We start from the raw sequence: 144,179 nt of genomic DNA on the forward strand, positions 1-144,179 counted from the left end.
ATTGCTAGAAACCAGAAATGTTATATTTGCATCTTTCATTTAAAATGATTAGTTTTACAAATGAATATAATTACATTACATGAAATTCACGTTTCATCATAGCCCAGTATACTATCACACATGCTTGACAAAACTTCAGATATTATAAGCATCATAGTTTGTGATTTTATTGGATTAACTTTTATACAAATTATGTTCATTCCAACTCAGTATTTAAGGTTTTATATGGTTTATAAATGATAGTGAACAATCGATCAAAAGTTCAGGTTAATTATCTCGTGTTATAATTTCCTTAACATCAGAAAATATGATTAACAGAGACTAACAATATTATGGTAAAAACTAAAATCAATGTTGCTATATATCAGATCACTGTCCTGAAAAGGATGCTTATTTTCATGTTTAGCTTTATAAGTCGGTTGAGCTTAAAAGTATTTATGCAAATAACAATTGCTGTTATCTCTTTGTCTAATTAGGTACGGTTAGCGCTGATAGCCCTCGTGTAGCTATGCATGAAATTCAAAACAAACCAAACTTCTGAGATCTACGTCTTACCGCTGATAAAATTCATGACATTCTAGATAATATTTGCTTTTGGTGCCCATGCTGACTTCTTAATCTTATTTCTAACGAAACACAAAATACAGCTTAGATTTTTTAAAATTTTAAATCATTCTCCATCTTGATGATATCAACCTTCCTTTATCAAAATATATAAAATTTCTAGACTTTAACTATAAGTTATCTTTGCATTACTACGTTTGTTAAACAATAAGATAATTAAAATAATTGGTTTTTTTCCCTTCGATAAACTGTGGGCCTAATTGTGGATGTACAAGGCCATGCAGTTGAAATTCTGGAATTATGTTAATTAATAAACGTATAATGACGAGATGATAATTTGATAGAATACTAAGGCATGGCTAGGTGCTGAATGTCCGAGTCATTCATCATAAAAGTAGAAAATAAAACAAGTTGAAGTTATACAAATCTCATATTGTTTACCGTTTTACACTTTGAATTCACATATTCACTACAATTTTCACTCAACGATAGACTTGTTGAGTCTTGTATTGTACTTCTCGCAAAAAAAAAGTGTGTGTGTGAGAGATAGAGAGAGAGAAAAAGATAGAAATCAAAGAAATAAAGCTGAACTTACCATGCAAAATGCTAATTTGTTTGCAACATACAGTACGTTGGTTAGATGCAAGTCTGCTATAAACGACTATTCAACAAAAATATTGCGCAGAGAAAAAATATTATACATAATTGAAAATGAATAAAATAAAATAAAAATAATTACTATAATGAACAGTTTTCATACTTTTTTTCTCTTGGCTCCTGCCCATCTCAGAAAATTAAACTATTGAATGATTTTCTTGTTTCTCATTAAGCTTGAAGCTACAGAAAAAAACTTATTTGTGCTTTACAGATATTGCCATACGAATATTAACGTTATAAAACTTCGTACTTGGCCCAGCATAGCCATGTGGTTAAGACACTCGACTTGTAATCTGTGGGTCGCGGATTCGAACCCCCTTCACACCAAACATGCTCGCCCTTTCAGCCGTGAGGGCGTTGAAAAACGTGACGGTCGATCCCACTATTCGTTTGTAAAAGAGTAGCCCAAGAGTTGGCGGTAGGTGGTGATGACTAACTGCCTTCCCTCTAGTCTAAATGAGGGTTGGCTACTGCAGATAGCCCTCGTGTAGCTTTGTGCGAATTTCACAACAAACCAAATCAAACAAACTTCGTACTTACCGTTGAGTCAAAAAGTGTAGGGTGCGCGAATGAGTGAACAATGATTGAGAGCACGATATTTACAAACACACTTAATAGGAATGAGCGAATAGGTCAAGTGAAATGCTTTCAGTTCCTTCTTCGTCACGCTTCTAATTAGCATGTTTCTCCATTGCGTAACTTATAAAAATGCAGGGACCACTTATTATACTACAAAAATATAATGAAAATATTAAAGCCAGTTGAAACATTTTTTAATAAATTGTTTTCGTTTGTATTTGAGCCTTCTGGTATTCATTCATCGTCAAAATAACCTTCAAATGAATTCAGTTAACAGATGAGGATAACCCAGTAGGAATTCTGAGCGCCTGGGACTGTGATCTTAATAAAACCAGGTCCCAAAAAGGAAGACTTTTGAAACATTGTAACATTATAGATAATTTGTATTTGAGGCACAATTTACTCATTTTGAGTTGAATATCTAAAAATCCCTTAAGTGTTTTTCTTTAAATGAAAGCTTAATCTTTGGTTGGTTGTCTGCAGTTAAACACAAAGCTACACAATGGGCCACCTCTGCTCTGGCAATCACGGGGATCGAAACCTGGTTTCTAGCGTTGTAAGGTGGCAGACACGCTTTTGTGCTACTGAGGGGAAAGCTTAACCTACCAAACAGTTAGCGTTCCTAAATGAACACTATATGCCTCATTAACAATTAAAACTAGAGGGACGGCAGCTAGTTATCACCACCCACCGCCAACTCTTGGGCTACTCTTTTACCAACAATAGTGGTATTGAACGTTCCCACGGCTGAAAGGACGAATACTTTTGGTGTGGCGGGGATTCGAAAACTCGACCCTCATATTAGAGGTCGAACGCTCTAACCACCTGGCCATGTCGGGCCTTACGTGGAAGGGTCACGTGCAATTTAGACCTCTTTAAATTCAAACTAATAAATGCTATGAGTACTTAATGTAATCATGATTTGATCGTTAAATTAAAATACTGATTTTCCTCCTTTCTTTAGGGCATGCTCATTAATATTTTACTATAAACCATAGGCCCGGCATGGCCAGATGGTTAAGGCACTCGACTCGTAATCTGAAGATCGCGGACTCGAATCCTCGTCACACCAAACATGCTCATCCTTTCAGCCGTGTAGTGTTAAAAGTGACAGTCAATCCTATTATTCGTTAGTAAAAGAGTAGTCCAAGAGTTGGCGGTGGTTGGTGATGACGAACTGTTTTCCCTCTAAGCTTACATTGTTAAATTAGGATCGGCTGGTGCAGGTAGCCCTCATGCAGCTTTGCGTAAAATTCAAAACAGACTAAATTAAAAAAAACAACAACATTTATTCTTGTTTTAGCGTTTGAAAAGTTTCCTTTATATATGTACACATATATATGATTTAACTTACACGTCACGTGATCATTAATTACGCTATAAATATGCAATAGTACATCACCATTAGCAACACGGATTGTTTGGGCTGTTGCTATTAGCAGTTCTTAAAGTATGTTTGAAATTGTTACATACGTATATATATATAAATTAAGGATGACTCTTACATTAAGCAAAACTGATTTATTTTCAAATGTATAGCAGGCAAGTATACGAGGTTGTCTTATAATTTAAATTACATATTTTCAATTAAGTAATAGAATGCAAGTCAGATTCACTTCAGCAGTTCAATTTTAATATGCTAGTTGTAACTTTAGAAGTTAGAAGCGTATCGTAAGTCTGTGTTATTACTTAATTTGAGTTTCATTGTAAACAAATAATTATTACATAATTTCACATTGCTTTCTTGCAACTTTTTAATTCCATATAAGTATAAAAAAGATTAACATATTTTTGTATTTATAATGTATATTAAAATTTTATACTGTCCTTCAACGCTACACGAATTAAAAGCCTATGAATAGATTGGGTACTTAAAGAAAACCACCTCGGCATTATATAAGTGAAATTTTAAAAAAATTAACTTAACAAAATTTGTTAGTATTTTCAGTTATTCAGAATTGAGAACATTAAAAAGTGGCCGGTTTGTGGAGAAACAAAATATAATATTTCTTGAATTATTTTGAACTGTGTAAAAGTTTGCTTATGGTACACCCTTTTCTTACATTTTGTTAATAAGTGAATCCTGTTGTCACAGTTTTCACAACATTTTGAGAAAAACTACATCAATAGAGGTCAGTATATTGTTTTAAGCATTTTTACAGTTCATTACTTAATTCATTAAGTCCTTTCCAACAACATGTAAGTAAAAGGATTTGGGGCTTTTAATAAACTGATCGGCAGAATCCATACCAATTAATAAATCAAGAACTGAAACACATTGTGGTTTCAAGTGTTTTGTGGTCATATTCTTTTTATGAAGAGAAATTCTGCAATATTTTTGTTTGATATAATGCTTGGGTTGATTATTCTGTTTAATTTATTCATTATGTAGTTCAAAAATTACTTTAAAAGTTTTAGTGGATCAAGTGTGGAATTTATTGCAATCGTAAGTTAACTTTCTGAAAACTTTCAGATTACCCAATATAGACTGAACTTGCTTTTACGTTAACTGGAATCCAAAAACAATTTAGTTGGTATTGAGAAATGCATAATGTATCCACTTTTGATTAAACAAGTTCTAAACTGCTGTGTTTAAATATGTTACTAATGACTGAGTTAAATTAGTTTGTAGTGTCTATTTCCAGAAGTTGACCTAATATGAAATGATAACTGAACTAAAGCACCATTAATATACCTGACTGTATGATGTCTCAAGCAAAATGGAGTTGGAATTATGAAAAAAAAGAACTACAGTTCATTAGGTAAAGTATTAATTAGCATAATTCACTGTTAATTCAAACCAGAATTATTAGCTTGATATGCACTTTCCAGATTTAATTACTGAACATTACCTGAAACTTGTGTTAGCCTATGTCTCAGTTGTTTAAAATGTAAGATTTTATGAAAATAGTAAATTGAAAATTTCTAAAATCTTTGACCATCAACATTTGTTTAATGTTTTCCTTTTACAACGTATACAGAAGTGTTGTTATATACATGAGTTTTCATTGTTATACCAACCAGTGTTTATTCTAAATTTTCCTCATAATGAATGGGTTATAAAGTCCAGTGATGCAATTGTTTTGTCTCTTTGGAGTATTATTACACAGAACTAACTCACTACCTTTTGTTATAGTTGTGCAGTGAATTCTTTATAGTATAACACTATAAAACCACAAAGGTGATCAGACGACAGTGTGAATAGTGTAAAAGTACATAAAGAAAGAACATTTGCTTATTTTGCAATTAGTGCCAAAAGCACTAAGTTATGAGTACAGTATAATCTAGAGTGTTTACCCAATATAAAGTCCTACTAATAAAGCCGAGAGGTTTTGTTTTGCCATTTTCAAGAAAGTTATTGGAGAAAATACATATTTTTAAATTATTCATATCAATTAATCTATTTTAAGCAAAAGACATTAACACAAAATAACAAATAAAAGTAACTAAAGTTTGAAACAACAACTGATAAAGGAAACCACAAGTTATCTAGAGGAAGTTATGAGCATATGTAAATTTGTTACAAAATTTTGTATGTAGTTTAGAAAAGACTTTGATCCCTTCTCTTCATGACCCATGTGTCAGTGACACTTGTGTTAATAAGTGCTTAAAACAATGATGAATCGGGAAGTCAAACCATTAATTTCTGCTTCAGTGGTAAACATACATACGTATCAGCATTATGTTTCACAACATTATGCGATGTTAGTTTTTTTATTTCCTTAATTTGTATTGTGTGTGTGTGTGTATGTGTATAACTGTACAGCTGTGATGCTTCTAATTATATCTTTTTTCACGTAACACACTTTTTCGAGACACGTGGCTTTTGTGATCTCTGACGTGTTACAGGAGACAAAAACACTTTTATAGCTTCATGGTTATCATTGAATCTTATGAAAGTTACAAAAATAAAACTTTAGATTGATGTTTAATATCATTTAGTAATAAACATATATAGAATTATTATGTTATTATTTCTAGCAAGCATAGTTGTATGCCAGAGGAAAATGTTAAACAAAATACCATGTTGTCAAAGAAAACAAACCTAACAAGAAATGTTCTTTGGAAACAAAAAAGGGAATTGCCAACTAGAATGTAAGTCACCTAAAGTATGTATAAGACTTCTTTACAGCAGCAAATAACTTATTTTTTTCCTGAATTAACCATTGTTAGTTTGGTCTATAATATAGTAATTAAACCAATTTTACTGAACAGGTCAAGACATTCTTGTGGTTTTAATATTATAAAATTCTTCTTAACTCTAGCTAAATAATTTCTAATAAAATGTAACACTTATACAGCACTCTAATGCCCTGCCATTTTCAGATTATTTGATATACTTATTTCTAAAATTGTTCATGTTACATAAGATGCATTGTAATTTGAACCTTTTTATCAGTGTTAAAATGCAAACCAGAAAGGAGTTAATGGTACTATGAACTGCAGTAATTACTATGACATAAAATGCTTTTATAAGTATGTGTAATTTTTAGTATTTGCTTCAGGATCATAGGTTATACACATATATTTTTTATTTGTCAATATGTATTTTTGTTTTAAATATATAAGTCACTGTTAAAATCAGAAAACTGGTTTACCTCAACTTGCAGACAGATAGATTGGTACATAACCTGAAGATGAATAAAGGTAAATGGTAGAGACAATAATAATTCCGACAATTCAAACTGTATAATATTGAACAAGTTTTGAGACTATTAATCTTTGATGCAGCAACAAAACTGGGACATCTGACAACACTCAAGATTTTGTCAATGAAGAAGATCCAATTCAAAACCAGAAAAAGGTTACTGTAGAGGATGTTATTGGTGAGTACCATTTTAAAACTATACAGATGAAATAGTTACTGAATAGGATATTGTTGGTGATCACTATTTTAAAACTATATAAATGAAATAGTTACTGTATAGGATATTGTTGGTGAGCACTATTTTAAAACTATATAAATGAAATAGTTACTGTATAGGATATTGTTGGTGAGTACCATTTGAAAACTCTGCAGATGAAATAGTTACTGTAGAAGATATTGTTGGTGAGCACTATTTGGAAACCATATAGATGAAATAGTTACCGTGTAGGATATTGTTGGTCAGCACTATTTCAAAACTATATAGATGAAATAGTTACTGTAGAGGATATTGTTGGTCAGCACTATTTCAAAACTATATAGATGAAATAGTTAATGTAGAGGATATTGTTGGTGAGCACTATTTCAAAACTATATAGATGAAATAGTTAATGTAGAGGATATTGTTGGTGAGCACTATTTCAAAACTATATAGATGAAATAGTTAATGTAGAGGATATTGTTGGTGAGCACCATTTGAAAACTCTGCAGATGAAATAGTTACTGTAGAAGATATTGTTGGTGAGCACTATTTGGAAACCATATAGATGAAATAGTTACCGTGTAGGATATTGTTGGTCAGCACTATTTCAAAACTATATTGATGAAATAGTTACTGTAGAGGATATTGTTGGTCAGCACTATTTCAAAACTATATAGATGAAATAGTTAATGTAGAGGATATTGTTGGTGAGCACTATTTCAAAACTATATAGATGAAATAGTTAATGTAGAGGATATTGTTGGTGAGCACTATTTGAAAACTATACAGATGAAATAGTTACCGTGTAGGATATTGTTGGTCAGCACTATTTCAAAACTATATAGATGAAATAGTTACTGTAGAGGATATTGTTGGTGAGCACTATTTGAAAACTATATAGATGAAATAGTTAATGTAGAGGATATTGTTGGTGAGCACTATTTGAAAACTATACAGACAAAATAGTTACTGTAGAGGATATTGTTGGTGAGCACTATTTGAAAACTATACAGATGAAATAGTTACTGTAGAGGATATTGTTGGTGAGCATTATTTGAAAACTGTACAGATGAAATAGTTACTGTAGAGGATATTGTTGGTGAGCACTATTTGAAAACTATATAGATGAAATAGTTACTGTAGAGGTTATTCAGTGATGTTGAGAAAACCCACTTCTAGAGAAAAATATATATATAAAAATCGCTCGTTTGGGTTGAGACAATATTTTACATAGAGGAGCGAACAACGTTTTGACCTTCTTCAGTCATCACAAAGAAAGAAGGAGGTAACTGACCAAATGTTTGAAAGGGGTTGTGTAACTGAGTGTTGGAATGTAGAGGGCGTGCTTAGATGTTTGAATATATAATTTTATATTTTTTATTATATTATTTTTAATATAGGTATAAATTGTTCCTTTGTATTGTTTTATTCTGGGCTTCAGTTGTTGTATAAATAAGGCTTCTTTAAATTTGCATTTGTTTTTGTTTGTTTGTTTATTTAGTATTTGAGTGTTTTCTGTGGTTATGTTGTGTTTATTTGACTTGCAGTGTTCGAAAATATGTGAAGGAAGTATGTTAGAAGAAAACTACAAGTTTCTCTGCACAGTAAATGATTTAAATTGTTTTAGTCAAGGAACTTGTCTGTTAGTAAGACCTATTTGTTATGTTTCAGTTTGTTAGAAAATGATTCTGTTAATGATCTCTAAGGAATCATAAAGTGTTGTCACATTGAAACTGTTTTATCTGTTTTAAACCTGCATGTCATTTGTATGTCTGTAATTTTCTACTTCTGGAAACTTTTTTATGAGTAACTTACACCAAGAATCAGTTAAAATAAAAATACATATATTAAATGCAATAAAAAAAGGCACATTTCAGTTGATTATATCTTTAAAACTGCTCTTCCTAAATTGTACAGTTTCATGAGAGATAAATTGAGAATTGTAAGTTTTATTCAGGAAAATGTTAACATAGTTCATAACTTATTATACTGCATAACTTAAATAATTTTCTTCAAACTAGCACTGTTTTCATTTTTATTGTGTACATTTTAACAAAGCAAGTTTGGTAATTTAAATAAAATTTGTGTCAGTAAGAACAATGTTGTTGGGTTAAATGAACACTGTCCAGCTGATCCTTCCAGAAGTTTTTTATAAAGATAGGTTTGATATTCTAACTGAGAATGATGGTAAACAGAATTAACACTTGTCAAAACTTTTAAATGTCTCGGGAAATTCAGTTCTCCTAGGACAGGTAGGTTTTAAGATAAAGTAATTTTGTAACTATGTTTTATTTATAATATTTTAAATATAATATTGTAAATGTAGCATAACCTAGTGTAGTTTTCTGTAGAATCATTAGGTTTGTATTTTATACATTATAACATGTATTAATTAAGTTTAATAAGAAACAGTGTGATTGAAATATCTTGGAAGCTCACTTACAACCATGAGGAAATTTCAGTCATTAGTTTAGTTGTCAAGAGTCATAAAAATACTGGAAAGTATGTTTTAAGTTGAGTACAGTATTCATGTAATGAATTTAAGAAGTATATTATATGATACATGTGTATAGCTTAAACATAAATAAGTTAATTGAAAATAGAAAAGGTTTTTATCAGGAGACGCTGCAGTATTTCATTGATAAAGAATTACACTTTATGGAATATTTCACTTCACACTGAAGTACTTGTAGGTTTGCCTTTTCATAGTTTTATATTTTTAATGTTCATTTTTTTTTTAAGCACAACTTTACAACACCTGTTTTCATAGAATACATAATGTCAAGATTTTTTTGATACCATTAAAATAAATGCTGTCATTGTTTTAGTTCTGTTTTTACTGAAATGTCTTAAATGTAATTGGTAGAGCTAAAAGCAGATTTTAATCTGTTTTGGTTTTTTTCGTGTTAAATCTTTATTTTCTGTGCACCGTAGATGTTAGCTTGAAGCTGACAATTCCAGAAGAAAATTCCCTACTTTCAAGAAAAATTCAAAAAGTTTGTGGGTACTGTGTGAAAATATTTCTTTATTGTAATAACGCGTGTAGTTATATGTACGAAATATTCATGTTTTCTTTTAAATGTAACTATTTTCAAATATTTTGGAGTGATCAAAGAGAAGAAGAATCTCTTTATTCTTGTAAAGTGTATGATAAAAAGTCAATGAGACATTATTATAAATTTTAATTATTTAGAGTTCTCTTATGTTTCTATTTTTCCTGGATTAGTGTTCTTTTGGAAAGCAGATATTAAAATACACTCTTAGTAACTGAATTTTGTAAAATTTAAAAATATACCTATATATTGAAACATATCAGTTATAAAAATGTGTGATTGATCTTGACTTGTTGATTAGAAAATTTTATTATCTCCAAAAACCTTAGAATCTTTGGTGTTATTATGATTTTTCTCCGAATTATATCATGTAATTGCAAAGAGTTTTTTTCAAAAGCCAAATAAGAAAAATAGATTTGATAATATTTTGTTATATTAGCTCAAGAAATTAACTAGATAAAAAATGTTTTCAACTGATTTTGCAGGTTGTCAGTGTTTAGACCTTTTATTCTGGCTGTTTTGCAGTATTTTCACTATTATCTACAGATGCAAGCTTGGGAACAGAGCATAACACAACCATTGGAAGGAGGGTAGGGTAGATTATTTCAACTTACTTTAATTTAATTAAATATAATTAGTTAACAATCATATCTACTCTCACAAAATTCTTGATATATATACAAAAATAAAGACATACTTATCCTGATTTCATACCTTAAGCTCAAAAGAAAATAGTAAGTTAGTATTTTAAACCCATAGATCTGAAGGATTTATGTCTGCTTTCCTTATCAGGATTATGAAACTGGATGAAAAAGTTGAGCCGACAGGTTTACAAAGAAAGCTTGAAATTTGTCAGCTTAATGTTGCTCGTGTTTATAGTCAGCTCTTGTTACGAATGAGGTCTCATCAGCAGGCTCATGCAGGATTAGGAAGGTAAAATAAGGACACAGTAGTTTACTGACTTAATAATTGATTTGTAGTAACTATTTGGTAATACCTGACTATCTGTGTTTTCATTTTTATGACTTGTTGGTAATATGAAAAGAAATGCTGCAGTATTTTATTAACATAAAGCATTCTTAACTTATTCATGTTACTTTCATTGTGAGATTTAAAGATCTAAACAGTATTACAGGTTGAAAATAAAACCTGACTGTAGTCAGACTGTTATGGTCAGAGTCACAACAAAGTGATAATAAATGAAAGAATGTTATCAGTTGTAATATAACCTTTGATAATACTACACTTTATTGACAGCACGGATGCTACATATACTTCTGTGTGTTTTGTGTGATTTCTTATAGCAAAGCCACATCGGGCTATCTGCTGAGCCCACCAAGGGAATCGAACCCCTGATTTTAGTGTTGTAAATCCATAGACATACTGCTGTACTAGCAGGGGGGCTACATATACTTGTAAGTTTAACTTTAAATATGTTTTAATAAATCAGGATTCTTATAACATAGATTGTGATATGGTATTTCATTTGTTATATCATAAAATCTATGGAACTATTATATAAGCCTTTCAAGTAGAACATGTTGAAACCTGTAATTTAGTTTTTTATCACTCCTTTAGGGTCTGTCATCAACACAGACCTTGACTATCATAATAACAACACATTGAAAATCCTTGGAAGTATCTAGTGATACATAAAGACAAATTAGACAAGGCAAAAACTGACCTAAGAACACATAATCTGGTCAAAAATTGAGAGTATTACAACATTATTCACATTTAAACTCAACATTATTTCATGGTACTTGTGTCTAGTGATAAAATATGTACATGATTAAAAACATTTTAATTAAGGTCATAAAAAACATAAGTTGACTCAACATCTTCTGATGTTGTAACGTCATCTATAAATAATTTGTGACCCATGTACAAATTTATAATTCCCACATGAACTTTTTAAAGGTTACCCCACCTCTTTTGCATAAAACATTTAGCCAGACCATCTCTATTTGATAATTATTATAATAATAATAATAATTATAATACATGATCATTATTATATTTAATTATTTCCAAGGATTAATGAATATTATTGGCTTTATACGTTTTGGTTTAGTCAATATTGCAGTTTTTTCCCACAATCCCATGTGTTGTATCTCATATACTTTTTCTGTTATGGCTGAATTTTCAGTTTGTTTTATTTCTTACCTATCCTTTATGATTTATTAAACAATATTTTAAATTACATGGTTGAAAGAAAGCTTTTATTTGCAAAGTAATACTACCTGACACATTAAATAAGCAGCCACAAAAGCTAGTTAGTTGAATAAGGAAACTGTTGTTCCTTAGAGCAGATAAAATTACTATAAAACAACAACAAACTCATTAAATGATATTTTTACTGCTGTATTAAGTTAATAAACACTAAGTAAATATTTCTTGAAGAATTAACAGGTTGTACTTTAAAGGCGTTTATTTAATTAGAAATGTACTAGATGTGTCCATGTAACTACATTATACAGCTGTAGGTTTTGTGTGATGTAAAGCTATCACATAGGAACCTAAAATTATAGAGATGATATTCTTATAGACAACTAAACTGGTAAAACAAAATCTGCTTGGTAGAATGGTAATATAAAATATGCATTTATATTTATTTTCATAAATTAATTTACATAAGTCTTGATTATTGTTTACTACTTAGTTATGTGATGTATGGTGACTAAAATGTGCTTGGATGATTAGATATGATACATTTATACAATTTAGTTCACTAATATATAAGACTATAAAAAATATGATTTAAGTAATCACATGTTAGCTACTTTAAACAATGTAGGATTTGAATTTCTTTCATTTTTTACTTTAGAGCTGGTAAATCTTCTGAGAAAGAAAATAATATCTTTGAGGTAGGATTTACATAATTTTGAAACTTAGTAATTGATTCATTTTATTATAAATAAAGAATGCACCACAAAAATATTAAACCCTTTGAAATCACTCAACTGTGTGGTTTTGTAATTTTGTGTTAAATTGGTTTCTTGTAACCAGTTTTCCTTAACATCAGAAAGAATGTATCAAATATTCAACAAAAAAAATTATATGATGGATTATGAAAGTGAGTTTTTGTTGTTAAGATTTTTAGAGAAAGTGACTGTTTTTGGTATTAATTACACATTCTTTAGTTTGTCTTGCACTGTTTTATATCCAGTGATCAACAGATGAATCTGGTTGGCAGTGTGGTTCATTATTAGGTTGTAATTTGTCAGTATCAGGGATGAGTAGCCATTAAGATAATATAGTTTCTTTTTTTCTTCAGATTCTTTATAAACTACTGACTGAAGCTGTATGGATAACCTTTAGTCGAACTCAGAAAGAATGTATAGAGAAAGAAATCGGAAGGTGAGTAAGCTCACCTCTGATACAGTCTTACCTTCCCTCACACAAGGTGACCTCAAACTTCTTTCTGCTCCCTAAGCATTGCTAAAACATTTTAATGCTCAGCTCACCAGTTTATGTTCTCCACAAATTTTATGCCACTTTTTAATGTGCATAGAGTATGATCACCCTCCACCAATAGTACTACAACACCTATACTGATACAGCTATTTCCACTTGATGTTTGTTGTAAGTAAAACAAGCTTTACCATATCAAACCTTCTATTGGACATTGTCTGTTTTGTTTCTGTAAAGATAGGAAGGAGGAAGTTGTCCTGGCTAGGATACACATTGGTCACAGTTTTTTAATTCATCATTTTCTTTTACTGAGACTGATGCACTAATATCTGGCCTTTGTGACACTTAAGTCACAGTAGCCCACATTTTACTGTTGTGCAGTTGTTAGAACGATTCTGAACAACAGCACTTTTTTAGACTTTTTTTTTTTTCATGGGTTTACCTCTGATGCTGGACAGTGCCATTAGTGATGGTGACACTGTCCACCTTACTTGTAATTAAAAATTTTTAAGGGCTATTGGCCTTTTTAATTATGTTTAAGTTTCATACCTGCTCTTTTGACTTCATTGTTTCATTTTTGCATTTTATAAAAAAGGTGCAGATAGCCTTGTTACTTTACATCAAACAACCAACCCATTCCTCACTTTTATGATTGGCATAACATTGTTTAAATATGTGTTTTTGCTGTCATTGTATTTTATTGACATTTCAATATCCTTTTTGTTTTATGTATTTTGTATTCAATTGTTTCATTTTTTTTGTTTTTACATTTGTTTATTGTTACCGAATTATATGGTGACATATAATGACATCATGCTTCAGTGTATTGACAATGGAAATTCTCATTAATTCAGTCTATCATGCTCTACATTTCTTGTTTTTTACAACTAGTTAATCCGGTATTTGATATATTATATATGTTTCTTTTTCCTCCTAGCTTAAAGATGTTGTTGATCAGTTTTTGTGCTATTAATGGTACTAGAATCCTCTACCATTCCTTATATGTCTTCACATCCTCTCTGTGACTTCTGTTGCTCAGGAGGACCATTGACTGTCACACCCATTTATTTACTTTTAAACCTCCTACTTGTACTTCCATTTTGATCCAGATTGGCTTCCTTGTCTGGTTCACTCCCATTAATGTATGTGGCACATACCACCACCTTTCAGGGTTCATGTTCCAAACCTTTCATTCCCTGAAACCATTCTGTTTCCAATTATCTATCCCCTGTCACATTAACTAGTTTGGTTTGTGAACTGCTTACACTGGTGTATTCAGATTTATTCATGGAAAGCCACTATCTCCCCAACATTTCTTATCATCAACTTTATTGTATCACCATGTCTTTGACCGTCTGTCTTCACTGTCCATTAGAAGAAATTATTCAGGCTGGAATGTGGACTACTCTCTATTCCTTCATTTCTCATTACCAGCACCATCTAACTGTATCTTTCTCAGATGGATACTGTCTTCCTCTCACGTTGATTTTACACATGTCTGTTTACTTTGGGCATGTCTTTTCACAACATTTAATTTATGTTTTCTTTTCAGGAACCCTCTTTTACTGTTACTCATAGGATCCCACTCTGTGGTAGGTGTTGCCTGATTGGGTGGCCTTTTAATCAAACCTGTGTTAAATACTGGTAGAACTGTGATGCTCACTGTAAAGATGTGGTATCCTAGTGGTATATACTTGTGTGTCTATAGGTATTAATAAGTTTAACTCAGTGGTGCACCATCATTCATGGACGATCAAGAGAGAAACAAAAGGGTATTTCTGCCCACCCTTGCTGACCCTTTGATTGCATAAATTAGGGATAGTCTCCTTTTATAAATAGGGAATTGTAGAGATCCATTGTACTTTCTACAGTGTGATGTTCCTTCATAATCTCTGCCTCATTTACTCCACTCCTTTCTTCTTCAACAGACCATGGGAGCCCATACCACTTACTAGTTTACTTTACAATGCAACCACTTATTTATCTACTCATTTAGGAGAAAGCAAAGCTTCCCCTTCCCTGGATGCTTATTCCAAGGTGGACCGACTGTCAGTTGGAGCAGGACAAGCCTACATGGGATCCTACTCCTAATACTGGGCTCAAGATGATACTGCCCTGTAACCACAGTTGAGTGCAGTAGAGGCCCTCATCTACATTAATTTTAGTTGCAGGAGGTTTCCTTCCCTGCTCCTCCAGTTAAGTTTGGAGGACTTTGTCTGCCTCATAATACTTGCAACAGAACATATGTACATTGTTCCTGTGGTTGAGCAACTGTCCTACATCATTCTCATAATTTCAGGTGAAGGATGATTGAGTGAGCTATTATTTCTGCTTTTAGTGCTGGTTTCAGATATTGTCCTGTTTTTATGGTTGAATTGAGGCAACAACATGAACCCATAATGCTGGATTTGGCTTCTTATACTTCTTGTTCCAATGGTGGCTTTGGGAGTTTGCCAGGTTTTGTCTAAATACTAACTTATTCTTTGTAATTTCAGTAGCTAGATGTATAGCACTCTGTTCTTGTGGTTAGGGCTGGTGTGTATATATATCACATGGTCCACATGCCTTGACCACAATCCTTATTACTCTAATTTTTATTTTTACCTGGATGACCCTTAACTTCCTAATGCTAAGGACAGACTGTTGAACGTTGTTTGTGCAGTTGAGGTTCAGTAGATAAATAGTCAAGACTAGTTTTGTTTTTATTATTATATATCATTGAACTGTCTCTTGACTTGACATTTTTTCTATGTGTGAGTATCAAGTGTGCTTCGAGTTTTTACATCATAGAACAGCTCTTCACCTATGAGAGCCAGTGTTTTCCAGTTTTTACTTCATAGAACAGCTCTTCACCTATGGGAGCCAGTGTTTTCCAGTTTTTACTTCATAGAACAGCTCTTCACCTATGGGAGCCAGTGTTTTCCAGTTTTTACTTCATAGAACAGCTCTTCACCTATGGGAGCCAGTGTTTTCCAGTTTTTACTTCATAGAACAACTCTTCACCCATGGGAGCCAGTGTTTTCCAGTTTTACTTCATAGAACACTCTCATGGAACAGCTCTTCACCTCTTCACCTATGGGAGCCAGTGTTTTCCAGTTTTACTTCATAGAACAGCTCTTCACCTATGGGAGTGTTTTCCAGTTTTACTTCATAGAACAGCTTTTCCAGTTTTTCCACTTCATAGAACAGCTCTTCACCTATGGGAGCCAGTGTTTTCCAGTTTTACTTCATGGAACAGCTCTTCACCTATGGGATGGGAACAGCCAGTGTGTTTCCAGTTTTACTTCATAGAACAGCTCTTCACCCATGGGAGCCAGTGTTTTCCAGTTTTTCCAGTTTTACATAGAACAGCTCTTCACCCATGGGAGCCAGTGTTTTCCAGTTTTACTTCATAGAACAACTTCATGGAACAGCTCTTCACCCATGGGAGCCAGTGTTTTCTAGTTTTACTTCATGGAACAGCTCTTCACCCATGGGAGCCAGTGTTTTCCAGTTTTACTTCACTTCATAGAACAGCTCTTCACCCATGGGAGCCAGTGTTTTCCAGTTTTACTTCATGGAACAGCTCTTCACCCATGGGAGCCAGTGTTTTCCAGTTTTACTTCATAGAACAGCTCTTCACCCATGGGAGCCAGTGTTTTCCAGTTTTACTTCATAGAACAGCTCTTCACCCATGGGAGCCAGTGTTTTCCAGTTTTACTTCATAGAACAGCTCTTCACCCATGGGAGCCAGTGTTTTCCAGTTTTACTTCATGGAACAGCTCTTCACCTATGGGAGCCAGTGTTTTCCAGTTTTTACTTCATAGAACAGCTCTTCACCTATGGGAGCCAGTGTTTTCCAGTTTTTACTTCATAGAACAGCTCTTCACCTATGGGAGCCAGTGTTTTCCAGTTTTTACTTCATAGAACAACTCTTCACCTATGGTAGCCAGTGTTTTCTAGTTTTTACTTCATGGAACAGCTCTTCACCTATGGGAGCCAGTGTTTTCCAGTTTTTACTTCATGGAACAGCTCTTCACCTATGGGAGCCAGTGTTTTCTTACTATTCATTTTGCCTCTCTAAAGGAATAAAACGTATAGACATTTTGTTTTTTTCCACCCATATTAAGTTAATTCCCTTCATACTGGGTGAATGGCATACCTGTTTCAGAAATACTGTGGTGCCCTGCATGTGTGCTTTGGTTTTATCTTGGAACACACCAACAGCTTTCTGCTGATTTTATTCTTAGGTATCTAAAGTGGTCTCTGCACCTTTCCCATATGGGATTCTAGCTTTGTGTAAGAGACATAAGACCATATTGGAAGTTAACATTTTCTTACATTAAAAATGCATTTCCAATAGGTACTTACCTTCTGCCACACACTTCCTGACCCTCTTCCCACTTCTGGTGTTATTCATTTTAACTCTTGCAAATTTTCAAAAGTGAGGATTGGAGAGAAACATTAGAGGAAGCTAACTGTATCAGTATAGGTAGCACAGTACTTTTGGTGGGGGTGGTCACATGCCATATATATGTTCAAAAGTGGCACAAAATTTATGAGGTATATAGACTGGTGTGTTGAGTGTTAATATTTTTAGGAATACTTATAAGGCAAAAAGAAGAGGTAAGTACCTATTGCAAATATATTTTAAGTGTAAGAAAATATTAACTTACAGCAATGTACAATGATAAGTTATTTATTAATCTATCACTTTCTGATTTGTAGATAGGTAATTTGCTTAGGTGTTTATTATCTTTATGTAGTTGTTACTTGCAACTTCCTAAAGGTTTAAGGTTTGTGAGATTACATTGTGTCACTTGTGCTTGAGTCTTGTGAACTTCATACAAGGTAGAATAATTTAAAAGAGGGTTTTCAAAAGATTGACCAAGCATTAACAGTGATAACAGACATAAAAAAACTGAAGTTTGAAAGAAATTTGACCTCATTTTGTGACTCGTTTATAGCATATACCTAAACATGTGGGGCATCTTTTGGTAATTTTATACTTATAAGCTTAAAGGGTTGAATATGCAGAACATTGTATAGATACTTATTGTTCAGAAGGCAAAAAGGAGAAGCAAAAAACAGCTATGTTGGTTGGCTGACATAATTCTGAGGAGCTTGGAACTTTATACTTTGTGTTTTTCAGGTTAATGAAATCAGAAGTCTTCAACAGATATGAAACATTATGGAGTTATTCATCGAAAGGTATTTCGTTATAGATTGTGTTCAATACCTATTTAGATTAACATATTTAAGATTGTATGCTACAAATTAAAATGAATCACTACTGAGAGTTACAGTGATGGGCAAGCTCTGAAGTGTCAAAAAATTTCAAACTCTTTGCTGTGCTGTGTTTGTAGGTAATATTTACAACATTATCTCCCAGAATTTATGGTGTTAAAAGTTCAGTGTAAGGTACCTTAAATACATAAAATTCACATAATTTTACTGTGGTTATAGGATTTTCTAAAAATAATGTTAAATGTCTAATTAGCTGATACTTTTTATTTCAAGAATATTGAAATTAGCAATTGTATAGATTTTTACCAAATTTGTAATTTAAATATCCTTGTGTTAGTTTTTACTAAAAGACAATAAATGCTTTGAACTTCCAGCTGTTGTAGTTCATAACTTTTCTATCTTTACTAAACATGTTTTTGACTTCCACCTGCTGTAATTAAACTTCTTACTTTGTGATAAGTCAGTGCTTTGAACTACAACTACTACACTTCTGGTTAAGAGAACACTAGTGACTTTTCCTGTAGATATAAAAGAAAACCACATCTGTTATTACCATATTTTATATAAATATTTAGCTGTTACTTACTTATCTTCATTTGCATACATCAGCTGTGAATTTAGTAATTTTTGTATTCAATTAATAGCTGAACAGAAAAATGATGGAAGCTATCATCTGACAAAATCTTTAGGAAAGGAAAAAATGTAAGTAGTATCTTTAAAGGGTTTCAGGTTTAAGTGTCAAAAGACACAAAACAAGGGTACTGTTTTTAGTTAAGTTCAACAACTTTATCACTTTAGTCATAAATACTTATTAAATAGAGTGCATAGATATATTTAAGTAAGATTTCAACTAGTTTTATTAATCATAAATTGTTTATTATCATTAACCAAAAAAATAGCAATGTTTCCTTAATACAGTGAGCTGTATCATGTTTATTAGTGAATGACAACAGCTGTTGAATAAAATCATTATTCCAATGTGGTACTCACTTTCTCTCGTGAGACTATCTGCTCTTGTCCAGTGCTTCCCCTTACGTATGAATATTTTTTTTTGTGCATGCACAAGCCTTGTGCTCCCCCCTTTTATTTTTATTTCATATATTCCAACGTGTCTGACAATTTGACATGGTCTCCTACTATTATTTTCTACAACCATTAAAGTAGATCTGTTGACTTCATGGAAGTTGTTGCTTCTTAATACTTGTTACATTATCAAAGAAACTGACCCACTGCTATCCTAGATAATGTGGCCTCCTTATTTTATTTGCATAATTTAAAATATCCACAACCAGTGGAGTTGATCCATCACCTTAACAAGCTGGCATTGCTTCCTTATACCATTTACAATAGTATGGAATTGAACCATCATCAGACTGGTCTCCTACTATTATTTTACCCAAATGGAGCAGTTGACTTTACCTTACTTAGTGATAAAGCTACCTGTTGCACATTCATTACTCACTGGAGTTGATTCATCACATATGTAGTTCACTCCCTTTGATTGGGAGCACTCATCCTACCTTCACGTAAACACGAGTTCCAATAATTAAGGTTTTGGATTTGAGTGAACCAATCAACATAAGTCTTCACACAAGCTGATTCCATCCTCTTGATGTCAGATGACAAATTCCAGATTGATCTGGAGGTGATTATTCTTGTGTCATACCCAATAATTGTTGTGGGTCTTAAACTCCGATTTTTGGGTTTCAGGTGAAGACAGTGTGATCCTTGTCCTACTCTTGCGTGGATGTCAGGACCCCACAAGAAAGTTTTGAGTGTAGTTGATTTGCTGTGTATATTTTGATGTACTGTGGCCATTCTAGATCTCCCAACTCCTGTTTTAAGAATTATACACATGGGTGAATATTATCTCTTGCTCAGAAGTGGTGCATTTACCCTATTTTATCTTTGGATGTTTTCAGAAGTGCTTCTTTTATTCCTTCCCATCAATCCCTCCTCCTTCCCAATGTGGGATTCTAGCTGATCTTATAAGAGGGGGTAAGTATTGTATCAGAAGTTATAGTTTTCATATACTGAAAATGTTTTTCTAACAGGTACTTACCTCCTCTTGTGCTTCCCACCTTTCCTCCCCACTTCTCCAGTGCTCACATCTTCAACCAAACTTTGAAGTGAAGGTTCAATAGAGAAGTGTAGAGGGAGTCACATGAGCATGCTATGCAACTATTGCTTAATAAATGACACGTGATGATTTGCATGAGAAACATGTTAAAATATACTAATACAAAAAAAGGGGAGGGGAGCACAAGCCTTGTGGCATGTGTAAATAAAACGTTCACATACAGAGGGCAGCACTGAATGAGAATAACTAATCTTGTGAGCTGAGGAAAATGGTAATTTTTATACTTTTCTTAACTTTCATTGATTAATTTTTTTGTTTTTCAAACAAAATATCTCAACTAGCATCTATTGTAGCAGTCAAACACTTCAACAAGTTATACTAGAAACACATATTCTGTATACTTAAACTATAGTTATATCTCAAACACTGACTGAAGAAATGACATTAGCAGCACATAATCTGTGAACTTAAACTGCAGTTATATCTCAAATCTTCCCTTATGATGTGATATTAGAAACACATTTTTAAACTACAGAGTATCTCAAACGACACTTTAAGAAGTGATACTGATAAAAACACATTTAAACTGCAGTCTATCTCCAATAACACTTTAAGAAATGATACTGATAGAAACACATATTTAAGCCATAGTTCATCTCAAATAACACTTTAACAAATAATACCAGAAATACATATTTAAACTATAGTTTATCTTCAATAACACTTTATGATGTGATACCAGAAACACATACTTAAACTGTAGTTTATCTCCAATGACACTTTAAGAAGTGACACTAGAAACAGGTATTTAAACTATAGTTTATCTTCAATGACACTTTAAGAAGTGACACTAGAAACACATATATAAACTGTAGTTCATCTCCAATGGCACTTAAGAAGTGACAGTAGAACCACATATGTAAACTGTAGTTCATCTCCAATGACACATTAAGAAGTGACACTAGAAACACATATATAAACTGTAGTTCATCTCCAATGGCACTTAAGAAGTGACAGTAGAACCACATATGTAAACTGTAGTTCATCTCAAATGGCACTTTAAGAAGTGACACTAGAAACACGTATGTAAACTGTAGTTTATCTCCAATGGCACTTTAAGAAGTGACACTAGAAACACATATGTAAACTGGTACTTTCAAAACTTTCAGAAGTGGCTGCCATATACCAAATATTCACAGCAACACACACACACTCAATATAAATATCTAAGGATGAAAACAAAAGTTACGAACTATTTACAGTTTCCATGTGTAGCCTGAATTATGTAGTGGGTGTGTTTTAAAGATGTGAATTAATAAACTCCAAACTGTTAAAAGACCCAGTGGAGAGGGGAAAACATCTTTTGTTAAATTATCAATACAATGAAAAAGAACAAAAACAACAGAGCTTACTATTCAAGAGCATAATGGAAACTCTATAATATTGATCTCTCTGCAATAGAAAAACAAAGATAAATGGACATGATACTAAAATAATAATATATGAACCACACATTGAAAAGTAAGATAAAAGATGCATCCTTCATCTATGTAACTGATAAGACACTTAGTCAGCATAGCACTAAAATCAACAAAACCTTGAAAATGTTTCAAGTTATTTGATTGAAGTTCTAATGGGGGATAATATACCAATTACAGAAGAACCAGGATAAAATTTGTGGCCACTACCAGCAGAGAAATAGTCCTTTGTAAGACTTCCCTTAAGATGGCAGCTGATTAACTGCCAAACCCTAATGTAAAAATTATTTGGTAATTACTGTTTGGTTATTACACAAATATGTTCTAATCAGTAATTACACATATGTTTCCATATACTGGTACAACAACTATATTGCATTATTCTTTTCTTTATATTTTATACAGTAACACTTTATCATCTTCTTACACTTTTCCATTAGTAATGTTTTACACAATAAATGTTTGAAATCTTGTTAAATTATTCTGTTCCTTAGAGTCTATCTAGTAACAGTTATATTTTGATACCATTGTACTGTATGGAGTGAAATAAAAAACTGTTAGGTATAATATTACATCATTTTACTGTGTATAGTTCAAATAATAATGTGTTAGGTAACTTGTTACACCATTATATTGTGTGTAGTTGAAGTAATAACATGTTAGGTATCATGTTACACCATTCTGCTGTGTAGAGTTGATGTAATAACTTGTCAAGTACCTTATAGAACCATTCTACTGTTTGTAGTTGAAGTAATAACACATTAGGTATTTTGTTACATCAATCTACTGTGTGAAGTGAAGTAATAACATAATAGATATCTTCTTACACAATTGTACTATGTAAAGTTGAGGATTAACATGTTATGCATTTTGTCACACCATTCTACTATGTGTAGTTGAAGTAATAACATGTTAGATATCTTGTTACACCATTCTACTATGTAGAGTTGAGGAATAACATGTTAGGTATCTTGTTACACCATTCTACTATGTAGAGTTGAGGAATAACATGTTAGGTATCTTCTGGTATTCTACTCTGTGTAGTTGAAGTGATAACATGTTAGGTATCTTTGTACCTTTCTCCTATGTCTAGGTGAAATAATAACCTGTTAGGTATCTTTTTCTACCATTCTGCTGTTTGTAATTCAAGTAATAACATGTTAGGAATCTTGTTGTACCATGGTACTGTGTGTTTTTGAAATAACAACATGTTACATATATTGTTGTACCATTCTACTACATGTAGTTGTACTAATAATATGATAGGTACTTTGTTGTTACATTCTTTTCTGTGTAGTTGAAGTAATAAGATGTTAGGTATCTTGTTACACCGTTCTACTATGTGTAGTTGAAGTAATAAGATGTCAGGTATCTTGTTACACCGTTCTACTATGTGTAGTTGAAGTAATAAGATGTTAGGTATCTTGTTACAGTTGAAGTAATAAGATGTTAGATATCTTGTTACACCGTTCTACTATGTGTAGTTGAAGTAATAAGATGTTAGATATCTTGTTACACCGTTCTACTATGTGTAGTTGAAGTAATAAGATGTTAGATATCTTGTTACACTGTTCTACTATGTGTAGTTGAAGTAATAAGATGTTAGATATCTTGTTACACAGTTCTACTATGTGTAGTTGAAGTAATAAGATGTTAGATATCTTGTTACACCGTTCTACTATGTGTAGTTGAAGTAATAAGATGTTAGATATCTTGTTACACTGTTCTACTATTAGTTGAAGTAATAAGATACTATGTGTAGTTGAAGTAATAAGATGTTAGATATCTTGTTACACCGTTCTACTATGTGTAGTTGAAGTAATAAGATGTTAGGTATCTTGTTACACCGTTCTACTATGTGTTAGTATCTTGTTACACCGTTCTACTGTAGTAAGTAATAAGATGTTTAGGTATGTTGTTGATGTTAGATATCTTGTTACACCGTTCTACTATGTGTAGTTGAGTAATAAGATGTTAGTAATAAGATGTTTTGAAGTAATAAGATGTTTAGGTATGTTGTTGTACCATTCTACTGTATGTAGTTGAAGTAATTAGATGCTAGTTGTCTTGTTGTAACATCATACTTGTGTGCACTTGAAGTATTTTGATCTTTGTTTTTGTATCATTCTACTTTGTATAGTTGAAGTAGTAATGTGTTGGGTATCTTGTATCACTCTACTGTATGTAGTTGAAGTAGTAATGTGTTGGGTATCTTGTATCACTCTACTGTATGTAGTTGAAGTAGTAATGTGTTGGGTATCTTGTATCACTCTACTGTATGTAGTTGAAGTAGTAACGTGTTAGGTATCTTAGTGTGTAGTGAAAGTAATAACATGTTAGGTATATTGCATCTTTCTATTGTGTATAGGTGAAGTAATAACATATTAGGTATATTGTTATGCCATTATACTGTGTGTACGTGAAGTAATATTATGTTAGGTATCCTTTTTTACCATTCTACTATATATAGTTGAAGTACCTAGATGTTAGTTTTGTGATTGTATCATTCTACTTTGTGTAGTTGAAGTAGTAATGTTTTTGGTATCTTGTAGTACCACTTTACTGTGTGTAATTGAGGTAATAACATTAGGTATATTGTTGTACCATTCTTCTCTTTGTAGTTGAAGTAATAATATGTTAGGTATCATGTTACACTATTCTATTTTGTAGCATTAAAGTAATGACATGTTCAGCATCTTGTTACAACATTCTACTGTTTATAGTTGAAGTAATAACATGTTAGTTATCTTCTTGTACCATTTTGCTGTGTGTAGTTGAAGTAATAACATCTTAGGTGTCTTGTTTCACCATTTTGCTGTGTGTAGTTGAAGTAATAACATCTTATGTCTTGTTTCACCATTCTACTGTATGTAGTTGAAGTAATAACATTTTCGGTATCTTCTTGTACCATTTGTATGTGTGTAGTTGAAGTAATAACATGTTAGGTATCTTGTTACCCCATTCTGCTGTGTAGCATTGAAGTAATGATATGTTCGGTATCTTTTTGTACTATTCTACTGTGCCTAGTTGAAGTAATTAGATGTTAGTTATGTGGTTGTACCATTCTTCTGTGTGTAGATGAAGTAATAACATATTAGGTATCTTGTAGTACCATCGTACTGTGTGCAGTTGAAGTAATTTAATATGTTAGGTATGTTGTTACACCATTCTATTGAAGTAACATGTTAGTTATCCTTTTGTACCATTCTGCTGTGTGTAGATGAAGTAATAATGTGTTAGGTATCTTGTTACTCCATTCTACTGTGTATACTTTAGTAACTGTTGGATATATTGTTACTGGTTAGTTAAAGCAGTAACTGTTAGATATCTTGTTACTGGTTAGTTAAAGCAGTAACTGTTAGATATCTTGTTACTGGTTAGTTAAAGCAGTAACTGTTAGATATCTTGTTACTGGTTAGTTAAAGCAGTAACAGTTAGATATCTTGTTACTGGTTAGTTAAAGCAGTAACTGTTAGATATCTTGTTACTGGTTAGTTAAAGCGGTAACTGTTAGATATCTTGTTACTGGTTAGTTAAAGCAGTAACTGTTAGATATCTTGTTACTGGTTAGTTAAAGCAGTAACTGTTAGATATCTTGTTACTGGTTAGTTAAAGCAGTAAGTGTTAGATATCTTGTTACTGGTTAGTTAAAGCAGTAAGTGTTAAATATCGTGTTACTGGTTAGTTAAAGCAGTAAGTGTTAAATATCTTGTTACTGGCTAGTTAAAGCAGTAAGTGTTAGATATCTTGTTACTGGTTAGTTAAAGCAGTAACTGTTAGATATCTTGTTACTGGTTAGTTAAAGCAGTAACTGTTAGATATCTTGTTACTGGTTAGTTAAAGCAGTAACTGTTAGATATCTTGTTACTGGTTAGTTAAAGCAGTAACTGTTAGATATCTTGTTACTGGTTAGTTAAAGCAGTAAGTGTTAGATATCTTGTTACTGGTTAGTTAAAGCAGTAACTGTTAGATATCTTGTTACTGGTTAGTTAAAGCAGTAAGTGTTAGATATCTTGTTACTGATTAGTTAAAGCAGTAAGTGTTAGATATCTTGTTACTGGTTAGTTAAAGCAGTAACTGTTTTGTATATTTTGTGCACCATTTCACTATGAAGAGTTTATGGTGTAACTGTTTGGTACCTTGTTACAGTTTTCACTGTCATGGAACTTTTTGTTAGTGTTGTTTTGCAAATCTAGTGATATCCTATCTTTTTTTGTAATCGTCTCTTGTTACAGTAGTTGTGGTTCTTATCAAGACAGGTGGCCAGGAAAACACTATAAATAAGTTGCTATATACAACAGTTGTTGTGTGTGATAATGCCAGGTTAATCTGGTAAAACATTACAACCACAGATATAGTTTGTATTTCTAATAATGAGCATGTTTAAGTCATATTTGCACTTGCTAAGTGTAGTTTCTCACTACATAACCCTTTAATTGTAGAACTTTGACATTTTAAGAAAGTTGTTAAACTAAGAAGTTTATTTTTTTATTTTTAGAAGACATATCCCAAGGCATATATTGTTAAGGTAAGTGAACTGTAATGCATGGTTGTTTATATATATATATATTCGGTACATTTCTGTTGTTAATCAGTGTGAATGAACAGTTTTACTGATGTACACATGTCTTGTTAACATTTGTGTTAATAGTTAGTATGAATAAACAGTTTTTACTTATGCACATGTCTTGTTAACATTTGTGGGTTAATAGAATAAATTAGTGAGTCACTTCATCTCACTTGTTTAGATTCACATTCACACATATGATCTGAATAATGGTCAGTTGGTCTTACTTTAATATTTCAGCAAGCTTTAGCTACTTGTATTGCTTACTACTATTAAAGTATAAATTGTTATATTTTATTATCAACATTTAATGTACTCTGTTCTAATTTTGATAAAACCAAGATTTCACTTTATTAAATTCCACCATTAGTCAGTTTTTGAAGTTTGCAGGTGAAAACTTCCGTGAGAGATTTAGTGATCTGGATAATAATGCAGTAGCTGAGTTGGTCAGTTTAGGCTTTATAGATATTTAATGTTCTACACTCTCAAAATAGAAAAAATTAACGTGTTTTTCATTTATTTACTTCAGACAGTCATTAAAAGAATAAATGGAAAACTGTTTTTATATTTTGATAGTGTAGAATATTTCATTTCTATTACCTGTCTTGGTCTTGCTTTAAGTTATATTTGAAAGTCTGTTTATAATTGTTTCACGTGCTCCAGTATGTCGAGAATTGTCTGTTTATTATGTTTACATATATCCTATAATAGCTGGTTTTTTTATAGCATTAAAAACAAATGTTTAGATATCCTACTTAAGTTGACTGACTATCCTTGTGTATCAAACAGTGGTTATGTCATAACATTTTAAGGCATGATGGTGTTACTGTCTGAAACAAGACATCAAGGAAAGGCAGTGACTTGTTTTTATTTCTTCTTGTGAAATAAACATTGTATTAAATCTTTCCAGTCAAAGATCACCGTTACTCGACAGCCTGTTCCCACATCCAAGGTTAGATTCTCGTTGTTTCTTATAATGCATGAAGAGTAAAATTGATATTTAATACCAATTATTTAAAAAAAATCTTAGAGTTTAGAGTAATTTTGGAAAGTAGTATCGGTAATTTTTATCTGTTACCTTTGACAAGTTTCACATATATCATATAGAATCTTAATAGTTGTACATATAGTAATGGAAAATGCACTTTGTTTTTGTATGTTACTGTACATTCATTAGTATATGATAGTGAAATATTGTTCAAAGTGCCCTTGTATTATTTCCTACAATTCAAATAAGTTGTATGGTTGCTGTTTGATGTTTTCAATTTCCATTTAAGCCCTTACTGTGTTATTAGTATTCAAAGTAGGACCCTGTGATGATGAGTGTTCCATCATCCTATCTATTTTTTTTTCTTGTGTATCTTTTCACTGTATTTGCTGCATACTTGGGACTATTTTTTTTCCTGGAAGATGAATTTCTGCATTGAGGAAATGAATAACTGATAGGAATGTGCTTGTACCTATCAGCAGCCAAGGTGTCATCAATTTTGTGTAGACCTCCATCATGCTTTCTTGTAGATGTATGTTAATTGTGATAGTTTACTTTATGGCAGAGAAGAGTACAGTATTGTTTATTGTTATCAAGCCATTGGAATTGGGATTCATTTATAAAGTCCCTCCTTCCCTCATTGTTCTTCTTATTGGTTGAAGTCTATCTAATGCTCATTTCAGCCTTTTGGTTATATGATTCATATCTTACACTCACACATTATTCACGGGCAAGATCTCTGTTAGTTTTCTGTGTATCATATAAAGCTGTGAACTATTTAACATTAGTTTTGGACGACTTGGGGTTTTGTATCTCAACATTTTCTATTATAAAAAAAACAACAAAAAAAACAGCCTTTACCAGCCACAACTTTGATATCAGACTTGTCTTGTGGTGTCTGTTCTGAAAGCTATGAATGCATTCAGCACACTGAGAATATTGGGTCAGCTATCGGTCAGTTACCTCTTTCTTTCTTTGTGAACACTGAGAATATTATTGCTACCTATCCTTTTATAAATATTACACTGATGTTGTACTCTGTCTGATGGCGAGTGACATCCAGTTATAGTGTTAACTATCCATATGTGGTGCAGTTTATGTTTCTACAGTAGAGGGGGGAGCAGTTCTATAATGTTTCCATTTTATATGATTGTTAGTATAAACAGTTTCCAGTACTGTACAACACAAAAATGTAAACACAGGATGTAACCAGTTTGCTAGTAGAATGAATAATGAGGTGAACTGAGTTTTATTTCCATAACCAGTTTTTATATAAACAACTATAGGTTGACACATAATAATATTCAGCTGCTATGGTGATTTATACTTTGATAACTTTAGGGCTAATTTTATATAACTTAGAAATTATTTGGGCAAGAAGTTTTAAGACTTATTAAATACAACTGACAAAACATTCAATAATATATTCATGCTTATTTCTTTATATATCAAGTCGAAGCCCTGAAGCTTATATTTCTCGCACAGCACATTGTACAAATAAAGCTTTACCATTTTGTATTTCTATAAATATATTCCATGATATTAATTATAAGGTTTGTTTTGGCATTATTTAAAACAGCAAGGTGAACTGTACCACCAACTCACATCAAAGACTGCCTGTTTCAGAAGTGCATCTGGTAGATATTCAGAGGTATGTACTAATACAATATAACAGTTAAATAAACACGAGTTAATCAATGAGGGATACATCCCGATTGGGTAAGTACTTATAAAGTTAACTATCAGTATAATAGTAGCTACAAACATTTTTGATTCCATAGTAAAATGACGTAATTCTAAAACTAAAATTTACTTTTCTTTTTTTTACATTCAGCTACAATTTGTTCCATAAACCAGCATCATATTTCTACAAATTTGGGTTTCTTGAGATATTCATTATCTGTTGTTTCATCAGGGATCTATATGTAGTGATATAAAGGATTAGGTCTTATATCTAAAGTAACAAATCATATTTTAGGAGTAACATAAGGTTGTGTTTTGTGTGTATATCTTTAAAAAAAACAGTGAATTTCCAAGTCTAGTCAGCAGTACAATTTAAAAAGAAAGTTACCTCTGTCCATTCATGATAAATATTAGCTGAAAAACACGCATGTCTCAACAACTAACAACATTGTGTTTAAAATGTCCACAAACAAGTTATTAAAGAGAAAGCTTTGACTACTAAGTGTCAAATGAATGTTAACGTTATGTTTTTATAACTGCTGCTGTATCCATCAAAATGTCAATAATTGCCATATTTCTTGATTTGTAAACTTTGTAATCTCTCATGAACACTCACATGTTTCCTACAAATATATTTATAAACATCCATTACAAAAGGCCTTGTAACTTTATTCTTCAAATTTCAATTACTTTATTATAATTAGAAAGTAAATTATTTTCTAACATTATCATTCTGTCCTATCCGAGTTAACTGTACCAAGTACCAATGACCAAACGAAACTCAAAAGCTCACCTAAAATATTCCTAGAGAGATTTATTTCAGTAACAATATCTTTCTTGTTTTAACTACAAAAGTTTAATGTAAATGTCAGTTCACAAACTATAATTAAAAATTTGCTGTAGTAATTTATCACTGATTTAACTATCATATATAGTCATATGATTTGACTGATTGTTGTTTTGTTTTTTTAAAACACATTTTATTATGTTTTGTTGATTGGTAAATGCCTTGCATAACTATGATTTTCATAATTTATATTTTTGTAGCATAGGAATACTTGGTGACGATCGAAACCAGTACAATGAATTATTAGAGCAAATCACTAACACATTGCAGGAGGAATCTACCTTGATGGTCCCCTCTAGCAAGCTGAGGTGAAATTGTAACAGCTTAAAAAAACAATGTTCCTATTTTGCAATACTTTAGTCTTTGTAATCTAACAAATAACAACAGTTGTTGTAATACATATTATGCTTTTATTTAAAAAAAATTGCAAAATTAATGTCTCTGCTCTATGACTCTTCTTTTTAGATGGATGTATGTATTACTGTAAAAACATATTAAAAATATTTGTTTGTTTGTGTGTAGTTTAAGCACAAAGCTACAAAATGGGCTCTCTATATTCTGTTCACCGAGGGTATCGAAACCCGGTTTATAGCGTTGCAAGTCCACTGAAATGCACACTGAAAAAACTTATTTGTAATAAACAGTGGGTTTACACAACTAATCTCATTAAGAGCCAGTAATTTATTCACAGGAACATAGAACTTTTACCAATAAGTGGTATCTCAAAGTCCAAATATATTATCATATTCTAACATTAAGATCTATAGTAACAAAGCTAAAAACCTTTGAAACAACTTGCTGTTCGATTGGAAGGATTATGAGGCAATTATTTCACATTATTCCAAAATATTGAAATTCCAAAATACCCATCGATTTCTTGGGGAAATACCTAATTATAGTCTGATATTCCGAAAATTGAACGTAAAATATATGCAGGCCTTATGCTCAATCATATTGTTATATTACATAAACAGTAAAATGTGTATAATGCTATATTTTAGGGGCATAAGAGATGGCATTTACAAATATTTGCGATTATTGTTACCCATAATCAAAGATTTCTGATTAAAAAAATAGACGTTTTGAGGTACAAGGAAAAGTTTAGGTACTAGTTCAGTGTTATCGAAACTTGTCGGTTGCTAATAACAAAGATTTTACCCTTCATTGAACCAAAAAATCGAGTTTTTGTTGTTGTCTTTTTTACTCTTACTATAGTATTACAATGTTATTGAAAAGAAAGAACAAATCAAAGATTAAAGTAAATTAACTTCATACTAGAGTGGCGAAAATGTTTCGGAATATCGGCCTGTCTCCAAATCCCTTGACACTTCCTATTTAGCTGTGAAGCCTGGCATGATTTTAGCTAGTTTAGTATTTATTATACACAGAAGTGAAGATAATTAGGTTACAGTGCACTTCTAATTTTATTAAATTGGAGTGTTGATTTTTATACTTATATCTGTTCCCACAAACAGCTTCTCCAGATATTACGACAAATACTGTAAGCATGTTTAATTCGTTAAGTTAGGCTTAATTATCACCCCCTTCCCAGTCTATGTACAAGTACTACAACTTAAAAACTAATTTCGCTTTTTAAATTACTATACAAACCCGATATTTATTAACGTTTAATTGATGACATGTTCTGCATTTGTCCCCATTACTAGAAGAATACAAACTTTCCATGTGATTATAGATGAATAAAAACCCTAACACTAAACGTTAATTAGCTGCACTAGCTGGAGTGCCCATACCCTGGACGGAAATTATGTAAATTCATGATTAATAAAAGGTTATTTTCGGACACGAAAAGTTGTTTTCCTTTATATATAATTTTAAAAGAAACAAACGAAATCGCGCATTAAAAACAGCAAAACACAAAACGTGAAGCCATAAATTTGCATATATCTCTTCATGGACTCAACAAGTCTTCATTCCAAATTTGATGAAGATTCATGAACAGGGGCGAAGTATTTACATTAATATACAACATACAGTACTCTTATATTTATATAAATGGAGCTAGTGCCTTAGATCCCATATGACATATTCATGACGTCACACCTGCATCCTGAGAATGGAGAAAAATAAGTTTGTCCGTGATGGGAAGCGGAAGCAAAACGGGAAAATCGGACTCTTATTGCAAATCTACATGTATACAGTGTACAAGTTTTGCAAAGTAGGGGGTTACACATTACGTAATAAAAAAGTTTTCCCAGTATCATGTAAGCAAGAGTTCCATTATAGTATGATAATGTGTATGTTCACATGAACAACTTTCCTACTAACTGAAGACGTTAACAACAAAATTCATTCCACTTGTGTCGTGATCTTCCATTAAGGAAGTATTATTAATTATTTTGGAAATTTATAATAGTTTAGAGGATTTGACAGTCGAGATAGACCATTAGGTACCTTGTTGCCCCTGAACATTACGTTATATGTTATGTTAGAATTGACCCTATCTAAACTTGTAATCTCGTGGAACAAGAATAACAATAGAAATTTTTATTGAATTTAGTCCAAGACTGTTCTATGGATATTTGGAACAGTCGTCCCTAATGTAGCAGCGGTAAACTAGAGGGAAGGCAAATATTCAATACAATGTATTGCTCCACCAAAGCATTCTACACGACTGTAAACTAGCTCGATATATTTTCAACTAAAGCTGTTTAATCTATTTATAATAACTGCAATTAAAATAGCCATTTTATACACTATGAGTATCTGGAAACGTTAGGCCATTCAACTTATTTTTGAATGAACATTAAATGCGACACCTATTATTGTCTAACAACAATTAAGATGGCGGTATATTTGTCAATGAAAAGACTATATGAGCTAACCGATCACCGATTTTGAAGTGACGGACCACAGGAAATGCAGTTAGTAAACATCATTTTCTAGCAGTTCTTTAATTACTATAATCGAAGTCGTGGGATTGACCATAACATAGGTACAGAATGAAATTGCCAGTATATCATTATTATTTTTAAAATTATGATAATATTAATTTATGTATCATTATAAGTATGGGTTATAGTTATTTAAGTAATTTATGATTATTTATACCATGTTAATTTATTCATATAATAATCATTACTAGCTGGAGTACCCGTCCCTTGGACGGATGTTATGTAAATTTGTGATTAATGAAAGGTTAGCTTAGGACATAAAAAGTTGCTTTCCTCATAAGTAATTACAAAAAAAAAAAAAACGCCCATAAAACTGTAAAAAACAGAAAATGTGAAATTGTATGTTTGCTTGTATCTGTGCATGAACCCAACAAACTTTCATGCCAAATTTAGTGAAAATCCATCAACAAGGGACATAGTAGTGGTGAAAAACGTGAAAACTTAAAAATACTCACAAAAATAGCAAAACACAAAATTGAAATTGTATATGTATCTCCCCATACCAAATTTGGTGAAGGTCCATTTACGAGAGGAGAGGTAGTGGCTTAAAAAAACGCCTATAAAAACCGCAAAATTAAAATTTGTATGGACCTAGCGAATCCCCATACCCATTTTGAAGAGCCATACCCTGCGAACTAGTTACTACCTAACATGGATATAGATGAGACAATAGTATTACATTTATATAGATTGTATAACTATAATATTAATTATATTGTACTATTATTCGTTGTTCTATATTTGTTAATATTATCCTAATTTTAATATAATATTAACGATTCCATAGATCTGATGTATGGTGCTAATTTCCAGTCTTTGTGTTCCGTTATAGTTTAAAATCTTCATAGAAAGAGCGTCTCAGTCCGTAACGTTTTTAGCATTAAAAAGTTTATTTATCATTTACTAAGTTTTTATCCCTTTTAGTTTAAAAGTAATTGAAACAACACTCTGATTTTTTCATCTCCAGTAACTATTTCTGACACAAATTAAGTGACGGTAGCCAAAAGTGAAACCTATATAATTTATAAATATTTGGTAAAAACAAAAATACTAGAATCAAGAGCACAGTTAAATATTATTATGAAAAAAAAAAATCGTTTATTACTCAAACCTGAAAAAAACACACCCAAGAAACAAGCAGTAGAGTGTTCGAAAATAATTTGAATAACATTATAGGGAAAATCAGCGCATGCTTTATATTTTCTACTTACGAAAATTTGTTTGAAATTATACTTTCTTTCACAAATTCCATAATAAAAACACGTACTTGAATTTAACACAATATTTAAAACTACGTTATTTTAATTACACTATGATATTTAACGCTTTCCACACACAATGACATACTTTAACAATTACTTGGTTCCTAACAAAGAACCCAAAAATTAGATATATTTAATTACAAGATTAAAATTTCTATAATAAATTTCTTGTCTTGTCTTCTTCCACTATCTTCTATTTCTCCATCTTCTCTTCCATTTCACACACCTTGATGATTAAAAATTCCTGTAATTTAAAGCAAACATATTGGCTATTATACGTTGGTGTTACTTAAAAGTTATTTCTCTTATCAAGCAACAATTTTAGAAACCTATAACACTTTTAATAAAAATTATTAACAATAATTTTATGCGATAGTTTGTTTATAAAATAAAGTAATATTTTGCATAGTTGCCCTATTCATTAATTTTTATAATATTAATTTTAAAAGTAATGGATGAGTCTATCTTGTCTACCAAAGGGGTGACTACTAATGAAAGTGGGTTAAACTGTTTGATAATCTATTCTCTCTCTCTTGTCGATATTTCTATAAAAAGACCCAGTAGGGTCAGGTTCATATGGGCCTCTTCCTTCTTGATAATCTATTACTACCTCTTGCTTTAACTAATCATAAAAATTACCAAGACTCACCAATGGACAAAAGAAACCGTTGCCCAGGGCCCACCGCACGCTGCGAACATAATGATAATTAATAAACTATTAAGTAAAAAGAAAGTGACTCTTAGTCGGTTTACGGTTAATATAATTACAGTTTTTCAAGTGTATTTCTTTATTGTGTGGCATTCATTCCCTAAATTTCCACAAATGAAACTGTACATTATTGAATGTAAGTTTTTATTTCTGTTGGTAGTGCCATAAGCTACATTTTTTAAGCTGTAGTTTGTTTGTTTGGTAGAGGGGGCTGCTGGTTGTAATGACCGAAAGACTCAGAAATGTCAGTGATAAGGAAAATGTACAAATAAAAGAAAACGGTGAACGGTCAATCGTAAATAAGTAATAAATTAGTTTTGTTTTCTGTCATTCAGTAAAACGTTGAGTAGTTCAGTGCAAGTCAGTTTGTTTCAGTAAATAATTTATATTTAATGCAGTATTTGGATCAATGCTCGTCCAGTTGGTGAGATAATCCTATTTGAACGTTATTTGTAAACTTAAGTCCAAACTTGTGAAAAAATTAAAGTAGCATGTAAAAATGGTTGTGGTCCAAAAGTATTATGGTCAGGTGGTTAGGGCGCTCAACTCGTAATATGAGGGTCGCGGGTTCGAATTCCAGTCGCACTAAACATGCTCGCCCTTTCAACTATGGGGGCATTATTATGTTTCCGTCAATCCCACTAATCGTTGATAAAGGAGTAATTCAAGAGTTGGGGGTGGGTGGTGATTACTATCTGCCTGACTTCTCGTCTTACACTACTAAATTAGGGACAGCTAGTGCAGATAGGCCTTGTTTAGCTTTGCGCGAATTTCACAAACAAACAGAAAAATACTAATTTGTTATAAATACGTAAACATAACTTTGAAATAATTTAAGAGACCACTTAACCATGAACGAAGTTTCAAACTGTTATCAAAAATGGGATTATTCTGATGAAAATAAAATAGAACTTTGTTACGTGTTATGATTTATCTCGGACGAGTCTCCGATTTATTATGTCACGTATTACTACTTCAAATTCCCGGAAATTTTAATCTGAATTTAGAAGTTAAATTAATGTTGATATGTGTCAAATTTATAATATTTGCTAACGATATTAATACACACAATTTTCTTTCTTAACACAAATATATTTTACAACCTTACAAACAATACTGAGTCTCGTATCTGGTCTGGAACTGAATTTTTTATCGACAGTTCACTGAGAGCAAATATTTTGTGTTTATACACAGGTACACTTCTCTTTACCGGAAATCTTTTTCTTGGCTGATCTCATGCGATTTGCAAGCTCACTTTTCACCGAGGATAATACTTGATGTCCACGTAGAAATACCAACGTCCGAAATTAATTTTCTTTAGTTAAAGTTTGTAATGTTCAAAATCTATAAACATTCCTGGTCAAATATATGTAGTTTTTCAAGTGATAAGCGTTCATCACAGTTATAACTTCTGAGGCATATTGCACACTAACTGTAGCAAACCAACAATAGTATGAAAACTGTTTCTTGGAGCGTCAATTTATAAACTTCATGTGAGGTTCTCGAAAGTTCAGTTAGAAACAATACTTTACTTACACACATAGTGCATTGTTGATTCTTTCATTCGAGAATCTTCTACAATTTTAGAGAATGTGCGGGACTTTTGCAATACACATTTTATTATAAGTTTTTAAAGTACAAACTAAACCTAATGGAAAAGAAGATTGTTGATGCAATAGGAGATGAACAGAAAGGCTGCAACAATAAGACTGGGGATGTATATAAAAACATCGACGAAGTGTGGAAAGACTATTGTGACAAAACTTAAAAATCACAAAAGGACATCAACGAAGTCAAAAGTGAAATGCACAAAGATTATAATACCCAGATCAATGAAGTCGAAAAGTGATATTATACAACTGTTGGAAAACAAATGCAAATAAGCCATCCCTCTTTCTGCATGTCCAAGAATTATAACCTGAAACATCACTTATTACAAAATATGGAAGAGAAGAATCTCTTTCGATTATACCTGTTATTACTATTGCAGTGCCATCTGTGACATCTTCCTGAATTGCTCCAGCCTTGACACTACCAAATCAAATTCTAGAATGTGACTGACTGGATCAACATCAGTCAATAAAGAAAACAACTAATTATGATGAAAATGTATCATGGAAGGAATACCAGGTTCAATTCAAAACCATTTACGGAGTGAACGGCTGAAATAGTGAGCAATGAACTGTTCATCTTGCTTCCTATCTAAAAGTACCAGTTTAATGCTGAGAGTTGTAACAAATGTGAAATGTTCGTGGGAACCTTTATCCAACAAGTTTGAAGTGATGCACTAGAAAAGAGTACCTAAAGGAAAGCTTCAGAACAGTTTGAAAAGGAAAGAAGAGACTTTAACTGAACTTGCAGAAGGTTTAGAAAAGTTTACTCAATTATTTTATTTGGATGCTCTACTTGAAATGTTGGATTCGTTGGCACGTTGATTGATATTATAACAGACAAGGATGTGAGAATTAGACTGAGGCATTGTAGATGTACATCTTTAAAGAAAGATCTGCAGTTGTTGATGTAACCAGAATTCATTAAAGTCACAGATAAATAACTAAATAAACCATTTAGAAGTTAAGGGAATATCATGCCCCTTAAGTGTAGTCTAGAAGAACTGAAATAATTAATCTGATAACTAGATACAAACTAAAGCATGGTTATAAGCTCCAGTGTTAAAAACTATGGGCCACAGAGGATATGAAATTTAGGTAGACGATGAAAAAACTCCAGGATGACTATCTGATGGCCTAATGTTTAGGTACTTTTGTTCATTAAGAATAACATATTTCTTCGATTTCAAAAAATACCTTTGTAATTTAGCTTTTCTTGTATCAGTAAGGTACATCTTCACAAACTTAGTTGAATCACTTACAATTCGTAAATATTTAATGTTATCTAAAACTACAATACTATTTCCTTTGTCAGTCAATTTGGAAACTGTAACAATATCATTTTTACTTACATTTTTCAAATCTATTAATTATTCTGACTTTGTGTTTTCTTATTGCAAAGCCACATTAGGGTATTTGCTGTGTCCGTTATAAGTCTGTTGACTTACCACTGTCCCAGTGGGGGATTAATTATTCTAACCTACAATTAAGATAATTTTTATATTCACAATTTGACAAACCCCTCCATCTCAGGCACCAATCTAGTAACCCTTCCCTGAACTCTTTCTAACAATTCAATGTCTTTCCTAAGGTAAGAAGCTCAAAACTGAACACAATATTTTAAATGTGGCCTAACCAGTGACCTGTACACCAAAATTATAATTTCTTGCTACTTGTATTCAATATTTCTGCCGGCACAACCTAAAATTGTATTTGCTTTAGCACTAGCAACAGCACACTACATGGATGGCTAAACAAATTGATTGACTATTACATAAAGATCCCCTTTTATGTCATTATTAAAATTATTCTCATCCAAAGTATATTTATAATTTAAATTATAATGATTGACATACATTATCTTACATTTATTATATTTAAAATCCATCTGCCATATATTTGTCCAACTCACTAAATGATCAAAATCCTTTTGTAAATCAGCAGCATCCTCTTCACAACCAGCAAGACCTTAATATCATCAACAAGTTTAAGTAATATATTGGTATAAATCAAAAAGAGCAAAGGTTCTAAGACCGAGCCTCGAAATACCTCACTTGTTACCTTAATCCAGTTTGATTGAATACCATTTGTAACAACTCTCTGCTTTCTTCCATCTAGCCACTCTTCTATCCAATTACCCAACTTATCCTCCACACCAAGAGAGATAACTTTTGCAACTCTTTTATGTGACACCTTGTCAAATGCTTTCTGAAAACCTAGATACACTAAGTCTACACCCTTACCATCATCAACATTGACAGTAACCTTGTCACAATATTTCTCCTCAGTGAAACCATGCTGACCATGTAATAAAGTTCAAAATTTTGTTAAATGACTTTGAAAAGTATCTTTTAACAGACCTCCCAAAACTTTTCCTACAAAGTATGTGAGACTAATGGGTCTACAATCATTGGGACAATTTTTATCACCTCTTCCTTGAAAAGAGAAATAATATTAGGTAACTACCAAGCCTCTAGCACCTGCCCACTATTTAGGGACTGACAAAAAATATTGGTAAGTGGCTCATACACCCAATCTTTAATGTCCTTCAAAACCCTTGGGGAAATATTGTTTGGCCCAGGAGACATATCATTTCTTAAATTTCCCAATGTTTTCCTTGACCAGCCCAGAATTAATTCAATAATCTTGTTTGATCTCATTTCCATTTATCAACTGTTCAAGATGTGGAATACTGCTTAAATATTCATTAGTAAAAACTGAAGAAAAAGCAAAAATTAATAACCAAGGCTATGTCATATACAAACCTTTTTTCATCATCTCTCAGGGATCCTATCTCCAACCTAACATTCTGTTTACCCTTAATGCACTTAAAGAAATCCTCACAGCTAATTTTTAAATTTTCAGCCAACCTTTTCACATACATCTTTATTGATGTTTTAATTACATGTTTCACCAACTTTTCTGATATTGTACATTCTTCTTAGTCTCCTGTCATACCAGAATATGTAAATTTTTAAAATTTGTGATAATTTTCTTTACTTCTTTCTCTTGTGAGCTGGCCTGGTTGTTTACTTGTATCTATACTTTTCTTTCTGTAAGGAATAACTCAGCTGCACAACTTACATCATTGTTCCTTATCTTCACATATAGCAAAACATCAAATACAGCAATGATCAGTTGCACCAAGATGTTTCCCAATTTCTACCTTCTCAATCATTTCTATATTTGAAGTTAACAGTAAATATAAAATAGCATTGTTTCTAGAAGGTTTATTGACTAATTGGTGAAGAGAGCTGTGCTGAACAATATTCAGAAACCTTGCTCTCTGATGGCTTTGTTTCTAGAAGGTTTTTTGACTAATTGGTGAAGAGAGCCATGCTGAACAGTATTCAGAATCCTTGCTCTCTCATGGCTTTGTTTCTAGAAGGTTTTTTGACTAATTGGTGAAGAGAGATATGCTGAACAATATTCAGAAACCTTGCTCTCTCATGGCTTTGTTTCTAGAAGGTTTTTTGACTAATTGGTGAAGAGAGCTATGCTGAACAATATTCAGAAACCTTGCTCTCTCATGGCTTTGTTTCTAGAAGGTTTTTTGACTAATTGGTGAAGAGAGCTATGCTGAACAATATTCAGAATCCTTGCTCTCTCATGGCTTTGTTTTTAGAAGGTTTCTTGACTAATTGGTGAAGAGAGATATGCTGAACAGTATTCAGAAACCTTGCTCTCTCATGGCTTTGTTTCTAGAAGGTTTTTTGACTAATTGGTGAAGAGAGATATGCTGAACAGTATTCAGAAACCTTGCTCTCTCATGGCTTTGTTTCTAGAAGGTTTCTTGACTAATTGGTGAAGAGAGATATGCTGAACAGTATTCAGAAACCTTGCTTTCTCATGGCTTTGTTCCTAGAAGGTTTCTTGACTAATTGGTGAAGAGAGCTATGCTGAACAGTATTCAGAAACCTTGCTTTCTCATGGCTTTGTTTCTAGAAGGTTTCTTGACTAATTGGTGAAGAGAGATATGCTGAACAGTATTCAGAAACCTTGCTCTCTCATGGCTTTGTTTCTAGAAGGTTTCTTGACTAATTGGTGAAGAGAGATATGCTGAACAGTATTCAGAAACCTTGCTTTCTCATGGCTTTGTTTCTAGAAGTTTTTTTGACTAATTGGTGAAGAGAGCTATGCTGAACAGTATTCAGAAACCTTGCTTTCTCATGGCTTTGTTTCTAGAAGGTTTCTTGACTAATTGGTGAAGAGAGATATGCTGAACAGTATTCAGAAACCTTGCTCTCTCATGGCTTTGTTTCTAGAAGGTTTCTTGACTAATTGGTGAAGAGAGATATGCTGAACAGTATTCAGAAACCTTGCTCTCTCATGGCTTTGTTTCTAGAAGGTTTCTTGACTAATTGGTGAAGAGAGATATGCTGAACAGTATTCAGAAACCTTGCTTTCTGATGGCTTTGTTCCTAGAAGGTTTTTGACTAATTGGTGAAGAGAGCTATGCTGAACAGTATTCAGAAACCTTGCTCTCTCATGGCTTTGTTTCTAGAAGGTTTTTTGACTAATTGGTGAAGAGAGCCATGCTGAACAGTATTCAGAAACCTTGCTCTCTCATGGCTTTGTTTCTAGAAGGTTTCTTGACTAATTGGTGAAGAGAGATATGCTGAACAGTATTCAGAAACTTGCTTTCTCATGACTTTGTTCCTAGAAGGTTTTTTGACTAATTGGTGAAGTGAGCTATACTGAACAGTATTCAGAAACCTTGCTCTCTCATGAGTTGATTCTAGCATTTCTCAATCTATATGCTTTAAATTCAAATCACCCGTAATTATGAGTTCATTAACAGCTGAAATGTTAATCTCATTGTAAAGTTTCTCATGAACATCATCTGTAACAAATTCTCACTAAAAGCCTTTTCTTTTTATATACTGTTAAAACTCAAATGGATTCAATCTCCTTGCTGTTATCTTTAATATTTTCAGCTTTTTCATAAAAAGACACTCATACTCTCCTCTTATGTACTCTATCTTTAATAAACAGCGTATAACCCTGTACTTCAAAGAAACTTCTGTCATCAAAATCATCCATGTTTCAGATACTCTGGTTATATTGAAGTCCCTCATTCCTACCAATACTCTAAACTCATCTTTTCTTTCTTCTTATATTCCTAGTATTACAATAGTAACAATTAAGCCTATCCTTATAACTACGTCTATGCTAAACTTTTCTCTGCTCTTATTGTTTTGCATTTAGTTTTTCCTGACCCTCACCACTGTTTAGGCCTAGTTTAAGAATTTCCTTACAGCTGAGTTAGCAGCTTTAAAAACCAATCCAGTCTCTAACCTATTTACATGTAAACCATCTATTACAAAATACTCCTTTCTTCCAATGACATGATTTCGTAAGTTCAACCAGCTCATCTGCTAATCTTACATACTAACTTTAGCCTAACATTTAACCATAGTGACCTACTATAACTTATCCCTTCAGTTAATTATGGGGATTAATCCTGATAAAACTAATTTATGGCCTTTTTCTTTACCTATTTAGTAGCTCTTCTGACCTATCATTCCTTAAATCATTAGCTTGTTTTTGAATTTCGCACAAAGCTACACGAGGGATATCTGCACTAGCCGTCCCTAATTTAGCAATGTAACACTAGAAGGAAGGCAGCTAGTCATCATCACCCTCCACCAACTCTTGGGCTGCTCTTTTACCAACAAATAGTGGGATTGACTATAATATTATAACGCTCCCACGGCTGATAGGGTGAGCATGTTTGGTGTGACGAAGATTCAAACCCGCGACCCTCAGATTAACCATCTGGCCATGCCAGACCTAGATCATTAACCTATAAATGCACCACCAAAACTGCATCTCCGATAATGCTCTTTAATGCTTTATTGTATCTCCTGTTCTGTCAGTTATATTCACCATCTGTGCCCCTAGATAGCATAATCCGATTCGTTTTTTCCCTGTTTACCCTACATATTATTATATCCACATACCTTGTTAAGGAATCACCTATAACTATAATCCCTTAGCATTCACATCTTTCTCTAATTCTTTTGTTTTCCTTCCATCCAACAGTTCCTCATCTGCAGAAGTCAAATGCTGAATTTTGTTGTCCAACAGAATACGTTTATTCAAATTTATCCTGGACAAGTCTTCGATTTATTGTGCTACGTAAGTTATGTATCAGGATTTTAAACACCCAAAATTTTGATTTTAATTTCGAAATTAATTAACTCTCCGTACGTATTAAATTTATGACATTTGCCAACAAGATTGGTATACACAATTTTCTTTCTTAACAAAAAATATTTTAATAAACAAACAACAACGCAATTTATAATAACAGTTATTACAAATAATAATGTATATACAAATGTTTTACAAACTTAAAATCAATACTGGTCTTCTATCTGGTTTGGAACTGAATATTTTATTGATGGTAAAGGTACACGAAGAACGAATTAATTTATGTTGATACACAGACACTCTTCACTTGACGGGAATGCAAGCTAGCTCTATTCTTGTTTGACCTAACGCGGTTTATAAGTTTGCTTTTCACAGAAAATGTCCTCGTGGAAACACTAATGCCCGAACTTAATTCTCTGAAGTCGAACGGTTCGTAATGTTCGAAACCTTTAAACGTTCCTGGTGAAATATCTGTAATTTTCCGATCAATAAGCGTTAAAATCACAATTACAGATTTCGAGGCTTGTAGCATACTGACCAACAATATTCTATCTCTTGTCTCTCTCTCCTCATGTTGCGATGGCTAGCTTTTATACTTGTTAGGCGAGTTTCTCAACAATTTTCAAAGACGCGCCTGTGCTTTCGTAAAATACATTTTGTTGATTCTTACACTCGAAAATCTTCTACACATTTAGAAGACAGGAGGGCCTTACGCAATACACATTTAACAATATACGTTATATGTATTAAAATGAAACAAACGTAGATGTTAAAATAAATGTATAACAGTAAATCCATTACAGGATTGCCTCCAACTTTTCCTCAAACCTGTTTGTTTTTTTAATTTAGCGCATAGCTACACGAGGGCTATCTGTGCTAGCCGTCCTGAGTTTAGCAGTGTAAGACTAGAAGGAAGGCAGCTTGTGATCACCACTCACCGCCAACTCTTGGGCTACTCTTTTATCAACGAATAGTGGGATTGACAGTCACATTATAACGCCCTCATAGTTGAAAGGGCTGGCATGTTTAGTGCGACTGGGATTCGAACCCGCGATCCTCAGATTACGAGTCGAATGCCTTAACCACCTGGCCGCAAGAGATAATAACCTAGTTTGAAATAATAATCAGTGATGACGAGAGAACCCAGTTGTAGAGAAAAACATATATGTAAAAACAACTGGTTTGGGTTGAGAAAACGTTTACGTAAAGGAGCGAAAAACGTTTCAACCCCTCTTCGGTTATCGTCAGGTTTACAAAGAAAGAAAGAGGTAATTGACTGATAGCTGACCACATGTTTGAAGGGGGTTGTGTAACTGAGTGTAGGAATGTAGAGGGCGTCCTTAGATGTTTGATATATTTATTAATATAGGTATAAAGGTGTTCCTTTGTATTGGTTTATTTTGGGCTTGAGTTGTTGTATAAGTTGATGAAGTATTGTTTTATTTTGTCTAATTCGTCATTAATTTTATCTGGTGAGCACAGTTTTATGGTTGTGTTTATTTGGTTTCTTAGTATGTTGAGTGTTTGTTTTGCTTCATATGCTGAGTCCCAAGGAATGTATAGTTCAGTATGGGTGATTTTTCGGTGGATTTCTGTTTAAAATTGTGTGTCGATTCTTGTAATTTTGAGGTTAAGAAATGATATTTGATTGCTTTGTTCTTGTTCACATGTGAAGTTAGTGTTGGGATGTATAGAGTTAATGTGATTGAAAAAAATTAAGTGTGTGTTCTGAAGATATTATAAATCTTGCAATCGTGTCGTCTACATATCTGTACCAGTATAGTGGTGGATGTAATACTGTGTTAATTGTTTGTGTTTCAACTTGTGTCATAAAAATATTGGCTAGAACTGGTGATGCTGGGTTGCCCATGCTTCGGCCATTTGTTTGTATATCGTTGTGGTTGTTGAACATGAAGTTTGTCTTCATCGTGGCTAATTCTATGACGGTTGCTAATTGGTTGCTGGGAATGTCTGTTGATGGGTTATGGTCTCTGATATAGAGTTCTAAGACTATCTTGCAGATTTCAGCGGTTGGGACTTCTGTAAAGAGGGATATAACATCGAAACTGGCCATTAAGGCTTTATGATTCAATTGATTAAAATTAGACTTGAAATTAAAAGAGTCTTTGATGAATGAGCTAGTTGATGTTACATATTTGGAGAATGCCCATGCTATGTATTTACCAAGATTGTAATTAAACGATTCATATGTGGACATTGTTGGTCGTAATGGACAATCTGGTTTATGAGGTTTGGGGATGCCGTATAATTGTGGTGTGCGTGAGTCGGTTTTACGTAGGTAGGAATAAAGTGTTTGTGAAATTGTTGGCTTTTTTCATTTGTAGTAGTATTTTGTTTTTTCGTGTTTCTTTGTTGGATTTGCATGTATTGGTTTAAATTTGTTTGTGTCTGATAGGATGTTCTTCATTTTTTGGATGTATTCATTCGTGTTTATTATGACTGTAGCGTTTCCTTTATCTGCTTTCAGAATTTTTATGTTTTTGTCTTGTTTTAGGTTTTTAATGGAATTAATGTCTCTTTTTGTAAGATTGTTTTTTAGCTTTCTGTTTTGTGAAATTATGTTGATGGTTTTGTGAGAAAATTATTTAAGAATATCGTTTAAGATGTTGTTTTTAGGTGTTTCTGCAAAATATTATTTTTTATTTTTTCTGGGAAGTTTGGCTGTTGGATGTCAATAGATTTGTCGAAGTTGTCTTCTTTCTGTTGGTTATTTTCAGTTTTTTTTTTTTTTTTCTGTGGAAAGTATCACAAGTCTCCTGGCTAGATCTTCTAAACATGTTTTTATTTCTAAGGTTGAAATGTACCTTGGTGATATTGCGAAGTTGAGTCCTTTGTTAAGTAGATGTATCTCGTCTGTGTTTGTGAAACAAAACAAAAACTCAACATACTAAGAAACCAAATAAACACAACCATAAAACTATGCTCACCAGATAAAATTAATGACGAATTTTTAACATTGTAGTAAAATTTGCACCACTAACGCCTGACTTTTATTTACCGAAATTACTTTACTTAGCTGTTAGTTCGGTATTCACCCTCAATTATAGCAAATTATAAAATAAATTTAATATTTAAGTGAAATTTAATATTTATTTTATATCGGTAAGACTTTAATTTTGCAACGTACTCCCTCTTCAGTCGCGCCCTCTATGTGTTTAGTTCATACATGAGTATAGATAGTACTGTCAGTTGAACCGAAAACTCTTGCTACATGACACGATAGGTTCCAAACACTAGTCATTGACAGAAATCAATGTTTAATAGCGTGCAATACATAGTTAACACGAGATTGTCCACAGTCTCAAAGTAAAGTAAAACATTTATTCTGCCATCTGCTGCTGATAGAAAAAAACCTGAGCTAGAATGTTTATCACACACAAACACACCTTATTAAAGAATCATGTGATCGGATTGTTTACGATAAATGTTCGCCCTCTATTGATAACTTTTGTCCCTACTGCTTTATTTTAATATTATTTTATTAAATTTGATTATTTAATTAAGTTCATATATATTATTAACAATAATACTCGTGGGTTGCGACAAAAGAAGATTTCTCTTTAATTCGTCTCTTTAGTTTCATCATTATGTTCAGCTAAAGATGAGATCGTAATTTTAACACATTAATCTTAATTTTACATTTCTTCTAGTTTGTTCTGTATAAATATTCCACATCACATGCTATTTTACAGACACCAGTTTTGTTATCGTTTTGTACCATTAAATCAGTAAACTGTCTTTTAGTTATATTAAAACTGTGACTAACCTTGTTTATCAGTCTACGTATTTTGACTAGGTAAAAACCGATCACAGCATATGAATTATTCCTCCATCACATTAAAGATTGCTAGCTTATTTTTATACGATATTCCACTGTATTACCGCTTCTCCTTTGAAGAAATCAGTGCTATTTGTCTTCTAAAATGTACAGTTAAACACATTGATGGAAACACACACACAAACTGTATAATAAGTTTTGTTTTATTCAGAAATTAGAAAACAAATCACAGAGAATGATTTATAACGCACACACTGACTGCTACTACAGTTTAGAGAAATGAAAATTTGTATAACATGCTCACAACAAAATCTATTCCACAAGGATTCTTCCAGGTCTTCTGAGATAAAAGCATAGCAAAAATTTCAAAAGTGAAACAATAAATGGTCCACAGTCCAGACTTCTTGTCAGCTACAGACCCCAAGACACCAACAGTGGTTACTGGCAATTTGCTAGCAGTGTTCCAGTTGTGGTAACGGACCACAGTAGTTGAAATGTTTCCACAGCTTGTGCCTTAATAACATGCAAAAACATTCCAGAAACAAGTTTTACACAGAACAACAGAAAATAAGATGTGTTATGTTCTATCAAATGAAAAGAATATACTAGGATTTATAGGTTTCATTAGAACCCTTTTTGAATCACCATATGGTAATATAAACTAATTTAATATTCTACAGTAGATAAATTGTTTAATGATCCTGTATGTATGTTACAAATTTCTGGTTTTCCACCAGAGTTGAAATTGAAAACATCATAAATACTAAATGCAATGTCTCAACATAAGTTAATTTAGGTTGTTGTATTATAAGAGGCCTAGCTGTATTTCTTTCATTTGCTGACATAAGCTGTATTAATAAGTCTTGAATAAGCAGTCCACAGCAGAGGGTACAACTAATCAGAAAATATATCAAAACCTCTAACATCATACATGATATTTTAAATTTTACCTCTGGTGAAAAAGAAACCTGAATAACATATATACAGAACCCTTAAAATAATACACTGTTAAGCCACCATGTTTGTAAGTAAATCACATTAGTTTTTAAGTGGGTATACATGTTCTGACCTTGTACTCCAAAAGTTGCTCCAGAGAGGTTCTTCTTTTAGCTTGAAGATACAGCATATGAAACAATTTTCCATCAAAAAACATCCAAGGCATACTGTACACCAATGGATATGGCTCACCACATAAGCTGAGGACCATGCTCATTGTGGAAACTCCTCGAATAAACATTGAGGCTAGCTGAACTGCTCGACTGTCCACGTAGGAAACCTAGGGGTGAAGAGTAACCTTTTTAAAGGGTTATTATATGATTACCTGAAGGTAACTTACCACAATGAAGCCCTTTAATACTTTATTACCACACTGAGTACTAATATGAAAACAGATTCATGCCATTGTCAACACAAAGTTTCATCATAACACAGACTCTTCACTTTGTGACATTGTGAACAAATACTAACTTCACCACGTTTTGTGGTTATACTGGTACTGTCCTTCTTATTTTACCCTACACAACCAGTTTTGTGAGTTATATGATACATTTAAATTTATTGCTCATACAACATCTGAAGACAACCACTGTATTGGAAAAATAAAACTGTCTTAGTTGAAGCTGACTTCTACCTTAGTAAAATTTATATTTGTGTCTCTTAGTTCTATTTCACCAATTCCCTTTACAATCTTAAAAACCTCAATCAGATTTCTTTTAATTCATTTTTTTTTCCCAAGAGAAAATTTTAAACATTAATATCTCCTTATATGATAGCCCCTCCATCACAGGCATCATCCCTAGTAATTCTTCTCTGAACCCTTTTCAAAAATTCAATGCCCTTCCTAAGGTAAGGAACCCAAGACTGAACACAATACTCCAAATGTGGCCTAACCAGTGATCTAGGCAATCAAATTATAACCTCTTTAGACTTGTATTTAGTATTTCTTTACATACAATTTAAAATCCTATTTGCCACTACTTGGATGGCATAAGAGACTGATCAACCATTACATCAAGATCCCTTTCTCTCATAACACTGTTAAGGTTATTCCCATCTACCTTATATTTATAAATGAAATTATGATAACCCACATGCAATATATTATATTTATAATAATTAAAAACCCATCTGTAATTTATTTACCAAACTCACTCAATGATCTAAATCCTTTTGTAAATCAGTAGCATCCTCTTCACAGTTAGCAACACTTAAGACGTAGATATCATCTTCAAATTTAAGTAATTTATTGACTAATCTTTTATCTGTATCATTGATATAAATAAAAATAAGCAAATGTCCTAAGACTGAGCCCTTAGGTACCTCACTTGTGATATTAATTCAGTTTGACTAAAATCCATTTACATATAACAACCCTCTGGTTTCTTCCATCTGATAACATAATGTAACTTCCACACCTACAGAGTTTTTTGTTTTTTTCTTACAAGCTTCCTTGTCAAAGGCTTTCTGAAAATCAGATACACCAAATCTACACCCATATCCTCATCTACACACACAGTAATATTTTCAAAGAATGTTAAACAAAACCACACTGACTATCCAATAAAATTCCAAAATTTGTTAAATGGCTTTGCAAGGCCTTTTATCAGACTTTCCAAAACTTTTCCCACAAATGATGCAAGACTAATAGGCCTATACGTACCAGGACAATTTTTACCACATCCCTTATAAAGAGGAGTTACATTGGCTAACTTCCAATCTTTTGGTACCTGCCCACTATTCAGGAACTTACAAAAATAGTAGCAAGTGGCTCACATATTCAATCCTTTCTTAACCAGCTCAGAATCAGATTACCATGCACATATGTGAATTGTGGAATGTTTTATTTAATCAACAATAGATTACTAACCTATAAAGGAAACACAATAGCTAACCAATATTGAGACATGACCAATCACTGCACATGTAGTTTTACTTTCAACCCAGAAACTAAAATCTCCCATCCTGAAGAATATAACAACCTGGTTATTTTTTTAAAGATATTGTGTTAATGACAACTACATGATTTATTATTTTATACCATTTTCACTGCATAACTACTGGGAATGAGACAAAATGCAAGGACCTTACAGTAGAATTTTACCTTTTTCACAGACTGAAAATTGAACTGCAAAATACAGTATTTTGGAAAACTAAAATGTAATAAAAAAGTTACAACCTTTAAGCTAATTAAAATAAAAAACTGCTAAGACTTACTTGGACATTAGCCAAGCATTCCAGTGACCTTGCAGAAGGTGATACAGCTTGAGCCAAGAAAGCCGCCAATTCAAAAGGTTTCAGATTTACCCCCAAAGGCTGGGTTAGCAAATAGTTTAATACACAGCAAAGAGTAACGTAAGGTGCTGGAAGCTGTTGGAGCTTCAGAGTTGAAATGGACACACCTATGCAGGCCACAAATGTCTGCCATCTCAGTGATACTTGGGCAGCACTAAAGCTTGGTTCTGCATCCTTCCAAAGGTCGTCCAAGGTTGGAAGTCCACCTATTGGAAATTCAGCTATTAGTTACAAAAACAAATACACAAATATATGCATCTTAATAATATTGACAAAGGCAGTAAAACTCTTGGATAACATTTAAAATAAGCTATTGACATTACTTTAAATAAAGGTCCAAAGATAGAGCTTTTGAGTGGATTGTTTGCTTTTATCTGGCTTTCTTACAATGTTTCAACTACTTCTGTGGCCATCATGTGGCAAATGTTTCTATTTTTCTTGAGATTACTATTGATGTTTAAACTCCTGCAAAAGTACTCCCAAGACTTCTGCAATTTTCAGACAAATAATACAGAAGATATACCGAGAAAGAACATCACACTTTAATTAATATAAAAACATAATGATAAACCTGAATCTCACCAACAGCAGATTCATAAAATAAGAACAAAAAATTAAAGTATAACACTGATGCAAAAAAAAGCAGGGCTTGTTTTATTGGAATACAAACAATAGTGGCAACACAATAACCATCGACATCCATAGGTGCTTGGATTCTTTTAATTGATCCAGGTTTGTTTGGCTTCAGGAAATATTGGTGAGAACTAGATTTCAATGCCAAACCCTGGGGTTTTATACATTTTTCTGGATATTCTTATGATACCTCAAATATCTCTTCAGGTTCAGTTGCCAAGTAGGTCCTTCACCCAACTGGTTCAAGGAGTCAACAGTGAAACAGCATCAGATGTTGACCAGATGCCTATTTGCAAGTATCTCTCCATTTTGTTGACCACTACAAGACCACAGTGCAGTAAACAAACTTTCTATAGCTTGTCTCTCTCCTATGACAGCAGTTGTTTATATAAACAACTGATGTTTCAATGAATCACTGTATCCTATTAGACATGATACATGAGAATTCCTTATTTCGGCAGCTGTCTTTATGATGCTTCCGTAATATCCTTGTTAAGATGCTTAACTCTTGTTGCAACTTTTGAAACACATGGGAAATTTCTTCTCTAGAAAGGATTTATAATGTTTATAAAACAATGCCTCAGATGCTTCACATTTTAGATACCTAGTGTTTTGATCCAAAAATGAGTTCAGGTGAAATCCTCAATTAATAATGCAAAACAAATCTCTTTTATGGCATAACTCAGTGCAAAGAGATAGTAATACTTTATTCATTAAATAATTGATAAATTTATATAAATATTCAATTGTGCAACTGTAAACCACATGTGCAACTGGCAGGACAGTTCTACTGGGTTCTGTAAATGTAATTTTGTAAACCAAATGTGCAATTGGTTGGATAATCACATTAAATTATCTTCTAAATATGAACCACATGTGCAACTGTTTGGACAATTCCACTGGATTCTGTAAATGTAAACCAAATAACTGATGGTATGACAGAGGTACTGGTATATGAAATTAGATTTGCTTTGTAATAGAAAACGTTACTGTGCTGGTTACTAGTCAGGGCGGTACAACATCTAAGCCAAAACCTTTATGAATGCAGGTTGCTATGTTAGATAGTGATACTGACTAGTACATATAGCCTATACATTTATATAGCAACTAGTGACAAGCAAACACACAAAAACAAAACCCACTGATGTAAAGGAGTTTCTACATCACATGATCTTTTGTATAACAGAAACTAATAATGAATTTCAGCAACTAACCACTGACAGAGAAAGTGAAACAAAAAAACAAAATAAAACCAAAACCATTCGTGATAAGGAGAGATCCACTTGAAGTAAAAATGTATCTCAAGATGGCTGATATGGGTATTAAATTTTTTATTAATGAAGCAGATAACAACATTACGAACTTTTAAGGTCATCTTTAGGTTAACAAAGAATCTAAGAAGGTCGAAATGATGTTCTATACTTCATTTAACTAAAAGTTTTAATACCCATACCAGCCCTCTTGAGATATATTAACACAAAAATCACTGATGAACACGGGTTTCTACTCCAAATTGTAGTACACATAAATAACAGAAACCTATAAATAACCGAGTACTTCAGTACCTAATGTCTAGAAACGAAACAGGACATCTGAATAATCTAACTGATTGAAAATAATACCTGTGAAAGACACTTCTGACTCCAGTGAATGAAACACACTTCTGATAAAATATGAAGTTACTTACTAGTTTACTTCAGCAATACCGAAATATGGGAAAACTGCAGCTAAGTTCTGAAATATCCTAATAAATGTCTTTGTTCTTATTTATGTTACTGTCAACATATGGGTTCACGTTTCAAGTTAGTCAACGCTGCCAAGGCCATGTGACCATAGACGTAACTCCAATTTCAGCATTTGACAGTTTTTAGAAGAAAACATGAAGAAAGAAAATGAATTCGGTGAACCAACGTTGATGTTGCGTTATAGAAATGCCATTTTGACTGTGTTGCTGTGATATATGGTGCTCACGTGATGAAACTGACGACTTTACATGCACACGTGCGCTTCCAACCACACAATAGAAAAGAAAATATCTGAAACATGACCCCTCGGTTTTTTTTGCAGTAGAAAAGAAGCTAGCCACGTGGAAAATACAAATCACTAATCTCTTATGTGTGACTTCCCAGTTGTGTGATTTGTAGCAAAATGAATAAAAGAAGAGAATACTACAAGGTCAAGAAAACACGACCAACAAGGTTTTGCAAGGCTTTAAAAAATAAGTCGTCTTGTTTCATTTTAACAAGTTGAAATAAAACAAACTAGCTCAGAGATTGGATTGTTTTTGTTGTTTTTTCATACAAACAAGACAGTATATAATATTTTGTTTCAGGTACTAAATATATACTGTTTGTCTTTCTCGGTGCACATAATGTTATGGGATATCTTATTAAAAATGAAACTGAGAAATCGTGTTTTAAGAATGTTTTACGTCCACGTTTCGATACTGTAAAACTGTTTCTGGAAGTATGAATGGTAACAAACAGTATACACGTAGGGAAAAGTTAATCAAGCAGGTCCATCTCTACAATGGTTCCCATATTGATAGCACTTCAGGATGGTAAACTGAACGATTTGCGATAATTATATTTAAGAATTAATGACGTCTGTGACAGAAGGTTTTAATCATTAAAAATCTACTCAAGTGTTTGTCTTTACCGTACAGTTTTATCCCTTTTTACCGAGAATTCGAACACTGCTGCAACAGATATTGTTAAATATGCCCACTAGATGGCGAAAGCGGCGTCAAAGACGAACTTTAGGTTACCCGACCAAAATATGATCGAACATTTTATCGTGGATATTTTGAATCATATTAAATTTTGCAGATGCTTTATGAAAACATTTTTGACAAAGATGGAATATTCATACTAGCAAGACATGCTTCCGTTTATTAAACATACTAAAAACATAGACTGTTCTATCCTACTCGTATATCCAAAACACACAACATTTTCCCCAATGACATTTATCATAATAAAAATATCAACTGCTTATTTTCACATTTCTCATGCTTACTGTGTCACGAACAACACAAATAGCCACACAGCTACTTTTAAGCAACAATACATTTCCCAATTCTGTAGTAACAATACCACTCAGTTGTCTTTGTTTCGTATTCAATAACCATAACGATACAGTATAGGAAATTTGTGAATGTTCGATTACATTTTATGATACCGTTCTTTCATAATAACGTTTCATTTAAAATACTTTTATATGCTGTACTTATTAAAACAAAGACAAAACGATGTATTTTACGACAAATATACGTATCTATTAAAAGCTGAAAAACACCGGCGTATTTTGGCAAAATGAAAGATAAAACCTTTAATGTTAGTTACAGCCGATAAGTTTTTGAAACACGGGTACCATCATCAGGGCTACTGTCTACAGTGTTGACTTAATTTATATTGTTGTAACTGAACATATACTAACACTGCAGACACTAACCCTGATACTAGTGTCCATATTGTTAACTTATATTGTTGTAACTGAACATATACTAACACTGCAGACACTAACCCTGATACTAGTGTCCATATTGTTAACTTATATTGTTGTAACTGAACATATACTAACACTGCAGACACTAACCCTGATACTAGTGTCCATATTGTTAACTTATATTGTTGTAACTGAATATATACTAACACTGCAGACACTAACCCTGATACTAGTGTCCATATTGTTAACTTATATTGTTGTAACTGAATATATACTAACACTGTAGACACTAACCCTCATACTAGTGTCTATATTGTTAATTTATATTGTTGTAGGTGAATATATACACTGTAGACACTAACCACGATACTAGTGTCTATATTGTTAATTTATATTCTTGTAGCTGAATATATACTAACACTGTAGACACTAACCCCGATACTAGTGTCTATATTGTTAATTTATATTCTTGTAGCTGAATATATACTAACACTGTAGACACTAACCCCGATACTAGTGTCTATATTGTTAATTTATATTCTTGTAGCTGAATATATACTAACACTGTAGACACTAACCCTGATACTAGTGTCTATATTGTTGTAGCTGAGTATATAGTAACACTGTAGACACTAACCCTGATACTAGTGTCTATATTGTTAATTTATATTCTTGTAGCTGAATATATACTAACACTGTAGACACTAATACTGATACTAGTGTCTATATTGTTAATTTATATTGTTGTAGCTGAATATATACTAACACTGTAGACACTAACCCTGATACTAGTGTCTATATTGTTAATTTATATTGTTGTAGGTGAATATATACTAACACTGTAGACACCAAACCCTGATACTAGTGTCTATATTGTTAATTTATATTGTTGTAGGTGAATATATACTAACACTCTAGACACTAATCCTGATACTAGTGTCTATATTGTTAATTTATATTGTTGTAGCTGAGTATATAGTAACACTGTAGACACTAATCCTGATACTAGTGTCTATATTGTTAATTTATATTGTTGTAGCCGAATATATACACTGCAGACACTAACCCTGATACTAGTGTCTATATTGTTAATTTATATTGTTGTAGCTGAATATATACTAACACTGTAGACACTAACCCTGATACTAGTGTCTATATTGTTAATTTATATTGTTGTAGCTGAATATATACACTGCAGACACTAACCCTGATACTAGTGTCTATATTGTTAATTTATATTCTTGTAGCTGAACATATACTAACACTTTAGACACTAATCCTGATACTGGTGTCTATATTGTTAATTTATATTGTTGTTGGTGAATATATACACTGTAGACACTAACCCTGATACTAGTGTCTATATTGTTAATTTATATTGTTGTGGCTGAATATATATTAACACTGTAGACACTAACCCTGATACTAGTGTCTATATTGTTAATTTATATTCTTGTAGCTGAATATATACTAACACTGTTGACACTAACCCCGATACTAGTGTCTATATTGTTAATTTATATTCTTGTAGCTGAATATATACTAACACTGTAGACACTAACCCTGATACTAGTGTCTATATTGTTGTAGCTGAGTATATAGTAACACTGTAGACACTAACCCTGATACTAGTGTCTATATTGTTAATTTATATTGTTGTAGCTGAATATATACTAACACTGTAGACACTAATACTGATACTAGTGTCTATATTGTTAATTTATATTGTTGTAGCTGAATATATACTAACACTGTAGACACTAACCCCGATACTAGTGTCTATATTGTTAATTTATATTGTTGTAGGTGAATATATACTAACACTGTAGACACTAACCCTGATACTAGTGTCTATATTGTTAATTTATATTGTTGTAGGTGAATATATACTAACACTCTAGACACTAATCCTGATACTAGTGTCTATATTGTTAATTTATATTGTTGTAGCTGAGTATATAGTAACACTGTAGACACTAATCCTGATACTAGTGTCTATATTGTTAATTTATATTGTTGTAGCCGAATATATACACTGCAGACACTAACCCTGATACTAGTGTCTATATTGTTAATTTATATTGTTGTAGCTGAATATATACTAACACTGTAGACACTAACCCTGATACTAGTGTCTATATTGTTAATTTATATTGTTGTAGCTGAATATATACACTGCAGACACTAACCCTGATACTAGTGTCTATATTGTTAATTTATATTCTTGTAGCTGAACATATACTAACACTTTAGACACTAATCCTGATACTGGTGTCTATATTGTTAATTTATATTGTTGTTGGTGAATATATACACTGTAGACACTAACCCTGATACTAGTGTCTATATTGTTAATTTATATTGTTGTGGTTGAATATATATTAACACTGTAGACACCAACCCTGATACTAGTGTCTATATTGTTAATTTATATTGTTGTAGCTGAATATATACTAACACTGTAGACACTAACCCTGATACTAGTGTCAATATTGTTAATTTATATTGTTGTAGGTGAATATATACTAACACTGTAGACACTGACCCTGATACTAGTGTCCACATTGTTAACTTATATTGTTGTAGGTGAATATATACACTGTAGACACTAACCCTGATACTAGTGTCTATATTGTTAATTTATATTGTTGTAGGTGAATATATACACTGTAGACACTAACCCTGATACTAGTGTCTATATTGTTGTAGGTGAATATATACACTGTAGACATTAACCCTGATACTGGTGTCTATATTGTTGATTTATATTGTTGTAAATGAGTATATAGTAACACTGTAGACACTAACCCTGATACTAGTGTCTATATTGTTAATTTATATTCTTGTAGATGAATATATATTAACACTGTAGACACTAACCCTGATACTAGTGTCTATATTGTTAATTTATATTGTTGTAGCTGAATATATACTAACACTGTAGACACTAACCCTGATACTAGTGTCTATATTGTTAATTTAAATTGTTGTAGGTGAATATATACTAACACTGTAGGCACTAACCCTGATAATAGTGTCTATATTGTTAATTTATATTGTTGTAGCTGAATATATACTAACACTGTAGACACTAACCCTGATACTGGTGTCTATATTGTTAATTTATATTGTTGTAGCTGAGTATATAGTAACACTGTAGACACTAATCCTGATACTAGTGTCTATATTGTTAATTTATATTGTTGTAGCCGAATATATACACTGCAGACACTAACCCTGATACTAGTGTCTATATTGTTAATTTATATTGTTGTAGCTGAATATATACTAACACTGTAGACACTAACCCTGATACTAGTGTCTATATTGTTAATTTATATTGTTGTAGCTGAATATATACACTGCAGACACTAACCCTGATACTAGTGTCTATATTGTTAATTTATATTCTTGTAGCTGAACATATACTAACACTTTAGACACTAATCCTGATACTGGTGTCTATATTGTTAATTTATATTGTTGTTGGTGAATATATACACTGTAGACACTAACCCTGATACTAGTGTCTATATTGTTAATTTATATTGTTGTGGCTGAATATATATTAACACTGTAGACACTAACCCCGATACTAGTGTCTATATTGTTAATTTATATTCTTGTAGCTGAATATATACTAACACTGTTGACACTAACCCCGATACTAGTGTCTATATTGTTAATTTATATTCTTGTAGCTGAATATATACTAACACTGTAGACACTAACCCTGATACTAGTGTCTATATTGTTGTAGCTGAGTATATAGTAACACTGTAGACACTAACCCTGATACTAGTGTCTATATTGTTAATTTATATTGTTGTAGCTGAATATATACTAACACTGTAGACACTAATACTGATACTAGTGTCTATATTGTTAATTTATATTGTTGTAGCTGAATATATACTAACACTGTAGACACTAACCCTGATACTAGTGTCTATATTGTTAATTTATATTGTTGTAGGTGAATATATACTAACACTGTAGACACTAACCCTGATACTAGTGTCTATATTGTTAATTTATATTGTTGTAGGTGAATATATACTAACACTCTGAGACACTAATCCTGATACTAGTGTCTATATTGTTAATTTATATTGTTGTAGCTGAGTATATAGTAACACTGTAGACACTAATCCTGATACTAGTGTCTATATTGTTAATTTATATTGTTGTAGCCGAATATATACACCGCAGACACTAACCCTGATACTAGTGTCTATATTGTTAATTTATATTGTTGTAGCTGAATATATACTAACACTGTAGACACTAACCCCTGATACTAGTGTCTATATTGTTAATTTATATTGTTGTAGCTGAATATATACACTGCAGACACTAACCCTGATACTAGTGTCTATATTGTTAATTTATATTCTTGTAGCTGAACATATACTAACACTTTAGACACTAATCCTGATACTGGTGTCTATATTGTTAATTTATATTGTTGTTGGTGAATATATACACTGTAGACACTAACCCTGATACTAGTGTCTATATTGTTAATTTATATTGTTGTGGCTGAATATATATTAACACTGTAGACACTAACCCTGATACTAGTGTCTATATTGTTAATTTATATTGTTGTAGCTGAATATATACTAACACTGTAGACACTAACCCTGATACTAGTGTCAATATTGTTAATTTATATTGTTGTAGGTGAATATATACTAACACTGTAGACACTGACCCTGATACTAGTGTCCACATTGTTAACTTATATTGTTGTAGGTGAATATATACACTGTAGACACTAACCCTGATACTAGTGTCTATATTGTTAATTTATATTGTTGTAGGTGAATATATACACTGTAGACACTAACCCTGATACTAGTGTCTATATTGTTGTAGGTGAATATATACACTGTAGACATTAACCCTGATACTGGTGTCTATATTGTTGATTTATATTGTTGTAACTGAGTATATAGTAACACTGTAGACACTAACCCTGATACTAGTGTCTATATTGTTAATTTATATTCTTGTAGATGAATATATATTAACACTGTAGACACTAACCCTGATACTAGTGTCTATATTGTTAATTTATATTGTTGTAGCTGAATATATACTAACACTGTAGACACTAACCCCTGATACTAGTGTCTATATTGTTAATTTAAATTGTTGTAGGTGAATATATACTAACACTGTAGGCACTAACCCTGATAATAGTGTCTATATTGTTAATTTATATTGTTGTAGCTGAATATATACTAACACTGTAGACACTAACCCTGATACTGGTGTCTATATTGTTAATTTATATTGTTGTAGCTGAGTATATAGTAACACTGTAGACACTAATCCTGATACTAGTGTCTATATTGTTAATTTATATTGTTGTAGCCGAATATATACACTGCAGACACTAACCCTGATACTAGTGTCTATATTGTTAATTTATATTGTTGTAGCTGAATATATACTAACACTGTAGACACTAACCCTGATACTAGTGTCTATATTGTTAATTTATATTGTTGTAGCTGAATATATACACTGCAGACACTAACCCTGATACTAGTGTCTATATTGTTAATTTATATTCTTGTAGCTGAACATATACTAACACTTTTAGACACTAATCCTGATACTGGTGTCTATATTGTTAATTTATATTGTTGTTGGTGAATATATACACTGTAGACACTAACCCTGATACTAGTGTCTATATTGTTAATTTATATTGTTGTGGCTGAATATATATTAACACTGTAGACACTAACCCTGATACTAGTGTCTATATTGTTAATTTATATTGTTGTAGCTGAATATATACTAACACTGTAGACACTAACCCTGATACTAGTGTCAATATTGTTAATTTATATTGTTGTAGGTGAATATATACTAACACTGCAGACACTGACCCTGATACTAGTGTCCACATTGTTAACTTATATTGTTGTAGGTGAATATATACACTGTAGACACTAACCCTGATACTAGTGTCTATATTGTTAATTTATATTGTTGTAGGTGAATATATACACTGTAGACACTAACCCTGATACTAGTGTCTATATTGTTGTAGGTGAATATATACACTGTAGACATTAACCCTGATACTGGTGTCTATATTGTTGATTTATATTGTTGTAACTGAGTATATAGTAACACTGCAGACACTAACCCCGATACTAGTGTCTATATTGTTAATTTATATTCTTGTAGATGAATATATATTAACACTGTAGACACTAACCCTGATACTAGTGTCTATATTGTTAATTTATATTGTTGTAGCTGAATATATACTAACACTGTAGACACTAACCCTGATACTAGTGTCTATATTGTTAATTTAAATTGTTGTAGGTGAATATATACTAACACTGTAGGCACTAACCCCTGATAATAGTGTCTATATTGTTAATTTATATTGTTGTAGCTGAATATATACTAACACTGTAGACACTAACCCTGATACTGGTGTCTATATTGTTAATTTATATTGTTGTAGCTGAATATATACACTGCAGACACTAACCCTGATACTAGTGTCTATATTGTTAATTTATATTGTTGTAGCTGAATATATACTAACACTGTAGACACTAACCCTGATACTAGTGTCTATATTGTTAATTTATATTGTTGTAGCTGAATATATACACTGCAGACACTAACCCTGATACTAGTGTCTATATTGTTAATTTATATTCTTGTAGCTGAACATATACTAACACTTTAGACACTAATCCTGATACTGGTGTCTATATTGTTAATTTGTATTGTTGTTGGTGAATATATACACTGTAGACACTAACCCTGATACTAGTGTCTATATTGTTAATTTATATTGTTGTGGCTGAATATATATTAACACTGTAGACACCAACCCCTGATACTAGTGTCTATATTGTTAATTTATATTGTTGTAGCTGAATATATACTAACACTGTAGACACTAACCCTGATACTAGTGTCTATATTGTTGTAGCTGAGTATATAGTAACACTGTAGACACTAACCCTGATACTAGTGTCTATATTGGTAATTTATATTGTTGTAGCTGAATATATACTAACACTGTAGACACTAATACTGATACTAGTGTCTATATTGTTAATTTATATTGTTGTAGCTGAATATATACTAACACTGTAGACACTAACCCTGATACTAGTGTCTATATTGTTAATTTATATTGTTGTAGGTGAATATATACTAACACTGTAGACACTAACCCTGATACTAGTGTCTATATTGTTAATTTATATTGTTGTAGGTGAATATATACTAACACTCTAGACACTAATCCTGATACTAGTGTCTATATTGTTAATTTATATTGTTGTAGCTGAGTATATAGTAACACTGTAGACACTAATCCTGATACTAGTGTCTATATTGTTAATTTATATTGTTGTAGCCGAATATATACACTGCAGACACTAACCCTGATACTAGTGTCTATATTGTTAATTTATATTGTTGTAGCTGAATATATACTAACACTGTAGACACTAACCCTGATACTAGTGTCTATATTGTTAATTTATATTGTTGTAGCTGAATATATACACTGCAGACACTAACCCTGATACTAGTGTCTATATTGTTAATTTATATTCTTGTAGCTGAACATATACTAACACTTTGTGACACTAATCCTGATACTGGTGTCTATATTGTTAATTTATATTGTTGTTGGTGAATATATACACTGTAGACACTAACCCGATACTAGTGTCTATATTGTTAATTTATATTGTTGTGGCTGAATATATATTAACACTGTAGACACTAACCCTGATACTAGTGTCTATATTGTTAATTTATATTGTTGTAGCTGAATATATACTAACACTGTAGACACTAACCCTGATACTAGTGTCAATATTGTTAATTTATATTGTTGTAGGTGAATATATACTAACACTGTAGACACTGACCCTGATACTAGTGTCCACATTGTTAACTTATATTGTTGTAGGTGAATATATACACTGTAGACACTAACCCTGATACTAGTGTCTATATTGTTGTAGGTGAATATATACTAACACTGTAGACACTAACCCCGATACTAGTGTCTATATTGTTAATTTATATTGTTGTAGGTGAATATATACACTGCAGACACTAACCCTGATACTAGTGTCTATATTGTTGTAGGTGAATATATACACTGTAGACATTAACCCTGATACTGGTGTCTATATTGTTGATTTATATTGTTGTAACTGAGTATATAGTAACACTGTAGACACTAACCCTGATACTAGTGTCTATATTGTTAATTTATATTCTTGTAGATGAATATATATTAACACTGTAGACACTAACCCTGATACTAGTGTCTATATTGTTAATTTATATTGTTGTAGCTGAATATATACTAACACTGTAGACACTAACCCTGATACTAGTGTCTATATTGTTAATTTAAATTGTTGTAGGTGAATATATACTAACACTGTAGGCACTAACCCTGATAATAGTGTCTATATTGTTAATTTATATTGTTGTAGCTGAATATATACTAACACTGTAGACACTAACCCTGATACTGGTGTCTATATTGTTAATTTATATTGTTGTAGCTGAATATATACACTGCAGACACTCAACCCTGATACTAGTGTCTATATTGTTAATTTATATTGTTGTAGCTGAATATATACTAACACTGTAGACACCAACCCTGATACTAGTGTCTATATTGTTAATTTATATTGTTGTAGCTGAATATATACACTGCAGACACTAACCCTGATACTAGTGTCTATATTGTTAATTTATATTCTTGTAGCTGAACATATACTAACACTTTAGACACTAATCCTGATACTGGTGTCTATATTGTTAATTTATATTGTTGTTGGTGAATATATACACCGTAGACACTAACCCTGATACTAGTGTCTATATTGTTAATTTATATTGTTGTGGCTGAATATATATTAACACTGTAGACACTAACCCTGATACTAGTGTCTATATTGTTAATTTATATTGTTGTAGCTGAATATATACTAACACTGTAGACACTAACCCTGATACTAGTGTCAATATTGTTAATTTATATTGTTGTAGGTGAATATATACTAACACTGTAGACACTGACCCTGATACTAGTGTCCACATTGTTAACTTATATTGTTGTAGGTGAATATATACACTGTAGACACTAACCCTGATACTAGTGTCTATATTGTTAATTTATATTGTTGTAGGTGAATATATACACTGTAGACACTAACCCTGATACTAGTGTCTATATTGTTGTAGGTGAATATATACACTGTAGACATTAACCCTGATACTGGTGTCTATATTGTTGATTTATATTGTTGTAACTGAGTATATAGTAACACTGTAGACACTAACCCTGATACTAGTGTCTATATTGTTAATTTATATTCTTGTAGATGAATATATATTAACACTGTAGACACTAACCCTGATACTAGTGTCTATATTGTTAATTTATATTGTTGTAGCTGAATATATACTAACACCGTAGACACTAACCCTGATACTAGTGTCTATATTGTTGATTTAAATTGTTGTAGGTGAATATATACTAACACTGTAGGCACTAACCCTGATAATAGTGTCTATATTGTTAATTTATATTGTTGTAGCTGAATATATACTAACACTGTAGACACTAACCCTGATACTGGTGTCTATATTGTTAATTTATATTGTTGTAGCTGAATATATACACTGCAGACACTAACCCTGATACTAGTGTCTATATTGTTAATTTATATTGTTGTAGCTGAATATATACTAACACTGTAGACACTAACCCTGATACTAGTGTCTATATTGTTAATTTATATTGTTGTAGCTGAATATATACACTGCAGACACTAACCCTGATACTAGTGTCTATATTGTTAATTTATATTCTTGTAGCTGAACATATACTAACACTTTGACACTAATCCTGATACTGGTGTCTATATTGTTAATTTGTATTGTTGTTGGTGAATATATACACTGTAGACACTAACCCTGATACTAGTGTCTATATTGTTAATTTATATTGTTGTGGCTGAATATATATTAACACTGTAGACACTAACCCTGATACTAGTGTCTATATTGTTAATTTATATTGTTGTAGCTGAATATATACTCAACACTGTAGACACTAACCCCGATACTAGTGTCTATATTGTTGTAGCTGAGTATATAGGTAACACTGTAGACACTAACCCCTGATACTAGTGTCTATATTGGTAATTTATATTGTTGTAGCTGAATATATACTAACACTGTAGACACCAATACTGATACTAGTGTCTATATTGTTAATTTATATTGTTGTAGCTGAATATATACTAACACTGCAGACACTAACCCTGATACTAGTGTCTATATTGTTAATTTATATTGTTGTAGGTGAATATATACTAACACTGTAGACACTAACCCTGATACTAGTGTCTATATTGTTAATTTATATTGTTGTAGGTGAATATATACTAACACTCTGACACTAATCCTGATACTAGTGTCTATATTGTTAATTTATATTGTTGTAGCTGAGTATATAGTAACACTGTAGACACTAATCCTGATACTAGTGTCTATATTGTTAATTTATATTGTTGTAGCCGAATATATACACTGCAGACACTAACCCTGATACTAGTGTCTATATTGTTAATTTATATTGTTGTAGCTGAATATATACTAACACTGTAGACACTAACCCTGATACTAGTGTCTATATTGTTAATTTATATTGTTGTAGCTGAATATATACACTGCAGACACTAACCCTGATACTAGTGTCTATATTGTTAATTTATATTCTTGTAGCTGAACATATACTAACACTTTAGACACTAATCCTGATACTGGTGTCTATATTGTTAATTTATATTGTTGTTGGTGAATATATACACTGTAGACACTAACCCTGATACTAGTGTCTATATTGTTAATTTATATTGTTGTGGCTGAATATATATTAACACTGTAGACACTAACCCTGATACTAGTGTCTATATTGTTAATTTATATTGTTGTAGCTGAATATATACTAACACTGTAGACACTAACCCTGATACTAGTGTCAATATTGTTAATTTATATTGTTGTAGGTGAATATATACTAACACTGTAGACACTGACCCTGATACTAGTGTCCACATTGTTAACTTATATTGTTGTAGGTGAATATATACACTGTAGACACTAACCCTGATACTAGTGTCTATATTGTTGTAGGTGAATATATACTAACACTGTAGACACTAACCCTGATACTAGTGTCTATATTGTTAATTTATATTGTTGTAGGTGAATATATACACTGTAGACACTAACCCTGATACTAGTGTCTATATTGTTGTAGGTGAATATATACACTGCAGACATTAACCCTGATACTGGTGTCTATATTGTTGATTTATATTGTTGTAACTGAGTATATAGTAACACTGTAGACACTAACCCTGATACTAGTGTCTATATTGTTAATTTATATTCTTGTAGATGAATATATATTAACACTGTAGACACTAACCCTGATACTAGTGTCTATATTGTTAATTTATATTGTTGTAGCTGAATATATACTAACACTGTAGACACTAACCCTGATACTAGTGTCTATATTGTTAATTTAAATTGTTGTAGGTGAATATATACTAACACTGTAGGCACTAACCCTGATAATAGTGTCTATATTGTTAATTTATATTGTTGTAGCTGAATATATACTAACACTGTAGACACTAACCCCTGATACTGGTGTCTATATTGTTAATTTATATTGTTGTAGCTGAATATATACACTGCAGACACTAACCCTGATACTAGTGTCTATATTGTTAATTTATATTGTTGTAGCTGAATATATACTAACACTGTAGACACTAACCCTGATACTAGTGTCTATATTGTTAATTTATATTGTTGTAGCTGAATATATACACTGCAGACACTAACCCTGATACTAGTGTCTATATTGTTAATTTATATTCTTGTAGCTGAACATATACTAACACTTTAGACACTAATCCTGATACTGGTGTCTATATTGTTAATTTATATTGTTGTTGGTGAATATATACACTGTAGACACTAACCCTGATACTAGTGTCTATATTGTTAATTTATATTGTTGTGGCTGAATATATATTAACACTGTAGACACTAACCCTGATACTAGTGTCTATGTTGTTAATTTATATTGTTGTAGCTGAATATATACTAACACTGTAGACACTAACCCTGATACTAGTGTCAATATTGTTAATTTATATTGTTGTAGGTGAATATATACTAACACTGTAGACACTGACCCTGATACTAGTGTCCACATTGTTAACTTATATTGTTGTAGGTGAATATATACACTGTAGACACTAACCCTGATACTAGTGTCTATATTGTTGTAGGTGAATATATACACTGTAGACATTAACCCTGATACTGGTGTCTATATTGTTGATTTATATTGTTGTAACTGAGTATATAGTAACACTGTAGACACTAACCCTGATACTAGTGTCTATATTGTTAATTTATATTCTTGTAGATGAATATATATTAACACTGTAGACACTAACCCTGATACTAGTGTCTATATTGTTAATTTATATTGTTGTAGCTGAATATATACTAACACTGTAGACACTAACCCTGATACTAGTGTCTATATTGTTAATTTAAATTGTTGTAGGTGAATATATACTAACACTGTAGGCACTAACCCTGATAATAGTGTCTATATTGTTAATTTATATTGTTGTAGCTGAATATATACTAACACTGTAGACACTAACCCTGATACTGGTGTCTATATTGTTAATTTATATTGTTGTAGTGAATATATACTAACACTGTAGACACGAACCCTGATACTAGTGTCTATATTGTTAATTTATATTGTTGTAGCTGAATATATACTAACACTGTAGACACGGACCCTGATAGTAGTGTCTATATTGTTAATTTATATTGTTGTAGCTGAATATATACTAACACTGTAGACACTAACCCTGATACTGGTGTCTATATTGTTAATTTATATTCTTGTAGCTGAATATATACTAACACTGTAGACACTAACCCTGATACTATTGTCTATATTGTTAATTTATATTGTTGTAGCTGAATATATACTAACACTATAGACACTAACCATGATACTAGTGTCTATATTGTTAATTTATATTGTTGTAGGTGAATATATACACTGTAGACACTAACCCTGATACTAGTGTCTATATTGTTAATTTATATTGTTGTAGGTGAATATATACTAACACTGTAGACCCTAACCCTGATACTAGTGTCTATATTGTTAATTTATATTGTTGTAGCTGAATATATACTAACACTGTAGACACTAACCCTGATACTAGTGTCTATATTGTTAGTTTATATTGTTGTAGCTGAATATATACTAACACTGTAGACACTAATCCTGATACTAGTGTCTATATTGTTAATTTATATTCTTGTAGCTGAATATATACTAACACTGTAGACACTAACCCTGATACTAGTGACTGTATTATCGAATTTAGGGGGCTGTAATTAATAATAAAGATTTTACCTTTCATTGTGTCAAAAACGTTTGTTGTTGTTGTTGTTTTGTTTACTTTCAGTATAGTCGTACAATCTACCTGAAAGGATACTACACGTTTTACAGGCTGGAAAGAGTAGTGTTTAACAAATTTATAAAAAAGGATTGGCATACCACGTGCATAGAATTATAGTCTTACAAAACGTTTCATTTTAAACTGTTCCACTTTATGGTGAAAACAAAGTAAATAAGTACAAGTTCCCTGTTAATAGGTACTGAAAATAAAGCACTTTTAACGATTTATCTTAGGCTACTCTTTATCAAGTGGGATTTACCGTACATTATAATACCTCCACAGCTGAAAGGGCAAGCATGCTTGGTGGGACGGGGATTCGAACACAGAATGCGAGTCAAGCAACTTAACAACTACCAAGGTTAAACAATATTTTTTTCATTATTCTTTACAAAGATATTACAAATTTGGCCTTAAAGATTCTCCTAGAAATTAAACATTTTTTATTCGCTTTTATTGAAATCTATTCTATTAAAAAGTACTTTTTTCTCCAGTATTTTTCTTAAATAAACTATTATAAAATATTTTTCTCCAATATAGTTCTTAAATAAATTATAAATATTTTTTCTCTAGTATTGTTCTTAAATAAACTATTATAAAATATTTTTTTCTCTAGTATTGTTCATTTCTAAGACATGCTATTTTAATAATTTAACAAATGTAGATTAATGAGCTAAAAAGAACAAGTGCTGACAGCCGTGGGCATACCTGACCTCTCCAACCCAACACGAAATTTCTGGACTGCAATGAAGAAACAATTCTTTGACGTAGACAAGTTCGGTGACATTCCGGCCCTTCGGGCTGATTTAGGGACTCAACGCATAATGATTAAATCTCAAGTTAATTACACATTTTCCGCTAAATTATGTTCTCTCAGTGCGGTAGAAAATGGAACTAAATTGGCCCCATAGTGGGAAATCTCGAGGGTGATCAGTCGGCCATATATATCTATTATTCTGGGGAATTTCAGCGTTAACCTGGCCAGTCACCACGTGAAGTTACACTCATTTAAAGATTGAAAAAATTATTAAAATAATTTATAATTGCACTGTTATTATTACTTTGTAATTATGCATACTATTCTTTACATGCTCAAATGCTGTCGAGGAAAAAAAATTTTTGTCCTATAAATTAAAGTATAATTTACACACTGTAAAAAACGGTAAGTTGCATACAATACAGACACAAGAGTGAAAACAAAGGTAACGCATCTCTTTGTTGAGTTACGAACTTCCACGATGACACACGTAAATTCGACACGTCAGCTCAACTATATCGTACGTTACATTTCATAATATTGCATTCAGTCTTGGATACCAAACACACACTCGTTCTTACACGTATTTATGGTAAAGCTATTAAAGCGTGGACTGCTTTATAGAGAGAAGGTAGTGAGGCAATAGCCAATAGGTTGACTGGTACTTTTATAACGCACTCAAACTCTATGGAGTCGAAGTTGGATCGTTAGCTCCAAAATCCAGAGCTCTACATCAAGACCAAGACACGCCCTGTAACAGTTTCTTACAGATACTTAACCTGCAATCCTTCACATTATAGCATTTACTCCTAGATACATACCTCACATTTGTTGAACGTAGGTTTCTTGGAGATTCCTACCCCACGTTCCTTTATAATGCAGCCTTTACTCCAGGAATACTTAACCTACGTTCCTTTATAATGCAGCCTTTACTCCAGGAATACTTAACCTACGTTCCTTTATAATGTAGCCTTTACACCAGGAATACTTAACCGACGTTCCTTTATATTGCAGCCTTTACACCAGGAATACTTAACCTACGTTCCTTTATATTGCAGCCTTTACACCAGGAATACTTAACCTACGTTCCTTTATATTGCAGCCTTTACACCAGGAATACTTAACCTACGTTCCTTTGTAATGTAGCCTTTACACCAGGAATACTTAACCTACGTTCCTTTATAATGCAGCCTTTACTCCAGGAATACTTAACCTACGTTCCTTTATAATGTAGCCTTTACACCAGGAATACTTAACCTACGTTCCTTTATATTGCAGCCTTTACACCAGGAATACTTAACCTACGTTCCTTTATAATGTAGCCTTTACTCCAGGAATACTTAACCTACGTTCCTTTATATTGCAGCCTTTACACCAGGAATACTTAACCTACGTTCCTTTATAATGTAGCCTTTACACCAGGGATACTTAACCTACGTTCCTTTATAATGTAGCCTTTACTCCAGGAATACTTAACCTATGTTCCTTTATATTGCAGCCTTTACACCAGGAATACTTAACCTACGTTCCTTTATAATGTAGCCTTTACACCAGGAATACTTAACCGACGTTCCTTTATATTGCAGCCTTTACACCAGGAATACTTAACCTACGTTCCTTTATATTGCAGCCTTTACACCAGGAATACTTAACCTACGTTCCTTTATATTGCAGCCTTTACACCAGGAATACTTAACCTACGTTCCTTTGTAATGTAGCCTTTACACCAGGAATACTTTACCTACGTTCCTTTATATTGCAGCCTTTACACCAGGAATACTTAACCTACGTTCCTTTATATTGCAGCCTTTACACCATGAATACTTAACCTACGTTCCTTTGTAATGTAGCCTTTACACCAGGAATACTTAACCTACGTTCCTTTATATTGCAGCCTTTACACCAGGAATACTTAACCTACGTTCCTTTGTAATGTAGCCTTTACACCAGGAATACTTAACCTACGTTCCTTTATAATGCAGCCTTTACTCCAGGAATACTTAACCTACGTTCCTTTATAATGTAGCCTTTACACCAGGAATACTTAACCTACGTTCCTTTATATTGCAGCCTTTACACCAGGAATACTTAACCTACGTTCCTTTATATTGCAGCCTTTACACCAGGAATACTTAACCTACGTTCCTTTGTAATGTAGCCTTTACACCAGGAATACTTTACCTACGTTCCTTTATATTGCAGCCTTTACACCAGGAATACTTAACCTACGTTCCTTTATATTGCAGCCTTTACACCATGAATACTTAACCTACGTTCCTTTGTAATGTAGCCTTTACACCAGGAATACTTAACCTACGTTCCTTTATATTGCAACCTTTACACCAGGAATACTTCATCTACGTCATGTAGCATTTACTCCAGGAATACTTAATATAATAATGTTAATTATTATGTAATAATAATGTAATGTAATAACATTATTATTACATTCTAATGTAATAACAGGACTTGACAGCCACTGTTAAAGCTAAACTACTTTTGTCTAACCAAATAACAGGACTTCACAGTCACTGCTAATGCTAGGCTACTTTTGTAGTTGTCAGTTACTGTTAAAAGTCTCTGTTAGAGTTAGAATAATTTTGTCTAACCAAATAACAGGAGCTGACAGGCGCTGTTAGAGCGTTTTGTGACAGCACATAGCAAACCATGAAGCGCCAAATTTACGAACCGGATATCTGACTACTTGACGCCCAGTCTAAACCCCAGAATGAGAAACTATTTAAATGAATGAAATCAGAATTCCGACCTATGTAGCCTAAAGTCACGAACCAACATCCTGGTAAATGAAACAACAAATGGAAAATACAATAATTGTTAGTACTTTCTCTGATGCACTTTCTGCATTCACTCTATACACACGAAAATCTGTATTCTTATGATCTTTTTATAATAAAAATACACTCTCATCATCTGTCTTCAAAAGTTAATGCAATCTTTATAAAGAAAATTTAAACAACGAAATATATTCCAGATACCAGAATTTCCCGATAAGTTCACGGCCCAACCTTAAAACGAAAACTGGAGTGTATGCCTTTTTTCCGAATAAATATTAAGTTTGAACCTTTTCATAAATAAACAACCCATAACTTTACGAGTTTATTTTGTGTGTGATGTGGAATTTATGAAAGAAAGATTTGTTTGTTTTTGGAATTTCGTGCAAAGCTACATGAGGGCTATCTGCGCTAGCCGTCCCTAATTTAGCAGTGTAAGACTAGAGGGAAGGAAGCTAGTCATCATCACCCACCGCCAGCTCTTGGGCTACTCTTTTACCAACGAATAGTGGGATTGACCGTCACATTATAACGCCCCACGAACATGTTTGGTGCGACGGGGATTCGGACCCGCGACCCTCAAATCACAAATCGAACGCCTTAACCTTCCTGGCTATGCCGGGTATTTGAAAGGAAGAAGTGAACAGTGTTAAACGTTACAAAGAAAATCCAACTTCGTGAACCAGTGTTTTGTACAAAAAAAAACAAAAACAAGAAATCCACCAGCACATGAAAGCACCATTAGGGGAGGGTGATCCGACATATTAACCAATGAAAAAATGGTGGTGCTGAGTTTAAGTGCGGTAGACAATTACGTGAATATAATTCGAGGTCAAATTGGCCCTCGGCATCGGACATAACATAAATTATAGATAACGTTCATGATATTGTTACATATGATAGAAGCATTACTATTAAGAAGCTAGTTGAAGAAGTGACGATCGACAGATGCACTGTAGCAAGCACTTTGAGTGACAGTTTGGACACTACGTAGGTTAGTACCAGTGTAGTAAGCACTTTGAGTGACAGTTTGGACACTACGTAGGTTAGTACCGGTGTAGTAAGCACTTTGAGTGACAGTTTGGACACTATTTAGGTTAGTACCGGTGTAGTAAGCACTTTGAGTGACAGTTTGGACACTATTTAGGTTAGTACCGGTGTAGTAAGCACTTTGAGTGACAGTTTGGACACTATTTAGGTTAGTACCGGTGTAGTAAGCACTTTGAGTGACAGTTTGGACACTATTTAGGTTAGTACCGGTGTAGTAAGCACTTTGAGTGATAGTTTGGACACTACGTAGGTTAGTACCGGTGTAGTAAGCACTTTGAGTGATAGTTTGGACACTACGTAGGTTAGTACCGGTGTAGTAAGCACTTTGAGTGACAGTTTGGACACTATTTAGGTTAGTACCGGTGTAGTAAGCACTCTGAGTGATAGTTTGGACACAACGTAGGTTAATGCCAGTGTAGTAAGCACTTTGAGTGATAGTTTGGACACTACGTTGCCACCTGAGCAGAAAAGGATCCAAGCTGTCGAAAGGCAACGTCTATTCCAAAAGCTTTCAACAGATTAGTTTGAATTTGTACCACACATGACAGACCATTGGAACATGTATGTTAATATTAAGATGTTACGTTTATAAATCGTTTTCATATTATATACACACACAAGACTCTTTAGCGTACTGTGCTTCTTTAAACAAATATGGGTTCACCACTTCGACCCAGAGATGACAATGGAATCGCACAGTTTCAATACCTCAGAAAGTCACAGCCTTCTGCTATGAAGATCGTAGCATCAGTTATTTGGGATGCAAACAGCGTTTTATGAGTTGATTATTTGGAAAGGAGTCAAACAATTACAGATCACTACATAACTTAATCAACTATTCTTTGTTAAGAAATCAAACAATGAAGAGACCACAAACCGAATGTTATTTTGAATGTTATCTATTATGTTGGTTTCAAATTACCTCCCCTACCCACCCAGTTTAGTTCCAAATGACTTTTCTCTTCCCTAACTATAAAATCTTTCTCAAAGGTCGAAGTTTCCAGTGCTAATGATCTTGTACATATCATCTAGTCATGGAATGATGACCATAAAGAAGAGTTCCTCCAGAAGGATATAAAGGCCTTAGAACATCAATGGCTCAAGTGTACAGACTCAGGAGGAAATTATGTTGACAAATAAATCACAGTTGAACCAGTGTCTCGCTTTTCTTTACAGGTAGGGCCACGAACTTTTCGGACACACCTTGCCAGTGTGTGTGATCTTCGAGAGCAGACGTCTCAGAAGAAAGTGGAAATGTATCTGTACCTCATACTAAACCTCATCGGCCATCGATAAACAGTGGACAACATTCTCTGTTTACTAACTCATACAACAAGTTTGTTATTAGTGTGCAAAAATACGGAAGACCCATGAACGGACACTCGATAACAGTCAATGCTAACTTCGGTTTGGATCAGAACTTTAGTTCTTCACAAAGTGAATTTTGAAAATAAAACCAGAATATATTATTTCTGTGAAACAATTAGTTGATCTTTCCGGCACAAAACAGCTGTCCCTCAAACAGCCGATTTTACACAGAATACCCAACATGTTCAAACTTTTTTCATACCGTCCAAACCTTTATCTATATTGTGAAAGGTAAAGGAAGATTATGCCATAATTTGTTCCTGCAGTGTGTAAATGAAGCCTATACACGCACGCACGCACGCACACTCGTGTCTACCCCCTCACAACATCAATCAATACCTAGCCCGATACATAACAGCCCACTAGTGGATCTACCTTACGTAAAGTTGTATAGAAGTTACACAATATTGAACCATAAGCCACTAGAATTAGTGATTAAAACTGTAAGTCAGTAGATCTGGTGATTAGCTTCATGGGAAACGGAACGTGAATCTGACAAGAACCAATAACGTTGAATAATAAAACATCGCGATTCGTCCGATAGTCAATAGAATAACTTGCACATGTTCAGCTGGTGGTTTTCTCACGCACAATTTACGACGCTTTTTCAATTCGGAACGTGCCATAGGAAGTACTACCGATTGTTTAGTCATCAGTTACTGTGCGTGTGAATGCCACGAGACACGCTATGCAACGATATCAATTTCATATTGAAACACAAATGGCCGTGAAATAACCGCTTGCATTTCGATTACCAGACAGACAATGTTGTTTTTTTACGATATGCAATCCACGCTTGAAGTAAAAATGGCTCGAGCGTGAAATAACTCTTACACGAACAATAATTCTGACGTTATAGGAATAAAACAACACCGGTATCAACTTTCACCACTGTTATTATGGTTTTATTATATAATAATAAATTGCGCCGTAATTCATTAGAACGAACAACTCTGTTGCTGTGAAGAACCGCACAAATAAATATCTCCTAAGTTTGATCACCTATGTAATATATTTTCACAAACAACCGACACTCTCTCAAGTGACACCTGTAATTCAAACTCGGACAAGCAACTCAAACTCATCCAGGTTACACAGCATTAAAACAAGAGTTTCGTACACATTTCCATTACTGGAAATTTTGAGGATTATTATTTGTATCCAGTACATGTGATTGAACTTTCTTTTCCACGCATATCTACAGGATAAAGCACATTATAGTTTAAACTAGCTATCCAAAGGATTATCAAACTTGCATAACTACAACGAAAATTCTAGGTAACTGTACTGCAATAGGTTCATTCAAAGACACCTTGACGTAACGTTTATTTGAATCAGCATATTAACTCGTGCGCGCGCGTCTTTATACTGAGTCGTTAAAAACGCGTCTATGTTATTTACACAGAATGCCAAGGTGTCTATTTCAGTTAAACTAGCCTCGCACGATCCACACAGTATGAAAGGCTAAGCATAAATAAACCAATCACAAAACAAACAATTGTATAAGCAAATTATTAGATTTAATCTCCTCGATATATTATATTTCCGCAAAAGTCTTTAAAAACGAGTTTGATGAAAATGGCTTAACAGGATTGAGTTTGGTGGCATGATATCCAATTAACGATATCCCGATATCAATAATCTATAACAAAAACGTTTATTACTTGGGTGTAGGATCTTGTGTGTTGGTTTTTCTCTGCTGGTCACGTAGCTCCTTCACTGTTGAAACCACGTTTTCACAACTTCGTAAAACTGAATCACCACATTCGTTGTTGAAGCCTATCTCCTCGTGCCACGTGCGTCACAAGACAGTAACAACGACACCAAAGACACAACGGTTAATCTGTTAACGGTACGTTAACCAATAACTAAACGAGAAAAATAAAACAAAATGGCCGAACAATCAACAACATATTATACACCAATCTTGTACATAAACAGGAATGCGAAACTGACAAAATAACACGTCTTCACTAACACGCAGAGAGTTGCACGTTTGGTTCGAGAAACAAACGCTCGAGCTATATGTTGAAGCCAGTTTGTTTTTCACAAAATGCTAAACCCATCACCACCTGTTTCCTCCCACTGAAACTTCTTCCAAATCGTTTTGATAAAATGCAAACCGGGATGAAGGATCATGTCGTATTCGTCCACAAGAACGATTGTTAGATGTTCACGTTCTTTATGACGAAGATCTATGGTCTATTAAGTACCTCAAATACCATTCAACGATTGTTAGACGTTCAAGTTTTATACGACGATCAGTGGTCTATCAGGTACCTCAAATACCTTTCAACGATTGTCATATGTTCATGTTTCGAAGTATGGAGATCTACAGTCTATTAGGTACCTCTAATACCAATCAACGATTTTTAAACGTTCGTATTTTGTACAACGGAGATCTGTAGTTTGTTAGATACACTACCATTCACGACGGGTAAATATTAACTTAGTTTCTTGAAACTATCTGCTCAACAATTACAGAGAAATAGCTGGGGTACCCGTACCCTGGACGGTTTAATTTGGTTTATTTTGAGTCTTGCGCAAAGCTACACGAGGGCTACCTGCATTAGCAGTTTCTAATTAGCAGGTAATACTTGAGGGAAGGCAGCTAGTCATCACCACCCACTGCCAACTGTTGGGCTACTCTTTGATGTGACAGGGATTCAAACCAGCGACCCTCAGATTATGAGTCGAGTGCCTTAACCACCTGGCCATGCCGGGCCACCCTGGACGGAAGTTATGTAAATTCATAATTAATGAAAGGCTATCTTAGGAAACAATAAGGTACTTCTCTTTTATATAATTTAAAAGAAAAACCAAACTGCCATAAAACAGCAAAACACAAAATGTGAAACAGTAAATTTCTATGTATTTCTTCGTAGCCTAACAATCCTTCATGCCAAGGGGGCGAAGTAGTGGTAAAAAAAAAACAATAACAAGCAAAATACAAAATTGAGAATTTGTGTGTATTTCCCCATGAGCCTAATGAACCTTCATAGCAAGTTTGAGGATCCATCCACATCTTACGAAGTATTTACGTGGACACACAACAGACAGAGTTGATAGACAGTACTATTATATTTATATAGATGGTACCAGTACATTAGATCCGCGTGGGACGTGTATTACTAACGTCACATCTGCACCCTGAGAATGGAGAAAAATAAAGTTTTCCGTGATGGGAAACGGGAAAATCGTGACTTCTATTGTAAATCTACATGTACACAAGATAAATATTTCGCAAGGTGGGGGCTACACATTTCGTAATAAAAAAGTTTTTCCAGTATCATATGAGCAAGAGTTTCGTGAAAGTACGATGCAAATTAGATACACTTCCACAGGGGCCCCAAAATGTTTCTCTTTCAAGAGTAAATAAAGGTAATTAAGAGTCCCTCTTGTGACGTTATTTTAATATTTACCGAGTGACAACATACTACTCTTTAATAGTGGAAGTGGTTAAAACATATTAAGCCTCCGGGGGACCTTTGGCCCCCTTTCGGGAAATAATGATGGATCACCGGTATTTGGTCAAACAGGAATTTTAAACCAGCAAGTACCTTTAAATCATTCAGGGGACCCAGGTAGCTAGACAAGGAGTCGTATTCGCTGCTCTGTAAAACTTGACCACCTGCTTACCAATATCCACACTGTAAAACGTGACTATTTGTTTAGAAGCTTTCAGTCTGTAAACTTGACCATCTGTTTAGCAGTATCCAAGTCTGTAAATTTGATCATCTGTTTAACAGTATCTGATCTGTAAAACTTGAGTATCTGTTTATCAATTTCCAAGTCTGTAAAACGTGACCACCTGTTTATCAAATAATCAGTTTGTAAAACGTGAACACCTATAATTATCTTGTAAAGATTAATCATCTGTTTATATGACCACTGAGCCATTGTAGTAATTTTTTTTTAAGAAACGTGGTTTTACTTTCCCACCGAGTGTGGCCTAGTGATTACTGCACAAGGACTGGGAACCATAGCCCCACGTTGTCGTAAATATAGGCTCTGCATTTACGAAATGAAAGAGTGAAGACCAAATCCCATTACTGGGTCATACAAAACAGCTTAAGTGTTGGCGGAGGGTACTGTTAACTAGCTTCCTTCCCTCCAGTGTTTTAGTTTGAAAATTAGGAACGACTTTGCACAAATATCCCTTGTGTGGCTTTGAGCGAAAAAAATCTCATCCACAAGAGATAGAAGCTAGAGAAGGTTGCGATATAATGGGTTATTGTATCTCTTAATATGTCTACCTGGCCTTTTAAGTTCGTTCTACCTCTAATGCTAATAATTACCTTTTATTTACTGTACGATGATTTAAAAACTGACAATAATCAACTAACGACAGGTTGTCACCCAGTTTCCTTAATACAACATTACCTTATATATGCCTAATTATAATATACATCATTATTTATTGCCTCTTTTAGTATTGTTTAAGGTAACTCGCATGTGAGCGGTCAGAAACCGATGTTCTCATAACAATAATACCCAGGTTTAACATACCATCAAACACGGTTAGCTCATCTTATCTATTAAATATATTTCTCAGCTGGCGTGGTCTGTTTTTCAAACACCGATCGGCGACAGTCCGTCACAGCCACCTCTTCATGGCGTGAGATTTTATTAAAACAAACAAAAACTGACAGGATATGCAAACACAAATATTAATGTTTTTCCATTGTTGTTGGATTTTGGTTGTTCATGTCAATATACGGAGGTTGCGGGTTGGTCCCTGGAATTTAAAAGGGTGAGAAATGCCGTTAGGGTGTATGTAACAGAAGAAATACTAAGAACAAGGCAAATATGCTGAAAACAACCCCGCCATTTGTACTGGAGTTTTCGTTATTATTATTATTTTATTATTAGCTGCTTGTAACAACTTCTCGCATTCAATGGCCCAGCATGGCCAGGTGGTTAGTGCGCTCGACTCACAATCTGAGGGTCGCGGGTTCGAATCCCCATCACACCAAACATGCTCACTCTTTCACCCGTGAGGCTATTATTAGGTAGCGATAAATCCCACTATTCATTTGTAAAAGAATAGCCCAAGAGTTGGCGGTGGGTGGTGATGACTAGCTGCATTTTCTCTAGTATTACAAGATAAATTGGGAACGGATAGCGCAGATAGCCCTCGTGTAACTTTGCGTAAAATGTATAAAATGAAATATTATAAACCTGCATATTTATCGAAACACTTCCGCTTTCTAACTCCCTACACCATTGAATTATATGAATGATCACAAATGGACCTCACAATGTTATCGACTTGTGTACCTTAAATATAACATTATAAACATACTAGTGTTTACGTAATACGACAAACACGCATTAGGCCTACAGGAGTAACTGTTTTTACGTTCAGTTTTAGGAATATCGACCTTTCAGACTTTTGACTTCGGAATGTCGGGCTGTATGTAACCTCTGTATGGCTTCGTAAACTCTCTAAATTCTTTATATTAGGGCTTACCTAAGTTATTTTAACTTGTTGGAAACTGAAATCTACCAAGAAACAAACTTGAAAGTGAGTTCAGTCTCTCGCATCAACACAATGTAGATTTAACGAGTCGTGGATAAAACAACGCTGTGTTACATGGTGTTATTTAACCCCGTTTCACAACGTTTTTTTTTTTTTTTTAAAACCGTATTATGTAGACTGGTCCAAGGTTTCACCAGACGACAGCAGGTGACACTGCGACCACGGTATATTTTGTAAAGTATCCAAGAAATCTGTTAACCCTTATAAATGTACGATCTTTCTTTATAGTAGCAATCCCACTCTGTTAAATCTATAATATGTTTAGAGAAAGTCTTTGTGCTGGGTAGTGGTTTTATCCGAATCCAAGAAGAAAAAAAGGCGGAAATTTCGTGTAAACATAATTATAATTAAGTTGTGTTCCGCATCGGGCTATCTGTGGTGTCCACGGAGTGGAATCGAATCCCTGATTTTAGCGTTGTAAGTTCGTATACTTACCGCTGTCCCAGCGGGGGATTGCATACCTAGAATTTATAAATTAAATCTACAATGACTGCTAAATAGTGACGTATTAAAAAAACGTAATATTGTTGAAGTTGTGGTGGTAAAACAACTTCAATATTATCCAAACAAACCATTATTTATTATTCAAAATACTTTTAAAATGTGTATGTGTGTTGTCAATGTGTAGAAGTCGTGTATTGTCAGTTAATAACCGTTTTAATTTTTGTGTTTAATTAATTTAATTATTTATGGTATTTAAATAAAATGTGATTTTATTTCACTTCATCATCTTCCATTCACCTGTATCTGAAGGTGACGTTTCAGTTAAAACTAGCACCGAAACGAAATACTAAGTTTCAAGGTCATGGTACGTGTTGAATTAAGAAATAAAAAAATAAAAAAGCGACTACTGTTTAAATAAACATATATTAACCACTCAACCCTAATTAACTCTGTCATGTCTGCGAGTTTAGAATTTTGGATCGCAATGACAAGAGGGTATTATCCTTCAAATTTCCCAAAATTTCTCGGTTTCAAGTTTCATACAAATTCGAAAATTCTAAATCATGTTCTTCTTGTTTTTATTATGACTATGTATCTAAAAACAAACTGACACAAGGAAATACACGTACAAATCTGGCAGTGAAAGAGTTAGCAACAGATCTCGTCGTCTAAATATATTTTTCTTTCAACGGCAAAAACGGATATTTTTTACTCTTCGAGACTTCAAATTTGTCTATGTTAATATCTAAAACATTAAAATTACAAAATTATTTTGCCATTTAAAATAGAAATAAATATAATTAAATACCTCCACCCTACACACACATGAAAAGTGAAAAATATCTTAATATTCGAGAACTAAAGTCCTAAAGCTCTGAAACTGTGCACGCCATTTTCTTCATAGTAGTAGTACGAATAAGGCTTAATTAACTCGAATTCAGGTTAATTACTAGCCTTTTAGCGCATCGACGAGTGTTTGTATGCATAAAAGCAATTTGGTGTGGCTTAAGAAGCAGATGGCTAGACCTAAACACTGAAATCACCCAACGTTCACTACATAGCTCACAACTCACCATAACGTAAACAGAGCTACTTAGTTAGGCCTAACTGTTTACTGATACTTTTATAAAACTCATCCATTTATTTACTTGTTTCTGAAGCAAATAAAAAGCTGATAGTTGTGAAACAATATACTTTTCAATCGACGGTAACCAGTTTTGACGAAACCCGTAATAATATGCCAATGAAACAAAAATGCTTCAGTGTTTTCACGCAACGCTACATAAAAGCACTTACATTTCCCTAACATTGAAGTGATAGACTAATGGGAATCATGCTAGTGAACGACACATGCCGCCAACTCCTGGGCCACTTTTGTTTCATTCAAAAGCACCCGATTGATTTTGTTTTCTTCAAACGAGAACCGAACCATAGAGATTCATCCACAGTCGAATCAGGCGAACCTCTAAACCACGTGATTTGTTGTTAAACACAAAGCTACACAATAGGCTGGCTATTCATGATGCTTGTTGTTTGTTTTGAATTAAGCACAAAGCTACACAATGGGCTATCTGTGCTCTGCCTACCACGGGTATCGAAACCCAGATTTTCGCGTGTATATTCATGATGCACCTTCCAAGGGTATCAAAACTAGATTCTTAGCGTCATAAATTCAGAGACGTACAGGGTGAGCCACTAGGAAGCAGGCCACGCGGAGAAACTGTTTTAAACATAGTAAGCATTTTATAGTTTAAAAATTCCATCAAAGGACGGTTTATAGAATGATACCATTTCATAAACGTTTTCAACTGCGTCAATTTGAGTAAGAAATAAAATTTGAACTGTCTTAATTAGTATTAAAAGTAACGAAAATTTCAGAAGTAAATTTTCTCGTACCTTGACCCAACAGCAGAATATTAACAAGTCGACTTAACCAACTAATGTGACGAGCCTTTACAATCCGTCCTGGAACACGTGACCTTTACCCCACTATCTCTCATGGTTAAGGTACGCCCGTTTGGGTCGGGGATCTTTAATAAATGTATGATGTATGCTGCGTGTCAGTAGAGTAGTTTCGGAATGCGAAACGTTCTGACGACGTTAACAGGGCAACTCTGGTCACTGGCGCCAAACCAATCCCACCAGGTTAACAATGAACAAAATAAAAATCAATATATGTTTTCACACAGGTAAGTAAATAGGCGAGATGAACCCGTATGTCGTGAAGTTGTACGGTGGGAAGAATTCGTCGCTGCTTATAAATGACTACTTTAGTTTGACGTTTCATCCCTAGCGGCACTTTTGTTAAACAATAAACCAGCGAGAAATATAAAATTCCTAAAAACAAAACAATGAATACTTCTAATATTTTTATTTTTAAATTGGTTTGTTTGTTTGTAAGTGCTAAATTACACGACAGCCTATACGTGCTGTGCTTACCACGGGTTTCGAAACCCGATTGTTAGCGTCATAAGCCTTCAGACAAACCTTTATAAATACGATATTTGAAGAAAAATTAAAAATAATATCTGATTTTATTAAAATTAACACATTGTAAAGCGTGCTTATCATTTTGTTTTTAGGCTCGCTTTTCAATACTTAAGAGTCGACTTCGTAATATTTACATATATAATTTACCATATAAAAAGAGCAACAGCTCGTGTACCTACGATATATTTTTATTACGTGTATGTATTGTTTATTCTGATAAAATTATGTAAGGATCTGGATGTATTAGCTAACAATCGCGGGTTCGAAATCCCGTCGCACAAAATATACTCTCCCTTTCTGCCGTGGGAACGTTATAATGAGTGGTCAATTCCATTATTCGTTGGTAAATAGTAGACCAAGAGTTGGCGGTGGGTGGTGATGACTACCTGCCTTCCCTCTAGTCTTACACTGCTAAATTAGGGGCGGGTAGCGAAGATAGCCTTCGTGTAGCTTTGCAGGAAATTCGAAAACAAACAAACAATTAACCGACAATCCTTCCCTTGCGTTTCGTGGTCCCTTTGTTTGAACTTGTCTATCATACAAACACATTAAACTACAACGTCAATTAAGTCTCTAGGAATTGAGAACATCTATCTCTAATTGAGTACTGGCCAGAGGGAAGACAACCTGCTAGCAGAAACCATGGCCACAAGAGCTTCGTCCAGCACTTTCAGAAGAGTTTATGATACATTATGCCAACTGCTTACAGCAGTGGTTCCAAACCTTTTTTTATGCCCCGCACCCCTTAAAAATTTAATATGTTCTCGTACCCCTCACAGTAATTATTTATTTAAGAATAAAGGTGAAGGTGGCCAAAACAAATTTTTATAATTAGTTTTTAACGATATATAAACAAAAACGAAACATTTGGAAAAGAAAAAATAGTTCAACAAACTAAAAGTTGCATAAACCCTGCATGACCTTCAAAAAAATAAATTTTCATCCATGCATGAAATGAAATTTCTTTGAATTTGAAATGTTCAAATGTTCATAAGCCAATTTAAATTTAATTACTCTTTTGTTCCTGTTTATTTCTTACGAGTTTTTCAAAGCGTGGCACTTCGTTGCTGATATCAATCCACAAGTCTACTTATGCACCCAAGCGATTTCCAGATTTTGTCTTGATTGACAAAAGGGCACTAAATCCAAACTCACATAAGTATGTCGTCACGAATGGGATGAGCACAGTTAGTGCTTTTTCACAAAGTCTTGGAAACATGTCCATTACCAAACACCAATATTGTTCTAAAGTTTTGCTTTCAAACTGCATTTCAAGAACTTGATTTGTGCACAGTTCAATAAGATCTTCCTTCAGTTCTTCATCATCCAACATATTATCCAAATTGAAGGAGTATGAAATCATAATCCATTCTTCAGAAGTTTCCAGTTCTCCTCTAAAATATCCATCAAATGACTTTGATGGTATTTCCAAATGATCCACAATTTGTTCACACACACATGGAATTAGGGACTCACCTACCATTTCTTCAAATGATGGAAAATTTGAAAGATTCCCTCTTTTAACTCGTTGATACCAAAGATGTAACTTTTCACAGCATTTCAATATGTTTATGTTTTTCCCTTGAAGAGATATCACTCAAATAGGCTAGCATTTTGTTGAATTCTTGTGATTCTATTTCTCCGGGCAGACCATAGTCACGTTCCTTCAGAAAAGTTTTGACTTCTTCTCGCAGTTCAAAGAAGCGCGTTAAAGCTTTCCCACGTGACAGCCAGCGGACCTGTGTTGAAAAGCAAAATTGAATGCTCACTTCTAAAATCTTCACAAAGCAACTTGAAAAGGCCATGATTCAGAGCCTAATCCGGTTGATGGTCTTCACAGAAGTGTCAAGGACCTTTTTCAACTTTGGAGGCAATGTTTTTGATGCCAAAGCGTATCGATGAAGAAAACAGTGAGTACCTTGCAAGTGCAGAATCTCTTGTTTCATCAGTGCAAAAAATCCTGATTTATTTCCCAGCATAGCAGGGGCACCGTCGGTACACACAGAACCAATAATTTGGATATCTAAATCATATTTCGCAAAGAAGTCCTTCACACACTGGAAGACATCTTTGTTTTCAGATCTTCACAGAACAGGAAATCTTCCATTATGGCGCCATCATGGACATACCTCACTAGTGCGATGGTTGACTGCAATTTGCAACATCAGATGTTTCGTCCAATTGGAGAGAGATTTTCAAGGGACTAGCCCTGATATCTGCGATAACTTGGTCTAAAATGTGCGAACTCAAATCACCAATTCGGTTTTGAATAACATTATTTGATAATGGCACTAATTTAAGCTTGTTTGAGGCTTCTTTTCCCAGAACAATTGTTGCCATTTCTAATGCACACGGTTTTATCACCCCTTCTGCAATTGTATAGGGCTTCTTTGATTTGGCTACTTTATACGCCACGTGGTATGAAGCCATCAGCAGTGGTTTGTCAGCAGATATAAAACCTAATTTTGGAAGGGTTGTTTGAGAATCAAAGCGGGCCCTTCTACCTTTCAACGATTCAACATCATGGCCTGCAACAGCTGCTCCACCAAGTGTTCCTGCAGCTTAGATGACTTCAAATTTGCGTTTGAAAGGACAGCGTCACAAAGCATGCACTGGGATTTTTGCAGATCCTCAGTTGTTCCTATGCAAGTGAAACCAAACTTCACATAATCATCATGCCATTTCCTTTTCTTTGACATAATTAAGTTTTTTTTGCACGAACGCAGAATGAACAATGCACTGACTACCATAGCATCACGCATGGGTTTATATACTCTGCGAAACTTTTTCAAACATTCTCGAATATACGTCACATGACGTCATCGATTAATTCTGGATATTTCTGGAAGTTTCTCGTGTCACGATCACGTGAATACACATAAATAGATAATAAACACTTTAAGACGGCGTTCACGAACGTAACCTAATTAGTTGTGCCGAGTATTTAGGTCACTTTACGTTGCGTGTGATGTTTGTTTACAGTTGTACATTAAGATTTCGGCCTGCGCCGGTGACGGTAGAAACGATAGTTTATCGTAACAAGGCAAAAAAGCTACGTCTGTAACAAGAAAAATAAGAAATAAAATTCGAACGTAATTTTTGAATATATAGGGCAGTACCCTTAATATAAACAAAAAAAACTGAAATATTAACCCGCACCCCTGGTTGGGAACCACTGGCTTACAGGCACTAACTATGGTGTTTACATGAGGTCGTTGCCCCCCGCTAGTACAGCGGTATGTCTACGGATTTGCAACGCTAAAATCAGGGGTTCGATTCCCCTCGGTGGGCTCAGCAGATAGCCCAATGTGGCTTTGCTATAAGAAAACACACACATGAGGTCGTGTAGAACAATCTTATAAAATAGTGCTGAACACGAAATCATTCGTCTACCAATTTCGCTTTTAAGGCGACCCAACATTCCGTTTCTACCACTGCTAGAAATTTACAAAAATTCATTAGGAAATAGCTTCAGATTGACCTATTTTTCTTTGCTCATAAAGATTTAGTTCTTTTCATACATGTATCACAATGTAATACTTCAGCGTTTCAGAAATAGATGTATTATTTTCACGTATCATATTTACATGTTCAAAACCAAAAAAATAGATCGTAATCTAAACTATTTCACTACCGCCACCTGGGAGATAAAATTTAAATAAATATGAATTGATAAAAACTAGCACATTTCAAGATTATCAAATTTACATAGTATGCAATTTACTTTTTTATAACCTTATACCCCAACAATTTCAAATACTTATATATGAACATAACTATGGCTTAGGTTATCTTGATATCAACTGTTTTTGTTGCTGTATAAATATTAATATTCATACCAAACATTTCTACTAAATGCCAACTTAAAAATGATCCTTGTTACAAATAATTGTTAATTGTGTAACTTGATTTTTGAGATTAATCACGTTGTCGAAACCGGTCCAACCCAGCAACACGTGCGAAGTCCAAGAACATACTAGTCCTCAGGTGATAAAAAACAACAACAAAATTAAATATTAATTCTTTTTGGCCATAAAGTTATTTGAAAAAAAGGTAAATATTTAACAGTTTAGAGTTGTTTCTCACAGGGGGCGCATAACTTTCTAAATTTTTGAAATCTCCAATTAAACAAATACCTGTGGTTTCGAATAACAGCTATCTATAAACGGGAGAAACAGTAACTGACACTTTTTTTTAGGCATCTGTAACCGAGTTCGAACAACCTGCACAAAAGACCATTAACTGATTTACTTCAAGAGAAACAGATAAAATGGGCTAATTTTGTTCTTGTTGTTATACCAGAGTGTTTCAACACTTGAAAACGTTCGCTTATCATATGCAAAGTACTCTACAAATCAAACAAAATATGGAGGATCTCGTGACAACTACTGGCACAATTCTGAAGTAATAACTCGTGAGAACTACTGGTAAAATATGGAACTAGTAACTTGTGAAAACTACTGCTACAATATGGAATTAACAACTCGTGAAGACTACTAGTAAAATATGAAACTAATAACTCGTGACGACTACTGGTAAAATATGGAACTAATAACTCGTGACAACTACTGGTAAAATATGGAACAAATAACTCGTGACAACTACTGGTAAAATATGGAACTAATAACTCGTGACAACTACTGGTAAAATATGGAACTAATAACTCGTGACAACTACTGGTATAATATGGAACTAGTAACTAATTAACAACTGTTGGTGTAATATGGAACTAACAGTTTGTGAAAAAACTGCTCTAATATGGAATGAATACCTCGCAGCAACAACATGCAGTTAGTTTATTACCATAAAGAGTGTTAATAACTCCATCCAACAATAAAATAATTTATTTACTCAATTTTGTTCCAGTTTTTAAGTTAGAATTGTTAATTATCACAATGATTCCATACTTTTATCTATAAGACAAAAAGTAAGCCTTACGATAAAGAAGACCTTCACATAAATACATAAACATACCGACGTAAGAAACTATGTCACGGTCACGGTTATTAACATGGGCTTTACCTGGCTGGAATGTGACAGCTTTATTTCTTCTGTGTGTGTGTGTGTGCATTCTCGCCTCGATTACTAATTTCTGATATATACATAACAGGAATTTTTGCAGTATCGCGTACTAACATTTCGACTCAACCAGAAAATATGCTAAACATTTTAAACCTTATCATACCAAGTTTCCCAAACTAGTTAACTAATAATCACAAAGTCAAGCAACTCACCAGCCACTATTTGAAACGTAATGGTAATATCGAATTACTGGACATTTCGGTAACAAGCATTATGGTCACTTCAAATCGCTAGCATTTTGTATCTTACATTACTAAAGAGATGATCAGCAGGGTAATAAATCCCTAGGTTGCAAACATGGTCATCGTCTATTAGGAACTACTGACCACAATAAGGGAAGTTAGCAGCAAACAGCACCAGCCGACTAAACAGCTAGCTACTAGTAACTGATACAACAAGATTCACTGTATGTCTGTGTCCTCCTAAGTCACCGGTTTGTTTGTTTGCTTTTTAATTTCGCGCAAAGCTACTCGAGGGCTATCTGCGCTGGTCATCCCTAACTTAGCAGTGTAAGACTAGAGGGAAGGTAGCTAGTCATCACCACCCACTGCCAGCTCTTGGGCTACTCTTTTACTAACGAATAGTGGGATTGACCGTAACATTATAACGCCCCCACGGCTGAAAGGGGGCGAGCATGTTTGGTGCGACGGGGATGCAAACCCGCAAGCCTTAACCCACCTGATCATGAAGGGCCGTTAAATCACTGGTCACACCAACTTCTAAGTGATACCAAACGAACGAATCGTCTTGCCGTCAAGGTTAAGGGTTAACAGAAATTATCCGAAAACTTACCTCATATAATGTACTGATTTACGTTAGTGCACGTGTACAAATAAACAAAGTAATTAGTGGTCGTTTCTCGGTAGGACAAATTAAACTTTCGTTATAGCAACAATGATCGTTAAACTACAAAACAATGACTGAAGCAAACTTGTTACAGTAGAGTTCTGTACATTTAAGGTTTAACGAATTGAAGCAAACTCGTTGCAGTAGAGTTCTGTACATTTTAGGTTTAACGAATATTTTGTTTACATGTCTGGAGACGGAGAGGTGACGAAACCTGTGAACGTAGACTACAGGTCCACTGTTTCATACTCTAATAACAATAACACGATGATTCGAACATCTTAAAGAGAGAAGAGTTTTAAGGAAAGACTTAAGCTTCGGATCTCAAGATCAGGAGTGAAAATAACTCCCTCCCCAAATTCTGATACGTCTGTTCACGACATTATCTGTTATCTTCTTAACAAATAAGCCGAACTGTATTACAAGACGAATATAGTTCAAACTACTTCTAAGATATACGAAAACATTCCTGTAAAAAAATTAGAGTTAGGAATTGAAAACCATCTACCACACCATCACGGTATCCACTTCAGTGTGTGATTCACACTTCATTCATGGTGTGTGATACATGGTGTATAACAAGGTGCTGTTGATACATGGTGTGTGATAATGGTATGTTGATGCACGTGTTGGTGATACATGGTGTATAATAAGGTGTTGGTAACACATGATGTATAATAGTGTGTTGGTGATGCATGGTGTGTGATAAGGTGTTGGTGACACATGGTGTGTAATAAGGTGTTGGTGATGCATGGTGTGTGATAAGGTGTTGGTAACACATGATGTATAATAGTGTGTTGGTGATGTATGGTGTATGATAAGACATTGGTGATGCATGGTGTGTGATAAGGCATTGGTGATGCATGGTGTGTGATAAGGCATTGGTGATGTATGGTGTATGATAAGGTGTTGGTGATGCATGGTGTGTGATAAGGTGTTGGTGATACAAGACGCGCATAATAAGCGTTGGTAAGACACGACGCATATAACAGACGTTGGCAATACGCATACAAACAGGCGTGTTGATAAAGACGTGTGATGACGGTGTGTGGTAAGACATGATATAAACAGACGCTGGCAACGTACACGCGTATAATAGGTGCGCGTTGATGATGATGGTGCGTGATAAGACATTGGCGATACAAGGCATATGAATAGACGTGGTAATACATGGCATATGATGGTGTTGTGATAATGGTGCGTGATGATGATGGTGTGTGATAAGACATTGGTGATACAAGGTGTGTGATAAGACATTGGTGATGATGGTGTGTGATAAGACATTGGTGATACAAGGTGTGTGATAAGGTGTTGGTGATGATGGTGTGTGATAAGACATTGGTGATACAAGGTGTGTGATAAGACATTGGTGATGATGGTGTGTGATAAGACATTGGCGATACAAGGTGTGGTAATACATGGCATATAAATAGATGTTGGTAATACATGGCATATAAATAGGTGTTGTTGATACATAGTGTGTGTTTGGTTGGTTTGGTGTTTTATGGCGCAAAGCAACTAGGCTATCTGCGCCAAACATCCAGTAAAAAATTAAAATTATTAAAAATTCATAAAAGGAAATCAAGGTCAAACAAAACAAAGTTGATTTTTGAATAAAAACTTAAACAGCTTGAAATCCAGTTTTTGTATCTACAGCAGTAAGAGAGAAAATAGCAGTTGTGAAGGATATTCTGCAGCATAAGTTGAATGGTTATAACTCACCAGGATGACTAACAGATAAGTACAAACATCAGTGTTACAGTCATCTGAAGTTGTCCTTTCTAGTCCTGGTTTCGAGTTATGTGATGTACGGCCATTTTCTAATTTCATATCGAACTAGATGGACTGTTATTCTTAAAAAGGAATCACATTAAACAAAGGTCTAATGTTAAATTAAAAAAACACTTAAATAGCATTAAAAAGATTAATGGCCTTTAAAAATCGAAAAAACTTCTAAAGTGGACAGTTTCATCATCGCCAGTAATACTGTCTAACATTATGGATAAACCTTGGAACAGAACCTGTTTAAAATAGTGCTGTCGTTGAGAGTCATAACGACGGCAAGAAAGTAAAACGCGGCTTATTGTGACATGAGTGTTACACAGACTACACACTGGTGCATCAGTTTTAAATAAAAGAAAATGATGAGTTAAAAAAACTGTGACCAATGCGTAGTCTAGTTAGAACAACTTCCTCTTTCCCATCCTTACGGAAGCAAGACGGCCAAAGTCCAATAGAGGGTTTTATTTGGAAAAGCTTGTTTTCACATTACTCACTCCAAGTCGGCTCCCAACTGGCATGGAGCCAAACCTTGAACACAGGACCATATTCCATGTATGGAACAGGCACAGCAGTGATAGTCCAGAGCAGACAGATTTAGCTGCAGTGTTAGCGAGCCAGTTCCCACGAATACCAATGGGACCTGGTACCCAGAAAAACTGGATAGAAGTAGATGTTAAAGAGAAATGGGCCAGCAAGTTTTGAATATCGACGAGAACAGGATGTGAACCAACGTGAAGCGATTCCAGGGCCAGAAGAGAACTAAGCGAGTCAGTATAAATAGTGCAATTTGAGTACTTCTTAGCTTCTATGTGATCCAGGACAAGAGAAATGGTGTACAGTTCAGCAGTGAACACAGAAGCTGTAGAAAGGATTCTGCACACAACCACTGAACCACAACAAACCATGACAGAACCCATACAGCCACCTGATTTCGAACCATCTGTATAAATAGGAATGGAAGGATGGTTCGAAAGATGTTTAGCAAATAACAGACAGTATTTCCAATTAGGAGTGTCTGCTTTTCTCAGATGACTTAAAGATAGGGAACATTTGGGGACTGTAATAAGCCATGGTGGGATGAGCTGACCAGTGGATACAGCAACGTTATACAAGGACAAACCCAATTCATCCAACTGTGCCTGGATACGAGGGCCAAAAGGAGCAACAGCAGATCATCTGTTCTGTAAAAGTATGGCCCACTGAGGAAAGAAAACACAACTCCAGATGGGATGCTTTGGTAAGGAACGAAGTTTCAAAGCATATAGTAAAGACAGTTGTAAATGGTGGAGGTGCAAAGAAGGTTCATGAGGTTCTATCTATAAGCTCTGAACAGGGAAAGTGTGGCAAGCCCCGGTGCAGAGCCAAAGTCCATGACGATGAAGGGAATTCAGCATCTTTAAGGCCGAGGTCCTGGCAGAGCCATAAACCAGTGAACCTTAGTCTAGTTTCAATAGAATAAGAGCACAATATATCTTTAGCATAGAACATCGATCCGCTCCCCAAGTGGTGAAAGAGAGGACACAGAGGATGTTTAGTGCTCTTGTACATTTGACTTGTCACTGCTCGATGTGTGGTACAAAGGTCAGCTTATGGTCAAAGATAAGACCGAAGAATTTTGTCTCAGGAACCACGAGTAGCACGACTTCACTGATATGGAGTTCAGGATCAGGATGAATACCCCGTTTATGGCAAAAATGCTTGCAAACGGTTTTATAGAGAGAGAAATTAAAACCGTTTGCCGTGGTCCACTTCAGTAAAAAACTGAGGGCAGTCTGTAGCTGCCTCTCAGTATGCCTCATCTTTGATGATTGACATGAGATGTAAAAGTTGTCGACATAGAGCCCGTTTGCAACAGCAAGAGAAAGTTGTTCAGTGATGGCATTAATCTTTATACTGAAAAGTGTGACACTCAAAACACAGCCCTGAGAGATTCCAAGTTCCTATAGAAAAGAATGGAAAAGTATCGAACCCACACGATCTTGGAATCGCCTGTCCATTACAAACGTTTTAATAAAAATGGGCAAATGGCTATGTAACCCATATAAATGGAGGTCTTGCAAAATGCCATACCTCCATGTTGTATCATAAGTCTTCTAAATGTGAAAGAATATTGATACAATATGTTGTCGTTGAGAAAGGCTTCTCTGATTGATGTTTCAAGTGTAATCAGGTTGTCCATGGTGAAGCACTGTTGTTGGAACCCATACTGGGTGGGCAAGAGAAGGTTGTTTGATTCGAGGAACCAAACAAGACGGGCATTATCCATTCTCTTTAAGGTCTTACAGAGACAGCTTGTCAAAACAACTGGACGGTAGTTTGAAGGAATCTTGGGATCTTCCCAAGGTTTAGAAAAAGGTGAGACAATAGCCCAGCACCAAGCATCAGGAAAAAGATTCTCCTGCCAAATCCAGTTTAAAACAATCAGAAGAATAGCAAGAGAAGCAGAAGATAGATGGAGCAGCATTTTGTAGTGTACATCATCAGGTTTGACCAATGTACTGCCAGATCAACGAAGGGCCAGTTTGAATTCCACCAGTATAAAAAGACGATTATAGTCATAGAGACAATCAGCTCGAAAGGAAAGAGGTGATCTCTCTGCCCAAATCTTGACGGCTAAGAAGGCGGAGGAAGAAGCAGAAGTACTAGATACCTGGCAAAAGCTTTCACCTAAAGTATCGGGATGCTCCAGGTATCAGCTACTTCCTGGCCATCAGAGAGCAAGATCGAGAGGGGTCAGAATTATATTGTCCACTGACCTTTCGAATCTTGTCCCATATGACTTTGGAACTGATAATAGAAGATATGCTGGTTGTGAACTTAATCCAAGAGTCCTACTGGCTTTGAAAATAAGTATAAGAACCAGTATCGAATAGAGAAAGGTTGTGATCAGAGAGCATACACTCTATGGAACAACCCCCTCCCATCAATATCAGCACTTTCCCAGAAGGGATGATGTCCATTAAAGTCCTCCAGGATTAAAAAGGGAGACGGCAACTGTTCAATGAGAGCATCAAGGTCTGATTGATCATATGTCTCTCCAGACGACAGGTAGAGAGAACAAACAGTGATGGTATGACCCAAGGAAACACGGATGGCTATGGCCTCCAAGGGTGTGTTGAGTGGCAAAGACAGGGGGCACATGCTGATCAACCAACAGTGTCACCCTTCCATCAAACAGTCTGTCATTTCTGTACAAAGGAAACTGCCAAAAGGTGACTGTATTGGCAGGTTTCAGAAAGGTTTCCTGTAAGGAAAGACATACAGGATGGTAGGAAGCAATCAGTCCTGTGATGTCATCCAAATTAAAACGTAAACCTCGACAGTTACATTGTATCAAGGTGGCCATTTTTATTTGTGCAGGAGAACTGGGTGGAGAGCACTTCTGTTTACGACCATGTCTTTTTTCTTTACTGTCTTTATTCGAGGGAGGTCTGTCGACCTCCATGGATCCTGCCCCGAGTCGATTGGGCAGGTCTTTATTGTTGGAAGAGGATTCCAGCAACTGAAGATGTGAACAAATGATCGTTTTGCATCTTGGGGTGGGAGAAGATATACCCAAGGAAATGTCCGCACCCAGAACCAAAGGAAGTGGATTTTGGGGTTTGCTGGAATGTATGTTAGTATCAGATATGGGTTTTGACGTTGATTCATCAACATTTCTAACCATGGAAGTCAAAAGACTTTTTATTTGGTTTGAGAATTATTCTTTTTGAGGCACAGAGAGATCTATCCCACTATAGTAGTGAAACCAAGTGCAACAGCATATGTCCGAGATGAAGTGGTGGACAGCAACATTCGAGCCTCAGGTTAAGTAATGTTCTGAATCGTCTTCAAACGCTGCACCTCTTTTTCTTCCAACCATTTAGGGCAAGAACAAAGTAGGACTGGTGAGAGCCATTGCAATTGACTCAATGAGGGTCCATTTCACACTCACAGGCATTGTGGTCCTTGCTACCACAATAAGCATATGTCAAGGAACCATGACATGATGTCTTTGAGTGACCAAACCTCTGACACTGGAAACATCTGAGAGAGTTTGGAATGCATGGCTGTACCTTGCAATTAAGATAACCTGCCTTAATGGTGGAAGATGGACATGGTGATGTAAATGTCAGAAATGAGGACATTGGTTGGCATCGTAATTCCATCTTTGCCTCACTGTAGAAACTTCTCAGGTGGAGAAATCAGCGAGAATCTCTGACTTCGGGATGTTCTTCAAAACCATCTCAACAATAAGTCCTCCTGACAAATTAAAAGTAGCAGAAGGCATAACCTCTATAGGTATATATTCCCAATCGCCTTTGAATGGAAGGAGTTCACTGTGTTACGATGAGGATTTTTCCACTAATATGTCATCAGAGAAAGCTTTCTGACTTACTATGGAGAGCCAGCAAATCCCTCTAGTCCCTTCTGAATGAAAAAGGTAGACATTTGCCCAAAAGGTTTGTCTAAAAGAGAATATAGCATAAGAAAATGAAGTACAGGTGTTACAGATGTTGAAGATTGCTGCTCAGAATCTTTCAGACATGGTCATTTACCTATGAACTGTTTTTCACTATTATATTTAAGTTTTTATTTCAAGGATCCATAATAAAAAATAATAATTTTTCGGTGCCCACTGACCCAACCAACCATGGAGCCTGACGAGGGGGCCCACTACAATCCCAAACAAGGACACTCCAGCAACATAGGGTTTCGTAAGCACTACACCCAAACACCAGCATCAGACACAATGTCTTCAACACACATTGAGAACATCCAACACTGGTACTTTGGTTGACCATAGCCCAAGTGGACCAGCCGATTAACCCTAGGGGCCACCCCAAGGCTGCCTGTCTACAGGAATTCAAGGCCAAAGAGGTGTGCTAGGGTTGGACCCCTTAACCACCACGATCCTCTCGGAAAGTTCTTTAATGATTTTCATGACAACCTTTAGACAACCAAACAGATACCGTGACTGGATATCTCAGAAAGATGTTTAATGATTTATCATGGCAATCTATAGACAACCAAACAGATAAATATAGTGACTAGCTATCATAGAAAGCTATTTAATGATTTATCATAGCAACCCATAGACAACCAAACAAATAAATGCAGTGACTGGCTATTGTAGAAAGTTATTTAATAATTTATCATGGCAATCTTTATACAACCAAACAGGTGAATACAGTGACTGGCTGTCTCACAAAGTTCTTTAATGATTTATCATGGCAACCTTAAGACAACTAAATAGATAAATACTGTGACTGGATATCTCAAAGTTGTTTAATGATTTATCATGACAACCTTTAGACAACCAAACAGATAAATACAGTGACTTGTTATCTTAGAAAGTTGTTTAATGATTTATTATGGTAACCTTGAGACAACCAAATAGATAAATAAATTGATTGGCTGTCATAGAAAAATGTTTAGTGATCTATCATGACAACCTTTAGACAACCAAACAGATAAATACTGTGACTGGATATCTCAGAAAGTTGTTTAATGATTTATTATAACCTTGAGACAACCAAATAGATAAATGCAGTGACTGGCTGCCATAGAAAGATGTTCAGTGATCTATCATGGCAACTTTAGGCAATAAAAGAGATAATTCCAGTGACTGGCTGTTGTAGAAAGTTGTTTTATGATCTATCATGGCAACTTTTAGGCAATGAAAGAGATAATTCCAGTGACTGGCTGTTGTAGAAAGATGTTTTATAATCTATCATGGCAACATATAGACACCAAAATCTCTTATGTGTATAATATATACTGAATAAAAAATCATTACAATTATATAAAAGATAAATTACTAGGTGCTGAGAATATTTTATTGTTTCTGAACCTTCAATAAACTTTGAACTAGTTGTATGTCTTATTCAAAAACTTTCCACCTCACATACAAGTACTAATATGTGCTAATTTAAGTACACAGGTAAACTTTTTTTTTAAAACCTAGGTTAGCACTATTTGTTTATTTATTTTACAAAGTAACACTTTTTATGGTCCAAAGAGAAGATACTGACAAAGTATATTTTTAAAATACAAGGTATTTTTTAGCAAATTTCAGCACAAATGGTAAGAAAGAGCTATAGTATGTTGTTACATACCTGGTATATCTAAAGCCAAAGGCATCACAAACTCTGGCTCAGTGAGAGGGTTTCCTGGATATGCACACCATTCCCTAACCCCTTCTGAAAGTGAAAAGGAACTAGTAGGAAGAGAGGCATATCTGTTGTCGCCAAGACCCTGACTATAAAATCTTGGACTCTTTATGGGCAAGCCTCTCTTTATCTGATACTGATAAAGTAAGCTGTACATTTTTTGTCTGATGGGCCTGAAGAGTAGAGCTGAAGGAAGCAAGGTGTTGTCATTGTGATCCTCCAAAGTTGTTGAAGACTCATACTCACGTCGACACAACAAACTAAAAATGCCAGGAAAGTCGATACAATATGTATGCCTTTCTCGTGCAACAGCTAGGGTATGATTAGGGCAGTTTATTGAAGGGTCAAAAGGTTGATAAAATTTACTTCTATTGTCTTTAAACTGTAAGTTGTACGACCTCAAACCTTCAGAGAAGAGTTCCCAATAACTCTGGTCTGAGAATATCATATAAGCTATCTGAGAAAGTTCTTTCTTATCAGTAGGATCACCTCCCCATCTGTTGCTGTTAATTAGATTTGCTATTACTGGTACCAATTCCACAGCACTGGGGTTTCTTGGAGAATTGCAAAGTGCACAGTGAAACTTCCTCAGTAAGTCTACTCTAACAATATCATTTCCCATAAGACAAGAAAACAAGGGTAGTTGGTTTACATGAAGCCCTAATTGCTTGGCAAGTTCCCTTCGATCGTATAATACTGTTGTCATCGTTTCTAGGTCTAGAGTAGTGACTGACAAATAAGGTTTAGTGTCAAAAATTAAGTAGTCTGAGTCCTGACTGAGGATTGCAAAACAATCATCTCTGTTTCGAGCAAACTCCGATATTTCTTGATCTGCATCCAATATGGTTGTTATAACTTCACAGTTGCATTCAAACTTGAGTGCAAACCTTGTTAGTGTACCCATTGATGCTGGAAGCTGAAACAGCTTGTTGTCAGGTTTCTGATGAGTGAAGTGGAGATGGGTAAAAATAACTGCAACTTCTTTCAATCGTTGGAGTCTACGACTAACCCATTCCTTACGCTTATTAGAACTAACTGCACCATCAAAAAAGAAAACAACACAAATACCATTCTGTGTCAATGTCTGTACAAATTGTTTTAAAATAACCACAAATTCATACCACTGGCCACCTAAAACCCAGTCTAATCTCCCTACACTACTGTAGAGTTTATGTATCAAAGCCATACCATCCACAGCCAAAAGTGGTACACAGTTGAAAAGTCTTGCATGAGTTCTGGCTTGTTCAATAATGGAAACCTCTGTAAAGGCTTGAATACAATGATTGTCCACATAATATTGAAGTCCTTTTACACCCATTTGGAATATTTACAGATGAAAAAACCTCACCACCAACAAATAAACTCTGAAAAAAAATTGTATTTCAAATTATTATATTTAAATAATGTAAATTTGTTTAGTATGTGGTTATACGTATATTGCATTTAGTACTTGATCTTGTTATATACTGTTTTGTATCTGAAATAATTATATATACATTACACTTGGTATTAACAAAAAACAAAATTTAACAACAAGAAACTCACTGGTTCATTTAGGGCATCATGTCCACTGATAAAAAAAACTCAAAACCAGCCTTTATCATTCACGTATTTATCAAGCCTTCCTTTAAACTCACTTTAATTTACTGCCTCTACCATGCCTGAAGGTAATATGTTTGAAAGACCAACCAACCTATTAGAGAAACAAAACTGTCTTAGTTGAAGATAACTCATTCTCCATTACAATTTATACTTGTGTCCCCTACTCCTTCCGTTCTCAACACTTAAGTATGACAAAAGATTATACATCAATGCTATCAATTCCCTTAACTTAAACACCTCAGTTGTATCCCCTCTAAATCTTCCAGAGTTTTCACATGTCCTCTTATGGCACCTTTTTATCCCAAGTGTCATCCCAGCTGCCCTAGTCTGAACTCTTTCCAACAATTCAATGTCCTTCCTGAAACAAGAATCTAATGGCTGAACACAATATTTTTAGTCCAACCAAGAGATCTATAAAAGGAAATTATACCCACTTCTTTAGACTTATATTTAATATTTTTATAGATACAGCCTAAAATGATTTTGGTTCTACTCATAACTTGATGACATACAGGGATTAATGAATTAGAATACCCAGGCACCTTTCTTTTGCAACACTGTTAAAAATTATAATTATAATCAACTGTACCATAATCCACATACATTACCTTCCATTTATTATAATCAAAACCCATCTGTAATTTATCTGACCAACTTGTCAAATGACTCAAATTCTTCTATAAAGTAGCATTATACTCTTCAGTAACTTACTGAGCAATCGTTTGCTAACTTATCCCCCATACCTAGATGATAAATTTTAAAACCTTTTATGTGGTATCTTGTCAAATCCTTTCTCAAAATCTAGATACACCACACCCTCGTCTACACAACAGTAACCTCTTCAAATAATATCAATAGTCTAGTAAGGCAAGATGTTAACCATGTTGACTATCCAATAAAATTTAAACTTTGTTAAGTGACTTTGAAAAATATCTTTTCAATATTTTTCTCATGACTGATGCAAGGTTAAGAGACCCATAATTATTTGAACAATTTTTCTCACCTCCATTTGAAAAAAGGTTATATTAACCAGCTTTTAATCTCCACTATTCAAGGTTTTACAAAACAAACAGAAGGTGGCACATTTATCCAATCCTTAACCTCCTTTGAAATTTTAAATTTCCCTATCTGAGTTTAAAAAGTTCAGAATTAATGTAATCATCTTGTTTCCATCTATGAACTGCTCATGGTGAGTAATATCACTTCAATTTTCATTAGAGATAGCTGAAAAACAATCAAATTTAATAACCATCTTATAATCACCAGATTCCTGTGTAATGTCTACTCCAACCCTAATAGCTTACTTATCCTTAATGTGTTTAAACAAATTCTTGGTTACTTTTTACAATTTTAGCCAACCCTTTTATCATTTAAGTTTCCTAATATTTTGTCTGACCAACTAACTCTCTTGGTTTTCTCTATCTTCTACGTGTTTAGTAAATTTCAACTCCTTAAATTTATTATTATTTTTTGTTTCAGTTTTATACTTTATACCATTTGTCAGACAGTGTGATCTCTTACTCTCTATTCAGATAATATGTCTATATTGAATAATTAAAAAATCTCTTTATATTTAATTAATATCTTCAATTAATTCAACTTTCCCAGCCCATAACAGACAGTTTTTGCTGCATTCCTTCAAAACTTGCTTTTCTAAAATTTGTAATCAAAATTTTATTATAACCTATTCCCATATGATACATGAAGTGAAACATCAAACTGAATGAAGCAAATACTACTAACACTTAGAGATTCTCCATTCTCTTAACTACTTCTATATTAGCACCTAACAAGAAATCTAAAATATTATTGTTCCATATAGTTCCTAATACTATTTCTAACTAACTGTTGAAGAAAACCATCTTGAACAGTTTACAAAAACCTCTCATGATTTGACTCTTAACACTTCCCAATCTACCTGCCTGAAATTAAAACCCCAATAATTATGAATAAATTAATAGTTTAAATCATGATCTCACTGAAAAGTTTCTTGTTAATTTCTTCAGTATCATCTGGTTGTCTGTAACAAGTTCCAACTAAAAGCCTTTTTCCCTTTTCTAATAGAAACCCAAATGATTCAATATCCTAAGCTTCAACAGAACACAACTCAAATTTTACATATGAAGCCATTCTCCTCTGATTTTAGGTTGGTTTGGTGTTTTATGACACAAAGAAACTAGGCTATCTTTGTCCTCACTTTACAACTCTATCCCTATTAAATAACCTATAACCATGTATTTCAGAGAAACTTCTGTCATCAAAATTATCTACATTTAAAGAGGTTTCAGTTGTTCTCATTATATCAAAATATTCAACTACAACTGATACTCTAAAGTCATCTATTTTGTATAGTAGTGGCATTACATTACTAACACTTTAGCCTACAAATGAAAACCACTTCTGTATTTTGTTCCTAAGATATACTTTCTCTACATATTACTTACCTGATTTTCACCAATGTCTAATCCTAGTTTAAAGCTGCTCTTACAAACAAGCCAGCTTCTAAATTTAGATATAAACCATCTATTCCAAAAAGCTTGTTTGTAGAATTTCATTCAAAGCTAACTGATGGCTATCTGCACTAGTCATCCATAATTTTGAAGCTACTCTTTACCAATAAATGGTGGGATCAACACTAACATTATATTGTCAACACTACTAAAAGGCGAGTATGCTCTAACATGGAATTTTGAAACTACAACATAGATTACAATTCAAGTGACTCAACCACCAGGCTTACCAAAAAGTTGGCTTGTCCTACTGGACTTTCACAAAAGTCCAACTAACCAATGTGCTCATCCTTACAAATTAAGGTTAGCCTAATGACCTGCTTATTATATCCTTAACCAAATTTAGTCCACACAATGTCCCTGACAGATCTTTCCCCTATCATGTATATCCTCTTCCCCTTGCCCCTGAATAACAATTATTTGTTTTTGTCTACTTCACAAACTACTACTAAATGGATTAACGAGATTCCCACTGTCCCTATCTACTATCTAGCGAAACCACAGCCAGGGGAACGGGCTTGAAGAAATCAGGACTAGAAACGTCTTTTCGTAGGAGTGTTAAGATTTGGAAAAAAAACACCTTACAAACCCACAGGATGTTCGGAAAGTCACTGTCACTTGTATATCTATTAACAGACATGTTTCAATATAGAATACAGGAGGTAAATATGAATGACAATTATAAACAATGTTGAAAGTGACCCCCGTTGGCATAAATACAGGCCTGGATCCTTCTTATTTTGTTTCTAAACACCGCTATCAGTTGCTGGCTTGAAATAGACTGAATAAAATATTATTACAAAACTGCACAGTAACTTTCTGAACACCCTGTATAAGAGAACCAATAATTTGGAAAAAAAAACACCTTACAAACCGATAAAAAGAGAACAAATGATTTGGAAAAAACACCCTACAACCCTATAAGAAAAGAACCAATGATTTGGAAAAAAACACACCTTACAAACCTATAAGAAGTGAATCAATGAGTTGGAAAAAACACCTTACAAACCTATAACAAGAGAACCAGTGAGTTGAAAAAAAACACCTTACAAACATATAAAACAAGAACCAATGATTTGGGAAAAAAACACATCACAAACCTACAAGAAGAGAACCAATGATTTGTTAAAAAAAACAACTAACTTACAAACCTATGAACCAAACACTCCAAATGTGGCTTAACTGGTGATCTATAAAATTAAATTATAACCTATTTAGACCTGTATTCAACATTTTTGTGGATACAGCCAAAAACCCTATGGATACTTTGATGCCTTAATAGACGGATAAACCATTACACATGATCCTTTTCTTTCATGAAACTGTTCAGGTTATTCCCATCCAAATTATACTTAATTCAAGTTAAGGTAACCCAAACACAATATCTTACATTTATCATTACTAAAATCCATCTGACATTAATTTTTTAAACTCACTAAATGATCTAAATCTTTTTGTAAACCAGCATCATCTTCTTCACATCCAGCAATACCCAAGACCTTGATGTCATCAGTAAACATAAGTAATTTTGGACCATTCCTTCATCTCATTAATTTAAATAAAAAAGAGCAATGGTCCTAAGACTGTGCCCTGTGGTACCCCACTTGCAACATTAACACAGTTTGAATTTGCAAAATATCTTTTATCAGACTTTCCAAAACTTTTCCCACAACTGGTGTAAGATTAATAGGCCTATAATTACTGGGACAATTTCTATTATTTCCTTTAATGATAGGAGTGACATTAGTCAAATTCCAATCTGTTGGTACTTGTCTGCTATTCAAAGTTTAAAAAAAAAAAAAAAGAAGCAAGTGGGTCACATATCCAATTCTTGATCACCTTTAAAATCCTCACGGAAATATTACCCAACCCAAGAGCCTTGTTATTATTTAAACTTCCCAACTTTATTTTAACTAGCTCAGAATTCATTCAACTGCCTTGTTCAACTTTGTTTTCATTTACAAATTGTTCAAGATGAGGAATACAGTTTAAATCTTAATTAATTAAAACTGAAGAAAAGGCAGAATTTAATAACCAAGCCATTTCATAACCATCAGATACTCTCCTTCCTTTATCATCCCTCAAGGATTCTATCGTCCTCTTAACATTTTGTTTAACTCTAACGTACTTTTAAAAAATCCTTATTAATATTTATTTTAGCCAAATTTTTTCATACATTGTTTTTAATGTCCGAATTTCCTGTCTAACCAACTTCCTTGAACTTCTATAACACCAGTCAATTTAAAGTTCCTAAATTTGTGATGCTTTTAATTTTATCTCTTGTACTCTTTGTGAACAAACATGTTTTATCACTTGCAGTTACCATTTTCTTTCTCAAAAGAATATATCTATTTTGAATACTGAAAAACATTTCTTTAAACAAGAAGTCATAAAACGGGATGGCCAAACAATAAGGTAAAACAGCTCAGTCACAGTAACTTTTATAACACTCTGACTGATTTGTTTCAAAAAACACAAGTCTGTACAACATATTTAACTTACTTGTCTTTCAATCTAAGCCTAAATCTTAAGTACTTGACTTAACTTGAAGTTGTTAGCTTGCTTGTATTTTGAAGTTATTCAAAATACTTTTAGATGCATGCACGTGCCATAGAACTTCCAACCGAGAGATTTAAATTACTTCATTGCTTTAGCTTCAGATAATTCCTGTAGTTGATGATGACATAAAGACCACGATGATGCAATTTCATCAACTATGTTACATTTAACATTTTTTATCTTTGTAAAACAAATTAAGACAGTATTAAGGAATGACCAGCAAAGACTCCTGTCCATACAATTCAGTTGTATTATTTATCCTAAAATAACACGTCGTTACTGAGTTAGTCATAAAGTTGCAAAAGCTAAGGTCACAAACCTGCAACCTCTTACTTACAAACAGACTGCTACATTTTGATAAAAGTTTTAAATCCTTACCAAATGCTTTACCTGAACCTTGTTTCTTGATTCACTCCTTTACAAATAATTACACAAAATATTTAAAAAAAAGTTTGAAACATGATTTCAGAAAAGCGAGGATTCTTCATATACATTTAGAATCTAGAGTTTTACTGAAATAAAAGAAGTTGTCAAATCTGAGTTTTTGTATTGAAGCAAGTACTCTGAAAACTTGGTCAAACTTTTATACATGGTTAGGAAGCAGACAACCAGAATAAACCAGCCATACAGTACATATAACAAACAATTACACTTCTACAAGTGATCAACTGATGTATCAGAAAACCAGAATAAACCAGTCTTACATCAACCAGTAACACATAACAAACATGTCCACACTTCTACAACTGAACAGTTGATGTATCAGGAAGTATGGAACCAACATAATCCAGTCTTACATAAAAAAAAAAAAAAGCTAACAAACATAGCTACACTTCTACAGTTGACCAGCTGATGAACTAGAATAATCAACCAATAACACATCTAATTAACATGGATGTTTTAACTTCTATAACCAATTGACTACCAGGAAGTAAACAGCCAGGACAAGTCAGACTTATATAAGTCAATAACACATCTAACAAATGTAAGCACACACTTCTGCAACTCATTAACTATGAAGATGTACACACCAAAAACAAACCTTCCTTACATTGTAATTCAATAGTATGTACAAATGTATCTAAATATTGTAAAAATATTATGACAAGACAAAAATGTTATCACAGTTTAGCATTAACAGTAAATGAAATTACACCATTTGAATAAAAGATCTGATCTTTTTTCTCAGCATTACTTTTCTACATTTTGACACATTACATAAGAAACTGATAAAAAAGCATGAACGAATCACATAAAACAAAAAGATAGTATTCATACACTACAGATATTGATTACAGTTAAGGTCTTTTCCATCTCCACAAAGTAGCTTAATTTATATCATTAGATTTTTTTAACTTATTTCAACTGGTCTGAAACATGAGCTTTAGTGCTTATTAGTTAACATAAATGCTAATGATGTATAGATTTATTATTTTTTTACATTAGCAAAACAGCTAATCATGCCAAGAGCTCCTTCTATAGCATTTGTAGCTGGGTTTGGTCTAATGAAACTTTTCCTTTGGATGGAATATATGTGTGAAAAACCATATATATATGTATATTATTCTGGCAATTAAAACAGGTAATTTTCTATAAGTTGTTTCATTAAACTATGGAGGAAAATACAAAGAATTTACACATTTAATAGAAAAAGCAAAGTATGAATTAGTTTTATATTTGAACATCAACTAAATGGAAAGTTATCATTTGGCAAGGATTAATAACATTTGTTATGTAACTAACTATATGAACCTAGTGTATGTTCCTGGATGTAACAGACTGTTATTTATGTTTTATATATTTATGAAGAAAACTGAGGACAGAACAAATGCATCCAAAACACAGAGATTCTACTATATAGACATTATTAACAAGTAATATAAAGATACATACATTTGGCACTACATATTACAATATCCTTCAGCCAACATGCCTACTTGAAACAGAGTAACTCTACAAACAACTGCCTATTAATTTATAAGGTTTTCTTTGACTAATTGTCATAGTTGTACTCACTCGTGACTTACCACTTAACTGACTTTTTAACAGCAGTTAGGGTTAGCAAATGAGGATATTTAGAAGTTAACAACTGGTTCTGTACAATGAACACTTTACCATGATGTACTGTACAAAATGTTTATAGAGGCAGATCGCCTTAACTATATTCTTTGTTAGGGTTTAAGTGCCCCCTTAAAGTATCTTTTAAAAACACAGTCCTTCCTTAACCGCCTCATTTTTAATTTCTTATGGCTGATTAATAAGAGTATGTCTACATACTTAGAGTACCTCCAAAGAGATAGTAAAATTTTCAAATTAGCCCTATTTTTCAATTTGTTAAATAATTGTACTTGAAGTTGTAGTTCTGTACTGTCTCACTAACATTATTTACATACTCCCAATGTTCAAATCCTTTTCGGAGCTAAATTATCGATTGTAGTCAGTTTATTATTTATAACAAATATCTGAGAAATAGTACAAGAAAGCATTTTATGGCAAATTCATGTATGTTCACTAACTTGACTAAGCAAGCAGCAAATACTGTAGTAGTAATTTTTTACTTTATGTTAGAATACGTATTAACATTAAATGTTTCTTGTCTTAAGAAATAATTTAATAAAAAAGTGGATAAAATATTAGCTAAAGTAATAACAGATTAAAGCATCTTTTTAAATGGAATAAATAATATTTACTCTCACGTACAAATTATAAACTGATGATTGACGTAACTTTCTCATCCCAATGATATATACACTACGCTTTAAGCGCCCTCCCCTATCTTTTAAAAAATAAAAACAAGAGAAACAAATCATAAAAAAGATGAGTTTACCCGTGCAAGTTAACAGCAATTTCAAATTACGAAGATTCTTCAACATACTGAAAATAAGCATTAAAATGACTAGACTTAACAAAAGTTATTTATTTGAACACCATGACCATGATTTTGTGCCGTCAGTTTTAAAGTACTGCAGGACGGAACAATACTTATATTTTTTAATTATGATACACTCCTGGCCCAAATCTTAAAGTCAATAAACATAAAGAAAAAGTATGCATTTTGCGTTCTTAGACTCAACCACTTATTTGAGGAGAGCTTCGAAAGATGAAAATAAGCATTTACTTAATTGCTCGGTAAGAGATGTTTGTTAAAGGTGAATTTTCAACAAATTTAATAATTGCCATAGAAACTGTACTTTGGTTAGGTATAATTCCTGTATGGTTGCCATATTTTTAAACACTTTAGTTTTTGAGTAAAAAATCAAACAAAATATGCGGGTCCTCGAACTTAAGTTCCTCTCGGTCGTTCGGCTGTTTCCGTGACGTTTTACAACTATGACGTAATAGTTGTCAAACACGCTTCGTTGCGCCCCGACCATTGTGTTCCTTTCAGTGCTGGTGTTTTATGTAAATCTATCGGTGCTTTTTTTGGATTACATACTTTGTGAGACTATTTTTTGTCTTGATATTGCTACTTTATGTTTGTTTTATGATAGCATGGTTTACTGCGTTGCTTATGGTTGTAAAAACGGTTCGGCATCGGGCAAAAGCTTCTTTTCGTTTCCGTGCAAGGAGAAGGAACCGGCAAGGTGGCGACAGTGGGAAGAACTGAACTCCTTCACACCATGCAAAGCTTTGTCAAGATCACTTTGAACGCTCATATTTTGTGTCGGATTCCACTGTTTTGGATTCCGTGGGTTTCAAGCCAGGCAGGTTGAGACTGAAAAACCATCGGCAGTAGACAGGATCGTCTCCACCATCTTCCCTCGTGTATAGCTGAGGACTGATCTCAGCCTGCAGCGTACAGGTTCCACCCCTCTGAAGCCATCCCTTCCCATCACGAAAAGAACAAACTTAAAGGTATGTGTGCAGTATAAAGCGATAAACAATAACTAGTATAATATAATAATTTAAAAAGTACAAGTTTTTGAAGAATGTAATTAGACATACACATTTCACATTCATGGACGTGTTTTGCATTTGTGGCACCTGAAAGTAAGTGAAACCTTGATTTCCTAGTCTAGACAGTGGACAAATATATCCCAAATACAGTATATTCCAAGTTTAAAAGCTGGTAGATCATTCTGTAGACGTTTTTTATTATTTTTAAATATGGAAAAGTTTGAAGAATTTTATTTTTAAATTTAACATTTCAAGATAAATTAACTATTCAGACTGCTACATCTAGTTTGATTTTATAGACAGAATTATGACGTATAATTGAAATTCATTTTGTTATGAGTCATAAATACCCGGCACAATGATTGTGGAAGGGCCGAGTATTAGTTACTATAGTCGGCAAAGTATAAACAAATAAAACCCAGTCTGTGATACCGATAATTTATAAACACCAGACATATTTTGAGATGCTTAAAATTGCACGTGAAATAATACAGACCATATCTGTTGTCATGACTTAGACTTACCATTCTTCCACTAGAGATACGACAGAGCCGCAACCAGCCTGGGCGCTATCAGTATCACTCACAGTTCCGCTACTTTCGTTCGTGAAACTGTCCTTATCGATAGAACTTGTCAGATCTGTGTCAAAACAGATCTCAAAAACAGAGTCAAAACAGACTCCGCCTCCGTATGCACTAGCCATGTTTATTTATATTAAACGCGCTGGCGTTGGCGATTTGTTTGGCAACTATTACGTCACAGTACTTTTCCTAGCGGCAAACGTATAAACTAAAACGTTCGGACTGTCACTCGGAAAGGGCTCTTTCTGCACCAAGTTCTATATTTTATGTATTAGCACATATTTTTTATAAAAAATGTGAACCTGCAAAATTAATCAGTATGAGTAGTTCTTTTGACTGCAAAGTTTTATTTTTTCTGTAAAATTCACCTTTAAGTTATAGTGAAAGCTAGGAAAGTAGCCCTCATAGAAAATAAATTAAAACTTGGGAGTCTTACACTTCTCAAAATTCCGTTGAACTTTATTTTATAGAGGCAAACCTGGATTTACATTTAAATATATTAGCGTTAACAAAGCCAGATTTGCACATTAACTCACCTCACACGTTATTCTTCTCCACTGTAAAGTGAATGCTAGGTTGTGATAGCTCCTAGCCTATATCCAATACGCCAAAGATGGCGAACTTATGACACATGTGCCCAAGGTGGCACTTGAAAAAATTTTGCTGGCATGCGGCATGCAGTGCCGTCTCTTGATTTTTAAACTTTAATCTAACGCTAACCCATAACAAATAAATATATATATAATGATTATTATTATTGCCAAATGCAGCAGTGACTGATCTTTTCCAATCCGGGAGCAGTGAGAAATGTTCACAGGAGACGTCTCACGCCCTCTTGACGCCAGCTTTGAGGTTACGGAACATGTGACAGCAGACGACACGTTTTGAATTTCTCGCAGATCCTGAGTGAATATGAGTATTTGAGTAAAAATAGAAGTAAACTGTTGGTTCTGGCTTCACTCCATTTATATTTTTCTTCTTTGTTTGTGAGTGAATACAGGATTGCAACCAAGGTAATTAATTTTATTTCTGCGCATGCTTAAAAAAAGACAATTTCAGAATTTATTGAGAGATTTGAATTCGGTGTACACAGAACTAATTATGTACGACAATATTCGTTGGCTAAGTAGAGGTTCTGTCCTTAAACGATTTATTTAGTGTTTGGATGAAATTCGTCTGTTTTTGACAAATGAAAAATTTTCTTATCAAGAATTATCTGATGTTGTGTGGATTTGTAGATTGATATTTTTCACAGATCTCTAATCACATTTAAATGATTTAAACACCAAATTGCAGGGATCTGGTAAAACACTCGATGTTATGATTGATAACATAAAAAGTTTTAAAATAAAATTGAGAATTTTTAAATGTGATGTTTACAATAGCACTTTTAAATATTTCCCAAACCTAAAACAAACAAACGACAGATCTTGAAATTCATGAGAAAATATACATTTGGAGCTTGCAAATGCAATTTTCAAGGATCAATAATTTAACTTTTGAACAATTTTCTTTAATATTTAATAAGTTCAGGTTATTTAAAGAAACTGCAAAATTCATGAAGAATACAGATAGTGTAATGCTAGACAAATTAAATTTGGAAATGTTGCAGTGGATTGACTTGGATAATTTTGAGATGCAACTGATTGACTTACAAAGCAGCTCAATTTGGAGGCAAAAAATTGTCGACTTAGAGCTGAACTAGAAAATATTGAAAGAGATCAGTTAGTGACTGGAATAACACAGAATATTAGGTTCTGAAACTGTGGTATTCTGTTCTGAAACTTTTGACTGTCTGAAAAATGTCACAATGACTGTATTACAGTATTTTCATCAACAAATTTATGCGAGTAATTATTTTCAGTGATGGACTTTGTAAAGTGTAATTATAGGAATAGACTTGCTGATGAAACTGCTGTATGCATAGATCTCAAAACTAAATACAAGCCTAGTATGAAATATCTGTCATGGTTGGTGCAGCAGTGAAAGTCTCACTAAGAGTAAAATATGATTTTCCTTTCCTTGGTTTTTGATTTTTTATGTTACATAATATGAATCAAAGCTTATCATTTAGAAAATACTTTCTGTTAATAATAAAACAACGAATAAACGTAAATAAGAAAAACAACTCCTTCGTTTACCTTAAAAAAAGTCAATTATTATTGTTACTAATTCTTTATTTTTTCTTTCTTTTGAATTACTATAGGTATTAATAACACGTAACTCCTAAAGCTGTTTCATTTAAAATAATTTAGAATTATAATAAATGATAATCTGCTGCTGAAAATTACCATGGGCACGCGAGATAATTTTTTAGAATATTATCCCCAATTTGAGCACACAATCTCTAAAAGATTCGTTATATCTGTTGGCTTATCAACAGATGAGATAGCTTTTTATTTCCGAACTTCATGTGCTACCTTCTTTGGAAGAAATTAGGTTAATTACCAATTACTAAACTTCTTAATTTTACACAAAAACAAGGAATATTGAAGTTTGTATTTGAGTGGCTTTCTGCATCCAAACCGGTAGCTCTGAAATATATGATAATTGAAAAAACAAAACTAGATAACATATTGTGAAATCCTGTATCACATATCCTCTCCTCTTTACCTCGAGGCCGCTATGTTGACCCTAATTCTAGAAGTATAAAAACGCAAAAAAATCAAACTTCAAATGTGTAATATCCATGAAACGTAAAACTTATCTTACTCCAGTAAAATCATTGTCCCAAACAACATTCAATAACATTACAAGAAAAATAAGTTTAGTGATCCAATCAAATAAATGAAGTGAAATAATGGTATACAAGTAACCTACTTGTTTTAAAATGGGTAACGAATACACTACACTCCGTAACATGTTAATAGGCGAACAAAATCCGTTAACAATGATTAAATATCTTGAATTTAAAAAGTCAAACTCTTTAACAGCAAAATTATTTATATAAAATACCCTTGTGGAGAGAAAAGACGTTACACAAAGTAGGACTTTTATGTAGGAATAAAACAACAAAATAGTAAAAAACAATTTCACAACAAAAGTATAAAATAATACTATTCTTAAAAGATAGAATAACACCATTCTTAAAAGTATAGAATAATACCATTCTTAACATTTCGAAACATGTAAAATAATAAACTAAGATCAAGGACATTGATCAGTACAGATAATGTTTATGAACATAAACTGCCTACGTATACATACATTAGTATGTTTAATGCTGTACGTTATACTTCAGCAATAAATCCTGGCCCAGCATGGCCAAGCGTGTTAAGGCGTGCGCCTCGTAATCTGAGGGTCGCGGGTTCACATCCCTGTCGCGCCGAACATGCTCGTCCTTTCAGCCGTGGGGGCGTTATAATGTTACGATCAATTTCACTATTAGTTGGTAAAAGAGTAGCCCAAAAGTTGGCGGTGGTTGGTGATGACTAGCTTCCTTCTCTTTAATCTCACACTGCTAAATTAGGGTCGGCTAGCGCAGATAGCCCTTGTGTAGCTTTGCACAAAATTCATAAACAGAAACAAACAATGCCCATCAACTTTATATATGTTGTAGTTACTCCTAACAAAAGTTCACTCATACCGTGATGGACATAACAAACTGTTAATCAAAAACACACAATTCAAGAAATATGTTTGTTTTTAACTGGAATGGTAATGCTATGTCTTCGAAAGCAAGAAGGGACATGATCTTTCAGTCAGTAATCTTTCAGTTATGTTACAATGGAGCAGAAATTGCACAAAGTGAAACACCTCGAGAGGGTAAAAAAAAAGGCTGAAAAACGTTCAATCCATTGGTGTTATGACCAAAAAAGCTCTAGCTTGTTGGTTTGACAGTTAATTCCAATCATACTGATTCTGGGGTTGTGGTTAGCGTCCCAGCCAACCTCTAGAGAATTCTCACACTTATTCTTTCTCTTCTGATTTGTCATCTGGGCTAAAGTGCTTTATAACAGTTTTCTTATTTTCCTTCATCCGAATTAAAGTTACTTTTGTGCTTCTGGCACTAACCACACTTAGTCTTCAGGCTGAAAGTTTCCACTTTATTGTAGTCTCTCTTTAGACATGTAATGAAAATGTATCAATGTGCAACAGAGCATTTCCTCATCACGGAACTTATTACTGCATCTTTATTCCTGACTGTCATTACCGGAAATGATCAAGTGCCATCAGAAATATGAATGAATAAAATTTTCATCACCGCTTTTCATGTGGTTCCCAGTGATTATGTTTACTTCCAGTTAGTATGTTTGTTTATTTTTAAATTTTGTACAAAGCTGCACGATGGTTTCTTTTGTTAACCGTCCCTAATTTAGCAGTGTAAGGCTAGAGGGAAAGCAGCTAGTCATCACCACTCATCGCCAACTCTTGGGCTTCTCTTTTACCAACGAATAATGGGATTGACCGTCAAATTATAACGACACCACGGCTGAAAGGGCAAGTATTTTGGTGTGATGGGGATTCGAGCCCGCGATTCTCAGATTACGAGTTGAGCACTCTAACTACTTGGCCATGCTGATCCTGTCTCCAGTTAGCAGACCAGTCAAACAAATACATAAGCATACTTAGTGAACATATTATTGAGAGTTAGCACTGTGATGAATCTAGATTTTCCTGCATTCTTTAACTAGCAACATCAGAAAAACAGCATTGTGGAGGTTTTTCTTCGAGTGCCTGATACACCGTAGTATTTATCAGCGTCCATATAAATCCCATATCAACTGGAAACTATGTGATTCTGCTCTGTCCTATTATAGGCACGTACCTACTTCAGTAAGCGTTTGGCTGACACCCACTCTCTGTAGTTCCAAGTTTGTGACTAGATGAAACTTTGATTCCATTGGTTTTCCTAGTACGTGAGTGGCTTCAGCTACTGTCTGCTTCTGATCTTCCTACATCTGCCTCACAGTTGGGTTGGACTGAGTGCACTGTCTTGCTGTCCAACAAAATATGAACAATTTTCTTAAAAATGCTGCAGCACCCTACAGCCATAGACAGCATTGGCTTTAATTTTCCTATCTAGAGTGAGCAATCGGCAGCAGTAGTGTTTGTGGCACAAACATTATGGTATGGCCATTATTAATAGTTAACATAATTAATTATTTTTAATAATTAAAACATTATTAATAGTTGGCAACCAGCTTTATTATGCTATAGTGGCTGGAGGCAGTAGTTGTAGGTATGCTCCAATTAGAACTTCAGGCACCAGGTTGAGTGGTGTGTAGCCTTGACAGCCTGTTTTTCTTTATCTGAAACTAGTCTGCGCAGTCAGTTCAAATTTTATCGCCTCAGGATCCTCCCCTATCAGGTTCTGAATATCTTCAATCCCGGGTAATGCCTCATGGCTTCATTTGTAAGTCACCCAATGAATTTATAGACAATGATGCCGTGTTGACTTTTCAATGCAGGCAGTCTAAATTATCAGCAAAGTTCTCAGAAACACCCCTGATATGAGCCCTAAACTCAGTACAATAGGTGGTGGGGTTCTTCATCAAGTCAAGTCAGCAGCACTGTTCAACAGCAATTGCATTTCAGCCAACTATGTCTCCATCAGACATTTAACTATGTAAAAGGTTGTGCCATCTAGGCTCAGAAATATGCTTTACATTACCTGCTTCTAAAGAATTGGTTTTGACATTTACTTCTGAAACTTTCGTACGAAGTAGTGCAAGTATTCCTTGATCATCCTTATGTACGTCTAGAAGAAATCTGTTTGGTGTTGGTTCCAGTAGTACATGGAATTGATTTAGATCTCATGATCTACCCTGAACTGGGAAGTTCATTATGATGAACAAGCTATTGATAGTGGATCTCAGGTGTCCTGATATTACTAAACATTGACTCTTACTCCTGGAGTTACCAGCTGGGCAAACATAATGTACATGAACTGCAAACTTTCACTTTTATCTATGGCTTATGACCACGCTACAGTTTGATTCTCGTCTAAGGGGAGATTTCTACTGTATTAAAAGTCGTAGTGCTCACTTCTTAATGGCTGTTGCACTGCGTGCTTAGTAATACAGCTCATGTTATCATAATTCTCCTGCAAATGGTTTTTCATTTTTACCCCAAGAGTGACTAAGATTCTTCTTGAAAAGAATCCTACCTGGCTCACCAATTGGCATCCTCATCATGGAAAGCTTGCTGTGTCTTCTTTCGATTAAACAGTTCCTGCTGATGTCCACCATCAACGGTATCTCATTTCTGAATTTTGGCTCCGTGGCCATTTAACTTTCTGCAAAGGGAATTTTCATACCTTTCTCATAACTCTGCTGCACACACATCAAGGGTTGTTGGGTGATTATCTCGTACTGGCAGCTTTAACCAACTAATAGCATTACATCTCTAATTTTTATATTGATTAACTGCTGCTGCTCTTTGCGAAGAGGTTCCTTACCATTTCACTGATCATCAGTGACATTTAAAAATACTCATCATTTTGCTTGCAACCCAAAAAGCCTATTTCAGAGGTATTTCTTCTTCTTCCTGTGGGTGACCTTAACCACAGGTATGGTTGAATTTCTCTGGTTAATAAATACTTTTATGTTACATAGAAACCGCTTTATTTGTTCTCAAACATAGTTGGTTGCATGTCAACCTAAAAATCCTCATTTTTTTGCCCTTCTATACTGCCTTCTGTGTAGACCCATCCCAAGCTTGTAACTGCAGCGTGAGAGACCCTTCTGGAAGAAAGAGTCGTGTCCATCAAAGGTATTGAAACCTGGTTTTTAGTGTTATAAGTTTCCAACTTTCTACTGAGCGACATGGAGCCCTATAAGTTAAGTTTAAGGGAGTAAATAAAAGTAAAAGAAAATTAGAAAATAAGCTTCCATTAAGCAAAGTTTCATTACCTAATAAAGAAACCCTCCAGTTAAAGTTTGTTAACGTTGACATGTTGTATACAAGGTGCAAAAATTACAATTAACATATTACAAAAGGTATGCTGAGAGTTGCAAAAGTAACCCTTACTGAAAAAAGTAAAGGTTGAAAGTCATTCTAACTTTTTCAAAAACAAAACATGCTGACATAAACAAATATTTATCTTTCCTGCAAGAAACTCAGTTAACTGTCAATTAGTAAGCTCAAATCTTGCATGCATTGAACCAAGAAACGTTGAAGGGGCTACTTAAACACCTTTCTAAATTCAAACTGGGAACTCTTAAAGATATAATAATTTCAAATGGATTTGCATCTTAACTAAGGGAGTTGCAAATACACGGTAGTCTGATGCCATATGATTAAATGAACCATGAACAATGGGTAAACGAAGGACAGTCATTACAGTAGAACTTTTTCTCTTTTCTTTTGGCTATTGGTATGTTTAAAGATAAACTTTTTATCGACTTGAAAGCAGTACTGGTCAATTTTTTCCAAAGATTTTCTTGGTAATAACACTTTGTTTTCCACTGTAAATAAACGCGGCACTTAGGGTTTTATTCACATTAAAAACATATCTCAAACTTTTCCGAATATCTTAATTTAATTCATAAAATTATTTTGCGAAACTGAAAATAACAGTATGCTATCTTTTTCAGATATTTAATTTAGCCAAAGTTTTAATAGTTTGGTTTGTTTCGAATTTCGCGCAAAACTACACGAGGGTTATCTACCCTAGCCGTCCCTAATTTAGCAGTGTAAGACTAGAGGGAAGGCAGCTAGTCATCACCACTCACCGCTAACTCTTGGGCTACTCTTTTACCAACGAATAATGTGATTGGCCGTTCACATTATAATGCCCCCACGGCTGAAAGGGCGAGCATGTTTGGTGTGACGGATATTCGAACTTGCGACCTTTGGATTGCGAGTCGAGTGCCTTAACCACCTGGTCATGCCGGGCCAGTTCCAACAGTTTATCTAGTTCACTCCACTGAATAAGAAACAACAACAAAACCTAGTAAATTTCTGTGTCACTCAGTTGATAACTGTAACATTTAGTTGCAGTTGTAACTTTTCAAGTTGCTTAACCTAATTTTTTTTTCTTTTACTTACCTGTCCTTCTCAGAAAGATTTCATTTCTACAAGGCATCTTAACTAAGAACAGCTACCCAAAACACATAATCGAAAAATCGACTAATTTTCATCTAATGAAACTTTGGACCCACATAAAATGCTAACTGTAACCTGGTAATCCCATTTACCATATACTTAGAAACAATGCGATATGTTCAAGAAACTCCTGAAGAATTAGTCACCAACACTACCCTCTATAATGACTACATTCCGTTTTTCTAAGGTTCATGGATCGTTTATTCATGGTGCAGAGAGTATAGCCTTCTATATTGACGAAACCAGTCGCCATCTTATAGTAGGAGCATGTGAACAAGTGGGAATATTGGGTAAAATGGGTTGAGCAAAGTATGTAGCTCCACAGCACACCAACATAATAAACATGTGAGTCATTCGACCAGTATATTAAGCTTTAGTGTTTTTACTATTACCACATATAAAAATTTCAGATGAAACAAAACTTGGTTATAAGCAGTTGAAATGTGATTAGTTTTGTACGTTTACTCTTGGAATTCCGTACATTTAGGAAAGGAGATGTTTAACCAGGAAAAATCTAGGAAGTTGATACAAAGTTTGGTTTATGATTCACTTTGACACATAATGAATAATTATCGATTATTAGCAGATTACCCGTGGCGCCAGTGTATTAAATCCGCAAGTGATGTATCCATGACATCATATCTGCATCCTGAAAAAAGAGAAAAATAAGATTCTCTGTGACAAGAAACGAAGGCGAAACAGGAAAATCGTTACCACTATTGCAAATCTACGTGCACACTGAATAAAAATTTCGCAAAGTTGGGGTTGCACAACGCGTAATAAAAGGTTTTTTTCCAGTATCATATAAGCAAGAGTTCCTTTATAGTAAGGCCCGGCATGGCCAAGCGTGTTAAGGCGTGCGACTCGTAATCTGAGGGTCGCGGGTTCGCATCCCCATCGCACCAAACATGTTTGCCCTTTCAGCCGTGGGGGCGTTATAATGTGACGGTCAATCCCACTATTCGTTGGTAAAAGAGTAGCCCAAGAGTTGGCGGTGGGTGGTGATGACTAGCTGCCTTCCCTCTAGTCTTACACTGCTAAATTAGGGACGGCTAGCACAGATAGCCCTCGAGTAGCTTTGTGCGAAATTCGCAAACAAACAAACAAATCCATTATAGTATGATTCTGTATGTTCTTCATAATATATTACATTAACTAAACTTTCACAGATAAGTAATCCATCGCCTTTTTTCATAATCAATCCGTCCTTATGTACATTCTGATAATATAAGTTTATTGACACAGTATCTTTGAACAAAATTGGTATGACCTTCTCCACCATGTATTTTCAATGACATTTTGTTTTTGAACATTTGCTAATGTCCTGTGGACGAATGGTATAGAAAAATAAAGTTTAATCTGTACAAATCCCCAGGTTGAACTAATTACTTTGTTGGCTTATTTAAAACACAATTCCTTGTGATGGCTGTTTTTATTACTGGTATTTTTAATTTTTCAAGGGTTTCAGAGTGTTCCGCTTGATAAACCAAGAAATTTTATTCTTGGGATTGTGTTCCGGCTGGTTCCGACCCATTTCCACGATTGTTTCTAATTAAATTGGAAAAAAAATAATTGTTGGTTTCTTAGTTTAGAGTCTCCCTTGATTAAAGAAGTTTGCTTTTGTTCTATTAAAAACAGAAAATATATTAATTAAAAATTATTTAAGTTTAAAATTGAAACGATATTTTTCCTTTTATGATAAATTTTATGCACTTGGCTCTAGGTTAAGTGATGCCACACTTTAGGCTTATTTAACCAACACTCACTACACTTATAAGATTTCCCGGCATATATACACGTTCCCTTGCATTTCCTTCACTAAAATCATGATCTGCAGACAGTAATCGAACCATTCTATCAGGATAAATGTATTTTGGCTTTTGTAACTCGTGTTTGAGAAATCAGATGTGACACACACTAGCTTTTCTAAATGTTATGTTTCTCATAGTTTCAAGAAAAGCATAATAACCTCACAACATCAAGTTTAGCTACTGTTTTTTTTCTTTAATTGGCCACTCAACGTTTCGCTCTGTAATTTTGTTAGTTAGTGGAGCTGTAAAGCAAGTTGCAATGAAGTAATAAAACGTTGGTGTTGTGAGATCGTTTATTTCTATAATTAGTGTATTTTTATATCCCAATACATATTACAGAAGTTAAACGATAGAGGTAAATGTTGAACATAATATATCAAGGTAGACTAAAGTAGCATCTTTGAGTAAAGCTTTTGTTTGTTTGTTTGTTTTGGAATTTCGCACAAAGCTACTCGAGGGCTATCTGTGCTAGCCGTCCCTAATTTAGCAGTGTAAGACTAGAGGGAAGGCAGCTAGTCATCACCACCCACCGCCAACTCTTGGGCTACTCTTTTACCAACGAATAGTGGGATTTACCGTACTTATAATGCTCCCACGGCTGAAAGGGCGAGCATGTTTGGTGCGATGGAGATTCGAACCAGCGATCCTCAGATTACGAGTCCAGTGCCTTAACTCACCTGGCAATACCGAACCTTGGATAAAGCAATGACAAACATCATTATTTTAGGCATGCTAGTTTACTTACTTCCTCGAAAGCTTCGAATAACAGAAAAACTGGCATTTTTTTATCCACCAATTTTCCTACTACATGCACTGAAGCACTTTTAATGCAATACCACAACCGTGCTTAGGTTTGTAGATATAATCTCCAGTTCTCAACCACTTTTCGTAATTATACTGACTGCTAAACCGTGAAGAATTTCTCGCTAAACACAAGAGCAATAACTGAACCAAATTAACATACTGGTACTGTAATTAGGTGGCGCTTTTCTGAACTGTGTAGTTAAAAGGCTTCGCGGAAAATATATAGAAAAGAACTTTAATACTCTGGTTGACTTCCTGTTTTTTCAAAGCAATATGATTTATAAAATAAGTGTTAGAAAGAATGTCACCTTTGGGTGGCTGCTTCATGGTCATTATTACAGTTGTCAAACAAGGACAAACAAGGGAATGTACACACTTGTTAACATGTTTATATGGGAAGAATAAAAAAACCCAATAATATTGTGAGGGCTTAGAAGAATTAAACAGAACCAACACTGATATTTAAACCGTGTAAAGGACATAATATTCATAATAATTAGTGCTTGAAAAATAGGTTTTTGTTATGTGAGAAGTTAAGATCGAGTTTTTTGTCTTTGAACTTGTTTAATGAAGGATGGAATTAGAAATAAACTTGAACATGATGCACGTTTGTCTCCGAGCGACGAAAAGCCAACATTTCTTATGAATAATTAAACCTGTCGATGTGATGATGTTCAAATATTATACGTAATTAATTAATTGTTTGTTTTTGGAATTTCACTCAAAGCTACACGAGGGCTATCTGCGCTAGCCATCACCACCCACCGCCAACTCTTGAGCTACTCTTTTTACCAAGGAATAGTGGGATTGACCGTCACATTATAACGTCGCAACGGCTGAAAGGGCGACCATGTTTGGTGCGACGAAGATTCGAACTCGCGACCCTCCGATTACGAGTCGAGTGCCTTAACTACCTGGCCATTGCGGGTCTATAGGATTATATGCCTTGTAATAATCACATTATATTAAGTTTATTCTAGAAAATTCAATTGATTTCTAAAATAGGACTCAAAGTACATAGATAAAGTAGATGAAACTAAAGAAATGATATCATTAAACACAAAACTGATGGTTGGAGCTATGTCTTTATTTTATAGAATGTATGGAGTATATTCGTCATTATGGCTGGAGTTATGTCTTTACTTTTATGGAATGTATGGAATATATTCGTCATTCTGGCCGGAGCTATGTCTTTATTTTTATAGAATGTATGGAGTATACTCGTCATTCGGACTGGAGCTATGTCTTTATTTTTATAGAATGTATGGAATATATTCGTCATTCTGGCTGGAGCTATGTCTTTATTTTTATAGAATGTATGGAATATATTCGTCATTCTGGCTGGAGCTATGTCTTTATTTTTATAGTATGTATGGAGTATATTCGTCATTCTGACTGGAGCTATGTCTTTATTTTCATAGAATGTATGGAATATATTCGTCATTCTGGCTGGAGCTATGTCTTTATTTTTATAGAATGTATGGAGTATATTCGTCATTCTGACTGGAGTTATGTCTTTATTTTTATAGAATGTATGGAGTATATTCGTCATTCTGACTGGAGCTATGTCTTTATTTTCATAGAATGTATGGAATATATTCGTCATTCTGGCTGGAGCTATGTCTTTATTTTTATAGAATGTATGGAGTATATTCGTCATTCTGACTGGAGTTATGTCTTTATTTTTATAGAATGTATGGAGTATATTCGTCATTCTGACTGGAGCTATGTCTTTATTTTTACAGAATGTATGGAGTATATTCGTCATTCTGGCTGGAGCTACTTATTTAGTTTTCTAGAATGTATGAAATACATACGTTACGGTTGTTTGAGTTACTTAATTTTTTCTAAAATGTCTTGATATATATTCGTCACGGTGAGTGGACTTATTGCTTTACGTTTCAAGGATGCGTGTTATCCGTCCACCAGGGAAGTCAGAATTAATATTTTAATGTTGTAGAATATGTTACATGTCCACCATGATTTGAGGGAAGGCACAATAACGTATAGTACGGTACATTCTTCTCAACCTATACAAGAATATCAAGGTGTACAAATTATATAAAAACAAAAACTGGTTTCTTCATTTTCTCTTTACCTTTCCAGTGTATGTATTTCTCTTTACCTTTCCAGTGTATGTATTTCAAAATGATCTCCAATTATTTTAATTTATCGATTGTTTCAATCCAAATACTAGTTTAATCATTTTTTGTAAAACTAATCTTTTATTCTGCTTTTCTACTGTTCCATTCGACCGTCTACACAACAAGAAGTTTCATCCATTGCTCGGCCTTGAATAAATCAATTTCGGCAACAAGTGTTGCAAGACTACCGTGAGAATCGGATACGTATACTTACAACAGGTCTTGAAGATGGGAAAAGTAAAGACAAACCAAATCTGGTAACAAACTAAGGAACTGTAAGTTTCATACTCATGTACGTGTATTTACAGAGAGAAAGGAAACTATCATCCCGTCATCACTGAATATCTATCGTTACGTCATCACTAAAGAACCTGAATCATTGTCTTCCCTTTATTTAAGAACCCGAATCCTTCTTCCCTCACCATTTGAAGATAGATGGAAACTCTTTGTAATGTGATATTTAAGACGACAAAATGTGGAGTCCTTTTGTGTATCAACGTGTCATGAGTTCTTGTATTCACAATCGGAACACGCTAACCACTAAGTCAGGCCGGTCCATTGAAGAGGGAAAATAAGGTATTGATTGAGAAAACACTAGGCCTATCATGAAATAATATCAGTTTAACATTGGTAACATTGAAATCTCTACATTCAAAAGTCCTGTTATTGGTGCACATGAGTCGAGTTGAACAAATTATATGACGTAATATTTGTGTTTGTGGATCTGTAGCGGTTATCAAAATGGAAGGCTTCTAAAGGTCGATGTAACTGTCAACTGTATCGTTATTTGTAATCTGACAAACCACTAATTGTGTCATTTACACATATTGATAATTAATACACTTGAAACGTAAAAAACAATCATTTATATTCTTTCTTATCTGACCTGCAATTAGTACAGTTGTGATCCGAGTAACAGTCAATATTATCATTGTCTGAGTAAAAATCAGTATTGTCCTTATATGAGTAATGATCAATATAATCTTTATTTAGAAGCAATGTCGTCTTTAGGTGAAATATAAAATATCTACGTGGCAGTGGATAAATTAATAACAATTAATTAAAAAACTTTAATAAAAGTGATAAATAATTTCAAAACACCAACATATTTTGCTACATGTTTCGACCACACTATCAAGACAAATGATTGTGATGTCTTGCTGTTGAACGTCACAAGACGCATGAGTATACTAACTATAATTATACATAGATAGCCCTCGTGTAGCTTTGCACGAAATTCAAAACAAACAAACATTTTACAGCCTAAAAATTAATCGATTCACTACAGACTCCCTCTTTCTACTCAGGCTGAGTCACTACGAAGAAACGTCATGAGCAGTGAGTGAAGAACCACAATCACTTACTTTCGTTTGGGTTCGACAAGAGAATGAAGTTTCTCAGTGCAATGAAAACAAATTAGGTAAATAGCAAGGCCACATAACACACAGCAATCACGTCGCCACATAACACACAGTAATCACGTCGCTACATAACACACAGTAATCACGTCGCCACATAACACACGGCAATCACGTCGCTACATAACACACAGCAATCACGTCGCCACATAACACACAGCAATCACGTCGCCACATAACACACAGCAAATCACGTCGCCACATAACACATAGCAATCACGTCGCCACATAACACACAGTAATCACGTCGCCATATAACACACAGCAATCATGTCTCAACAGTTGTAATTTGATTCCTCAAACGAGGTTGGATAAATCTTTATCGTATTCTATGGACTGTTTCAAAGTTCATATTAACGGCTCTTTGTGTGTGTGTGTTGTTCGTTTTTTATATTACCACCCACGATTACCAGCTCAGGAAAACGAGCCCACAAGAGCCACCTACAGTTAACTTGACTCCTAGTCCACGCGACCCGTACATCAACCGTAGCCTGGCGATAAATGTCACAGAAATATCTTTTATAAACCGACGTAACGTCGCGTTATAAATGACAAAGATAACAGTTACAGTTTAGTGTAAACACTTTAACCGTCAGCTCTTGGTAATCGTAAGGCAAACATTGCATACATATACCATAGTACTTATAAACCCCCTGCTATCACTCCAGTATGAAGTGTGTATACATGTTAATTCCAAATGTTTTCTTCTGATTTAATCAAATCTATTACAAATGTTGAGTGACCCTCAAAGAAACGATTGATTCCATTTTCATTATGATGAAAGTCAGTGGGAATAAATAAAATAGAAAGAGAACCCGGCATGGCTCGGCGGTTAGGGCTTTCCACTCGTAATCTTATGGTCACGGGTTCGAATTTCCATTCCATTAAACATTCTCGCCCTTTCGGCTGTGAAGACGTTATAATGTTACGGTCAATCCCATCATTCGTTGGTAAAAGAGTAGCCCAAGAGTTGGCGCGGTGGGTGATGATGACTAGCTGCCTTCCCTTTAGTCTTACACTGCTAAATTAAGGACGGCTAATGTAGATAGCCCTCGTGTAGCTTCGCTCAAAATTAAGAAAAAAGATAGAAAGAGACTTCTGTTTTTTGACGATGGGAAATTGTTTGGTGTATCATGGTTTGGTGGTGGTTAAGGCGTTCGATTCGCAATATTCAGGTGTGACGAGTTCTAATCCTGTAACCAAACATGCTCGCTCTTTCAGCGAAGAGTGTTATGATGTGACAGCCAATAACATGTTTTGTTCGTAAAAAGTTGTCCAAGAGTTGACGGTGGGTAGTGTTGACTAGTTGTTTTCCCTCTGGTCTAGCCTAACTGGTGTTCTGGCCTAGGACAGGTCCGTTCTTCACAACGCTCAGTGTTAAACTCTTTCCTTGAGTTCATTCGTTGCCTCTGATTTCATCCATCAATGTTATCCTGATGTCATCTAGCAGTGTTATCCCGATGTTACCCTGATGCCTTCCAGCAACGTCTTCCTGATGTCATCTACAAATGTTTTCCTAATGTCATCTAGCGCTGTTATCCTGATGTCATCTAGCTCTGTCATCCTGATGTCATCTACAAGTGTTATCCTAATGTTATCTAGCACTTTTGTCCTAATGTCATCCAACAACGTCGTCCAGAAATGTTATTCATTTTCTGCTTTGGGATAGTTTTCTTTACATGCACCCTTCTAGAATAAAGTCTAGCAAAGTTTTAGCTCTAAGTAAGTGGCCCAACCCTACCTCCTGTTTACTTAAACTTTTACTTTCTTCAAGTTGTCAGCACCTCTTCTTTTACATACTACTTTCTATTCTACACCCACACTTCCAACCCTTAATATTCACGATTCAGTGGGATGAAAGGGTGCACTTGTCATTTACCAATACATGAAGTATCTTAAAGCAGATTGTTTGTTACATTGTGTTCACACCCTTACCAATACATGAAATATAAAGTAGGTTGTTTGTTACATTGTGTTCACACCCTTACCAATACATGAAATATAAAGTAGGTTGTTTGTTACATTGTGTTCACACCCTTACCAATACATGAAATATAAAGTAGGTTGTTTGTTACATTGTGTTCACACCTTACCAATACATGAAATATAAAGTAGGTTGTTTGTTACATTGTGTTCACACCCTTACCAATACATGAAATATAAAGTAGGTTGTTTGTTACATTGTGTTCACACCCTTACCAATACATGAAATATAAAGTAGGTTGTTTGTTACATTGTGTTCACACCCTTACCAATACTTGAAGTATAAAGTAGGTTGTTTGTTACATTGTGTTCACACCCTTACCAATACGTGAAGTATAAAGTAGGTTGTTTGTTACATTGTGTTCACACCCTTACCAATACATGAAATATAAAGTAGGTTGTTTGTTACATTGTGTTCACACCCTTACCAATACATGAAATATAAAGTAGGTTGTTTGTTACATTGTGTTCACACCCTTACCAATACATGAAATATAAAGTAGGTTGTTTGTTACATTGTGTTCACACCCTTACCAATACATGAAATATAAAGTAGGTTGTTTGTTACATTGTGTTCACACCCTTACCAATACATGAAATATAAAGTAGGTTGTTTGTTACATTGTGTTCACACCCTTACCAATACATGAAATATAAAGTAGGTTGTTTGTTACATTGTGTTCACACCCTTACCAATACATGAAATATAAAGTAGGTTGTTTGTTACATTGTGTTCACACCCTTACCAATACATGAAATATAAAGTAGGTTGTTTGTTACATTGTGTTCACACCCTTACCAATACATGAAATATAAAGTAGGTTGTTTGTTACATTGTGTTCACACCCTTACCAATACATGAAATATAAAGTAGGTTGTTTGTTACATTGTGTTCACACCCTTACCAATACATGAAATATAAAGTAGGTTGTTTGTTACATTGTGTTCACACCCTTACCAATACATGAAATATAAAGTAGGTTGTTTGTTACATTGTGTTCACACCCTTACCAATACATGAAATATAAAGTAGGTTGTTTGTTACATTGTGTTCACACCTTACCAATACATGAAATATAAAGTAGGTTGTTTGTTACATTGTGTTCACACCTTACCAATACATGAAATATAAAGTAGGTTGTTTGTTACATTGTGTTCACACCCTTACCAATACATGAAATATAAAGTAGGTTGTTTGTTACATTGTGTTCACACCCTTACCAATACATGAAATATAAAGTAGGTTGTTTGTTACATTGTGTTCACACCCTTACCAATACATGAAATATAAAGTAGGTTGTTTGTTACATTGTGTTCACACCTTACCAATACATGAAATATAAAGTAGGTTGTTTGTTACATTGTGTTCACACCCTTACCAATACATGAAATATAAAGTAGGTTGTTTGTTACATTGTGTTCACACCTTACCAATACATGAAATATAAAGTAGGTTGTTTGTTACATTGTGTTCACACCTTACCAATACATGAAATATAAAGTAGGTTGTTTGTTACATTGTGTTCACACCCCTACCAATACATGAAATATAAAGTAGGTTGTTTGTTACATTGTGTTCACACCCTTACCAATACATGAAATATAAAGTAGGTTGTTTGTTACATTGTGTTCACACCCTTACCAATACATGAAATATAAAGTAGGTTGTTTGTTACATTGTGTTCACACCCTTACCAATACATGAAATATAAAGTAGGTTGTTTGTTACATTGTGTTCACACCCTTACCAATACATGAAATATAAAGTAGGTTGTTTGTTACATTGTGTTCACACCCTTACCAATACATGAAATATAAAGTAGGTTGTTTGTTACATTGTGTTCACACCTTACCAATACATGAAATATAAAGTAGGTTGTTTGTTACATTGTGTTCACACCCTTACCAATACATGAAATATAAAGTAGGTTGTTTGTTACATTGTGTTCACACCCTTACCAATACATGAAATATAAAGTAGGTTGTTTGTTACATTGTGTTCACACCCTTACCAATACATGAAATATAAAGTAGGTTGTTTGTTACATTGTGTTCACACCCTTACCAATACATGAAATATAAAGTAGGTTGTTTGTTACATTGTGTTCACACCCTTACCAATACATGAAATATAAAGTAGGTTGTTTGTTACATTGTGTTCACACCTTACCAATACATGAAATATAAAGTAGGTTGTTTGTTACATTGTGTTCACACCCTTACCAATACATGAAATATAAAGTAGGTTGTTTGTTACATTGTGTTCACACCTTTACCAATACATGAAATATAAAGTAGGTTGTTTGTTACATTGTGTTCACACCTTACCAATACATGAAATATAAAGTAGGTTGTTTGTTACATTGTGTTCACACCCTTACCAATACATGAAATATAAAGTAGGTTGTTTGTTACATTGTGTTCACACCCTTACCAATACATGAAATATAAAGTAGGTTGTTTGTTACATTGTGTTCACACCTTACCAATACATGAAATATAAAGTAGGTTGTTTGTTACATTGTGTTCACACCCTTACCAATACATGAAATATAAAGTAGGTTGTTTGTTACATTGTGTTCACACCCTTACCAATACATGAAATATAAAGTAGGTTGTTTGTTACATTGTGTTCACACCCTTACCAATACATGAAATATAAAGTAGGTTGTTTGTTACATTGTGTTCACACCCTTACCAATACATGAAATATAAAGTAGGTTGTTTGTTACATTGTGTTCACACCCTTACCAATACATGAAATATAAAGTAGGTTGTTTGTTACATTGTGTTCACACCCTTACCAATACATGAAATATAAAGTAGGTTGTTTGTTACATTGTGTTCACACCTTACCAATACATGAAATATAAAGTAGGTTGTTTGTTACATTGTGTTCACACCCTACCAATACATGAAATATAAAGTAGGTTGTTTGTTACATTGTGTTCACACCTTACCAATACATGAAATATAAAGTAGGTTGTTTGTTACATTGTGTTCACACCCTTACCAATACATGAAATATAAAGTAGGTTGTTTGTTACATTGTGTTCACACCCTACCAATACATGAAATATAAAGTAGGTTGTTTGTTACATTGTGTTCACACCCTTACCAATACATGAAATATAAAGTAGGTTGTTTGTTACATTGTGTTCACACCCTTACCAATACATGAAATATAAAGTAGGTTGTTTGTTACATTGTGTTCACACCCTTACCAATACATGAAATATAAAGTAGGTTGTTTGTTACATTGTGTTCACACCCTTACCAATACATGAAATATAAAGTAGGTTGTTTGTTACATTGTGTTCACACCCTTACCAATACATGAAATATAAAGTAGGTTGTTTGTTACATTGTGTTCACACCCTTACCAATACATGAAATATAAAGTAGGTTGTTTGTTACATTGTGTTCACACCCTTACCAATACATGAAATATAAAGTAGGTTGTTTGTTACATTGTGTTCACACCCTTACCAATACATGAAATATAAAGTAGGTTGTTTGTTACATTGTGTTCACACCTTACCAATACATGAAATATAAAGTAGGTTGTTTGTTACATTGTGTTCACACCCTTACCAATACATGAAATATAAAGTAGGTTGTTTGTTACATTGTGTTCACACCCTTACCAATACATGAAATATAAAGTAGGTTGTTTGTTACATTGTGTTCACACCTTTACCAATACATGAAATATAAAGTAGGTTGTTTGTTACATTGTGTTCACACCCTTACCAATACATGAAATATAAAGTAGGTTGTTTGTTACATTGTGTTCACACCCTTACCAATACATGAAATATAAAGTAGGTTGTTTGTTACATTGTGTTCACACCCTTACCAATACATGAAATATAAAGTAGGTTGTTTGTTACATTGTGTTCACACCCTTACCAATACATGAAATATAAAGTAGGTTGTTTGTTACATTGTGTTCACACCCTTACCAATACATGAAATATAAAGTAGGTTGTTTGTTACATTGTGTTCACACCTTACCAATACATGAAATATAAAGTAGGTTGTTTGTTACATTGTGTTCACACCCTTACCAATACATGAAATATAAAGTAGGTTGTTTGTTACATTGTGTTCACACCCTTACCAATACATGAAATATAAAGTAGGTTGTTTGTTACATTGTGTTCACACCCTTACCAATACATGAAATATAAAGTAGGTTGTTTGTTACATTGTGTTCACACCCTTACCAATACATGAAATATAAAGTAGGTTGTTTGTTACATTGTGTTCACACCCTTACCAATACATGAAATATAAAGTAGGTTGTTTGTTACATTGTGTTCACACCCTACCAATACATGAAATATAAAGTAGGTTGTTTGTTACATTGTGTTCACACCCTTACCAATACATGAAATATAAAGTAGGTTGTTTGTTACATTGTGTTCACACACCTTACCAATACATGAAATATAAAGTAGGTTGTTTGTTACATTGTGTTCACACCCTTACCAATACATGAAATATAAAGTAGGTTGTTTGTTACATTGTGTTCACACCCTTACCAATACATGAAATATAAAGTAGGTTGTTTGTTACATTGTGTTCACACCCTTACCAATACATGAAATATAAAGTAGGTTGTTTGTTACATTGTGTTCACACCTTACCAATACATGAAATATAAAGTAGGTTGTTTGTTACATTGTGTTCACACCCTTACCAATACATGAAATATAAAGTAGGTTGTTTGTTACATTGTGTTCACACCCTTACCAATACATGAAATATAAAGTAGGTTGTTTGTTACATTGTGTTCACACCCTTACCAATACATGAAATATAAAGTAGGTTGTTTGTTACATTGTGTTCACACCCTTACCAATACATGAAATATAAAGTAGGTTGTTTGTTACATTGTGTTCACACCCTTACCAATACATGAAATATAAAGTAGGTTGTTTGTTACATTGTGTTCACACCCTTACCAATACATGAAATATAAAGTAGGTTGTTTGTTACATTGTGTTCACACCCTTACCAATACATGAAATATAAAGTAGGTTGTTTGTTACATTGTGTTCACACCTTACCAATACATGAAATATAAAGTAGGTTGTTTGTTACATTGTGTTCACACCCTTACCAATACATGAAATATAAAGTAGGTTGTTTGTTACATTGTGTTCACACCCTTACCAATACATGAAATATAAAGTAGGTTGTTTGTTACATTGTGTTCACACCCTTACCAATACATGAAATATAAAGTAGGTTGTTTGTTACATTGTGTTCACACCCTTACCAATACATGAAATATAAAGTAGGTTGTTTGTTACATTGTGTTCACACCCTTACCAATACATGAAATATAAAGTAGGTTGTTTGTTACATTGTGTTCACACCCTTACCAATACATGAAATATAAAGTAGGTTGTTTGTTACATTGTGTTCACACCCTTACCAATACATGAAATATAAAGTAGGTTGTTTGTTACATTGTGTTCACACCCTTACCAATACATGAAATATAAAGTAGGTTGTTTGTTACATTGTGTTCACACCCTTACCAATACATGAAATATAAAGTAGGTTGTTTGTTACATTGTGTTCACACCCTTACCAATACATGAAATATAAAGTAGGTTGTTTGTTACATTGTGTTCACACCCTTACCAATACATGAAATATAAAGTAGGTTGTTTGTTACATTGTGTTCACACCCTTACCAATACATGAAATATAAAGTAGGTTGTTTGTTACATTGTGTTCACACCCTTACCAATACATGAAATATAAAGTAGGTTGTTTGTTACATTGTGTTCACACCCTTACCAATACATGAAATATAAAGTAGGTTGTTTGTTACATTGTGTTCACACCTTACCAATACATGAAATATAAAGTAGGTTGTTTGTTACATTGTGTTCACACCCTTACCAATACATGAAATATAAAGTAGGTTGTTTGTTACATTGTGTTCACACCCTTACCAATACATGAAATATAAAGTAGGTTGTTTGTTACATTGTGTTCACACCCTTACCAATACATGAAATATAAAGTAGGTTGTTTGTTACATTGTGTTCACACCCTTACCAATACATGAAATATAAAGTAGGTTGTTTGTTACATTGTGTTCACACCCTTACCAATACATGAAATATAAAGTAGGTTGTTTGTTACATTGTGTTCACACCCTTACCAATACATGAAATATAAAGTAGGTTGTTTGTTACATTGTGTTCACACCCTTACCAATACATGAAATATAAAGTAGGTTGTTTGTTACATTGTGTTCACACCCTTACCAATACATGAAATATAAAGTAGGTTGTTTGTTACATTGTGTTCACACCCTTACCAATACATGAAATATAAAGTAGGTTGTTTGTTACATTGTGTTCACACCCTTACCAATACATGAAATATAAAGTAGGTTGTTTGTTACATTGTGTTCACACCCTTACCAATACATGAAATATAAAGTAGGTTGTTTGTTACATTGTGTTCACACCCTTACCAATACATGAAATATAAAGTAGGTTGTTTGTTACATTGTGTTCACACCCTTACCAATACATGAAATATAAAGTAGGTTGTTTGTTACATTGTGTTCACACCCTACCAATACATGAAATATAAAGTAGGTTGTTTGTTACATTGTGTTCACACCCTACCAATACATGAAATATAAAGTAGGTTGTTTGTTACATTGTGTTCACACCTTACCAATACATGAAATATAAAGTAGGTTGTTTGTTACATTGTGTTCACACCCTTACCAATACATGAAATATAAAGTAGGTTGTTTGTTACATTGTGTTCACACCCTTACCAATACATGAAATATAAAGTAGGTTGTTTGTTACATTGTGTTCACACCTTACCAATACATGAAATATAAAGTAGGTTGTTTGTTACATTGTGTTCACACCCTTACCAATACATGAAATATAAAGTAGGTTGTTTGTTACATTGTGTTCACACCCTTACCAATACATGAAATATAAAGTAGGTTGTTTGTTACATTGTGTTCACACCCTTACCAATACATGAAATATAAAGTAGGTTGTTTGTTACATTGTGTTCACACCCTTACCAATACATGAAATATAAAGTAGGTTGTTTGTTACATTGTGTTCACACCTTACCAATACATGAAATATAAAGTAGGTTGTTTGTTACATTGTGTTCACACCCTTACCAATACATGAAATATAAAGTAGGTTGTTTGTTACATTGTGTTCACACCCTTACCAATACATGAAATATAAAGTAGGTTGTTTGTTACATTGTGTTCACACCCTTACCAATACATGAAATATAAAGTAGGTTGTTTGTTACATTGTGTTCACACCTTACCAATACATGAAATATAAAGTAGGTTGTTTGTTACATTGTGTTCACACCTTACCAATACATGAAATATAAAGTAGGTTGTTTGTTACATTGTGTTCACACCTTACCAATACATGAAATATAAAGTAGGTTGTTTGTTACATTGTGTTCACACCCTTACCAATACATGAAATATAAAGTAGGTTGTTTGTTACATTGTGTTCACACCCTTACCAATACATGAAATATAAAGTAGGTTGTTTGTTACATTGTGTTCACACCCTACCAATACATGAAATATAAAGTAGGTTGTTTGTTACATTGTGTTCACACCCTACCAATACATGAAATATAAAGTAGGTTGTTTGTTACATTGTGTTCACACCCTTACCAATACATGAAATATAAAGTAGGTTGTTTGTTACATTGTGTTCACACCCTTACCAATACATGAAATATAAAGTAGGTTGTTTGTTACATTGTGTTCACACCCTTACCAATACATGAAATATAAAGTAGGTTGTTTGTTACATTGTGTTCACACACCTTACCAATACATGAAATATAAAGTAGGTTGTTTGTTACATTGTGTTCACACCCTTACCAATACATGAAATATAAAGTAGGTTGTTTGTTACATTGTGTTCACACCCTTACCAATACATGAAATATAAAGTAGGTTGTTTGTTACATTGTGTTCACACCCTTACCAATACATGAAATATAAAGTAGGTTGTTTGTTACATTGTGTTCACACCCTTACCAATACATGAAATATAAAGTAGGTTGTTTGTTACATTGTGTTCACACCCTTACCAATACATGAAATATAAAGTAGGTTGTTTGTTACATTGTGTTCACACCCTTACCAATACATGAAATATAAAGTAGGTTGTTTGTTACATTGTGTTCACACCTTACCAATACATGAAATATAAAGTAGGTTGTTTGTTACATTGTGTTCACACCCTTACCAATACATGAAATATAAAGTAGGTTGTTTGTTACATTGTGTTCACACCCTTACCAATACATGAAATATAAAGTAGGTTGTTTGTTACATTGTGTTCACACCCTTACCAATACATGAAATATAAAGTAGGTTGTTTGTTACATTGTGTTCACACCCTACCAATACATGAAATATAAAGTAGGTTGTTTGTTACATTGTGTTCACACCCTTACCAATACATGAAATATAAAGTAGGTTGTTTGTTACATTGTGTTCACACCCTACCAATACATGAAATATAAAGTAGGTTGTTTGTTACATTGTGTTCACACCCTTACCAATACATGAAATATAAAGTAGGTTGTTTGTTACATTGTGTTCACACCTTACCAATACATGAAATATAAAGTAGGTTGTTTGTTACATTGTGTTCACACCCTACCAATACATGAAATATAAAGTAGGTTGTTTGTTACATTGTGTTCACACCCTTACCAATACATGAAATATAAAGTAGGTTGTTTGTTACATTGTGTTCACACCTTACCAATACATGAAATATAAAGTAGGTTGTTTGTTACATTGTGTTCACACCCTTACCAATACATGAAATATAAAGTAGGTTGTTTGTTACATTGTGTTCACACCCTTACCAATACATGAAATATAAAGTAGGTTGTTTGTTACATTGTGTTCACACCTTACCAATACATGAAATATAAAGTAGGTTGTTTGTTACATTGTGTTCACACCCTTACCAATACATGAAATATAAAGTAGGTTGTTTGTTACATTGTGTTCACACCCTTACCAATACATGAAATATAAAGTAGGTTGTTTGTTACATTGTGTTCACACCCTTACCAATACATGAAATATAAAGTAGGTTGTTTGTTACATTGTGTTCACACCCTTACCAATACATGAAATATAAAGTAGGTTGTTTGTTACATTGTGTTCACACCCTTACCAATACATGAAATATAAAGTAGGTTGTTTGTTACATTGTGTTCACACCCTTACCAATACATGAAATATAAAGTAGGTTGTTTGTTACATTGTGTTCACACCCTTACCAATACATGAAATATAAAGTAGGTTGTTTGTTACATTGTGTTCACACCCTTACCAATACATGAAATATAAAGTAGGTTGTTTGTTACATTGTGTTCACACCCTTACCAATACATGAAATATAAAGTAGGTTGTTTGTTACATTGTGTTCACACCCTTACCAATACATGAAATATAAAGTAGGTTGTTTGTTACATTGTGTTCACACCCTTACCAATACATGAAATATAAAGTAGGTTGTTTGTTACATTGTGTTCACACCCTTACCAATACATGAAATATAAAGTAGGTTGTTTGTTACATTGTGTTCACACCCTTACCAATACATGAAATATAAAGTAGGTTGTTTGTTACATTGTGTTCACACCTTACCAATACATGAAATATAAAGTAGGTTGTTTGTTACATTGTGTTCACACCCTTACCAATACATGAAATATAAAGTAGGTTGTTTGTTACATTGTGTTCACACCCTTACCAATACATGAAATATAAAGTAGGTTGTTTGTTACATTGTGTTCACACCTTACCAATACATGAAATATAAAGTAGGTTGTTTGTTACATTGTGTTCACACCTTACCAATACATGAAATATAAAGTAGGTTGTTTGTTACATTGTGTTCACACCCTTACCAATACATGAAATATAAAGTAGGTTGTTTGTTACATTGTGTTCACACCCTACCAATACATGAAATATAAAGTAGGTTGTTTGTTACATTGTGTTCACACCCCAATACATGACCAATACATGAAATATAAAGTAGGTTGTTTGTTACATTGTGTTCACACCCTTACCAATACATGAAATATAAAGTAGGTTGTTTGTTACATTGTGTTCACACCTTACCAATACATGAAATATAAAGTAGGTTGTTTGTTACATTGTGTTCACACCTTACCAATACATGAAATATAAAGTAGGTTGTTTGTTACATTGTGTTCACACCCTTACCAATACATGAAATATAAAGTAGGTTGTTTGTTACATTGTGTTCACACCCTTACCAATACATGAAATATAAAGTAGGTTGTTTGTTACATTGTGTTCACACCTTACCAATACATGAAATATAAAGTAGGTTGTTTGTTACATTGTGTTCACACCCTTACCAATACATGAAATATAAAGTAGGTTGTTTGTTACATTGTGTTCACACCTTACCAATACATGAAATATAAAGTAGGTTGTTTGTTACATTGTGTTCACACCTTACCAATACATGAAATATAAAGTAGGTTGTTTGTTACATTGTGTTCACACCTTACCAATACATGAAATATAAAGTAGGTTGTTTGTTACATTGTGTTCACACCCTTACCAATACATGAAATATAAAGTAGGTTGTTTGTTACATTGTGTTCACACCCTTACCAATACATGAAATATAAAGTAGGTTGTTTGTTACATTGTGTTCACACCTTACCAATACATGAAATATAAAGTAGGTTGTTTGTTACATTGTGTTCACACCCTTACCAATACATGAAATATAAAGTAGGTTGTTTGTTACATTGTGTTCACACCCTTACCAATACATGAAATATAAAGTAGGTTGTTTGTTACATTGTGTTCACACCCTTACCAATACATGAAATATAAAGTAGGTTGTTTGTTACATTGTGTTCACACCCTTACCAATACATGAAATATAAAGTAGGTTGTTTGTTACATTGTGTTCACACCCTTACCAATACATGAAATATAAAGTAGGTTGTTTGTTACATTGTGTTCACACCCTTACCAATACATGAAATATAAAGTAGGTTGTTTGTTACATTGTGTTCACACCCTTACCAATACATGAAATATAAAGTAGGTTGTTTGTTACATTGTGTTCACACCTTACCAATACATGAAATATAAAGTAGGTTGTTTGTTACATTGTGTTCACACCCTTACCAATACATGAAATATAAAGTAGGTTGTTTGTTACATTGTGTTCACACCTTACCAATACATGAAATATAAAGTAGGTTGTTTGTTACATTGTGTTCACACCCTTACCAATACATGAAATATAAAGTAGGTTGTTTGTTACATTGTGTTCACACCCTTACCAATACATGAAATATAAAGTAGGTTGTTTGTTACATTGTGTTCACACCCTTACCAATACATGAAATATAAAGTAGGTTGTTTGTTACATTGTGTTCACACCTTACCAATACATGAAATATAAAGTAGGTTGTTTGTTACATTGTGTTCACACCTTACCAATACATGAAATATAAAGTAGGTTGTTTGTTACATTGTGTTCACACCTTACCAATACATGAAATATAAAGTAGGTTGTTTGTTACATTGTGTTCACACCCTTACCAATACATGAAATATAAAGTAGGTTGTTTGTTACATTGTGTTCACACCCCTACCAATACATGAAATATAAAGTAGGTTGTTTGTTACATTGTGTTCACACCCTTACCAATACATGAAATATAAAGTAGGTTGTTTGTTACATTGTGTTCACACCTTACCAATACATGAAATATAAAGTAGGTTGTTTGTTACATTGTGTTCACACCCTTACCAATACATGAAATATAAAGTAGGTTGTTTGTTACATTGTGTTCACACCTTACCAATACATGAAATATAAAGTAGGTTGTTTGTTACATTGTGTTCACACCCTTACCAATACATGAAATATAAAGTAGGTTGTTTGTTACATTGTGTTCACACCCTTACCAATACATGAAATATAAAGTAGGTTGTTTGTTACATTGTGTTCACACCTTACCAATACATGAAATATAAAGTAGGTTGTTTGTTACATTGTGTTCACACCCTTACCAATACATGAAATATAAAGTAGGTTGTTTGTTACATTGTGTTCACACCCTTACCAATACATGAAATATAAAGTAGGTTGTTTGTTACATTGTGTTCACACCCTTACCAATACATGAAATATAAAGTAGGTTGTTTGTTACATTGTGTTCACACCCTTACCAATACATGAAATATAAAGTAGGTTGTTTGTTACATTGTGTTCACACCCTTACCAATACATGAAATATAAAGTAGGTTGTTTGTTACATTGTGTTCACACCCTTACCAATACATGAAATATAAAGTAGGTTGTTTGTTACATTGTGTTCACACCTTACCAATACATGAAATATAAAGTAGGTTGTTTGTTACATTGTGTTCACACCCTACCAATACATGAAATATAAAGTAGGTTGTTTGTTACATTGTGTTCACACCCTTACCAATACATGAAATATAAAGTAGGTTGTTTGTTACATTGTGTTCACACCCTACCAATACATGAAATATAAAGTAGGTTGTTTGTTACATTGTGTTCACACCTTACCAATACATGAAATATAAAGTAGGTTGTTTGTTACATTGTGTTCACACCCCTTACCAATACATGAAATATAAAGTAGGTTGTTTGTTACATTGTGTTCACACCCTTACCAATACATGAAATATAAAGTAGGTTGTTTGTTACATTGTGTTCACACCTTACCAATACATGAAATATAAAGTAGGTTGTTTGTTACATTGTGTTCACACCCTTACCAATACATGAAATATAAAGTAGGTTGTTTGTTACATTGTGTTCACACCCTTACCAATACATGAAATATAAAGTAGGTTGTTTGTTACATTGTGTTCACACCCTTACCAATACATGAAATATAAAGTAGGTTGTTTGTTACATTGTGTTCACACCCCACCAATACATGAAATATAAAGTAGGTTGTTTGTTACATTGTGTTCACACCTTACCAATACATGAAATATAAAGTAGGTTGTTTGTTACATTGTGTTCACACCCTTACCAATACATGAAATATAAAGTAGGTTGTTTGTTACATTGTGTTCACACCTTACCAATACATGAAATATAAAGTAGGTTGTTTGTTACATTGTGTTCACACCTTACCAATACATGAAATATAAAGTAGGTTGTTTGTTACATTGTGTTCACACCCTTACCAATACATGAAATATAAAGTAGGTTGTTTGTTACATTGTGTTCACACCCTACCAATACATGAAATATAAAGTAGGTTGTTTGTTACATTGTGTTCACACCCTACCAATACATGAAATATAAAGTAGGTTGTTTGTTACATTGTGTTCACACCCTTACCAATACATGAAATATAAAGTAGGTTGTTTGTTACATTGTGTTCACACCTTACCAATACATGAAATATAAAGTAGGTTGTTTGTTACATTGTGTTCACACCCTACCAATACATGAAATATAAAGTAGGTTGTTTGTTACATTGTGTTCACACCCTTACCAATACATGAAATATAAAGTAGGTTGTTTGTTACATTGTGTTCACACCCTTACCAATACATGAAATATAAAGTAGGTTGTTTGTTACATTGTGTTCACACCTTACCAATACATGAAATATAAAGTAGGTTGTTTGTTACATTGTGTTCACACCCTTACCAATACATGAAATATAAAGTAGGTTGTTTGTTACATTGTGTTCACACCCTTACCAATACATGAAATATAAAGTAGGTTGTTTGTTACATTGTGTTCACACCCTTACCAATACATGAAATATAAAGTAGGTTGTTTGTTACATTGTGTTCACACCTTACCAATACATGAAATATAAAGTAGGTTGTTTGTTACATTGTGTTCACACCCTTACCAATACATGAAATATAAAGTAGGTTGTTTGTTACATTGTGTTCACACCCCCAATACATGAAATATAAAGTAGGTTGTTTGTTACATTGTGTTCACACCCTTACCAATACATGAAATATAAAGTAGGTTGTTTGTTACATTGTGTTCACACCCTACCAATACATGAAATATAAAGTAGGTTGTTTGTTACATTGTGTTCACACCCTTACCAATACATGAAATATAAAGTAGGTTGTTTGTTACATTGTGGTTCACACTTACCAATACATGAAATTCACACCCTTACCAATACATGAAATATAAAGTAGGTTGTTTGTTACATTGTGTTCACACCCTTACCAATACATGAAATATAAAGTAGGTTGTTTGTTACATTGTGTTCACACCCTTACCAATACATGAAATATAAAGTAGGTTGTTTGTTACATTGTGTTCACACCCTTACCAATACATGAAATATAAAGTAGGTTGTTTGTTACATTGTGTTCACACCCTACCAATACATGAAATATAAAGTAGGTTGTTTGTTACATTGTGTTCACACCCTTACCAATACATGAAATATAAAGTAGGTTGTTTGTTACATTGTGTTCACACCCTTACCAATACATGAAATATAAAGTAGGTTGTTTGTTACATTGTGTTCACACCTTACCAATACATGAAATATAAAGTAGGTTGTTTGTTACATTGTGTTCACACCCTACCAATACATGAAATATAAAGTAGGTTGTTTGTTACATTGTGTTCACACCCTACCAATACATGAAATATAAAGTAGGTTGTTTGTTACATTGTGTTCACACCCTTACCAATACATGAAATATAAAGTAGGTTGTTTGTTACATTGTGTTCACACCCTTACCAATACATGAAATATAAAGTAGGTTGTTTGTTACATTGTGTTCACACCTTACCAATACATGAAATATAAAGTAGGTTGTTTGTTACATTGTGTTCACACCCTTACCAATACATGAAATATAAAGTAGGTTGTTTGTTACATTGTGTTCACACCCTTACCAATACATGAAATATAAAGTAGGTTGTTTGTTACATTGTGTTCACACCCTTACCAATACATGAAATATAAAGTAGGTTGTTTGTTACATTGTGTTCACACCCTTACCAATACATGAAATATAAAGTAGGTTGTTTGTTACATTGTGTTCACACCCTACCAATACATGAAATATAAAGTAGGTTGTTTGTTACATTGTGTTCACACCCTTACCAATACATGAAATATAAAGTAGGTTGTTTGTTACATTGTGTTCACACCCCACCAATACATGAAATATAAAGTAGGTTGTTTGTTACATTGTGTTCACACCCTTACCAATACATGAAATATAAAGTAGGTTGTTTGTTACATTGTGTTCACACCCTTACCAATACATGAAATATAAAGTAGGTTGTTTGTTACATTGTGTTCACACCCTTACCAATACATGAAATATAAAGTAGGTTGTTTGTTACATTGTGTTCACACCTTACCAATACATGAAATATAAAGTAGGTTGTTTGTTACATTGTGTTCACACCTTACCAATACATGAAATATAAAGTAGGTTGTTTGTTACATTGTGTTCACACCCTTACCAATACATGAAATATAAAGTAGGTTGTTTGTTACATTGTGTTCACACCCTACCAATACATGAAATATAAAGTAGGTTGTTTGTTACATTGTGTTCACACCCTTACCAATACATGAAATATAAAGTAGGTTGTTTGTTACATTGTGTTCACACCTTACCAATACATGAAATATAAAGTAGGTTGTTTGTTACATTGTGTTCACACCCTTACCAATACATGAAATATAAAGTAGGTTGTTTGTTACATTGTGTTCACACCCTTACCAATACATGAAATATAAAGTAGGTTGTTTGTTACATTGTGTTCACACCCTACCAATACATGAAATATAAAGTAGGTTGTTTGTTACATTGTGTTCACACCCTTACCAATACATGAAATATAAAGTAGGTTGTTTGTTACATTGTGTTCACACCCTTACCAATACATGAAATATAAAGTAGGTTGTTTGTTACATTGTGTTCACACCCTTACCAATACATGAAATATAAAGTAGGTTGTTTGTTACATTGTGTTCACACCTTACCAATACATGAAATATAAAGTAGGTTGTTTGTTACATTGTGTTCACACCCTTACCAATACATGAAATATAAAGTAGGTTGTTTGTTACATTGTGTTCACACCTTACCAATACATGAAATATAAAGTAGGTTGTTTGTTACATTGTGTTCACACCCTTACCAATACATGAAATATAAAGTAGGTTGTTTGTTACATTGTGTTCACACCTTACCAATACATGAAATATAAAGTAGGTTGTTTGTTACATTGTGTTCACACCCTTACCAATACATGAAATATAAAGTAGGTTGTTTGTTACATTGTGTTCACACCCTTACCAATACATGAAATATAAAGTAGGTTGTTTGTTACATTGTGTTCACACCCTTACCAATACATGAAATATAAAGTAGGTTGTTTGTTACATTGTGTTCACACCCTTACCAATACATGAAATATAAAGTAGGTTGTTTGTTACATTGTGTTCACACCCTTACCAATACATGAAATATAAAGTAGGTTGTTTGTTACATTGTGTTCACACCCTTACCAATACATGAAATATAAAGTAGGTTGTTTGTTACATTGTGTTCACACCCTTACCAATACATGAAATATAAAGTAGGTTGTTTGTTACATTGTGTTCACACCCTTACCAATACATGAAATATAAAGTAGGTTGTTTGTTACATTGTGTTCACAATACACCAATACATGAAATATAAAGTAGGTTGTTTGTTACATTGTGTTCACACCCTTACCAATACATGAAATATAAAGTAGGTTGTTTGTTACATTGTGTTCACACCCTTACCAATACATGAAATATAAAGTAGGTTGTTTGTTACATTGTGTTCACACCCTTACCAATACATGAAATATAAAGTAGGTTGTTTGTTACATTGTGTTCACACCCTACCAATACATGAAATATAAAGTAGGTTGTTTGTTACATTGTGTTCACACCTTACCAATACATGAAATATAAAGTAGGTTGTTTGTTACATTGTGTTCACACCCTTACCAATACATGAAATATAAAGTAGGTTGTTTGTTACATTGTGTTCACACCCTTACCAATACATGAAATATAAAGTAGGTTGTTTGTTACATTGTGTTCACACCTTACCAATACATGAAATATAAAGTAGGTTGTTTGTTACATTGTGTTCACACCCTTACCAATACATGAAATATAAAGTAGGTTGTTTGTTACATTGTGTTCACACCTTACCAATACATGAAATATAAAGTAGGTTGTTTGTTACATTGTGTTCACACCCTTACCAATACATGAAATATAAAGTAGGTTGTTTGTTACATTGTGTTCACACCTTACCAATACATGAAATATAAAGTAGGTTGTTTGTTACATTGTGTTCACACCCTTACCAATACATGAAATATAAAGTAGGTTGTTTGTTACATTGTGTTCACACCCTTACCAATACATGAAATATAAAGTAGGTTGTTTGTTACATTGTGTTCACACCCTTACCAATACATGAAATATAAAGTAGGTTGTTTGTTACATTGTGTTCACACCTTACCAATACATGAAATATAAAGTAGGTTGTTTGTTACATTGTGTTCACACCCTTACCAATACATGAAATATAAAGTAGGTTGTTTGTTACATTGTGTTCACACCCTTACCAATACATGAAATATAAAGTAGGTTGTTTGTTACATTGTGTTCACACCTTACCAATACATGAAATATAAAGTAGGTTGTTTGTTACATTGTGTTCACACCCTTACCAATACATGAAATATAAAGTAGGTTGTTTGTTACATTGTGTTCACACCCTTACCAATACATGAAATATAAAGTAGGTTGTTTGTTACATTGTGTTCACACCCTTACCAATACATGAAATATAAAGTAGGTTGTTTGTTACATTGTGTTCACACCCTTACCAATACATGAAATATAAAGTAGGTTGTTTGTTACATTGTGTTCACACCCTTACCAATACATGAAATATAAAGTAGGTTGTTTGTTACATTGTGTTCACACCCTTACCAATACATGAAATATAAAGTAGGTTGTTTGTTACATTGTGTTCACACCCTTACCAATACATGAAATATAAAGTAGGTTGTTTGTTACATTGTGTTCACACCCCTACCAATACATGAAATATAAAGTAGGTTGTTTGTTACATTGTGTTCACACCCTTACCAATACATGAAATATAAAGTAGGTTGTTTGTTACATTGTGTTCACACCCTTACCAATACATGAAATATAAAGTAGGTTGTTTGTTACATTGTGTTCACACCTTACCAATACATGAAATATAAAGTAGGTTGTTTGTTACATTGTGTTCACACCCTTACCAATACATGAAATATAAAGTAGGTTGTTTGTTACATTGTGTTCACACCCTTACCAATACATGAAATATAAAGTAGGTTGTTTGTTACATTGTGTTCACACCTTTACCAATACATGAAATATAAAGTAGGTTGTTTGTTACATTGTGTTCACACCCTATACCAATACATGAAATATAAAGTAGGTTGTTTGTTACATTGTGTTCACACCCTTACCAATACATGAAATATAAAGTAGGTTGTTTGTTACATTGTGTTCACACCCTTACCAATACATGAAATATAAAGTAGGTTGTTTGTTACATTGTGTTCACACCCTTACCAATACATGAAATATAAAGTAGGTTGTTTGTTACATTGTGTTCACACCAATACATTACCAATACATGAAATATAAAGTAGGTTGTTTGTTACATTGTGTTCACACCCTTACCAATACATGAAATATAAAGTAGGTTGTTTGTTACATTGTGTTCACACCCTTACCAATACATGAAATATAAAGTAGGTTGTTTGTTACATTGTGTTCACACCCTTACCAATACATGAAATATAAAGTAGGTTGTTTGTTACATTGTGTTCACACCCTTACCAATACATGAAATATAAAGTAGGTTGTTTGTTACATTGTGTTCACACCCTTACCAATACATGAAATATAAAGTAGGTTGTTTGTTACATTGTGTTCACACCCTTACCAATACATGAAATATAAAGTAGGTTGTTTGTTACATTGTGTTCACACCCTTACCAATACATGAAATATAAAGTAGGTTGTTTGTTACATTGTGTTCACACCCTTACCAATACATGAAATATAAAGTAGGTTGTTTGTTACATTGTGTTCACACCCTTACCAATACATGAAATATAAAGTAGGTTGTTTGTTACATTGTGTTCACACCTTACCAATACATGAAATATAAAGTAGGTTGTTTGTTACATTGTGTTCACACCCTACCAATACATGAAATATAAAGTAGGTTGTTTGTTACATTGTGTTCACACCCTTACCAATACATGAAATATAAAGTAGGTTGTTTGTTACATTGTGTTCACACCTTACCAATACATGAAATATAAAGTAGGTTGTTTGTTACATTGTGTTCACACCCTTACCAATACATGAAATATAAAGTAGGTTGTTTGTTACATTGTGTTCACACCCTTACCAATACATGAAATATAAAGTAGGTTGTTTGTTACATTGTGTTCACACCCTTACCAATACATGAAATATAAAGTAGGTTGTTTGTTACATTGTGTTCACACCTTACCAATACATGAAATATAAAGTAGGTTGTTTGTTACATTGTGTTCACACCCTTACCAATACATGAAATATAAAGTAGGTTGTTTGTTACATTGTGTTCACACCTTACCAATACATGAAATATAAAGTAGGTTGTTTGTTACATTGTGTTCACACCCTTACCAATACATGAAATATAAAGTAGGTTGTTTGTTACATTGTGTTCACACCCTACCAATACATGAAATATAAAGTAGGTTGTTTGTTACATTGTGTTCACACCTTACCAATACATGAAATATAAAGTAGGTTGTTTGTTACATTGTGTTCACACCCTTACCAATACATGAAATATAAAGTAGGTTGTTTGTTACATTGTGTTCACACCTTACCAATACATGAAATATAAAGTAGGTTGTTTGTTACATTGTGTTCACACCCTTACCAATACATGAAATATAAAGTAGGTTGTTTGTTACATTGTGTTCACACCCTTACCAATACATGAAATATAAAGTAGGTTGTTTGTTACATTGTGTTCACACCTTACCAATACATGAAATATAAAGTAGGTTGTTTGTTACATTGTGTTCACACCCTTACCAATACATGAAATATAAAGTAGGTTGTTTGTTACATTGTGTTCACACCTTACCAATACATGAAATATAAAGTAGGTTGTTTGTTACATTGTGTTCACACCCTTACCAATACATGAAATATAAAGTAGGTTGTTTGTTACATTGTGTTCACACCCTTACCAATACATGAAATATAAAGTAGGTTGTTTGTTACATTGTGTTCACACCCTTACCAATACATGAAATATAAAGTAGGTTGTTTGTTACATTGTGTTCACACCTTACCAATACATGAAATATAAAGTAGGTTGTTTGTTACATTGTGTTCACACCCTTACCAATACATGAAATATAAAGTAGGTTGTTTGTTACATTGTGTTCACACCCTTACCAATACATGAAATATAAAGTAGGTTGTTTGTTACATTGTGTTCACACCCTTACCAATACATGAAATATAAAGTAGGTTGTTTGTTACATTGTGTTCACACCCTTACCAATACATGAAATATAAAGTAGGTTGTTTGTTACATTGTGTTCACACCCTTACCAATACATGAAATATAAAGTAGGTTGTTTGTTACATTGTGTTCACACCCTTACCAATACATGAAATATAAAGTAGGTTGTTTGTTACATTGTGTTCACACCCTTACCAATACATGAAATATAAAGTAGGTTGTTTGTTACATTGTGTTCACACCCTTACCAATACATGAAATATAAAGTAGGTTGTTTGTTACATTGTGTTCACACCCTTACCAATACATGAAATATAAAGTAGGTTGTTTGTTACATTGTGTTCACACCTTACCAATACATGAAATATAA

The 144,179-nt window shown here is 33.6% G+C and overlaps 2 protein-coding genes across 13 annotated transcripts; one reads left to right on the forward strand and one right to left on the reverse strand.

Annotated features, from left to right (window-relative positions):
• The first annotated feature begins 3,154 nt into the window (after positions 1 to 3,154).
• On the forward strand, positions 3,155 to 31,763 carry LOC143226755 (protein phosphatase 1 regulatory subunit 36). Of its 11 annotated transcripts, none has more exons than XM_076458129.1 (15): positions 3,155 to 3,250; positions 4,446 to 4,562; positions 5,782 to 5,895; positions 6,532 to 6,626; positions 9,582 to 9,651; positions 10,186 to 10,290; positions 10,493 to 10,633; positions 12,528 to 12,567; positions 12,978 to 13,060; positions 18,246 to 18,304; positions 18,985 to 19,042; positions 26,397 to 26,426; positions 27,376 to 27,417; positions 29,033 to 29,104; positions 30,184 to 31,761. In XM_076458129.1, the coding sequence occupies exons 2-15, from the start codon at positions 4,504 to 4,506 to the stop codon at positions 30,293 to 30,295; spliced, it is 1,080 nt and encodes a 359-aa protein (XP_076314244.1). In that variant the 5' UTR covers positions 3,155 to 3,250; positions 4,446 to 4,503; the 3' UTR covers positions 30,296 to 31,761. The 11 variants fall into 11 exon arrangements, with proteins under 11 accessions (XP_076314244.1, XP_076314253.1, XP_076314246.1 ...); XM_076458131.1 differs by having other exon boundaries at positions 3,200 to 3,250; positions 4,433 to 4,562; XM_076458134.1 differs by having other exon boundaries at positions 3,203 to 3,342; positions 30,189 to 31,763.
• A 14,856-nt stretch (positions 31,764 to 46,619) lies between these two features.
• Positions 46,620 to 105,203, reverse strand: LOC143226758 (constitutive coactivator of peroxisome proliferator-activated receptor gamma-like). Of its 2 annotated transcripts, none has more exons than XM_076458146.1 (5): positions 105,095 to 105,203; positions 95,670 to 97,087; positions 49,648 to 49,931; positions 47,504 to 47,710; positions 46,620 to 46,947 (listed from the first exon to the last, which is right to left on the reverse strand). In XM_076458146.1, exons 2-5 carry the CDS (start codon positions 97,039 to 97,041, stop codon positions 46,873 to 46,875), a joined length of 1,938 nt encoding a protein of 645 aa, XP_076314261.1. In that variant the 5' UTR covers positions 97,042 to 97,087; positions 105,095 to 105,203; the 3' UTR covers positions 46,620 to 46,872. The 2 variants fall into 2 exon arrangements, with proteins under 2 accessions (XP_076314261.1, XP_076314262.1); XM_076458147.1 differs by lacking the exon at positions 105,095 to 105,203 and adding an exon at positions 104,288 to 104,517.
• Between the last annotated feature and the right edge of the window lie 38,976 nt (positions 105,204 to 144,179).

Source organism: Tachypleus tridentatus, chromosome 9 (genome assembly GCF_004210375.1).
Source record: "Tachypleus tridentatus isolate NWPU-2018 chromosome 9, ASM421037v1, whole genome shotgun sequence".
NCBI lineage: Eukaryota > Metazoa > Arthropoda > Merostomata > Xiphosura > Limulidae > Tachypleus > Tachypleus tridentatus.

What these genes read in the sequence shown, in the direction of transcription:
- LOC143226755 (XM_076458129.1), top strand. Translation starts at nt 4,504, where the DNA reads ATGATGTCTCAAGCAAAATGGAGTTGGAATTATGAAAAAAAAGAACTA. An exon ending in ACACAACCATTGGAAGGAGG is followed by an intron (nt 10,291 to 10,492) that starts GTAGGGTAGATT and finishes TTTCCTTATCAG; the next exon opens with GATTATGAAACTGGATGAAA. An exon ending in CCAAGGCATATATTGTTAAG is followed by an intron (nt 26,427 to 27,375) that starts GTAAGTGAACTG and finishes AAATCTTTCCAG; the next exon opens with TCAAAGATCACCGTTACTCG.
- LOC143226758 (XM_076458146.1), bottom strand. Translation starts at nt 97,041, where the DNA reads ATGGGTGTAAAAGGACTTCAATATTATGTGGACAATCATTGTATTCAA. An exon ending in TTTGGCTTTAGATATACCAG is followed by an intron (nt 49,932 to 95,669) that starts GTATGTAACAAC and finishes AATTTCCAATAG; the next exon opens with GTGGACTTCCAACCTTGGAC. An exon ending in AGCAACTTTTGGAGTACAAG is followed by an intron (nt 46,948 to 47,503) that starts GTCAGAACATGT and finishes CATGTTATTAAG; the next exon opens with GCACAAGCTGTGGAAACATT.